Source organism: Phragmites australis, chromosome 23 (genome assembly GCF_958298935.1).
Source record: "Phragmites australis chromosome 23, lpPhrAust1.1, whole genome shotgun sequence".
Taxonomy (NCBI): domain Eukaryota; kingdom Viridiplantae; phylum Streptophyta; class Magnoliopsida; order Poales; family Poaceae; genus Phragmites; species Phragmites australis.
The window spans coordinates 19,146,837-19,287,187 of record NC_084943.1 but is presented as its reverse complement, the minus strand read 5'-3'; the positions used below and the strand labels follow the sequence as shown (position 1 = coordinate 19,287,187).

The window sequence follows — 140,351 nt, the reverse complement described above, 5'->3', positions numbered from 1 at the left end:
AAATTCATTTTTTTTACTGCAGGACATTGATTTTTGGAATTGACTATCAGTGCCGGTTCCAATTAAGAACCTACACTGAGAGCACTTTTAGTGTCAGTTCTAGAACCAGTACTGATAGTCGGTGACTATTAATATCGAGTAATCAGTGCCGGTTCAAGAACCACCACTGATAGCGATTTTAAACTGAAACTGATGAACTGTTATGTGGTAGTGTGTATGATCTTTGAAACTGTGCCATGTAGGCTGATCGGGCAGTATACTGTCCATTTGCAGTCCAGGTTCAAGATATAGTGTCCTCTTGATCCATTAGCTCTACTTGCTCCACCATGTCTCAAAGCATAATGAATTGATGTAGGATTGAAAGTGGCGACTAGAGGGGATGAATAGGTGTCTCAAAAATTTCTTACGAAATAGATGGTCTTCGTAAGATGGAAAGTTTCAAGGTAATATGACTCCACGGATGGAATGTGAACCAATAAGTTCCATTCAAAATCATTCAATGTGTCTTTGTGCCCAAAAGCTCATAACTTTGAAGATGGACGAAACAGAGACAAGATCATCGGGGAAGTAAACTCTCCAAGATGATGGACTAGAGGCAAGGGATTCAAGGCTCTATCACATATGCATGTGTTTGTGAATTCTATGCCTCTAGCATCAAGAAAAATAACTTTCTAAGATGTAAAAAAAAAAATATGCATGTGTACGTGAAAATCAACAATAAAACACCAAGAACTTATAAACTTGCAAGAAAACCAATAGAAAGAAACTAGAAGAAAGAAAAATCAAGCATATGCCAAAACTTAAACTTCATTACTCAAAGTGATCAGCCCTATTTTAGACAAATTACAAAGTTTTATCTCTCAAAATTCTCACCTATTATATAGACTAAGCACTCATCCTACTCTCCTTAAAATCCTAGTACAAAGCTCTCATATGGACAGCTCAATGGGAAGGCTTTTCAACCAGCCAAACCCCTCTATTTATAGCCTAGGAAACTTGATTGTGAGTTTCCTTGACTGTTCCTAAAATACCTATCTCTTATAGTACATTCCTATCTACCATTAGGAGCATTTTGGTCTATTTTCTCCTTCATTCATCAGACGACCGTGACACCTTCACAACTTAGCTTTGCCTCGATACAAGCTTCGCAATGATACCACATACACTCCATCCACCCTCGGTTTTGTGGCTAAACTGAGAAACCGACTTGCACGCTTCTTAAGGCGTGACTCACAGCTGCTTGCTTTGACCTCAAACAAGTCTTCTGATGTTAACGTGTGTCCTCCGTCTTGCGATCTTGACCGCTGGCAAGTCTCTCCCACTCCTTATCCCTTGGCCGCCTTGTCACTTGCACCAGCATCATCTTCGCTTGACTTTGTCAACACGCCATCTTCATCAACCTTCATCTCTTGCCTTGCTTGACCTCCTCGTGTACTGCTAGGACTCCACCCAGCCTCCTTGATTGTCCAGCATCAAGCACCCCGCTTAGCCCCCATCACCCGTCGTCGACCGACAAGTTGCATCCATCACCTGAACATCATGAGACCAGCAAACATGCATCTCTAGAACTATCTAACATCATCACATGTTAGTACAAATCGAAATCAAGTTGAAAAGATCTGACGTAATAAAAATGTGAACACCGAATGGCCCAGCATTCACACTAGTGCAACACCGGACCACCCTGTGAATACAACTCCACTAGAACCTGGTTTGCATTCTTCTCTGAAAAAATTAGTTCGGTGATTGTAAAATCCCAACACCGAACAATCCGTGAACATCTCAACATTTGTCTCAGAATTGAAAGGCTCCGGTGTTCACACGCCCATCATCGAACCATCCGATGAGTACATCATCACTGGAACTTAGTTTTTCAACCTCTCTGAAAATCTTTGTCCGATTAAACCTTCGGTGATCACACATACACATATCGTACCATCGGTGAGCATACCGCACCAGACTTTCACAATTGCACCATTCTAAAAAAATTAGTTCGATGCTCACTCTCATTCACACCGGATCTTCTGGTGAATGAATTTTCTATCTCTACATTGAAAAGCTCCGGTGCTCACATCTACCACACACTGTACTATTCGGTGAGGTTAAGAACCCTCACAGCGGACTATCCGGTGAGCATAAGCATTCTGCACCGAGACAACGATACAAACTTCAATTCTTTTCAACTTGGGTTAGACAAAATCAACATTATAGTATATAACCATGTATATGCCAACCAACAGAAGCCACACAAACATCAATCACTTATAACACAAGATAAATCAAGATATATTTCATCTTGGTTCTCAATTAAGACATTTGATCGGTGTTTGTCGTACGCATCAAACCCCGAGTCCAGTTGTGGCTCTCTGGTTCATCACGCACAACTCTCTTCTTCCTCCATGCTAGCTTGAAAAGGTCGATCCGGTGCCATGTCCATCGATGCTTGCCCTAGACTGCCAGAAGCTCACGGTGCGTCCATCTCCGATGGCAATACATCGTTGTGCACACTTGTGCTCGCCCGGAAAAGCTGTCGATCAACTGCATCACATGGCGGCTCAGTTCTAAAAAAATATACTTGGCCGTCTGTTTCATCGTGTATAGGTCAACGGTTCAAATAAGCCGCCGTGGGCAAAAAAAAAAAAAAAAAATTAAAAAAAAAATAACGGATGCCTTATATCGACTGTGAAATGAATAACGTGATGATCAGAAACCTAAAGCAAGTACTGTTCTGGCCGCAACGTTCTATGTCATTACATCTTTTTTATTTTGATTTTTTTTTTTTTTTTTTTTGCCTAGCACACACATAAAAAAGTAATGCATGGTCAATCATAATTTTTTTGCCTAACAAACACATTAAAAAAAGTAATGGTCAATCGTAATTTTGTTCATGCGTTGCCATGGTGCGTGGAGCGTGGTCAAAGCTGCAGACCTCTCTCATGTACTATACGTAGGTAGAGCACCGCATATACGTTCCCCCAAACAACTTTGCTAAAAGTGTTGCTAGCACCGACATGTATTTCTTGCACTCTCTTGATTCATGGCAAAAACAAATGTCGTCACAATGGATTTTGGTCTGAATGAAGGCATCAACATGCAATCTGTTGTTCGATCTTTTGCGTCTTTTTGCCACCTGTTACTGGAATTTCGACAGCTTGTCAGCTCACTTTTTGCCACATTACAGAAAAGAGTCGACGCATTTTACACTCATCGAATCGGTTCTACTTTATGCTGCTTCGAGCAAGGTCCTGCATTGATTCGCATGCATATTTCTTTGGTCGTGTTTCCATGGTTCATTTTTTTTAAGAAACGAGATTTACTCGGTTTTTATTAAAAGTTAATATAAAGTCATACACAACCACAACCAAAAGTCTAAGAGCAAAAGAAAAGGCAAGATGCTAGGGAAACCAGTAACCAGAGTTCATCATAAACAGCGACTAGACAGAGAAATAAACTGTTCACCCATGAGCACAAGCAATTTCAGAGAAGAGTCGACGAATTTTATACTCATCGAATCGGTTCTACCTTATGCTGCTTCGAGCAAGGTCCTGCATCGATCCACACGCATATTTCTTTGGTCGTGTTTTCCATGGTTCATTTTTTTAGAAACGAGGTTTACTCGATTTTTATTCAAAGTTATTATAAAGTCATACAACCAAAAGTCTAACAGCAAAAGAAAAAGCACGATGCTGGGGAAACCAGCAACAAGAGTTCATCACAAGCAGCGACTAGACAGAAATGAACTGCTCACCCATGAGCACAAGCAATCAAGACGCAACCATAGCTAATTTTCTAGGGGATGCATGTCTATATATTGTTGGAATTTACCGGGATTTTCCCTTTTAAATAGAGTCAAATTTGAATTTATAAAGATATTTCAAAAAAAGGAAAAAAAAAAAGTGGTGCCAGCCACTCGGTATTGGGTGGCCTCAAGGCCTTTTGAGCCGCACAGCCCAGCACCGGGGCGCCATATTTGGAGTAGAGGGGAGGAGCAGGGGAGGCGGTGGCGTCGTCATGGGCTGACTCCGCCCTAGCTGGGCACGTTTGCTTCTGTTAGAAATACAGTTTGAGTCGGATTAGACTGCTATGATATTATGGTTAGGATTCATAGTTTGTTCAACCGTGTAACAATTCAATATCTATACGAGTCCTGTATGTGTACGATTATATATATATATATATATATATATATATATATATATATATATATATCTGGCGCTTGTCCTCAAGTTGAGACACGCCAAGCTTGCAGAGAGCAATCTGTTCTGCATGTTCTTTTATGGTATCAGGGCTCCTAAAGCTCCAACGAGTGTAGCGATCCAGCCTTCCCGTCGAAATGTCAGGATCGAATGATGCGCCTTCGTCCACCGGCACCTGCACTCTGGCCAACGTGCAGCCGGCATCCTCGTTTCTGCATCTCATCAACATCAAGCTGAAGAAGGACAACCATCTGCTTTGGAAAGCACAGGTTATGGCTTGTCTTCGCAGTCATCAACTGCTTGGATATGTTGACGGCACCATCATGCAGCCGGCACAGATGCTTGAGCAGGCGACTGACAAGGGATTGATCTATGAAGTCAACCCAGCGTATCTTACTTGGTTCCAACAGGATCAGACGGTTCTCAGTGCTTTGCTAGCCTCCCTATGTGAGGAGATGCTGGCACGCGTGATGTTTCATGGTACGTCAAGAGGTGTCTGGACTGCCATAGAGCAGATGTTTGCAGCAGGAACTCATGCTAGGGTCATGCAACTCCGTCGTCAACTTATCAACATACGCAAGCGAGAAGATGAAGCCATAAGTGAATACTTCAACAGGTTGAAAAATGTCGTCGATACCCTAGTGTCCATCAGACGTCCGCTCACCGAAGAAGACGTGGTCACACACATCCTCAACGGGTTAGATACAGATTATGGTGCTCTTATCACATCTGTGACTACTCGTTCCAGTCTGATGCCGCTAGATGAGCTCTATGCACATCTTCTCAGTCATGAGATCCAGATCACTGAGAGCAACAATGGTGGCTTCCAACAAGGAGGATCAGCTAATCTAGCTGATAAAGGAGGACGCTCGAACAATGGTGACAAACGTGGGCATGGGCGCGGTCGTGGCCGAGGAAGAAGCCCTCGCTCCAACTACAACAACTCTAGCAACCGTAGTGATAGCTACAACCAGGGAGACAACAACAACCGCAATACCAATCATGGATATGGTCAGCGGTCAGGCAATCGCCCAATCTGTCAAGTCTGTGGAAAACTAGGACATACAGCCCTCAAGTGTTATCACAGGTATGATCACACATACCAAGATGATGGAGGACGCTCTGGTGGTGTTGCCTACTCGATTGACACGAATTGGTACGCCAACACGGGTGCCACGGACCACATAACTAGCGACCTGGACAAATTGACTATGAGGGAAAGGTACAATGGGAAGGACCAGATCCAAACCGCCTTCGGCTCAGGTATGGCTATTCAATTTGTTGGTCAATCATCTGTTCCTACTTGTGCCAATTCCCTCCTTCTTAAAAGAATCCTTCATGTTCCTCAAGCCAACAAGAGTCTTGTTTCAGTTCAGAAACTTGCACTTGATAATGGTGTATTTCTTGAGTTTCACTCTAAATTTTTCCTTGTTAAGGACCAAATCATGAAGAAGGTTCTTCTTACAGGCGAGAGGAGGAATGGTCTCTATCCCTTACCAAGTCAGCACCGTTACCTCCCACTACAAGACAAGTCTGCCTATGCCAATGTCAAAGTCACCGCTGAGAGATGGCACTCACGGTTGGGTCATCCCTCTTCAGCTATAGTTCGTCAGGTCATAGAGTCTAATAAACTTCCTGTTTCAACAGCGTCCAACAATCATATTTGTAATGCTTGTCAACAAGCAAAGAGTCATCAGTTGCCATTTGTGTCCTCAAATAATGTGACAACCACTGCCCTTGAGCTGGTTCACTCTGATGTATGGGGCCTAGCTCGCACCTCTAGTAGTGGTTATAAATACTATGTCAGTTTCATTGATGATTTTAGTAAATTCACTTGGGTTTATCTTCTGAAGTACAAATCCGATGTCTTTAACACCTTTATCCAATTTCAAGCTCATGTTGAGCGTTTGTTGAACAAAAAAAAATCATTAGCGTTCAAACAGACTGGGGGGGAGAGTATCAAAAACTCCATACCTTCTTCCAACGCAAAGGGATATCACATAGAGTCTCCTGCCCACATATTCATCAACAAAACGGAACCGCAGAACGCAAACATAGACACATTGTGGAAACCGAGCTAGCTCTTTTGGCTCATGCTTCGCTTCTGCTACGGTTCTGGGATGAGGCTTTCCTCTCTGCGTGCTTCCTCATAAATCGCATGCCAAGTCGTGTCATCAATCTTCATACTCCAATTGAGCTTCTTCTAGGATCTAAACCTAATTATACTATTCTCCGTACCTTTGGGTGTGCCTGTTGGCCTCATCTCCGACCATATAACAGCCACAAACTTCAGTTTTGATCCAAAAGATGTGTATTTTTGGGCTATAGCAATATTCATCGTGGATACAAATGTCTTGACCCTTCCATTGGACGCGTCTATATTTCTCGTGATGTAGTCTTTGATGAATCAGTGTTTCCCTTTGCTGAACACAGTTCTCCTAGCCTGACTGAAAGCTTCACTCAAGAGTCAGTTTTGTTACCATAACTTACCTCCTCTTCTCTTCCTGACCAACAATTGAATAGTCATTTATTACCTGTGCAGTCTGATGGTTTTGTTTCAGGGACTTCTCAACGTATTGATGATGTTGGCAGTGGTTCTATTGATGTGCCTCTGTCTATGTCCGTGCCCTTGCATGGCACTATTCTGCCGGTGTCACAAACAGGGTTGACACCTGAGCTACCTGAGCCTGAGTCTGACCCATCTTCAGCCTTGCCAACAGCCAGCTCTTTGTCATCTCCTGCTGTCTCGCCTAGACAAGAAATGGTACCTCCAATCCTGGAGCTGGTTGCTCAGCCAACCAAGCCGCTACCGGCTACGTCACGTATTCCACCTGGTCCACACCTGATGAGGACTAGACTACAAAATAATATTTGGAAACCCGTGATTCGAACTGATGGCACAGTCCCTTATGGTTGCGCGCTTGCAGCCGTGGGCAATCAGGCAGACATCATAGATGTTAAGCCAATGGATCACTTTGAGGCCTTGCAGCACACAAAATGGAGAGAAGCAATGGATGCTGAGTATGAGGCGTTAATCAAGAATCAGACTTGGAAATTGGTGCTGCCACCTAGAGGTACAAATGTGATTGATTGCAAGTGGGTATATAAGATCAAGCGAAGGGCTGATGGTATCATTGATCGGCACAAGGCATACTTGTTGCCAAAGGCTTCAAACAACGGTATGGACTTGATTACAGTGATACATTTAGTCCAGTTGTTAAACCTACTACAATTCGGTTAGTGCTCTCTATTGCTGTTTCACGAGGTTGGGTTCTGAAACAATTAGATGTTCAGAATGCTTTCTTACATGGATATCTAGAAGAGGAAGTATATATGAAACAACCTCCGAGTTATGAAGATGTTACACGAACAGATTATGTGTGTCATCTTGAGAAAGCTTTGTATGGGTTAAAACAAGCTCCTCGTGCGTGGTACTCCCGGCTAAGTGCATATCTTCAAGAACTTGGCTTTGTTCCATCAAAGACAGATACATCACTATTTATTTTTCATAGAGGTGGAATCACAATATTTATGCTTATATACGTAGATGATATTATTGTTGCCAGCTCCTCTTCACAAGCAGTCAGTCGATTACTTGCTCAGTTGACAGAAGCATTTGCTGTCAAGGATCTAGGTGACCTCAATTTCTTCCTGGGTATTGAAGTCACAAGAAAGGGAGATGGACTGTTGTTGACACAACAAAAGTATGCACGGAAACTTCTCAAGAGAGCCAATATGGAAGGGTGTAAGGCCATGACGACTCCAATGGCTGCGTCAGAACGGCTAATAAAAGAAGAAGGAGAACCACTGAACAATGAAGAAGCAACAAAGTATCGTAATGTGGTTGGTGCACTACAATATTTGACACTTACCAGACCAGACATAGCATACTCGGTTAATAAGGTGTGTCAGTTTATCGTTTCTCCCACATCAGCTCATTGGAGTGCTGTGAAAAGGATTCTTCGATACTTGCAGTTTACCGCATCAACAGGACTAGAAATTTGCAAATCAATGTCAACAATGCTCAGTGCATTTTCTGACGCTGACTGGGCAGGCTGCCTTGATGACCGGCGATCCACAGGAGGATATGCAATATTCTTTGGCGCAAACTTAATTTCATAGAGCTCAAGGAAGCAAAGTACAGTGTCCAGGTCGAGTACAGAGGCCGAATACAAATCGCTTGCTAATGCAACTACAGAGCTAATTTGGGTGCAGTCACTTCTCCAAGAACTTGGTATAAATCAAGAACGGCCGCCAATACTGTGATGCGACAATTTGGGAGCCACATACTTGTCAGCAAACCCAATATTTCACGCATGGACTAAACACATTGAGATTGATTTTCACTTTGTGTGTGAGCGGGTTGCAAAGAAGCTTTTAGAGATCAAGTTCATAGCGTCAGGAGATCAACTAGCAGACATATTCACTAAACCACTAGCCATCCGACAATTTGCGAACTTACGGTACAATCTGAATCTCACACCTAGGTGAGCTTCAATTGAGGACGGCTATTAGAAATACAGTTTGAGTTGGATTAGACTGGTATGATATTATGGTTAGGATTCGTAGTTTGTTCAACCGTGTAACAATTCAATATCTATATGAGTCCTGTATGTGTATGATAGTACTTGAGCTATATATATATATCCGGCGCTTGTCCTCAGGTTGAGACACGCCAAGCTTGCAGAGAGCAATCTGTTCTGCATGTTCTTTTAGCTTCAGCTTATCCGATCTCTCAGTTGGAGGATATAGGGATGTGTGGTTTTTCTTATTCTTCCCCTGATGGATTCGAACGGAACATTTCTCTTTCTTCCTATCTCTCCACCCGGTCTTTGGCAATCTTCTCCACTTCTCCCTAGTTTGCGCTTGCACAACTCTGGCTCTTCGATGTGGTGGTGCCCACAAATGTCGCGGCTCACCTTCTTGGAGGTGGGCCCTTCTATAAAGTGTGTTGTTCACCCATAGGAACCTGGCAGCGACTCGGACCTGCGGCTTGGTTGGTAGTGCTCGCCGTTGTGTGTGCTACCACCGGTGGTGTGGTGGTGTGGTTGTCCTGTTTGCCCATTCGTGTGCATCTGTTTGCAAGTGGTCGGTACGGGCGGTGACTGTAGTGTTCGTGGTGACATTATCGGCTATGTGCTCTGCTCTTGGCGGTCCTGCTGCCCATGCACTCCGGCTGGTTGCCTTGTGTTGTGTGCGCATCCGGTCTCGTGAGTGGTTGTGTGCCGTGCGCACGTTGTGTGCGGCTTCACATGCCTGTGCGCTTGCTGACTGTGGTGCCTATATGCACGGTTGCGTTCGGGTTCTTGACACTAACTTCCTGGCTTAGAGTTGGCGCCTTTGCTGTCATGGTGCATTGTTGCTCCTCACAATAGGTGCTAGGCTTTGTATCTCTTAGAACATTCACCCCTACCTCGGTATAGAGGTAGTGTCTCTGTTTTCTAAGACAGCGTATTCGCGTGCCTTGCCTTAGACTTCTTCGTTGGAAAGTAACACCATTCATGTTGCCTTTAAGTTTACAATACAATTTTGCTATATCATGTGCCTATTAATGTATATGTTAATATTGGAAAGAATTGAATGCTAGTTCAGTGGGGTTTTATGCTTGATGATGATAGCAGACTTAGGAAGATTGATGTGACAGTACAATGGTGGTTCTATAGTGTAGTTATGTAGAATTTCATATTCTAGTATATTATCTTGTTTATCTGTTGACAATCTTATTATATATGTTCTGCTAGACTGGTTAGAACAATTATTATACGATGATAGTTTAATTATTAAATAATCAAGACATTAAATTTGCTAATTACAGTCTAGAACACTAATTTAAAACTGTAGACGACTTTGTCAAGACAAGAACACTGCAATACCTCATCAGCATGTAAATAAAATACCTGAGTGCCCCTTTGCATCCATTGTGCTTGAAGCTAGTCCTCTAGAAGCGCACATCCATGTCACATCTCACCGGCCGGCAGCGCACATGCGGCTGGTAGACGAAGACTAGTAGCACGCACGACGTTCTCATCGACACGCGTGCATGAACGCAACGAACGCAAAAAGAGGCACGAGCTGGGTCAGATCAGCAGCAGCAGCCGCCAGCCGATGGAGACGATCGGTCGGTCCATCGATCCACCCACCTGGTCAGCAGTCAGCACGTAATCATTAGATTTTCTCGACGGAAGAACAGAGCTCGCTCTGCACTGCCTGTCGATTCATCTCGCTCTTGTTGGCATATCAACGTCATGTTCCTCTGATTATTTTGCCTGCGAGTAATCTATTTCTTTTGATTTTTGCAGTAGCAAAGACACTTAGCATAAGACATATCCTTTCTGGAAAATGAAATAGTTCCGATCTTTTTCATCATGTGATGTATATATATAACCCATGTTCATCTTGATTAATTGGTCAAACGTAAACTAGCGCCGTATAATCAAATCTAAAGCCTGCCTTAATTATGGTCTGGAACATTGAATTGTAAGGACTATGGAGAAAAAGGATTTGGTCAATGATGAAGGAAGGTGACAACGAATTCAGATGTACTACGGTCTGGGCACTGCTCCTACAGCTTTAGACAGTGATCATTGTTTATTAATTACACACTCGAAATAATTAAGCCCCACAAGCATATTCTAGCATTTAGGTTCGGCGGTTTAGCTCATGCACTCGACAGCTACTTTGTACTACCTCAATTTCATGACGTAGAAATTAAAAACCATTTGCATTAAGAAGAAAGTAACTACCTCGATTCAAGCCGGAGAGGACTTAAACTGGGGCGATAGGGTTGAGCGCTTCAACTAAACTACCCTAGTTCCCTTCTTAATTTCACAACATGGCATCCATCTTACAATTAAATACCTAGCTACCACAACGGTGGGTTTACCCATCTGCTAGGCAAGTTCCCTAGTGTTTCCATTCGACCTCATCCCGGGACAGATCTTCATGGAGACATGGAGGCTTAAGCTCCCTTACCCTTTGGTACTCCATGAAGAGAAAGGAGATAGGATGGAGAAGAAGAAAGGGTTAGGAAGAGAGAAGAAGATGAACTCTCTTAACAGTCAATCATGTATCCACCTCCTCCTTCCAGTTCAACTCCACCATAGCAAATTCACATTCACATGCAGTGTAGCTTTCGTTCGAAGTGGCGAGGCGCAAACTAATTAATCCCCCTTCTGATTCGTGAGGAATCTTATAGGGGTTACATATACTATTTCCGTAAAGTTGATATGAAATTCAAGCGTACAACTGCTACGGTAAATAAATTAATACAAATGTCGGACACACGGAGATCCAAACGGTCGTATCACGATTTTCTACGCTGGATCTGCCAAGTGGTATGCATGGATTTTTTTTTCAGCGTCCATTTCGAGTGCTCCGTACACTATATCTATCCAATACATGGTACGGCGTTGGAGATATCCTTTTTCCAAAAGTTCTTTAAACAGTGCACTTTTGGATGCGGCTGGTTAATTTGGTCCTACTCCAGCCTAGGATTTATATGAGTGTCCATCACGATAATAACATATCTTCTACACTTTTTCCAGGTTCTCGTGAGACTATCAATTGGAATCTACACTTTTCTTGCTCGATCCAATTCTCACTAGAAATCTAATAGATACATGCACGTAGCAGAGCCAGCTCGATCCAGAACAAAGCGTACGTGCGTGTAGCATCCATCTATCCTTCCCTCTCTGGTGTCATGCATGCATGGCATTCGCATCGATTCTTCCGTGTTGAGGTGTTAGCACAGCTAGCTGACCCCATGGCTCCCGATCTTCGCAAGGTTCAGACTGGACTGAGTCGTAGCTAGTGGGCTCAAGGCCAGTTGTAGCCGGTGGTGTATAAACCGGATGAGACAAGAGAGGAGAGCTAGGCATGGAAAACATTGTAAGCAACTGACTTCAATTCCTCCTAGAATCCAATGTCTCTTTGCTCTCTGTTCTGAGTCTCAATTCTCTACTGTTCCTTGTCCGACACCCTGCGATCTCCTTTCTCTTCACCGCTGCTGCTAACATGAGGCTTCAATTTGGATAGTTTCTGGACATAGATCAGCAACGTGGGCAAATTAAGGAGAAATGGCCGACATGAGAACGAGAGACATGCATGCTACATCTCGATGGCTTTATCTCATTTTTAGGCTGAATAGTTACCTCGATTACAACGCACTTAAGGCCGTACGTTCAGATTATTGCATGTGCGTCTTATATACTCCCTCCGGTTAAAAATACATAACATTTTTTATTTTTCACGATATTCAATATATAATTTTGACTAATATTTTTTATTAAAATATAGTTATAATATCTAATAAAAATATAATATTATAAAAATATTTTTTAAGAAAAATCTACACGTATGATTTTTATATTTCTAAATTAAATATTTTAAAAAACTATTAACAGTTAAAATTATAAAAATTTAACCGAATTATAGTTAAAACGTCAAATATTTACAACGAGGGAGTATATTTTACGTTGAATATTTAACCTGATTATAAAACATCGACCAGGTACGTAGTACTTACCGTTTGGTCACCGAGGCGGCAAGTATGAATGGGCAAGGGGCAGATGGTCGCCGGCGCCGCTCCATAGGCCGGCCGGCCGGCCGGCAACATGCATGCAGGTACGACGCAAGTGGTCGACCAGAATTCCAGCTCCCGAGCTATCAAAGCGATGGGAAAAAGAAATGTGTCGTGTTGGGAGGACAGGACGTCCCTTTACAGCCCAGACGTGCGGGTCAGCCACTGATTTCATTTCGTACTTCATACCTCAAATTATTGTACAAGCCTTATTTTTTAAAAAAAGTGCCACAAATCCTTTTGGTTCCTGTATCCTCCTCTTCCCTTCTCGGGCCCACAGGGACTTCGCATAAATTTCACATCTAACACAAAAAAAGAGAGTTATAAACCACCGCTAAGCCCGGATCAAGATGACTACGGATGTAAGGACATGCTATCGGCGTACCGTAAGATACCATCAACCTTTCTGCTTCAACATCCGACCCGGGGTGTTGCGGCGGCCAGCCCCGATATACATAACTATTCTAGTACGTTCTTCAGAATTTAGAGTAATAATTAACGTCTATTTATTTTAACTTTAAATTGTAAAAATCTAATCCAACCGGTAGAATATATAGAGTCACTGTATCAAAACATCCGATCAGTGTCGGTTCAAAATCGTCATCAGTGACAGTTTTTGAACCGATATTGATTACTCGGCACTGATAGTTGATAGTCACTAACTATCAGTGTCGGATATGGAATCTGCATTGAAAATCACTATCAGTACCGGTTGGTGGCTCTAACCGGTACTGATAGTCGGTCTCGATTCAATATTTTTCGGACTAAAAAAAGTTTTAAATTTTTTTTCTAACAAGAGGCACCCGACCAGAGGCTGCCCACCGGACCGCGTCCAATATTCTCAAACTCACGTGATATTCGCTCGTATGAGGCAACCAAGACCCGAACTCAAAACCTCACAGACTGTGCAAACATATGACTCCTTTAACTATCTCAGCTATTGTCTGTTCTTAGTATAGTAGCAAAATAAATCTTTTTAACATCTTCTGATCGAATTTTTGAATAGCTATTTAGATATCTAAATGATCTCAAATAAAAAGGTGATCAACTACAAAGTTGTAGATCTCGTCGAGAGCTATAATTTTCATATAAAGTTCTCCCCCATCCAACTTCGTTTGAAAAAGTTATGAATTTTTTAATGTGAGCTGTCATCGACCACTACTACAACTTTATTATAATTATTTGGGTATTTAAATAACCTCAAATTAAAAAGTTTTCAACTATAAAGTTGTAAACCTCATCGAGAGCTATAATTTTTATATAAAGTTTTTCCCCATCCGACTTCGTGTGAAAAAAGTTATGAATTTTTTAAGATGAACTGTGACAGTAGCAACCACCAGTGGCGGTTCGTAATTAGAACCGGCACGGATACTGATTATCGGTGCCGGTTCGTATCTAGAACCGGCACTGATACAGTCTCGTGGCTGGAACCGGCATTGATGTATTAGTACCGGTTACAGCCAAGACCTGACACTTGTAGTGACTATCAGTGCCGGTTCTTATCTGCTCAGTTGTTGTTCGCACGTGGGAGTTTAAGAACCGGTACTGATATGTCTTAAGTATTAATTACTATTGAATAGGTACTGATGGGACGTTACATATGTGGTGTTCTGTAGTAGTGAGTCATGAATTTCGTAGAATAATATAAGTTATGAATTATGAGAATTTTGTGACCATTTATTTTTATTTTTACTTTTAGGATAAAATCTATAATTCGAATAAAAAACAAACCAGACCTTTTAATCAAATCTAGGGAGGATAATTCCATGCAACCAAGCATGCACCTCCAAATGAGGTGTAAAATAATAAGGATCACGAGATATAAGGGTGACTCTTGCAGTACTTAAGGTCATGTTCGTTTTTGTCATGGAGTGTTATAATTTAGATTTTTTTAAAGGTATTTATTCTTATCATATTAAAGATTGTGAAATTTCATAATATAACTTAGTTTGTGAATGGTAAGAATCAGACTTTAGATTATGACCATTTGTTTTTGCTTTTAGGTTAAAATTTATAATCAGATTAAAAACAAACAAGACCTAAATACTCTCAAAATTGGTTAGCGCAAAGAATCATTACCATCACCGGTCGGCTCCATCGAACCAACATCGTGATGCCACGTCAGGCCAGGCATGCATCACTACTGTAGAAACCCTTAACAGTGCCGACTGCAAAACCTCTTCACTGCTGGTTTTAGAGCCAGCAATAGGCAACAGGTAGTGATAGTCCCCGGTTATCACTACCGGCTTAGGGATCAGCATTGAAAGGGTTATCACTGCTGGCTGAAGGCTCTCCGACTATCACTGTCGCCCTGGGGACTAACAGTGAAGACGTTATCACTACTGAAGGCTTCAGCTGACAGTCATTGCCGATCCTCGATTCAACGTGTTTGTGGCTGAAAAAAGTAAAAAAAAAATATTTTTTTTTGACCAGAGGCACCCGACCGACTACTACTCACCCGCCCTCGACCAGAAGCTCGAATACCGATCACTGCTCACTCGCTATTTTTTCACGTGATTTACAGGACTCGAACTCACGACCTCGATCAGAAGCTCCATGTGCATGACCTCTCTAACCATCTCACATCTCATTCGTTGTTAAGTATAATAGCAAAATCAATCCTTTTGACCTCTTATGATGAAACGTTTGAACGGCTATTTGCACATCTAAATGATCCTAAAAGTTATCAACTACGAAGTTATACATCTCATTGAGTTCTATAATGTTAATATAAAGTTTATCTTCATCCGACTCCGTATGAAAAAGTTTATATCCAATACGTACAATGTTCAGTAAAAATTTTCAACTAAAAAGTTGTAGATCTCGTCAAGAGCTACAATTTTTATATAAAGTTTTTCACCATCCAATTTCATAAAAAAAAGTTATGAATATTTTAAGATAAGTTATTATCTATTATTACTGTGTGCTCATCACACGAACCGACAGTGATATCTATTATCAATGTCGGTTCAATAACACGAACCGACAATGATACTTGACGAACTATTACTGTCGAGTTGTAGCTAGAACTGATAATGATAGTTCATATATCACTGTCGGCTGGTGTCCTCAACTAACAATAAAGCATCAAAATCGACTCAAGCCATCAACCGACAATAATACATTTGATTACTGTTAATTCATAAGCTACATTCGTTGATTCTTCTAATACGACTTTTAAACTAGTAGTAATGTCTTATCAATGTCAAGACCCATTAGCAATCTATAATAATGAAGTGACATATAAGCCAGGTAGTACATGTATGCCTACATACCAAGCTGACGTGTCTCCAGCTTTATCTACCTAAAGATCATGTCCGTAATGATTTGGTAGCATGATGCATGCCATGATCGGTACACCAAATTAAGAAAAGAGAACATTGCTGCTGCTGTTGCTGGCCCTAGTACGTACCACGGCGGCACGTCTCGTGTCCCCCTCGTGCGCCTGCGCTCGTTGACCTGGCAGGGCCCGCAAACCGGAGGGGTGGGCCCCACTGTCAGTTGGCGCGGTGAAAGCTGTTTAGAGTGGCAGATGGTACTTCATGCCCAATGATACTACTCTAATCCCGTCATCGGCGGATCTTCTGCGGAGAAGACTGTGTGTGCGGCTCGAGAGAGAGGGCGAGATGAGCGTTAGAACAACAGCGCAGCATCTCGTCTTGCGGTTACCCGTAAAACCATTTGTGTCACCTTATCGCCGAGCATAGATTGGTTGATTCTTTGGTTACGTCGCAACAATAATTATAAACGGTCGTAAGAAATAAGAATGCAGAAGAAATCAGGGAATTGATATTCACCGAGTGAGTGGTCATGGAAAATGTGAAAAGAGCTATAGGAAATATAATTTGTAACTACGTACAGTAATGGATTGCTATTTGAATAGATATGCGTGTACTTAAGAACCTTAAGCGTACAAGGTACCACGATAGTAACGCAAAGAACTCCGCATGATAAGGCAGTTTGGCTAATCATGAACGAATTAGACCGGTCCACGCATATGAGTTTTACGTGCTAAAATGAATAAGACTATCTTTAACGGTTTCTTTTCTGAATAGATCCTCGTTCTCTTTAACGCTCCAACGGTTTCTGTTAAAGAAGTGATTCTCTTTTCTATTACTTTCATCTAGGATTCTCTCTTATTTTCTTTTACGATTCCCTTAAAAAAAGCTGTTAGAGATGAGAAAAAAATAAAAAAAAATAAGAATAAGAAGTGAAATTAGAAAGGAAAAAAATAAAAAAAATTTAGATATGGTCCATAGGGAGCTCAAATCTAGCCTTGCAAGCATGGAATATCCAGGCATAAAATCACAGAGATACCAGAAGAATAAACATCATCCCCCAATAAGTTATTCATCCTCCAAGTTTGAGCTGCAACCATTTCTTTCACACAATCACAGTTTGATCCAAACAGATTTGCTCACTTGATTAACAAATGTTTCTTGCCAAATTAAACTTGGTCGTGATGTGTGACCTGCCTCTCCTCTCCAGGATGTGGGGGCCACGTACATCGGCGAGGGAGCTTCCATGCATATGCTCTCCCATATTCTCCCTCACCAATGGCAGATTCCGGCTTCACAGAGGCACCTGCTGCTTGGACCCTGCCATGCATTTGGATTGGCCGGAATGCCCTTGCCCGGAAAACTAAAATAGAGTTTTCAAATTGTGTCCTTGTTTGGTGGGTAATAGGAAAACTAATGCATGTTGGACCAAGTCCAAAGTCCAAATAGTCCAATTAACAAGACTTTCCTCAAGCTAATATCTGCTTGTAGACATCTTTAGTCGGACAACACATAGGTCATACGATCATATATGGATTTTTTTTTTTAAAGTGAACAAATGACAACATCTAACATACTCCATTCGTCTCAAAATATAGGACGTATTAGTATTTAAAAAAAATCAAACTTTTTAAATTTTAACCAACAATTATCAAATTGTAAGCATGTTTTAATGTACAAAAGTTATATTAATAAATTAATATTTTATAAATCTTTTAATACAATATTGATTTTGTAGTAATGATAATATATTACAAAATAAATTAATTTTTAAAATATACTTTCAAAGATTTTTTTAAAATCCTAATACACCCTATAATTTTTGACGGAGGGAGTACAAATTTATGAGGATTGAGACAACCAATTAATAGATTTAATCAGACTAATATGAAATTAATGAAAATTTGAAACAAACCTAGGAAACCGAGGCGCAAGTTGGCAGAAATCAAACTTTGGAAAAAAAAGTTTAGTTTGGTTACATTTGAAAAACTGATTTTGTGTCTTGACCTAATGATGAGCTTCTTGGAATGGTATGCTCGCATCGATCATTGCAAGCCATTGTTTAATAAGCATCATACATTGGAGTGAACGATCAAGAAAATAAATGGTTGATTATCTTGTGGTAAAATAATTATTAGTAATTTCATTTTTTTTTTGCTAATGAGCAATTTCATAGTTCAGCACAAGCTTATCCTTACTTTCTCTACAAGGCAACAATCCTATGCATATTAAGTAAGCAGTTGTTAAGCATATGATAATTCAACTCATCCAAAAAGGGGTGAGAAATTAACGAAGATAACCACGTCACTACACACGATGCACAAACTTAGACGAAATTAGATGAAATCCATGCAAAGAAATATTGAAAGAACCCAAAAGTAAGGCTGAACAACATCGTCACTACTATAGAACCCCCTTCACTGTCGGCTCCAAAACCCCATTCATTATCGGTTTTGGAGCCAGCAGTGGGTAACAGGTAGTGATAGTCAGCGAATATTACTGCCGGCTGAGGTATTCGGCTGGTAGTAATGCTCTGGGTATCACTATCGGCTAGTGGTTTCAGCCGGCAGTGTTGTGTCTCCTCCCTTCTACTCCGGCCCTATCCTCCCTCTCTATCCTCGATCTCTCCATCTCTCTCTCACTCAATACATACATACAATGGGACATATGTAATGTAAACCAATAATAAAGATATATTCATTAATACATAGTAATTCATATCACATATATATACATAATAGTTCTCACAGGTCACCTCCCGAAAAATCGATCGAGTGTAGCCAGTCCAGTATCCCTATACCTATATCTTACATAGCAAAATAATGATGATTACAATCAGAACTAGGATTATAACATCTTTACACGTGACATCACATTTCTTGTTATATTCGAAGTTAGCTAATTTTAGCTCGGCTTGGATGATTTGACTGTTGTATGCTGCAACAGCTTCATGTTTGGACTTGTATCCTTTGTAATATGCTCCTTTGAATCCATTAACTTGTGTGTGGTATTTCTCCCAACTGAAGAATACTCTAATTTGCCGACCATGATGAATAACATACCATGTCATAGCAGTCCTAAATTTCAGAGAATATACAAAAATGATATACTACAAACCACACTAATACTCTGTGAACTAGTATTGCACTAGATAGCCAAACTAACTAGTATTTCAAAAGCATGGATATTATACCACATATCAAAATACAAGAGAATATTCAAAGTATTGATTACACATGATCTTGAGATAAAAAGACAACAAGCCATAAAGGATAGTATCTCTCATCATGTATACAGAAAGTAATGGACAACAGGAACATAATTTATGTAAAAGTACTCTCAGATATTGAGTAACAATTGGCCTAAGAACTGTTAAAGTTTTACTCCCTAATTGTTCTAGTGAATACATCATAGACAGTGCAACGTTTCTGAGATTTTAGCTAGCAAATAGAATATGATCTAGTTCTTCAAAATTTAAGACATCATCATGGATATGGCTACTATGCTAACAAAGTGCATAAATTCTGAACAGAATAAATAAGAAAATGCCGAGATAGGAGAACTAAATATCAGTTTGCAAAATGACTGCTCAGAGAAGCTAACATAACAATTTACCAAGTATCAAGTATATTAGACAGACTTTGAACTCATAGCAGCACACATCCAGAGATCAATTTAACATGTATTGCACTGGATAGCCAAACCAATATGGATTTCTCAGTGTATAGGTACAAAACCGAACATGCAACAAGTAACATCTAGGTCTATACTAGTGTACTCAGAAATCAAGCCCAGTCTCAGTGCATTCTTTCATCACAAAGCATAAAGCACATGTAACCTATTGTCCAGATTAACAGAGTAGGGAGGGAGGTGATGATAAAAGTTACCTTTGCTCTATCGGTCGGTGAGGCGGGCGGGCACGGACTACGGCGGCACGAGCAAAATGGGATACGGTGGCGTCGAGGACGGAGATGGCGGCCTCCGGGACGAGGACAACGGGGCTCTGGGCACGGCGGCCTCCGTGACTGGGACGACGGGGATCCAGGGACGACAGCGTTGGGGAGGATGCGGCGGGGACGGCGACGTCGGGGAGGAGGCGACGGGAGGCGTTTCAGCAAGGAGGGCACAGGATGGGAAATTTTTTCTAAGTGTCAGAGGACGAGCGTTGAGCAATTATATAGGGGAGGGATTTCATTGCCAGCTCAATATGAGCACCGATAGTGAAAGGGTACCTTCACTGCTGGCTCAATAGGACGACCGGCAGTGAAACTACTTTCACTACTGGCCCAATAAATCCACCGACAGTGAAAGTAGTTTCACTGCGGGTAAAATATGTCCACCGGCAATGAAACCCTTTCACTGTTGGTACCGCGAGGTGCAAAAACTTTGTTTTAGTTTCACGCACGCGCCCTGCAAAAACTTTGTTTTAGTTTCACGCACGCGCCCAGAGAATTGAATCCATAACTTGCACCAAGTAAGAACGAACAAACCGCTGCTATTTAATAGTTTTCGATTTAGTTTGTACTATCTATATTTACTAACATTCTATTGACCTAAAATCCTAATACATATTTATTTAAATTTGAAAGAGTATCTTCACTGCAGACTCAATAGGATGACCGGCAGTGAAAGTAGTTTCACTGCCAGCCTAATATGTCCACCGGTAATGAAATCCCTTTTTACTATTGGTGTGGGGGTGCAAAAAATTTGTTTTAGTTTCGCGCGCGTGCAGAGAAATTGAAGCTTCTATAACAAAAGTAAGGTATAATTAGATCTTGCTACATACCTAATTATCATGGCTAATTTTTTTAATTTATTAAAAATCAAAAATAAATATGTTTATATTAAAATTTCTATATTGTAGACTTCTAATTTATTCCTATGGTTCAAATAACATTTTGAGTTAAAATACTAAATATAGGATTAATTTTAGGGATTTCAACTTACTTGAGCTCAAGAGCCTCCTGCTAGAAGCTTACTTGCTGTTGGTGAAAAATCCAGAGTTCATTTATCCTAAAAAAAAATGAAGAAATGGCAAATGAGCAAATGGAGAGGAAAGAGAAGATTTTGTTTGGATGGCTAAAGAGAGCTCATCTAGACTTTCTTCTTGATCAAAATTGAGCTTCAGTGATGAGGAAATCAATACGGGAGAAGAGATGAAGTGGTTGTTGTCATAGGAGATTTTGTGTGAGAGAGAGAGTATTGAAATAGCTTTGTTAGCTCGAGGTAGAAGAAGGTAGGGAAAAGTAGAATATCACTACCGGCTTATATAATCCACCGACAATAGTGTAGAGATATCACTACCGATCAGTAGATTAAGCCAACAGTGATGATGTGTGAGTGCATCACTGCCGGCTGATAGATTAAGCCGGCAGTGATGATCCTTATCACTGTCAGTTCATAAGCCATGATAGTTGATTATTTTCGCGTAGCTAATGAACCGGCAGTGATTCCCCATCATTATCGATCTATGAGGAATCGATAGTGATGGGCTGATATATAAGTCCAGTTCTATAGTAGTCTGTGCATGCTTGAGCTTGATTTGAAAGAACACAAATTTAATGTGGACGATGCTTTGAATCAGCCCAAGTGAAGGATAGTAAACATAACTCGGGCAAGCTTGAGCTTGATCCGACTAGAGTTTTGGATTTCTTTTACAGCACCATGCCCTTGCTATATATAGTTCCAACATGTACTAGGAGCAAGTCTATTTCCCTGCTGTTCATCGTGGCCTTAGATTTGCAACAAACACTTTATTTTATCACACCTACAATGTCATTGTGACCAATTATTTTAAGTGTATTGGGAAGAAATCCGACCACCTTTCCTGTCTCGAGGATGTTTATTCGTATTTGAATCCTTAAGATTTAGTATAATTTTGAATATTATAAAGATTTAGTATAATTTTGAATATTATAAAGATTTAGTATAATTTTGAATATTATAAAGATTTAGTATATATATAGTCCTTCCTTTCGAAACAAACTCTTAAACATAAAAGAGTTTGAAATGAAATTAGCCTAGAGTGGCTAGATTGAGCTCAAAGCTGGTCACAACTGACTGCAGGTGGGCCCCGAGCTCTCGAAAAGTAGTGAAACCCACAAGGGCAAAGCCGTCTTTTCCACCACGGTCTCCCTCCAATTTAGCCGCCCCCACGTAAACCGCAGCGCCCCTCCTGCCGTCTCCTCTCCCGGCGCGACCACCACGGCACCACCCTCCTCCCCTCTCCGACACCTGCACACATACACGCGCAAGAAACGCGAGCACGCACGCGCACGCGCTCGCGCTCGTGCGCATATGGGCGCGACGGGGATGGCGACGGCGGCGGGGACGGCGGTACTGGTGTACCTGGTCCTGTCGGGCCGGCTCTGCGGGGACGCCGCCGACGGCGGCCGGGAGGACCAGCTGATATCTTCGGCGATGTCGGCGGCGGCCGCGTCGAGGCGGCGGAGGAAGGAGGAGGCTCGGGCGCGGCGGGCGTCGCGCGCGCGGCGGTGGCCGGAGCGCGCCCCCGCCGGGTGGGGCGAGGCGGCGGCGCTGGCCGCCAGGACCGTGCGGTTCACCTGGCGCGAGACGATCGGAAAGTGGCCCCTCGGGGAGCTCGCCTTCGGGATCAAGTACTACATGCGGCAGCAGGTTGGTGCCGTGGTCATCGGGGCTGCGTACGACTAGCACCCTGCACTCTCTCCATTGCGCCATGGAAGATTGACTTATTCTTGGCTTGTTCTTGCGCGATATTTTTTGTTAGATTTTTGTTTTGTCGGGGGAGGGGGGGTGTTTTGGTACCTTGGAGGTGATTGGCTGCTTCCGCGGGATTTTTCTCGACTAAGCTATTATTTCGTTTTTTCTTTTTTCTTTTTTACCTTATTCGTAAGATGCCTCTTTATTTTATTTACGAAAAGAAAAGTATCTCTAGGAAGGATCTTGCGCTTGCGTGCAACGAAGGACGAAGGAGAAATGTGCAATCTGTGCAAATTGATTTTTTCTTTTACCCTGATTTTTTTTGCCATTTATGTTGTGGATTAGGACTTTCTTTCTTTCTTTCTTTCCCCTTGTGTGATTGATTGGCAGTGCATCTGCATTTTTTAAAAAGAAAAATAGCGTGGATTAGGAACTTGATCCCATCTTGGCTTGTTCTGAGTTGCTCTAGGACTAAGTAATTAACTGCTTCTTGATTAGTTCGTTTTAAAAGTGGCAAGTTCGCAAAAAAAAAAAAAGTTAAAAAGTAGCGGGAAAATAATCTGTGTTTCTTTCGTTATTACTGAAAATATTTTCCTTTCATTTTCACGGCAAAACCACAGAGTAGCTTTGTTTGGGGACCAAGTCAAGCTTAATACTTTGTGAGGTTGCAACATGTCCTAGCTTGGAGGTTAAGGGGGTACTCGTCCCTTGTTTGCCAGAGGACTGGGTTGTCATGGCTGTTGCGCTACAATAAGGTTTGCGAAGAATCATGTTGTCGTAGTAATTTTGGAGAATTTTTTAATGATACCTAACTCGAGGAACACTCTAACGAATGATGCCATCAGTTTTGAAGGAATGTTCATATGTAATTACCTTTTCACCTCACGACCAAGATATAACAGTGTTTCATGTATTTGGTGATTTGGTCCGTCATTGAAGTGGAACTACTTTAGCATACCTATTAAATTTTGCTCCTTGTTCTTAAATAAGAGGATTTTGTATGTATAACCAACCTACTTTCCCTCCCAAAAACCGAACTCCACTTTGATTAATTTAGCCTCCAGAAATGCAAAGCTAAGCAATAGTTGGGTTTGAACTTCAGGAATAGATGCTAGTTGCCTTTAGCTGCTCAAAATATTCTACACTCTAGAATGCTAAGTACAGATGAACTTCTTGTTCTTTGGCCTCTATTGTATCAGCCGCGAATACATATATATTTGGCATGGATATGACATATCAGTTCGTTGTTTCAGGGTAATCTGCAGCATGAGTATGCTGGAAGCGATTCTGTACCACTGGATGGACCTGAGGTGAGGCAGGAGCTGATTTCACTAAACAGATATCTGAGGCTATGCATGTATTTCTCGAAGAAGCCATACGATGTGTTTCTGGAGTTTGGTGGATATGCCCAGAATGATGTTCTTATAAAGAAATCTAAGGCTAGGGTGCGTAAGTATCAGTCAACTCTTTGTTGCCAATTACGTGTTGCAACTTTTGCAAACTTGTTTTGAGCCAATAATTTACTGTTCATTTTAGTACTGATAATGAATCAAGACTACTGGGTTGAAGTTCTGTGCTATCGATGCAGCTCCTGAAGCCTGCTTTCACAGTTGTTTGCGACAGAAGTACCAAATGCTTTCTCCTTTTCATTCGGGGGGCTATCAGTGTTAAGGAACGTCTGACAGCAGCAACTGGTGCAGACGTTCCATTTCACCATGTTGTGGTGCAAGAAGGTCGTGTCTCCAACTTAGTGCTGGGGTATGCCCATTGTGGGATGGTTGCAGCAGCTCGCTGGATTGCAAACCAGGCCATTCCCTGCCTAAGTAAAGCAGTCGAGCAATTCCCAGGCTATGGAATTAAGGTAATTCCTTTCAGTTTCTGTGAATATCCAGTTATCCACGGATAATTGTTCAATGTTTAACTCTCTGCATTGTAGACACTAACCATTGTCCCATTATGTTATATACTACGTGAATTGTAGATTTCCACTTTCTCTTCTCCTTGGGACTGGGATATGTTGTCGAACTAGTGAACTACAACTTTCTGCTTCTGTATTGACTTCAGTACTTCGCTTGCAATTCGCTGTAGATGCTTACCTAACCACTGAGTTAATTGCACAAGAATCAACTTAAGTTGTGGGCACTAAAGCAAGTGCTACTGCAAGTTGTAGCAGAGTGAAACCAAATTTCTTGGCTTGAAGCCAGGGTGAAAATCTTTGAAGTGTTCTGGCAGTTAAATATCTTCAATGAATTTCGTACACCTCTAGTGCTGAGCAAGAATGGCAAGAAAAACCCCTCCAAAGTACTTAGGTGTAAAGTAGAAGTTAGTCTACCTTTAGTAGAGAGAAGTGGACAACACTCAAGAAATTAAAAAGTTTAGGCAAACCGCTATGGAAATATTTTGGCCAACTTTTTAACGTGCTATCACATATTTTGTTCATTGAGTTATAGCTGTAAATTTTTTAGTTATTTCAGTGACCTCTTTTATTTGTTTAGCTATGCAGTGCATATCTACTCAAACCAGATTTATGTAGCGCAATCTAAAAGAAGTTATTTGAAAAAAAGTTATGCTGTTAGAATTTTCCAACCTACACACTCGATTATTTTGTTTTGGAAGGATTTTCCATCTAGCTTTACACTCGCTGATATTAAACTGTTATCACAGACAATATATGATGTTCAATATTTGTGTGTTGCATCTGACCCTTCATTTTAGTATTTTACTGAATCAAATCAGTTTTTTGTTTTTATTTAGATCATTGGACATTCAATGGGAGCTGCAATTGCCGCAATACTAACATACATCCTGCGTGAGAATGATAAGCTATCATCATCTACGTGTATTGCATTTGGGCCAGGTAATGCATAGCTCAATGAACTATAGTTTTGCTATTGAACACTAAAGTTAAGAAAAATTATCGCAGTTCCATTTGTGAATGTTATCAATCATTACAAATCCATATTGGCACCTTGCACCAGGATATCTTGCAATGACAGGTCTCTTAGGTTCATCTGTCCATGATTGTCCTCGTGTTTTATAGTTTTAGAAAGAGCTCTGTCATTGATTGTCACAGGCCCTGTGTCCGGGAACGGCAGAGAGCGCAGGGGGTAATGGTGATAGGCGGGAAGCCGTGGCCTTGGACCTTGTCGGCACGGCTTAGAAGCCGTGGTCGGCTGCCGCACCGGCGAAATAGGGCTTGAGAGAGGAAGAGGAGATAATATATTGAATTCTACTTGCTTTATTCATTGATGCCTAGCCCCTTTTATTGATGAAGGTGGCGCTAACAAACTCCTAACAAATAGGAACTAATCTGAACAATCAAATCCAATCTAAACAACCAAATGAGTTTATCTAAACGATTGGCAAGCAATTAACATACTCTTTCTTCATGCCGCAACTGCCACTCCCGCATTGCGCCGGTGCCTGTAGTACTTGCCCACTATGGCATATCGTATTATTGAAAAAAGTAATGACAAAAAAGGTAAATGACGTTCTTTTATAGATGTTTAATTATAATGACAATCAACGTTTTAAGATAGCTGTGTTGAGTTATGTATCATCATGGTGATGTTCAGAAGGCTAAGTCTGTATTAAGGTACGAAAATCTAAGATCTGTATGAATACTTGGTTTGATATTTACATTTCCCACTATTTCTGTTCAGCTGCTTGCATGACGTGGGACTTGGCTGAGTCGGGTAAAGACTTTGTTACCACCATTGTCAATAGAAATGACGTAGTGCCATCTTTGGGCAGAGTTTCTACTTCCAAGCTGCGTACAGAGGTACTTCTCAGCCATCATAAATTTATTTGCTGATGTTTGAGTATGCTGAGCAAAGCGGAACTAGAAATTATATTGGATAGTTGATATGCAGCTTACAGAAGGAAAAAAAATTATTTCCTGCAATCAGTTTTTGTGTGATAAAAAAATATCATATATTTACAGTTGCAGTTAATGATGGCAGGTTATGGCATCATCTTGGGTACGTGAACTTCGCGATCAAATTCAGCAGACTAGATTCTTAGGTTTTGTAAACCGTTCTGTGAGTTTCGTCAGATCCCACGTGCCCTTCGTATCTGATCCAAGATCCAAGGTTGTAGATGTCGATATGCTGCATTCTCACAGTTCGAAGGTATATTAAATTTGTTATTCCAATTCCAAGTACTAGTTCTTCAAACTGAATGATTTGGATGATATCTAGTACTTATGAATCGATTCCTCGTGATTTGACAGGCTAGAAGGAAGCCTTCAACGGATACCAGTGCTGCTGTAAAGAAACGCCCTGCACTAGTTTGCTGGTCATGTGTTGCTGCACAGAAACATACTATCGAATCTTCAAAACAAACTCAGGACATGAAAATTCAAACCGATGCTGATGTCAAAATTGAAAAAATTACTGAAGCAGATGCTGCTGAACTAGTCTCAGTCGCTCTTGGAGATCTAAACCTTCAAGAATCAGATAATGAGGATGTCGACAGAGAGGAAATGGAATCAGCACTGAAAGAAACAGGTGAAGAGGCCATGGAGCTTCTAGAATCCTTGACTGAGGATCAGGATGTGCAGTCTTCGTCAACCTCTTCTCAAGAGCCCCGCCAGTTATACCCCCCAGGGAGAATATTACACATGGTTGGATCGCCATCAGCAGAACCAAACACTACTGAGCAAGGTGGTCCGGATGAGGTTGTCACACTTTATGAGACACCTCGACATTTGTACAGTAAGATTCGCTTGGCGAGATCCATGATAGGAGAACATTACATGCCCAAATACATTAAAACATTGGAGCTGTTGATCGACAAGCTTGCAGAGGAGGACATCCACCACCAACTGGTTGCATTGTAGCATCAAAATTGTGTACAGAATAATTACTGTACAGATCATGAAAAGAAAAGGCATTGACTCAGATTGCTAGTGCTTAGTTCTGGTTGATTTAAGGTTTTTCATAGCAATCAAGAAGCTGTACATCACTACCAATTTGACTTTGGTCTGTTGATTTGCTGTCATTTCACTTTGACACCCATCTTCGGAAGAGCTCAAAGAGCTGAACCTGGTGATGATTTCAGTAATTTCAGTCCTAGTTGTTGCTAGGCTAACCCATGATATTCATCTGCAAGACACGCAAACGCTAATTGTTTGTCAGTAAGGCATTCAGTCCTCAAGCTGCAGCAAGTCTTGTTTGTGTGATCAGTTTACCCACAGATGTGTACAGTTTAAAACAGCTATTTTCTTTAGCCAAATTTCTGATATCAATGTATTCAGTATTTGTAGAATTTGGCACAATTGTTTCTTTAGCTGAATTTATGTGGCTCTGTACAACAAGTACAGTTTATAACACTGAAATAGTACCGGTCATGTTACAGATCAAATTATACTACTACTGATGTGATGTTTTTCTAAAGAAAAATGAGAACTTTATTAACTCTTAACATTAAATCGAGGTGGTATAATGTTTTCTCTCGGTCTTTATATAATTAAGATGTATACAACCAAAGCAAGATAAAACAAAGAGTTAAAATCCAAATGGGTATCCAACAAGTCGGAACGAAAATTCTTAAGCACGGTTATTATGATTGGTTTCAATACGTATCTTAGATTGCCATCTAAATCGGTTAAAGAGCTCACTAGACACTTGCTTCAAACATGTCGTTGTCGTAGTAACCAATTCGTAATGCTCCCACCAGTACAACACAGATCACGAGCGGAGCTAGTGCCTACATATAAAAATAACATGCAATAGAGAAATAAATTTCTTCTTGTGAAAGATAATATCATTTATGTATAGTTATATGGGCCAACGAAATATGGTTGTTGCTGCCAATATATTCGTTTTTAATTTTTTTTACTAAAACCCGAAGCCAATTTTCAAACATATTCGGTACACTTTGTGAGGTTAGAGGTTAGAGGTCACCTGTACTATGAATCATGCAGAACAGACGAAACAACAATTGAAGAAGAGGTTAATTGTCACCTTTTTTGATAAAAGCAACAATTTTGATTCCCTAATCATTATCTTTTAATCAGGTTATCTTTTATTAAAAGAATTCCTTTGTGAAGGTACCAAAGGAATATTTTTATTTTTAGTAGTATCTTAAGCTTCTATATTAGGCTGTTTTTTATTGGTTCGTCACCTTGCACAAGAGTTTTATACATGGAGTTGACAGAAAACTTTCTGGATTGGGTTAAGCTCCATCAGAATTCGTCTTGTTAGTATGCTAAGGTGATATTGGTAAGGCGTGCCAATAATTTCATTCATGCTACTAATTTTGGACCATCTAGATCTTGCGTGAAGGTTATGTTTAGAGGATTAATCTATAGAGTCGAAGACATTGTCTCTTGTTTGATTCGCACTGTAGTGTAAAGTTGGGGGTATTGGTCTCTTAGGGGCAAATTGCCCAGCCAAATGTCCTCCAGAATCTGATTTTGGAATCGTCTTTTACATTGAAGGTATCATAGCTGTGAGGAACCGACCAAATAGTACTCTAATTAATCATCAGGACGATCATTTACTTAATCATAACCATGATGATTAACCGGAATGCCATCACGGTAGTTTCGGCACGTGCTTTATACCCAAGATCGGAACACATGTCTTTCCAACATATAGCATCACAACAAAACTTAAGAAAGAGCGGATAATTAAATTATATTATAAGTTCTTAAGCATTCAATTATTTACAACAATTTACATCAAAAGAAAGCTAGGAGGGTAAAGAATAGATGATCTCCTAACCAAAACTAGAAATTATGCAGCGAAAGATTAACAACTAAGAACCAACAACAGCTAGGTAAAACTAGATGCCTTTAGGCTACACCCAAAAGTCTCGCTATAAAAGTAGTTTGCACTACTCATTTCTACCAACTGCATCGATGGGCGTGAATAAGCCGAACACGAGCTCCTCCTTACCGGTAGAACCTAAAAGAGCAGCGTGAGTACGAAGGATTATGCATTTAAGTCATTAGCAAAGAGTAGACCACAAGGTTAAGCAAACTCCTATGCGTAAACAACTTTACCACCTATTTATGAGCATCTATACTTAACAAAAATATATTTCTACCCTGTAACCAACTATTTGCACATAAATTTAAATGGAACTATCTCATGTGAACCAAAACCATCACAACCATGCCCAAGAAATCCTACCAAACACCCCCAATTCTAGAAACTCTACGATCGATGTGGATGGACAGAAGCATGCTCATAACCGAGAGCGCGGCAATTTGAATTATTTTTACACCCTGCAGAGGGTACAACTTTACCCACATGATCTGGATCCATCCTCTTGGACCCCCGAGACAACCTTTCTCATATCCGACACTACCCACTTGCACATGCCCCTATGACACCGAGGTTATCGCGAGCGTGTCCCAGACACCTCCACCCCCTGCCACCTTTCTTCTCCTTTATTTTTCCTACGCATCATAGCGCCGCAAGACAAACGTCAGCATGGCGTATGATACTCAGATCATTCGTCCATTATCCGAAAATGTAGTTGTACGAAAAGTGCTAAAGTCAATGGTACTAACGGATAGTGCTTAAATGATGCAAGTGGTCTATGACATCCGAGCTCCTCTTCCGATATACCCCTAGCATCGCCCACATCTCGCTCATCCTCACATCTCATACCACCCACATCATTGCCATTGTATTTTGTAAACAATAAGTAAGCCCTAAGCTCACGAACAACGGTTAAACCATTGCTCATCTTCTACCAAGAACCTAAGTATTTCTAAGCATTTCGAATAACTCATAAGTTAGACATCAACAATGTTATCAAGGCTACAAGGATACGGATAATCAACAACTCAAGGTAGAGGTAATGCAAATCAATATAGGTTCTACCCATATAAACCCAACATCGTCATTGCTAAACATGCAACATACATAAGCGATAATTTATCAATTTAGGCTTCATTCCCTTCAAACTAAAGGGTGCAATATACTTAGATATTTGCCTTGTTGCTTTGGCGGTTGCCTGATAATTCCAGCGCCACACTCACAGAACTCTGGTAGATTGACGTTGCCTTCATTCGCTTGGATTGCCAGCGTAACACTCTCTAAACGAATCAAGAATGCATTACATAAATAATCAAACAATAGAAAAGTATGCATATGATACATGCTTGAACATTGATAGAGTGTCGTGTTTTGAAAATATTTGCTAAAGACTGCCAAATGATTAGGGTATCGAAGTTTGAAACCCCGGATAAGAAAACCTAAGTGCATATAGCTTTAAGTGGCTGGCGATCAGACCGGTGTTGAAGTGGGAATCAGATCGCCGACGTGCAGAAGGTCTTGGCCTCTAGCTGTCAGATCAACCCTAGTGATTCTAAGGTGATTTAGACAATATTCACCCAGCTAAACTCAAAATATCCCATGGATAAGCCCTAGGCTAGGGTTAAGCTTGGGTCTAAATGGAACATGGATCGATTAGAGCTCGTGAATGATGGAGAAATGGTAGGGGATGTCTCACCTTAGTGTGGGGAAAGCTTTCTAGTGGATCAATCCACTCTGGAGAAGCTCCGATTTGAAGATAAGGCTCCGGGGTGACGTATGAGCTTGCAGTTGGATGAACTTTCCTCTGGTGAGGGAGAAGAGGGGAGGAGCTCAGGGAAACCTCTGAGAAGCTCGAGGGAGTCCCCTCCGTCGATCTTCAGTCGTCGAAGCTATCGAGGTGATCTCTTCTTCTCTCTCTAGGGCTTGAGTGAGGAGGAGAGTGAGAGAGCAAAATAAAAAGATAGAGTGAGAGAGTGTGTGATCGATCTTCTTAATGGGAGCTCTGTGTACTAGCGGTCAGGCCGCTGGGAGCCCCGGTCAGACCGCGGGAGCGGTTTAGTGCTGAAAGTCTCATTTTTCCCTTTTTCTTATTATTTTTCTTTTCTAATATCTATGAGGTTTCTCCTAATTAGTTTCTAAGCCATTTTCACTATCAAATACGTGTATGTGGGGGAAATATGTGAAGGTTCAAAACACATAACTTTTGGAACGCGTTTAAACTCGAATTGATAATCGATCTCACAAAACATAATGCAACCATGATTAGGCATGCATAATTACATAATTAACATTTTGGGACATGACAATAGCAGAACATGATGTGTTTTACTTTTATCAATCCAGCCCAGAAGTGAGAGTCATCTAGTTTGCCTTCGATCTGTGAAAGTGATTTGAACCCCATATACTTGTTATGGAACAAATTTTGCCAGAGCCCATCTTCGGCTAGTAGTTTATATTACCATTTGGAAAGGAATTAGATGTTTTGGATATCAAGATTCTCGATCCCTAGTCCACCATGGTCTCTGGGTTTGCATAAGACTTTCCATTTTGCCAGTAGAATCTGGAGCATAAGTATTCGAGCCGTTTGAGTACCCCACGAGGGATAATGAAGAAGTATATCATGTATGCGGGTAGGCTGTTGAGGATTGAGTTAAGAAGAATGAGCCTGCCATCCGCGGTAAGGTACTTGGTCTTCCAACTGCTGAACGTCTTTTCAATACGTTCTTCTACTCCTTTCCAATATGAATTCATGAGTTTGCACATCCAAATATTTCTGCATATGGATCGTTTTTGTCTTGTGCCATACCGAAACGGAACAATTCACTGTTATAGAAGTTGATTTTTAGACCTAAGAGTTGCTCAAATGCATAGAGCAACAACTTCATATTCTTCGCCTTTTCCAAATCATCTTCCATGAAGAGGATCGTGTCATCGGCGTATTGTAGGATTGATAGCTTATTGTCTACTAGATGGGGTACAATTTCTTCAACTTGCCATTCTTCTTTAGTTTTCGCGATTAGGATTGCTAACATATCTATGATGACATTAAGTAGAATCGGAGAGAGTGGATCTCCTTGACGAAGACCCTTTTTGTTTGAAAGAATTGGCCGGTTTCATCATTTACTTTAATTGCTACGCTTCCCTCAGAATTTTTTCTAACCCATGAGCACTATTTAGGGGAAAAACCTTTCATCAGAAGGACTATAAGATATATGGGCATTTGATTTTATCATAGACCTTCTCAAAGTACATTTTGAGTATTACCTCACTCATTTTTTGGTGAAGTTTAAACATTGTCTCATATAAAATGACCACCCCTTTAAAAATGTTTGGACACTGTATGAAGACTGTTTGTGTGTGACAAATTATTCGGTCAGTGACACTGTTTATTATGTCGGTGGTCACTATAATGAAAATCTTGAAGATAATATTTCACATGCAAATCGGCTTGTATTACTGAATGCGGCAATCTTCTTTGGTTTTTGGTAAGAGCATAATCACTTTGAGGTTGAGACTGTGAATTGATAGGTTCCCATTATACAATTCTTGATAATGTCCTAGAACGTCCGATAGAACTCCATCGGAAATACTTGGGTGAGAAAGAGTTTTGCACACCTAAGCCATGGGTTGAAATCAAAGTCATTCCAACTTCAACAAACTCGAGTTAGAAAAATTTGGATTTCTTTTTTTTTTTGGCAAACTTTAGTTACATCCACACGAGCAGACTAACGGATTACTCAAGCGCATGCATTGCGCAGTGGGCCCACCTCGTCAGTCTCCCTAGCCCGTAAGTCTGCAACCATTTCCGCACCCGACCCGCTTAGCGCCTTCGTCTCTCTCAACTCTCCACCAGAATTCCCCTCTGCTCCTCCCACCCCTCCGCATCTCGCGAACCCCGCGCCTCGCCCTCGTCTCCGGCGATCTCCCCAGCAGCGGAGCAGCTGCATGGAGCAGTAGCACCGTCGCGGCATCCATCTCCTCCTGCCGCCGCCGCCGCCGGTCGCCATGGCGAACTACCTCGCGCAGTTCCAGACCATTAAGTCCTCCTGCGACCGCATCGTCATCGCCGGTACGGCACAACTCTGCCGCCTCCCGTCTGAACCATAGAACTAACCCCTGGGATCTGAACTGCATTGTCGGCGCGACCTCACGAGTCGCGGCGGGGGTGCGATCTGGGCTAGCTCGGTCCGCGTGATCTCGGGGCCGCGCGATCTGAGAGGGCATGATCGAGCGGCAATTCGAGCAAAAATGGAGGTTTTATGTCTTCTATGGCTGTCTGGTTTAGTAAGAATCGTGGTTGTGTTTAGCTTCCTGCTGTTTGCATCTGACTGTCTAGTGAGATCTAGACTTCTTAAGCTTACGAACAATATGGAGAGATCTCCATTTTTCTCCCACTATCTTAATTTACATTGATTTCGCATAGTGGGTCGGAATATTGCCATCAACCAACTCATGCCAATTCATCCAAGCAACAATGCTGTTTCTGCTCCTACTCATGTAAATTCATTCAGGGACATAGTTCGTATGGTAGGTAGGAGCACGCACAAGCCATCCTCGATACACTGCAATCCACACACACCTGAGTTGCAATGCGTGTGCAAATATCCCGTAGGTGTAGTGTAACCGTTTGGAGGATCACAATTAAAGTAGACTTGAGCAGTCACTTCAATTCTTTTCTATGCATCTGATGAAAACCGATATCAACTTTGTACATCCGTAGAAATTCCTTCTCACACGAAAGACTACCTTTTGCAACAGTTGAGGATGTGAGCGACTTGTGGCTCAATGTCAAGGAAAGTTTTGAGCGACGACTACCAGTGAAGAAGGCCTGTCTCAACAACAAGGCGAGGAACCCTGTTTTTGTTGAAAACCTACCTGCTGAGTTTATACAAACTACAGATTCAAGGCTGCGGAGTCGCTTTCCACAAGAACAGTACTTGTTCTGGTTCCGGGAGCCATATGCAACTGTTGTTCTTGTTACTTGTGAGGTACTTCCATCCCACATTTTTCCCCATCCTAATGCATGTTGCTCGTTTTGATTCTTTTTCTTTTTTGAGCAATAGTACTTGATGGACCATGTGGGTGACTTTTGCCATTCCTTTATTTGTAAAAAATGTGCAGGATCTTGACGAATTCAAGACCATTCTTAAGCCTCGCCTCAAATTAATTGTGCAAAATGATGAGCGGGAATGGTTCATTGTGTTTGTATCGAAAGCCCATCCGAGCAATGATCAAGCAACTAAGATGGCAAAGAAAGTATATGCTAGGCTCGAGGCCGATTTCAACACCAAAAAGAGAGAAAGGTATTTGTTACCACCTCTCCATGATAGTGTTGATAGCATTGGTACTATGGCTAAAAAAATGCATGTGTTTGCTTTTTCCAGTTGTTCCAACTCAACTTTTGTTTGCTGTTAATCTGTTATCTTGCAGTTATGTTATTTTTTATGAGCATATTTCCACTTTTGAATTCTCTAGGGACTCTTGGGTAAAACTTTTCGAGTTATTGCATACTACAAACAATTTCGAGTTATTGACAGTCTAAAAATGCTCATTTATGATATAGATGCTGCAAATTTGATCTACATGGACTCGACGCAGAATTCTGGGATGATTTTGACTCTAAAATGGTGGACTGCATCAGAAACACATTAGATAGGCGGGTTCAGTTTTATGAAGAGGAGATCAGGAGGTTAAGTGAGCAACGGTTCACTCCAATATGGAACTTCTGCAACTTCTTCATTCTGAAGGTACGACAATGCAACCATACTGAATCTTCAGTGGCACTGGGTTTTATTCACCTTTGTGCTGTTGTTCAATGTGACTTCGTTTACACTTGAACCGCTCGTATGTTCAGGAAAGCTTGGCATTCATGTTTGAGATGAGTAATCTTCATGAAGATTCACTCCGTGAATATGATGAACTTGAACTATGCTACTCAGAATCAGGTTTGTCTCTAACTTTATCTTACAACTACCTTGCATTCAGTTTTGAGCTTTACAGCTAGTTAGATTTGCATAACAAAAGACTTCGTCAGTTCTAATCTACCAGGGTTTGAGTATAAGGTTATTTTAAGTGTGATGAAGTTTTCTTCATGAACTTACAGTAAATGTCACATTGTTAGTTAGCATGATCATGCATTCTTATGCGAAGCACAGCTTCCTCATTTGTAATCCCCATAAGTTCTATTGAGATGTAGACAAATTTGACCTGGATGAGGTTTATGCTAACAATAGAGATATAGAATAGAACTTCCGATCACTGATCAGTTAGATGACATTGACACCCAATATGCTAAAAAAATGTTCTTACAACTCATAAACATATGGATCTATACGTGAAAGTTTTCTTGTTCATTCTGGAGACAGGTCACTGTTTGTTTATTAATAGTTTGTTACTTCTCTTGCTTTAAAACTATTATGGCATCATCAATGACTACGTCCCTTTCTTATCTTATGAATTAAGAATTTCTTTTTTATTCTGACATAGAGCTTATTATGTTGCTGCCAAAATTGGTATATGGACTGAATGATACTTTAGAAATTCTGGTACATTATCAAATTACATTTATTTGCAACTTTTTTTTTGCTTATTTACTATAAATATAACCTTGTTCCCATGAATGCAGTGAACTCTCCTGGGAAACATCGAGAATTCGGAGGATTAGATACTGGTGATGACCAGGCTGCTCTGCTAAATCCAGGATTCAAAGCACTGACCCAAATTGTTCAGGATGATTTATTCAGAGAATTTGAGTTCAGACAATACATATTTGCTTGTCAGGCTAAGGTTTGTACATGGTGGATTCTTCAGCTGCTGTGCCTTGCAAGCTAGATATAGGTGGCAAAAAATTGCAAAATAAAATTCTATTTTGTCAGTATGTTTTATATCTGTTTTTTTTTTCTTGTTGCCAAGCATGAGCATTCTTCCTGTTTTTTTTGCTACTTTGAAATGGTTTCTGCGTTTTTACATTACTACTTACTATTTGATGCAAGACTGGAAGCATCTCAACCTATTGTGTTTCATTTTTTTTTCTTTTTGTTACAAGCGCACAATCTTTACAGTTAGGGGATGAGTGTAAAAGAACAGATTTTTTTTTTGCTTAACCGAATGATCCATTACAAGCATGTCAATTTTTCATGTTAAAACAATCCCCGTCGAAGAGTGTCATTATTTTCAAATGTACCATGCTATATAGAAGTACCAACATTATGTTACAGTTATTTTGCTTTATTTTTTATTAACGATTATTAGGTCAACTGAGAATCATGCATCGCCTTTACATTTATTTTCATTTCACCTTTTTTGCAGTTGTTGTTTAAATTGTCTCGCCCAATTGAGGTTACTGCCAGAGGATATGCTTTTGTTGTTGGCTTTTCCAAGACACTAGCCTTGCATGAAGTATGTAACTATAATTTTACTATTTTCTTCCTCTATAAATTGTTTATGTGCTGAGAAGACTATTGTAATTAGAAGTGCTTGATTATGCTTTCCTTTTCCCCCTCAGAATGCTCTACCATTTTGTTTCCGTGAAGTATGGGTGATAACTGCATGTTTGGGCTTAATAAAGTCTACAGCTTCACATTATGAGGGTGGAGTTGTTGCTATTGACTCAGAGAAAGAGTTCTATCGTCTTCAGGGTGATCTTTATTCGCTCTGCCGTGTTAAGGCAAGTTGTCATACTTCTGTTATTCCAATATTGATTTGTCAGGCATATTGTTATCTTGTCCGAGTTCTGAGTTTATTGTTTTTATGTCTGCAATTGAGGAACTATGAAATTTTAAGTATTGCTTGGTAACTTGTCTTTGGTCTTCAAGAAATGTTGTCAAGACTCCTGTACTTAATACGGCTTATGCTTTTGCATCAGGATTGGTAGATGAAGTGTAATAGTAAATCAAATGTAAATTCTCCTGGACCAATGACCAAGTGGTCTACTTCAATATGAATATTTAATATTCAAATAAAATAAATATTAAATCGAACAAGATGAAAATTGGTTTTATCCAGGATTTTTTTTGCAAATCCTGAAATATTGCATTTCACACTTGGTACACACTACACACCTTTCTGTGGTTTGTTTTAAAATTTAAACTGCTAGTCATTTTAGTATTTGCCTAGTACCAGTGTCCTTATCTTCACACCAGCAGGTACAACTTGGATCATTTATGTACAATCACAATGAATCATTTACTTTTCTTTTTCTTGGTAATCATGCTGTTAAATTCAAGTGAAACTGGAGATTGCCTTTCCATTGTATTTTTACAGTTTATTAGCTTCTTGGTATGACAGAATTCAAGTGTGCCATCAAGTCCTTTTTGCTTACCTTTTGGATTATGTCCCCCTAATTTGGTTGCAACATACAAAGTGTGTATTTATATGTTACTCTTCATGGATATCGCAGTTTATGAGGCTTGCCTATTTGATCGGTTATGGGATTGAGATAGAAAAGAGTCCAGTCAACAGGTATAAGATCAATACCGTTATGTTATGTACTGACTTCACCATTCTATTGGCTAGTTAAATTAATAGATTGCATCTTCTCTTTTCGAACTCTTAATGAAGCTTGCAGATGCGGTATTTCAGTTATTCTGTACAGTCTTGCATTCAAACTAACTTTTATAATTTGTTTGCAGTGCATCTTTGAGCATGCTACCATGGCCCAAGCCAGCTACATGGCCTTCAATTCCTCCCGATTCATCGGCAGAAATAATGGCAAAGGAGAAGGTAATCATTTTTCAGCTTTTCGTCATGGCTTCTAATTTATTTCTTGTTGATGGTTCTTTAATATCAAAAGTCACCTAATTGGTCCATGTCCTTCCCAACTGATGAGATCAACCTGTTGAAAATAGGTCACTAAACCTTGTTTTCTCTCTCTGTAAATTGGTATGCTCAAAAGTCAAAACATTTGTGTATAAAGTGGCACTCAATGGTGCATGAAATATGGCAACTGACTATGCTATTCCATGTTAGTCATCAGTACATTATAATTCACAAATGACAGCTTATAAATTATAGATTTCTTAGTTGTGTAGAATATAAGAGGAAAATAGTAAAAGGATTTGATAACATATCTGGACCAGTAAATTAGTTATGATCTTTCAACAGTAAACCATAAAGCTGTTGCAGACATTTTCATTTAATAAATTATAGGGTGAAGTGGATTGTATAATTTATACAGAATCCAAATTCTGGAGTTTGATAACGTGAAATTTTATACTGACCCTTATTTGCTAGTCAATTTCATTTTTCTAAAACACCCTTGTATTTGCTATCCCCTGTGTAATTACATATAGGACACTTATTGCACTGTAGCCTAAAGTTCTGGATCCTTTTCCATATGCAGATGATTCTTCAAGCAAAACCAAGAGAAAAGCTCTTCAACATTCACAGGAAACCTCTGCCACTAGAACCTTCTGTACTTCTACGTGAGGCAAATAGGCGCAGAGCTTTTCTTTCTGTTGGAAATATATCTGAGTTATATGATTCAGCAGCTGATGGGTAAGGGCTATTATTTCTCCGCTTTTGTGGTGTATTTATATTTACAGTAAGAATTTCAGCAAAGACTTTGAATTGTCATTTTTATTTACTTATATATTGTGTATATTTTTGTCTGGGCAGTTCAGGTTTAGATGCAAATTCAAAACCTCCTCCCAACAGATCTGCTTCTAATTTCATGACAAGAACAATGTCAGGTCCAGCAACGTCTGAGACTTCTCTTGATCGCCCCATGAGGTTATCGGAAATTCATGTTGCAGCTGAGCATGCACTGAAACAGACGATATCAGATCCTGATTTTATGACATCACTTTCATCACTAGAAGAATTTGAGGTAGTGTTTTCATGCTCATCATGACAGATTCTGACATTATGTTGTATGGTCCTGTTTTAAATTGTAAAGGTTCCTTGTAATGCTTCTCTGTTTTCTCGTTCTTGAACTAACTGATTTAGAGACAATGATTATCGAATATTATTGTAATATTGGAATTCCTGCAAGCAATAGATATAAAATGAGCTGCAACAATAATTGTTTTTGTGTTACAGAAAAGGTATATGGAGCTTACTAAAGGTGCAGCTGACAATTATCACCGCTCTTGGTGGAAAAGACATGGAGTTGTGCTTGATGGAGAGATTGCGGCTCTATTCTTTAAGCATGGAAACTATGACTTGTCTGTGAAATCCTATGAGAAAGTCTGTGCTATGTATTCTGCAGAAGGCTGGGAAGTGCTGTTAGCAGATGTTCTTCCTGATCTTGCAGAATGCCAGAAGATTCTCAATGATGAAGCTGGTTATTTGGCTTCCTGTGTAAAGTTACTTTCGCTAGACAGTGGTTTGTTTTCATCGAAAGAGCGGCAAGCTTTCCAGTCAGAAGTTGTTCGGCTTGCTCACAGTGAAATGAAGCATCTTGTGCCCCTTGATGTCTCATCACTAATTACATTTGCTGGAAATGCCGGTCCACCACTAGAATTATGTGACGGGGATCCTGGTACACTATCTGTAGCAGTTTGGAGTGGCTTCCCAGATGACATCACGCTGGAATCTCTTAGCTTAAGATTATCAGCTTCTTCTAGTGCAGATGAAGGTATCAAGGTACAGTTACCATATTACTGATTGCCACCTTTTCTCCCCCGTGATATAGGATTTCTTCTTGGTTCAGATGTACTACTATGTTTCCAAGTAAAATTCAGTTTTATCCCTGCAGAACGGCTTTCAGAAATCAAAACTAATACTATATATACATACTGTAGAAAAATGACCCTCCATAATCCATACCCTATTCTTCAGTCACCTAACAAGTTAATGTTGCTATACCATGCAGGCAATAAAGAGTTCAGATTCTCATGTTCTTGTACCAGGTAGAAATGCCATCTCTTTTTACATTCCTCCTCAGAAGCCTGGTTCCTATGTGTTGGGTGCACTTACGGGACAGATTGGCAAGCTGTCATTCAGATCGCATGGATTTTCTCAAGATGGTCCAGTGGATACTGATGAGTTCATGAGCTTCGAGAAGCCAACTAGACCTGTTTTGAAGGTAATTGCATAAAAACGAGCTGAGGTATTTTATAAAATCTTAGTTCCTGTGAACCATGTTATCAAAATACCAATAAGAGATACTAGCTAAATTTTCAAAACAAAAGAGGATCACCGAATGACATAACCAAATTTCCTTGTAATTAGTGAAGCATGGTATGTTAAATTGGTTGTAAGACAGCTTCATTCTCATTACTTCCACTCTCCATTGTAGGTGAGGAAACCAAGGGCTTTAGTTGATATTACCCCTGCTGTGTCCTCTGCGTTGCTTATGAATGAGCTCCAGTGGATCGGATTAATCGTCAAGCCAATAGACTATTCTTTAAAAGGTGGCATATTGCATATAGATGCCGGTGCTGAACTGAAAATTGAGGAGTCTCAGATGATTGAGATAGAAAGTTACAGAAGTGAGATGGAGAATGCTGGTTCTGCTGATAGCTCCATCGATGGTGGAAGGGTTGAAAAGATCCCTATTGAAAATGGGAAGATAAAACTTCCAGATTGGGCTAGTGATGTGACTACTCTTGTTTGGTTTCCTGCTCGTGCTATTGATGATACGATTGCCAGGGGAGAATCCTCAGGTTTGTACCTAAAAAGTAATAAATTCATTATGGTGGTTATGCTAAAGCCAGTAGGTTGACCTTTCTTTCTGTCTCCTTTTTTCAGCGTCTCCTCAGAAACAGAGCATAGTAGACGGGATGAGAATGATTGCTCTCAAACTTGAATTTGGAGTTTTCCATAATCAAGTATTTGAAAGGTAGATCGTCTTTTCTCATACATTGCTTTTTTGATACGGCAAGTCATAAGTAATACCATTGTGATTTCAGGACCATTGCAGTACATTTCACTAACCCATTCCATGTAAGCACACACGTTGTAGACAAGTGCAATGATGGAACACTACTTCTACAGGTACAGTTTTCTCCTGTTTGGCACATGTGCATGTGAGTCATTGGATACATGTACATGTACGATTGTGCATACTTGCATGGGCTTGGCGTGGTTGTGGTTCTGTATATGGCATGAGCTTGCACGAAACATTTAGTTATTTCCTAGGCTTTCTGCTGCCCATAGGTCTCCGCTGCTGGTCTGGCACTGTGGCAACTATGATCGATGACTTGCATGTACAGGAAGCATGAGCTAATATGTGCCTGTACACTTGTACTTTAGTTTCAAGCATGTAAATAGTAGTTTTCGTTGGCCCTTCAAAAGTGTATGTTAACCTCATCTTAGCATGCACTTGCATAGACATCAGGGCGACCTGAAACCATTCTTCAAAGTTTTTCTTCACATTAATGAGAGCAATAACCACAAAATTTCACTGAAATCATTCTTGTGCCCTTTCTTTTTTGCTTCCTTCACTCTACGACTTGACCAATGCTCACCTTTCTTCAGGTGCGAAAAAGAGATATTTGTACCAAGATATTATGCATTTTTGAAAATTTGCTGAATCATGATATTAGAATAATGCCTTACTGTGGTAGCCTCATAAGTTGGTTTCTTGGACATGCGAATTCTATTTTCTGTTGCTGACCTTGTCGCAAAAGGCACCTATAATATGTTCTCATATTTTGTTAGGCAGCAGCAGCAAAAAACCTGGCAATGATAAATATTGTATATTTCTGCAAGTTCAAGTGTTAATTGCCAATATTTTTTCTGAGCTTATTGAATCTGAATGAGTATTTTTCTGCCTATTTCAGCTGATATTGCGTTCTGAAGTGAAGGCCGCTCTGCATGTAAAGGATGTATGGTTAGATCTTCAATCTGGATTTGAGCACTTGGGCAAGGGAGATGGACGACCAGCTTCAAGTTTGTTCCCTCTGGTTATCGCTCCTTCTTCCAGAGCTGGAATTTTATTCATAATACGGTTAAGTGGCACAAAAGGTTAGTCTCTTATAAACTTCACTTTTTGTTGTTGGCTGTCCCTTGCAGTGGACGATTGCTCGCTTCTGCTCTTTACTACAAGTACCTTTGGAGAAAAATAATTCTGTCTACTGACTTTTGTATTTCATGGTTTTCAGATCTGGATGAGGTAGAAAATGCAGACAGCATGCTGAATATTAAGTACGGAATATCTGGTGACAGAACAACAGGAGCTCATTCTCCAGTTCCTGTCAAATCCAGTGATTCTGAAGAGCTTCTGATCAAGATTGCGCTCAAACTGAAGCGGCCTGTCCTGGATCCATGTCTAGCAGTTGGATTCCTTCCATTTTCTACTGATTGCTTGAGGGTTGGGCAATTAGTTAATATGAAGTGGAGGGTTGAAAGGCTGAAAAACCCAGAGGATGCATCAATATCCGGCGTAAGTCTGCAGAACATTGTTGCTCCACTTTGCATCTCTTTTATATACTACCAGTGCTCCTGTAGAGTTCATTGTCCTGCCAGTGTGGCGTGGTGTTTAACTGTTTACCCAGTGGACGTGAAAAGTTTTATTTACAACTAAACTTGAATTTGGTGTGGCAGGACGAAATACTATATCAGGTTGACGCTAATCCGCAGAACTGGATGGTTGCCGGGAGGAAATGCGGCCACATATCGTTGTCAAATGCGCAAGGTGAGAATCCTGATACCTGGTGTTCAATCCCTGTCCACCGTTCTGTGGCGCAAAGCCAATTTTCATGTCGCACACTGCGCTTGCCTACAGGTTCCAGGATGGAGATCACCGTGACATGCGTCCCGCTGGTGTCCGGATACGTCCGCCCGCCGCAGCTGGGCCTGCCCGAGGTAGGCGAGGCGAACATCAGCTGCAATCCGGCAGGGCCTCACCTGGTGTGCGTCCTTCCTCCGGCCCTTAGCACTTCCTACTGTATACCGGCTTGATTCATCCTGCGCCTGTCGTTCGCGGTTACCTGGGCTAGCATTTTCGCCGAGATGAGTTTAGAGTGTCCATTTTGGGCGAGGGGGTTCTTTTGTGCAGACGTTCTTCTTGTAATTTTGTTGTACCATGATCACAGCGTACAATTGTACATTGACTTAAAAGTGAAACTGGGTTCTATAGGATTCTGCGTAATTTTCAAGCCTGATTTATCCTGTAATCTGTGCTATTGTTAGTTTGAAGTTTTGAACCTATCATCGTCGCCTCTGAATTTTGGCGAAGTAACACTCATGAGACTCGAGGTTGCATTTCCTCTTATCGATCATCTTTCTAATTGCTAGGAGGGGAATTGATCCAGACTCGAATGGTAGGGCAGTGACTTCGGCGAAGTGATATGAATGAGGCACTGCCGACTGTTTGGAATGATGACTGTTCTCAGATGATTCTTTCTCTCCAATCATAAGTTTTCTTCCCACATTTTCTTTATTTTTTCTCATTTTTAACAGTTTCATTTAAAAAAAATCACGAAGAAAAAAAAGAGAGAATTCCATCTAAAAAATAACCTTAAAAATTCTTTCAACGAGAATCATAAAAAAAACCTGTTAGAACGTTTAAAAAAAACAAAAATCTCTTCACGGAAATCTGGACTGAAGGAATTCCCTTAGGCATAGTCTTAGGTCACTTACGTTTATTTAGAAGGCTCAGATGATCGATAGCATTTTAGCAAGGTTGGAAGGTTAACAATAAAACCATGGGCATCTAGCTCTTGTTATAAATTACAATCCCTGGCCACAGTTGTCGATTACAATCTCATGCCATTTGAGAGCATTGTTTGCTCCGTTAGATTTGCATTGTTATTATGCATCGTTCAGAACGTCATTTCCACGTAATCCAGTCCAAACAACATTGTTAATTCTGGTTGCCTTTTTATCCATGCTTCTCTCGACAGGATGATCAAACGTGTAAATTTTACCTCGAATCGAACAACATTACAACCTCAATAAAATTAAAATCTGATCGAAGGAAGTAAAGGATAAAAAACAATGCAGTTTTTGTAGTACTAAATTGCCATTGAAATGTGCCAGGAGACAGGTAACACGGATGCAGTGAAATAAGCATCATGCTGTTTAATTCTGGCTGCTTGTTCAATCTATGCTTCCCTCTACAGAATGACCAATATTTGAAAAATCAGGCCATTCTTCCAGTCGTGAAGCAACACCAACAATGAAGGAAAACAAAACATTTCTCCCTGAACAGGATAATTTACGATCCGAGAACTGGTTTATGTCTCTTCAGTTCAGGTCTCCAGATTGCTTCCGCACCGTGCCATGAGAAAGCACATCAGAAGAACGAAAGTTATCATTTTGATCATCACCAGAGACTCGAATCAATCATCAAAACAAAACAAATCTTTCAGATTTCAGTGCAAAAAGCAAGAAACCAGAGGAAAAACCGACGAGCACCCTCAGAACATGGATATGAAATGTATCAACAGACTGGTAATCTTTCAGACAAGGCTGAAACTTGAATCATGTACATTCATTGGGAGCAACGAGGCTAAAAGAAGATTTGGTTTGCTAAAAAAAGTAATTTTGGACGATTTGCAAGGCGATTCAGATCCCTCTGCGTGATAATAATACGGCTCATCAACGATGTAAATCAGGCCACTACTTTAACATCACAGGTCTTCACCGGGACTTTCCAAGAACCCAAATTCTTCCGGATCAATCCAGTGCAAAAAAAAAAAAAATCAAAACAAGGCAAAATTAATAATCAGAAGGAACAAAAATAAAGAACAGATCGACGGGGCACATCTCCTCAGTTCAGGTCTCCAAATTGTTCTTCCACACCGCGAATTTCAGAAGAACGAAAGTATTAATTTTACATCATCATCGGAGATCGATCGATCAGGAGGCAAAAAAACAGAAAAGAGAAAAGGAAACCGGAGCAGAATAGAGCGAGGGAATCGAATCGAATCCAATCCAATCGAAAGAACTTAGCTAGTCGAGCGCGAACACATGATCACGAAGGACGAAGAGCTTCCGGCGGCGGCGGCTAGGTCAATCCTGTGGTTAGGAAGAGAGGGCTGCTACACTATTTATGGAGTCACGAGCTAGGGTAGCCGTGGTGATCGGCGTCATACGATCTCAAACTGGGCCCAGAAGGCCCATGGCTTGGCCCAAATATGGCCCAAAAGGGCCCGTGATTTGCTGAGCTTTTTTATTTTTATATTTCGAAATTAAAAATTGCAAAAAGAGCATCCTTCTGAAAAAATTACAGAACTATCCTACCATCGCCGTCCTTCCAACGGACGACATGTTTAAAATGAGTGATATGTTCAAAATGGACATCTACTTTTGTAATTTTTTGATTTTCGAAATATGAAAATAAAAAACTCATTATTTGCTACACTATCTTAAGCTTGCAAATCCATCCTCTCAATTCAGAGGACAATCAGAAGGTACCACGTTTACAGTTTGTATCCGTATCAGTGTCCGGCGATCTGCGTAGAAACCAAATGAATAGAACCAAGTGTTCGGTATCAAAAAAAGGAAAAAAAGGTGGATACGATCGGCAAGAGAGGCAGATGTGAAGATAAATGTTGATGCTGCTATTGCTAGGCACTCGAGGAAGGCAGCAGTTGGGGGGCAGTGTGCAGAAACTATGAATGCAGGCGAGTTCGTTCATTGCAGCATCAGTGCTCGTATTCCAGAACATGACTGATCCTGCTACCTTGGGCTTGGAGGCAGTGGTAGATTCGGAGCCACCAAGTACATGGCTCTCTTTTTTTCTTCTTCTATTCTTCTTCTTTTTCTTCCTTTTTTATGTAAAAAAATTGAAGGGGCTCCAAAGTACGCTCGGGGTAGGGGGCTTGAGCTCGCTCCGACACCCCACCCCTATGATCTGCCCCTGCTTGGAGGCCATGGCCATGGCGTGCAATGAAGCGATGAATGTAGCGCAAGATGCCTTACCTGAGAGGTATTTGTAGCTGCACCAAGACTGAGCCCATATGTTGATGGCTATTGTGCGGGAGATCAAAGTCAAGGCAGTGGTTTTCAAAATTGCTCCTTCCGCCATGAAAGCAGGGACTCGAATTATGAAGCACATAATCTTGCTCAAGAGTACATGTTAATGTTCACTAAATTGACTAAGGCTACTCTTATCGAGTTAAAACTGTTTCATTGCCCTCCCCCCCCCCCCCCCCCAAAAAAAAGGTTTCATTCAACAATCTTTCTTGCGACTTCATAATCAGGCGTAGAAGACTAGTTCAGCTGTTACTCATGACTCATCATCAATAGATATTGCTAAATGATCACTCAAATTAGGGAAAAGGACATGTAACATGTTTTTAACAAGGACACATATTAATTATATAACTTGTAATCATACACATATGGATACAGCATGGTACAAATAACCATATCACGCACACAAGTACAGAGAGAAAACATTTTTTATTCGAGACAGGCTACCTCCATATATAGTGCTTAGGGTATACTTTTTTAGATGGAGGGGGAGACGGCCCACCACTTTTTTATAAGAAGAAAGGTGCAACTCCTGGGTTCGAGCCCGGGCGGGTGAGGTCAAAGCGGGCACTCCAACCACCGAGCTACAGCTCGGTTTGCATGCTTAGAGTATACTCTCTAGCTTCCTTCTCCTTATGATTACATCAATGTCTTTAGTTCAGTTATGTTTGCTGGTGGCGCTTGTGCTGGAGACGATGTCGTTGAGTAGATACGGTTCATGACTGAATCCCTCGAGATTCTACATGTCGCTAGTGACCGAAAGAAGATCAGTTGAGGTAGCATCAGGCAAAGGCACGGGGTCTTCTTTCATCATGACGTCCTCCAAAAACTCTGACAGCCAAGCGTTATCATCTATCTCAAACTCATCCCAATTGATATCGAAGTTATCCTCACCCGTGCTAGTACCAGCAGAAACTACTGCTTTTAAGGTTCCCTGCACATCAGCTAGATGATGGTCCGCACCAGTTTGTTCATCTTGTTGTTGTTGTTGACCGTCATCTACGCTTATAGTAGCATTAGGATCATTGCCGTCACTGGCATTGGCCATACTGCAAGCATGTGTGGCACCTCCGGTCTTTGCAATCTCCGATAGGATATGATTCAACTCAATTGCCACACCTCTATCCTAAGTAGCAATATTACTAGTACTAGCACCACCAACACCATAGACAGTAGCAGCATAAGCATTGGCCATGTTCATGTAGGAGCAAGTATTAGGGATATTGGATATAGCTCGTGCACATACATGCAGAGGAGGAGCCATCACACCTAAAGCAACAATGTTGTTACACACAATAAAATCCCTGGGACATTGTAGTTCGTGGTGGTGTGGATGTCATTTCCAAAGAACCCCAAACCCCTTGCCATGTAGTTGATAGGCGGTATCATTTCACTCACTATGGGTGTGGTTGTGATTGTGGTTGACATCAAGGGAGGCACTTGTTGCGGTAGAAATGGCAAGGGTAAAGGTATGCGATAAACATTTGTTGGTTGTAAAGGAGGAACACAAACAGATGGAGAATAACTAGCAAATGGAGGACTAAATTGTGGAACTTGGTACTGATAGGAAGGAGGATGGCTAGATGTGGATGGCTAATTTGTCGACCTCTGACGCTTCTTTGTAGGCATGGGATGAGGAAACGAGCTGTGCTCCTCCTGATAAGCATGTAGAATATCTTTCAAGAAATCATAGGACTCGATGGAGGTAATGGCCTCAGCGATGTCAGAGTCTAATATGATGCAACGATTGTGGGAATCAGCACACCTCCAAGCACGGAATGCAAGTTCTTGCACAAATATCTCACATGCCTTTGTCAGGAAAGACGACGTGCCGAATGTCATCATCATTTTGCCCTTCTCGGCACAAATGACCTTCTTGAGACGAGTCATGGGGATTGCATGCTCACCAAAATCCTCAATTGCCTCAATCTCTTTTTGTCTCTTCCTCCAGAACTCCTCTATCATCTGCTGCTCAAACATTGGCACGAGTGTCCTTGGTGATGTACAAATATCAATCGGACAATCCATTTCTTTCTTCTCGAGTCACGATAGATGTACCTAGATATAAGATACATATAGTAATTGCTTTTGATATTGTACTTCAAGATTATAGTTGATCGAACTCTTCATATCATATAATTAGAGACAACTATACAAGCCAAAATACTTTCTCAAACAAAATATAACATGCCATGTAAATAAACCCCTACAAACCCCTTGTAACAATAGTAAGAAAAATGTTGTACCTTAAATTAAAATTCTGAAAGCACTACTGTCTACTGGTGATGGATGAAGATGAACACCATGTACTACGGTTTATATAGAAAACCAAGGGGGTCAGAATTCTAACGGCACTAACTTTAATGCTCAAAAAGTAAATAGGAAAAGTGAAGAAAATAAAATGGTTGGTGCTAGTTGATCAATTTCTTGCTGTTCTTTTTAGCCATACCTGCATCTTTTCCACTGTTTTATTGAAACGTATTGGGGCCTCACATTGTTGAACCATCCATCCATATATTTCTCATGCTAAAAATAATCAAAGTAACCCGATGTCGTAATGCATTCACACTTGAGTGCACACTTGATGCTATCCATGCACCTTGCTTGATATCCTTTAGCTACTGCCAGTTTGTCATTTATCTTGTTTTATGCTTATATGCTAATGGTTGCTTGATAAGATGGAGCATCCAACAATTTTTGGTTCTAATGGATGGTCATCAAAAGTAATCCAAGGGGATTACTTGTGTGCTTCTGTATGACAACTATAAAGAGATAATCAAGTGGGTGAGAGTACATTATTACTTAGATATATGTGGTATATACAAGGAAGGTGCATGCTGCATGCATGGTTCTAGTAGCTGAAGCCAACTTTCGTGCAAGATATAAACACTTTACAAAAATTACCTTTTCTTGATTTGGCATTGCTATAGTGGATGTCCACTTGTGGTGTAAAGTTGTATCTTCCGGTCATTGCTCTATCTCTTCCTAGAACATGCATACATTGCTCAAGCACCTTCTACTTTGTACCCTTTATAGTTGTTGTGACATTCCTTGACTTCATAAGTAATGATGGGTGGATACGTATGGATATTTGTTAGTTTACATGGTTTGCTAACCATGGTTTCCATATAGAGGGCTGATCATGTGGCTTCTTAACTTCTTCTTTAAGTTATGTATGTTGTGTTGACTACGCCATAGAAGACCTGCACTAAAAGCATCAACAACTTTTATAGCCACTTTGTGTATTACAGATAATTTTCACCTTGTACAGTCCCAAAAAGTGGTGCTAAAAGTATGGCTTTTTTAAAGCTATGATCATGGATACGCAACGAAAAAGATTTAGGGAAAAGTTAAACGCACGCATCCCTACAAAATTTAACCATTAAAGATAATTATGCATCATGGATGCAAGTTTCTCAAATTATAATTACTTTCATGAAATCTAAAAAATGGTTACAAAAAAATGGATGAAGTACTTGTGATGCACGACATGATAAATCCACAAGTAATAGACACATAGTTCCCATTTGGGACATATGTGATTTGTATAGAAGACAACTTATGAGAGAAGTAGATGGCAGGCTACTTGTGCTCATTCATTCAATCTCAGCTTCTACTTATTCATAAGTTGATGCAGAATCTTTCCATTTGGAAGTGCTTTGGCCCTTTTCTGTGGATAATTTGAAATAGAAGTTGTACAAAAAAAGGCCAATTTTTTTCGATTACAAGGATCACACACACACACACACACACACACACACACACCCCACAACCACACATGTATATTGTACCCACACACCCACAAGTGTGTCCCTCATCACATGCCTACAAATAAACCACTAAAAGTACATGCATGTGTGTAAATCGCGAGCACCATGATTTGAACCCTGGTAGGTGGAGTCGTACCTAACACCTCCACCACCCCACCAAGACGAGTGTTTCCCCACTGTGATCTAATGAAACACTAAACTATAGTTAGTGACACAAACTAGAAACTCTAAATGAACAAAATAGTGTAAAAAAGAGCGATGTGAACTTAATTTCTCTTATCAGTGATTCAATTACCATCAACTTCAAATAGTTGATTGTACGGCTAATTGAAACTAATCAAACCATGTTGGACGATGATGGGAATGATTTGACAAAGTACAGGAGGAAGGCAAGGCAAGCCCTCTAAGTCCTAACAAAGTAAAGGAGGAGTATGGAGGGTGTTGGGTTTGGAAAATAAACTCAATCATTCCACACCCCCAATGCCGCCTGCTGGGTCACCTTTTATAGAGTTATTCCACACGGTCGTCCTAGTATTTTTAGATAGTCTACCACGACACTTCAATAATTATTGGTTACTATAGCTTTGGTAATATAATATGTGATATATGCGCTTTAACTTTTAACATTATGCTACACGAGACTTAACAAACAAGGCATAACCCAGAATGAACCCATCCCAATTTAGACCATGGAAATAGGCCGCATAGATGTTTCATCGGAACCTAGGAAGGCCAACCTCGAACAAACCGATCCCGACCCCAAACTTATCCTTATTATTTTTTTTGAGAGACAAACTTACCCTTATTAGTTTTCCTATATTCTATTATCGAACGATCTAGCCTAAACCTTTCATTGGGCCTAATAGTTTTATGGGCTGAGCTTGGGCAGCATGAATCTTTTGGCCCAAGGAATTAATCCCCCTCCCTCATGGAGTACCATTGGGAGCAATAGAAACACTATGTTGGAACTATCTGTGGGATTGGTGAAACTGCACCCTACTATTCTTTGTATTCTTGAAACTCGGATTGCAAAGAAACGGGTGGAAAATTTGAGATGGTCTATGGGCTATGATAATGGTTTTGTTGTAGCGAGCAGTGGGAGAAGTGGTGGCTTATGTTTATTCTGGAAAAATAATGTGGATTTGAAAATAAATAAAATTTCATAATATCTCATTGATAGGGAGGCGTGGGAGCTGGACAAGCCTCCTTGGAGTCTCACAATTGTGCATGGAGAGGCATACATCTCATTAAGGTACAAAACTTGGGATTTGACAAGGATATATAATTATTATTCTATATATTCCTTTTATATCTCTAAAGGGTTATATGAGCATTGTCTGTATTTTAGTCAATACGGGGCTGATTGTAGCCGCCACGAAGTAAGGTATAGAGATAAAATACAAGGAAGCTTATTGTTGTGAACCAGGAAACTATATATTATTCGGAAAGGAATCCTAGATATCTGAGAGTCCAACAATTCGAGTAGATTATGCCTAGAGTAGTCTGGGAAGGTTACGTCCGAGTGCCTCTAACTATATAAGGCAGAGAGAGAGACACATCCAAAAGAACATATTAGAAATCAATAGAACTCAAGAGAATCTAGGTCGATCCAAACAATTCGCGCCTTCAGATCTCCAAAGTCACGAAACCCCCCAAGACTAGTCAAGTAGAAGACCAACACCTATTGAAGATCCACAACAGAAGAAATACTCTAGTCGATTAGATATTAAGCCTTAGACATAGCCAAATTCACCTACTTCTCAGGGTTAGACACCCCATATTTTATTATTGTATTATGTGATCTAAGAATAATCAAGGCAAGATAAGACATAGAGCTATCACCCAATTTGAGGGCTTGAACCTGTATAAACTCTATGTCTCTGTTTGCGAGATACTTCTATGGCTACGCAAGTATCCCTATTTTCCTTATCATAAAACAATAGACAGTTATGTACAAATCCTTGACAAATAGCGCCAACCATGGGGATTACGAGTAAAGTAGTCGATATCAAAAGATATCATACAACCCGGCATGATGAACTTGGATTTCAGATACCTCTACGATTTTGGCCCCAACATCTACACTGGGTCCGAAGAGTTACCGAAGATTAGCCAATCTTCAAAGGCAACCTACGGCTAGCCGATTTTTGAGTCGGCTAGTCAAGACAATCTCCCAATAGACTGAGTCAAGAGATCAGGCCACCCCCTTAACCAGGAGGGACGATCTCCCACTATGGTGGGTCCCGTGAGGTCAGCCACCTATTTGGAGGATTGACCAGTTATGAATCTAAGCAACATGTCAAGAGCGCAGAGTGGGAAATCCTTTTCACCTCCCCTAGGCGACCTAAGGCCCTTAAGTGGGCAGACATTCCGATCTCCTTCAAAGTGTCCGACTGCACTAGGGTCATCAACAACCCAGGCTGCTATCCAATAGTAGTTGAGCCCACCATCAACAAGTGTAAGGTAAACAATGTTTTAATTGATGGAGGGAGTTCCCGTAATATCTTGTTTCTTGGAGCTCTAGATAATATGCAGATACTGAGATCCAAGATTGGACCAGTAAAGCATACCTTTCATTGCATAATCCTGGGGGCTTCATCCAAACCCCTCGAGCAGGTCATGCTGCCAGTAACGTTTGGGGATGCAAAAAACTTTCGGACAGAGAGAGTCTAATTTGACATGGTCGATTTTGACACGGCGTACAACATCATCCCTAGCCGACCAGCATAGCCAAGTTCATGATAGTGGTCTATTACTTGTACCAGTTCGTAAAGATATCAGGTCCCAATGAGGTCATTCAAATCCAGGGTGACAAACGCATAGCACTAAGACTATCCCCAACCATATTCCCTTCATTTCATTCCCTTCTCGATTCCCTTCCCTATTCTCATTCCCTTTATTTCCTCTCATCTCCAACAGCTTCCCTTCGAAGGGAATCGCGAAGGGAAAGGAGAGAGAATCCCGTCCTGAAGGGAATGACCCTGGGAATCCCGTTGTGAAGGGAACCGTGAAGGAAAACCGTTGGGAGCGCTGAAGGGAACGGGAATCCCTTCACGAAGGGAATCTAGCAGTGAAGGGAATCCGTTGGGGGTAGTCTAAAGTGTGAAAGTAAGAGCCTTAGGCTGCATGATCCACCCCCTCATGTGACGTCAACACCGCAGAAGAAGATCTTAAGATCCTGAAGCCTAAGATCGCACCTAAATTAGGTGATGAGGTCAAAACTATCCCCTTGGACCCTGTAGAGCCATCTAAGTGCATTCGGATTGGCACTACGTTAAATCCCCAACGAGAACTCGCACTCGTCATGTTCCTGTGGGCTAACTTGGACATGTTTGCCTGGCAACCACCAGATATACCCAGAATCCCCAGGGAGGTGATTGAACATAAACTGGCAGTACGACCCGACGCTCGACCAGTTTGGCAGAAGCTTTGACTATTTGATAATGATCACAAGGAGGCTGTTTGAAAAGAAATAGAAAACTCCCGAAGGTGGGATTCATAAGGGAAGTCATGTATCTTGAGCGGTTGGCAAATCTTGTCATGGTGATAAAATCCAATGACAAATGGAGAATGTCTATCGACTTCACTGACCTCAACAAAGCCTGCTCAAAAGATCCCTTCTTGCTTACGAGGATCGATCAGCTGGTCGAATCAACCTTTGGCTACGAGATGCTCAGTTTCCTGGACGCTTACTTGGAATACCATCAAATTAGTATGTGCAAAGAGAATGAGGAGAAAACTTCGTTCATAACTCCTTTTGGAGTTTACTGTTATGTCAAGATACCTTTCGGCCTGAAAAGTGTTGGGGCCACCTTCTAACAGACTGTCCAGCTCACCCTCCATAGCTACATTGGGAGGAACGTGGAAGCATATGTTGATGATGTGGTAGTCAAGAGTTGGCTCAAGGAAAATCTCCTCACTGACCTTCGAGAAACCTTTGATAACCTCAGGAAGCACCACATGACGATGAATCCTGAGAAGTGTGTCTTTGGTGTGGAGTCCAGAAAGTTGCTCAGGTTCCTGGTATCCAGTTGGGGCATCGAGGTGAACCCAGAGAAAATTAAGGAGATGTGTTACCCAAGGAATAAAAAGAGGTCCAGCGGCTGACAGGATGTATGGCTGCACATAGCCGATTCATCTCCCGGCTCGGAGAACAGGGATTACCGAGACCTTTGAATGGACTAACGAGACTGAGATGACGTTCCAAAATCTCAAAAGCTACCTCTCCAACGGTCCTGTCCTAACATCACCAGAACCGGACGAGAAATTATTCATGTGCATTACAGCTTCCCCTCAAACTATCAGCGCTGCGATAGTCGTGGAATGACCTGTTATAGATAAAAGGGAGCCCATCCAGTGACCCATGTATTATGCAGCGAGGTGATGCACAGATCAAAGGTACGCTACCCCAAGTATACAAACTCTTGTATGCATTATTAATTTTTTCTAGCACACACCAACATTGTTTCCAAGCACATAGAGTTACAGTTGTATCAGCTTTCCTCTGGGAGGCCTCATCTGCAATAGGGAAGCAGTTAGAAGAATTGTTAAGTGGGCCATGGAACTCAGAGAGTTCGATTCCACTTCGTCCCACGTATAGCCATAAAGTCCAAAGTCCTAGCCAATTTCCTGGTCGAATGGACTAACCCCGAGCCGAACATCGCACCAGAATGCGAAACCCATGAGATATGGACAATGAATTTTGATGGATGGCTAATGCTCCAAGGCTCGGGGGCTGGGGTGATAATCAGTACACCGATAGGAGAAACCCTGAGGTATGTGATTTTCCCGCCACCAATAATGTGGCTAAGTATGAAGGACTACTGACTGGTCTCTGAGTAGCTATTTTGCTTAGGGTTCATCGACTACTCGTGAAAGGTGATTCACAGCTAGTCGTGAACCAGATCAATAAGGAATATCAATGTTCTGGCCCAACCATGGCCGCATACCTTTCAGGGACCCCATAAACTAACACAATTTTGACCAATTTCCATTTGAAATGTTCTTTACAAAATTTTCTCAGAGGCTCTTGCAAATAAGCTCCAGCAGATTCTTGATGAGGTGACATCATAAGAAGAATCAATTTTGTACCGGGAAGACTAAAATCTGATATGTGATTACGGAATACAAGTGTATACATTACATGGAGAAGAAGGGTAAGAAATGAGTGTGTACTGTCAAACTCGATACGACAAAAGCATATGATCACGCTTAATGGGTGTATCTTGAAATATTTATGAGGAAGTTGGGTTTCTCGGAGAGATGGATTGATTTTTATTATGAAAATGTGTTACCTCAGTCTCTTTTGCAATTGGGGTGAATGAACGTTTTTCATCTTTTTTTTTTTTACTCCATGCATCTAGACGAATTCGGCCAGGAGACCCGATTTCTCCATTTTTGTTTCTTTTATGCGTGGAAGGTTTCTCTTGCATGCTTAAGAGGTATTGGTCTGCAATATACATCTAGAAGAATATGTGTTAGTGTTCATGCTACATGGGTTTCTCATCTTCCTTTTTGTGGATGGTTGCTTGATTTTCTGAGAAGCATCGACAAGAGATGCTGAGAGAATGAAAGAAGTGCCGGATAGATATGACATGGGGTTTGGTCAGCTTGTTAACAAAAATAATCAGCACTTCTTATCAGCAATAATATTGATGATGAAGCAAAGCAAGAGATGCATGTACACTAGAAAGAAATAGCTGCTATGTTATCTTAAGCTTGCACATCCATCCTCTCAAGAAAAGAAAGAAAGAGTTTGCAAATCCAGGCAAAAAAAAAAGGTAAATCTAGTGTGCACTAAATTGACCAAGGCTACTCTTATCGAATCAAAATTGTTTCATTCAACAATCTCTCTTAACAACAGATGTTGCAAAATAATTGCTCAGATTAGAGAAAGTGAATGTCCACATGTTTCAAACAAGAACACATATATTACACAGCTTGTTCATAAACATATGGATACAAGCACGCTAGAACGCAGGTCACACACATACACAACGATTTTGTTTTACTCAATCTACCTCCATATGTAGCGAGTTAGAGTTTACTAGGCATATATGGATTAACCAGCCATGCATGTATACTCTTGATTCCTTCACCTTATGATTGCATCATTGCCTTCAGTTCATCTAGATGTGTCGGGTGCTGGTGCTTCTATTGGAGACGATGTCATCAAGAACATGCGATTCATGACTGAATTCCTCAAGATCCTGCATATTTCTAGCAAGCGAAAGAAGATCATCGGCAGACTTAGCGTCAGGCAAAGGTGCCAGATCTTCATCCATCATGATGTCCTCCCAAAACTGGGACAACCAAGAGTCATCGGCCATCTCAAATGCACCCTAATTAATATTATTGTTATCCTCACCTGCGCTAGGAGTAGCAACAACTTCTGCATCTAAGCCTCCATGCACTACATTCAGATGATGATTAGCAATAGTTTTTTTTATCTTGTTGATGCTGTTGACCATCATCGACACCGATAGTAGTGTCAGGATCAATGATGTCAATGCCATTGGCCGTACCGCTAGCATGTATGGCACTTCTGGTATATGCAACCTTCGGTGGGATATTATTCATTTCAATTGTCATACCTCCATCCTGAGTAGCTATGTTACTAGTACTGGCACCACCAACACCATAGGTAGCAGTAGAAGTATTGGTCATGTTCATGTAGTAGCAAGTATTAGGGATATTGGGCATAGCTCTTGCACATACTTGCATAGCAGGAGGAGTCACACCTGAAGCAGTAACGTTGTTATAGACAACAAACTTGCTTGGGACATTATTGTTCGTGGTGGTGTTGATGTTGTTTCCAAAGAACTCCAAACCCCTTGCCATGTAGTTTAGAGGTGGTATTGTTCCATTCACAATGGGTGTGGGGGTGACTGTAGTTGCCACCAAAGCAACTGCTTCTTGTGGTAGAAATGGAAAGCGTAATGGCATGTGATGAACATATGTTGGTGGTAGAGGAGGCATACAAACATATGGAGGATATCCAGCAAACTGAAGACTAAATTGTGGCACCTGGTACTGATATGAAGGAGGATGGCGGGATGTGGATGGCTGATGTGTCAACCTATGACGCTTCTTAGTAGGCTTGGGGAGAGGAGCAGAGTTATGCTCCTCTTGTTAAGGATGTAGAACATCATTCAAGAAATCATAGGACTTGGTGGAGGCAATGGCCTCAGCAATGTCAGAATCTAGTATGATGCAGTGGTGGTGAGACTCAACACACCTCCAAGCATGGCACGCAAGTTCCTGCACAAAGATCTCACACACCTTTGTCACAAAGGACGACATGTCGAATGTCATCTTCATGCTGCCTTTCTTAGCAAAAATGACCTTCTTGAGACGGGTCATGGGGATTGCATGCTCACTAAAGTCCTCAAATGCCTTAATCTCATCTTGTCTCTTCCTCCAAAACTCCTTTATCATCTAATGTTCGGACATTGGCACGAGTGTCCTTGGCAATGTACGGATGTCAAGAGGATGACCCATTTCTTTCTTCTCTAGATGTGAGAGATGTACCTAGATATATGATACACTAATATAGTTATTGCTTAATCTTAACATTGTAGTTAAAAAATTATCAATTAATTGAACCAACAACCTATTAATTATATCTCCCTGTTATAGATAGGAGACAACCTTACAAGCTAACATACTTTCTAAATGTACAAAATATAAGATACCATGGAAAAAAACTCCTACACAAACTACTTGTGAAAATAATAAGATAATGTTGTATCTTAAATTAGAACTTCGAAAGCACTACTGGCGACCGATGAGGATGGAGACCAAGTACCATGGTTTATATAGAAAACCAAGTGGTCAAAATTTCTAAGGGGCACAAACTTTAATGTTCAAAAGAAAATAAGGAAAACGGGAGAAACCCAAAATGTTGGTGCTTGTAGATCAATTTCTTGCGGGTTTCTTGCTGTTCTTTTTGGCAATACATGCATCTTTTCCACCGTTTTATGGAAATGGATTTGGGCCTCACATTGTTGAACCATCCATTCCTTATATTTCTAATGCTAAAAGCAATCAAAGTAACCCAGTGCCATAACACCTTCACGCCTGAGTGCATACTTGATGCTATCCATGCACCTTGTTTGATATCCTTTGGCTACTGTTGGTTTGTCATTTACCATATTATGCATATCTCCCAACAACTTTCTGGTTTTTATGGATAGTCATCAAAAGTCATGCAAGGGGATAACTTGTGTGCTTATGTATGACAACTAAGGTGATCAAGTGGGTGAGAGTACGTTACTAGTTGGATTCGTGTGGTATGTATGAGGGAGGTGCATGCATGAATGGTTCTAGGTGAAGCCAACTTTCATGCAAGCTATGAACAACAGTGCTATAGTGGATGTCCATTTGTGTTGTAAAGGTATTATCTTCCGGTCATTTCTTTACCTCTTCCTAGAGCATGCATGCATTGCTCATGCACCGTCTACTTTGTGTTCATGATTGTCTTTGTGGCAATCATTGGCTTCACAAGAAATTATGACCGGATATGTGGATCTTACTGGTTTATGTGGTTTGCTAACCATGGTTTCCATATAGAAGGCTGATCATGTGATTTCTTAACTTCTTATTTTGGTCATGTATGTTGTGGAGACTAAGTCATGCAAGACCTGCACAAAAACATCAATAACTTTTGTGACCACCTATGCCTTTTGTATTAGAGACAATTTTTCGTCTTGTACATTCCAAAAAAGTGACATCGAAAGTAAGGTTTTTGTTTTAAGATACACAAATTGATATGCAACCAAAAAGATTTAGGGAAAAAATTAAGGACGTTCATCCCTACAAAATTTAACTGTTAAAGCTAATCATGTGTGCAAGTTTCTCAAACTATAATTACTTTCATGAAATAGGAAAAATGGTGATCGAGCTGGTGCAAAAGTGGATGAAGTACCTGTGATGCATGGCAGGATAAATCCATAAGTAAAAGATAATAGTTCCCATTTGGGACATATGTGACTTGTAGAGAAGCCAACTTATCAGAGAAGCACGGGAGGCGGTCTATGCTTCTTGGTTAAATCATAGCTTTCTGCTCGATCCTGTCATTTGGAAGTACTTTGGATCTTTTATGTGAAGAAATTTAAATATGAGTTGTACCAAATATGCCCATTTTTTCATGATTACAAGGATGACACACATGCACACCACACTCACGCACATGTGATTGCATCCCCTAGCACGTCTACGAATAAAACCACTTAAAGCACTTGCATATGTGTAAATTGTGAGCACTAGGATTTGAATCTTGGTGGGTATCACGTCTCCACCACCCCACTAAGACATTCATCCCCCATTGTGATCTCATGAAACACTAAATTATAGTCAATGGCACAAAATAGAAATGTTAAATTAACAAAATAGTGCAGAAAAGAAAGACAGAAACTTACTTCCGCTTACTAGCGATAAAATTATCATCAACTTCAAATAGCCGATTGTATGGCTAATTGTAACAAATCACACCATGTTGGTTGATGATGGAGGGGAGACAAGGATTTGGTGAAAGTAAAGGAAGAAGGCAAGGATGACCCCCTAAGTCCTAACCAGGTGAGGATAGAGGGTGTAGGGTTGGGAAAATAAGCTCGATCATTCCACAACCCCAATGAAGCATGTTGGGTCACCTTTTATAGAGTTCTAGCATGTGACTACCCTCACCATTTTAGATAGTCTTCCATAGCACGCCAATAATTATAGGTACTATAGTGTTGGTAATATAATGTGTGACGTTTGTGCTTTAACTTTTAACAATAATGCCATACAAGACTTAACAAACAAGGCATAACCCAAAAATGAGCCTGTCCCAATTTTAGCTGTGGCGATCGGCTGTGTAGTTGTTTCAGCAGAACATATGGAGTAGATCGCTAGCCCCAAACAGGCCAAGCCGCCCCCAAATTATTCTTAGTACTTTTCCAATAAAATATCATTGAATTATCTGGTCTAAACCTGTCATTGGGTCAATCGTCTTATGGGCTGGGCTTGGGCATCTTAATCATTCGATCCAAGGCATTAATCCCACGTCTGATCAAATATACGCTTATTATTAGGTCTATGTTATATAATATTGTTCAGAAAAAATGAAGTACCTAAGAAAAATGAATGGTACATGATTCTTTAGTTAACAATAGATCACTTTTCGGGATGAACAACAAATGGGCAATAACATAGAGAGTACTGGCAGTAGGCATATATCAACATGTATGCACATCACATGATTGTTTGGTCATATGTTGTTTTTATTTTTTATTTTTTTATTTTTTTGAACCGGGCCCCTTTACCTGGGGCCTTCATTGGAGGTGCTACAGGGAAATGCAGGAGGGGCGAATCAACCCCCCTAGCTCACCTCGCCCATGAGGGTGTTGCCAATTGGGCTACTGCCCGTCCGCGGTCATATGTTGTTTGATTTTAAAGTTCATCTTAGCTAGCCTAGCAAGGGTCTAACTTAGGAGTTCATGAGCGATTGAATTTCAGTTTGTAATATATGAGATCCCGGATTTCAGCGTGGAAGATTCAGAATGGAGTAGACCATGCGAATTTATGGTAGCATAGAACTAGAAGTCTTGCTAAATTGCTATCAAACAATAAATCACATGGAAAGTATAGAGCCACTGATGTTGTGCTAAATATAGTTGGTTGATGTTCAAAACCGTCTGTGAAAATAGAATTATCACATACGGTTCTAAATATGAACCGTATGTGATAAGTATTTTCAAATCAATTACCATTGACACATAATCACTAACGCCTTGAAAATTGTATGTAATAGCTGTTCCAAACCATCATGTTAAACACATGCCCAGTAAGGAGCAGATCTTATGGAACAGATAACTATTACAATCTAGTGGATACATTGGAGTCCCATACCATATACTCTTGGTCAATTTGATTGGTGATGACTAAAGGCCTTATAATTTGTGAGTGTTGAATTGACTTCACACAAATAGACATATATATGAGGTTGATGAAAATTGTGCTCCATGCTCAGATGGCCAATCTCGTGAATCTAATTATTCCTTCACTTCAATTTCATCCTAATGAAATTACACATATTTTTTCAATAAGGTAATACGAAGCATAATGTTCTGCGATCATGGTCATAAGCTTAATTCATATTTCTGAACTTCATTATTACAAACATATATTGTAATAAAATGCTGTTGATAACCTATTTGGATCTGATAGGTCTGGTCCAGGTCTATTAAAAGACATGGAGTAGAGCTAGAATCAGAGGCGCTCTGTTAGTTTTTCTCTTTTTTAACGGCCCGTTAGAGGGTAAGAGTTTCTTCAGAAACTTCAAGTTGTAGTTGTTTTCCGCTGTATGGTCTTTTGGAAGTAGATATGATTTTCTGTGGAGCTAGCCGGCCGCTTTGAGTTATCAATGATATGCAGAATGTATTAAATGTCCCTCCTGATATTAACACTTGTTTTTCAGTCAATATATATTCCTTTCTTTCTGCACATATTCAATTGATAATGAAATAGATGCAAGTAAATTGATAGACATGTTTCTAATTGAGATTTTAATGATTTTTTCACAACACCAACATGGTGTAGGTGGGCGCAATTTCATCCCAACTTTAGTGGCACACATTAATCCCCCGACAAAAACCTGAAGAAAGCACCACTAGCCCGCTAAATTCCTCTTACAACATGTACTAGATGACAGAAAAAACACATATTTCCTATAGGACAACGTCAATCTATACAATCTCTTGAGTCTCTTCTTCAGATATGACCACAATAATTTCTAGAAACAGAACTTTAGCTCAACCACAATTTCTCTCTTCTGGAAGCAGGCAGCTGCCTACAATTGAGCAGCCAGGATTTCATTCCGTGTGTTAGGTTTAATAATCAAATTTTCACTTAATAACCAAAAAAATTGCAAGTAAATTGCTACCACATGTTTCTAATCGAGAATTTAATGACTTTTTCACAACGCCGACATGAGATGGAGCAAATGAATTAGGCTTGGGAGGACTACAATGTCTTTCGAACTTATAGAGGTAAGCAGTTTCACCCCAAGTTTAGTGGCACCCGCAACGTATAGAGGTGGGCCGTTTCATGGAAGAACAAGAAGGTAGACTACAAGAAAAAGGTGAGGTCAGATGAATGCTAGCAGACCTAACCTGCCTAATAGGGTGCATGTTTTTTCAAAAGGAGCATTCGGTAAGTTCAGTACGAAATAAAGATCAAAGCAGTAGTGTGAAGGGTTGGACAGTCATAAACATGTCCCCAACCTTTTAGTTGTTCATAAGACAAAGTGCTCAGCTTGTGATTGGCTGGGCATGTGTTTGATTGATGCTGCTCTCATGAACAAGTGATCAAATCAAGAAGAGATAATTCACTAGTTTGTAACCATCATTGTTTGGCCGATCAAACTTAACAAACGAACCAATTAAATCGAAGTATGACACCGACCTGTGCAGTGATGCCGGCTGCAAGGGGGACGAGGAGGCTCCGGCTGTTGACCAAGCCCAAGGATTGAGAGGATGGTTTGATCTTCACTCTGTAGTGACTCCATTTAGGCACGACAACAACAAATAAAGAAGAGAGTACGTGCACAGCAAAGCACGACTATGATAAAGATAAGCGTGGGCAGGGTGAAATGTAGGTGCCATCGCGTAGAATCACAACAGATGCTGGATGTAGGAGGTACGGCCTAGGACCTGTTTGGACCACAAGAATTCACAGAAAACAGGTCAATTCTTGTGAGAACGTAAAGAATTTCCGCACCAGAATATAGCTTTGCCAGTTTTCTATACATAGTGTCCCATAACAAGTAGGTCATTCATGCGGTCTCAATCAATTTTTGTTGTACTGTTCAATTGAACCAATGCAAGTTTGTGAATGTGCAGTGTCCTTTCGGCAACAACACTCAAGTGCGGATACAGCGGGCAAACAAGTTCGCAAATTCACAAGTTTCATTCTTCAGCAACATAAAAGTAAAATGCTACAAGGGTGGCGTGAAACAGTTTGACAAAAGGAACCACAAAGAAGTTACGGAAAGTACAAAACTGGTAATGCTCAAGTTTAGACCTTGTCCAGTCACTATTTCAGTACCACAAAGAAACATTGATGTTCATGTGATAAACTTGGAACAAACCCAATAAAAGGCTTATGAGGACCATCAAAAGCACCCATGACTAAGCTGTAGTAAGACAATCCAGAGTTAATAATACTGAGTCACCACTTCCAGCAAACTGTCAATCATAGCTGGCATTTAGAAACTTCAATAACTTGTTACGCTTGCTCTCTGCCTCCTTATCTTCCTTTGATTTCTCAAGCTTCATCATTATCTACACATTAAGTAAGTCAAATGAACAACTCATTTGCTTTTCATTGCATTTGTAACAGAAACAACACATTTTGTTTTCTCTGAATAACAGATTGAATGGATTAGTCTGGGATCATCAAACTACTATTTACAGTACTAATTAGATCTGAAAGAATTTTGATTTTAGTAGATACTACTTCACTTTGTACAACGCAACACCACAAAAAAGTTAAACATTTTCCCTCACCTTTTTACCAGAGATTGCACTCCTCTGAACACCTTCCTCCTTTTCCTTGTCGCGTCCAAGGAACTAATTGACAAAAATAATAAGTGTTTCAAAATGATAAACACAACAAGTAATTAAGATGCAAAGCAAAATATCTTATACCTTGGAGAGCTGGACAGGACCATCAGCACGCTCACTCTCTTTCTTCTGTATAGAGCTCTCGTATTGATGAGAATAGAACCAACCAACAATACAACCAGCAAGCCAATCCACCATGTTGTCACCCGTTCACGAACCCCAGCTCCAATGTCAAAGAGCCAACCCAGAAACAGGCGCAAAGAAATGTAAGGACCTCTTGTGTCGAAAAATAAACAACAATACATACTTCTATCACCAACACTTGTTGATTTCCAGATCAAAATTATTGGATGTGATAATGTTCTGATAATGTTCCAATTTACCAAAATGTTAAGCCATGGCAAAGGGAAAGTAGTTTCTGAATAAATATGAATTTTACCTCTTTATGTTTACTCTTGTCTCGTTTATGATGTCTATCCTTGCTTCGGTCCCTCTCCCTAGACTGTCACATAAGGAAATACAATGGGAGCCCAAATACATATAAGGTGACTGCCGGCAAAAACTAAAGCAATACATCAGACAAGCACAAGTTGTTGCTGGCAGAACCTTTCTTGATCTGCTGCTCTTCTTATGCTTTCGTGATCTGCCAGATGCCTCACGGCCACTGTCGTAAGAGCTTGTGCTACTACAAAGAGAATCAGATACTTCAATATGACAACACTAGGGAGAACCTCACAAGATTATAAGTTTTGCATACAGAAGATAATCTTCTTCAGTGTAGTCGAAAACACCAAGATAGCTATAGCAATAGTTCATATAGGAAGCTCAGGAAAAAACAGAATATTGATTGGTCACAAATTAAGAGATTTGTTCACACAACCAACGCAGTCGTTCGTAGCCGCAATCTCCCAATCCAGATCTCCTCCAACTAATCGTCTAATCATCAGGTCATCGATACCGACACAACTACGCCAATTATTTTATCTGATTTATTTCAAATTCACTCTTGCAGATGCTAAAGAATTACAGAGAAGAGAACATGGAATTTCAGGTTCAGTGTATACACTAAACTCCCAGGCTCTGGCCCAACCTAATACCACACAATATCCAACAATACCATAGAAAAGATTCTGTCTAAGGAAGAGCTCCAAATCTCCGTCCCCTTAATCCAAGCATATGCATCAAGACGATCCAATACATGTACGATGCGCACAATTCAAACACCAACGCTAATCCACGCACAAATCATTGGTTTTTTCAACCCAAAAAATCTATCCCACCCCTTTCCCGATCGCTACATCACGAACCCTATCTCCTAAATCACGATGTCGTTCAGAGCCTAACCCCCTAGATTCAGAAACCCGGAGGCGGTGGGGGGGGGGGGGGTGAGGGGGCTGAGATCACCTGTAGCCGTCGTCGTCGGACGGGGACCGCCGCCGGCGCCGCTTGTGGCGGGACCTCCGGTCCTTGCGCACCTTCAGCGCGGACGAGCACGAGGAGGCCTCCTTGCGGTGGCGGCGCCGCCGCCGCCGCCGGTCGCTCCCGCCCAAGGAGGAGCCGGAGGAGGAGACCGTGATGTCGGTGCCGGAGGAGGAGGCGGCGGACCGCGCCATGGCTCCCGGCGGCGGCGGTCTTGGGGTTGACGCGACGCGGTAGCAAGGGAGCGGGTCGATCTGCGTCGGTTGGCTCCTCCACGGAATAAATCAACGATACTGTGACGTGACGGGGGCAACAATTTTTTTAAAAAATTTATTGAAAACAAAAATATAAGGATGCATTCTAAAGCTTCTCAACTTATCTCTAAATAAGAAAAATAAATTGATACAGAAAGAAAGAGAAAGAAATGACTAACCTCCAATGCACACCACGGCTAAGCGGGCTCAGAGTTGGATGAGACAATACGAGTCATAAGAGGTGATTGATTGTTTTTTAGGAGGGGATCAACGAATTTAAGCTATGTGATTAAGACTTGTTAACGGTAGATATCTATCACACCTTGATTTCTAGATTTTTTAAATTTTTTTAAATTTTTCAAGATTAAATTATAAATTAAATAATTAGAATAGGAAAAATCCTATTTTAAAATTCAAATTCAAATATGAATAAGATTATAATTATTTTTTGAATGCAATTATGCTCAAAGTAGGTATTCAGGTTTTATTTTGAGTTGTGAGTTTTCTCTTGTTTTTATTGGATTTTATTTGAACTCATTTGGATTTTAATTGAATTTATTTGAGTTAAGTTTAATTTTCAAAATGCTAAAATGTTTTCATAAACTCAAAATATTTTTATTTTGGCTTCTAAATGTTTTCAAAAGTTTTTTGAATTTTCTAGAATTTTTAAACTTCATTTGAAGTTTTATTTAGATTTCAATTGCTAGCTTCCTTTTGTAGAAATTCCAAAATAAAATAAAAAACCTAAAGCCCAGCTAGCCTAACTCAAATTCGAATCCAATCTCTCTCTAGGCTAGCAGCCTTTCTCTCCTCTCTTTCACCCCTTTTCCCCAAAATCAAGCCCAGCCAGTCGGCCCATCACCCTCCTTTCTTTTCCCATTCGACCTGTTCTCCCTCCCGCCTGGGCTGCTCTCCTACTCTCTGGGTTGCGCTCTCGCGTTTGCCTTGGCCCAGACACTGCATCAGCCGCTCTCGATGGCACCTCGCGTTTGTTCGCCTTCATCGTGCGTCACTGCCTCGTGGGTCCGTCGCGCCATCGTCTCCCTCCAGGACTTCGGTCGAGTCCGAGTCGAGTATGTCGTGCTGCCACCGATTCCCAGCCTCACACGGCTCCCTAGGGGCTATAAGTAGTGCCCGATGCGCCCCGATCCAATCCCGTCACAAGTCACCGCCTCTCGTGCTTGATTTCACCAAATCGCCTAAATGGAACCAAGGTTCTTTGTTGGCGTGTTGCGTAACAAGGGCAAGAGGGGGTGGAAGCGTTGGACGACTTTGATAGGCAACGCATTGCAACTCCATCGCCGTCACCGTTGCTACCTCTCGGTCGAACTCGCCGACTAGCCGCATCTGTGTCGCATAGCCACCGCCAAGCCATCCTCAAGCTCTGTCGCCGCCTCCCGAGCAAGCCTCCATCCTCATCGTTTTTCCTCGACCGCCGGAGACCCCGTCTCGACATGACCCAACCACCGCTACATCACCTCACCGTCGCTAACCCCCTTCCAGTGCTGTGCCACTTGAGGTAAGCCGCCAAACGAGTTCCCCTCGCACTCCCGAAGTTCCTCCGACGCTCGTCGTTGAAAACCGACGCCAGCGACGAGGATTTCGCCGAACTCCGGCGAGCCTCCGTTGTGGATCTGTTCCCGCCGGCCACCACAATCCTCCCTCACCCTCTTGAACCGTCGGATCCATCATCAACCATATAGATTAGATTAGAATATACCCATTCATCCACCAATCCCATGATGCCACGTGTCAACATGAATCTAGTCAGTACTGCTTGCCATCTCATCCATCCACGTCAGCACCAATTCAGTCCAAAAAGCCAACCCAGTGCCATGACAGCCATGCCACCTCATTAGCTATGTGTATGCACACATCATCCTGCTACCTCAGCCTTCCACATTAGTAACCCTACTGATGTGTCATCCTTGTTGGTCTGCCACATCATCAAAAGTCACTCAGTCAACTGTCCAGTCAACAATTTAATCTTTCAGTACACAAATAATTCCAGAAATAGCTCTTTTGCATAAAAGCCCCTGAAACTTCAATCTCTCATAACTTCTTCATTTTAGTTCTAATTTGAGTGATTCTTGCGCTTATTTTTTAAAAAATAAGATGTATCCAACCATGCTAGATTTAAATATCAATTATCACATCCCTATAGTAGTTTTACCTCATTAACATATAGATCCCTATAACATGAAGATATTATTTTGATTAGTAAATTTATGGATGTCATAATGACATATAGGTCATGAACTACATGCCATTGTATATGTCGGTGTAAAGAATAATACGGTCCCCTGGCAAGGGGAACCACGACGGTCAAATATCAACCTTTTCTACACGTCATGATTGGGCAGGAGCATGGTCTCTCAACGCGTCCAGCCAGCGATCACATGACCAGTTTCTCCGACCAGTCTCCAGGTCTTAGAGGGAAACCCCATGACTAGTTTTCTCTAGTCGCGGGATAGGTATGTGCCTAATCAGTCTAATTTTATTACATACTTTTTCACTCAAGTGTTATCTCTAACCCAGGTCGTCCTTCGAGCGGACTTAGGCGTGATCGGCACAGGCTTGTCGTGTCCCGTCCCGTAGCATTAAACACTACAGGACAGCCTGACAAAGCGTGGCAGTAGGTTTTGCAGGAGCACAGACAACGCATAGGGACGGGACCTGGCAGACCAAATGATAAGGATGGCACGAGCGTGGGACCGATGGCACAGACCCTGCAGACTGACATGCAAGTGGAATGCGGTCACTTGCCGTAATGATGGGCATATGTTAGAAGGATTAGTTAGGTCTGAGTCTAGCTTGGGTCCCTATGTAAGTCCTCTCTCCTTCGGATATATAAAGGGAGGGAGACATGGAGAAGAGGTAGAGGGTATCCAGTTCATTCATACCCATATAAAAAAATACATAGGATGTAGGGCTATTGTCCCAAGGGAGGCCCAAACCTGGATAACTCCTGGTGTTATTGAGTTCATCACACTCACACAACTAGGACATACGGCCCTAGGTCACGGATCACGTGCCCGTTGTCAGGTATGCCCTGGTATCATTGTCAGGGACTAACCCTCAACATTTGGCGCGCCAGGTAGGGGCGTGTTTTTCGCATCTTGGTAAATTTATGTGGTGTGTTTGGGCTACCCATGACCGGATCCACCGCAACCGACAAGCCTGGCTCCAAGGACTCGAGTTGTCGTGGGGTGTTCACCATGAAGTAAGATCTAGATGAGCCCGGGGACTGCAGAGACCTTCACGCTGCTGGGTCCTGATGATAGACTCCAGGCCGTGTGCCTTGGGGGAAAACTGCCCCAGCAACTACAGGGCTGTCCGGAAAGCCCCCCTCCATGCTGGGATGGTTCGCCAACCATCCTATGTGTTCCCCTCTTTTTACGGAATGACTTAGAGCCGCCGGCAAGGTAAGATCCTTAATCAGGTAAAAGGGTACCCTGAAGCTAACTAGATATGAGCCCTCATTGAGCAGGTTCATCCGGAGGACGAAAAAAGGGTCTTCCGCTCTTCTTTTTTTTTTTTGAAAGAAAGAATAGTCGCTTTTTTACAGATAGCCGGAAAAGAAATAGCTTGCTCAGAACATCAGAAGACCACATGTTGCGAACACGGTATGGGTCGTCTGGCAAGAAGGGCATCCGAAACCGAGGTTGGAACGAGCGCGACCCCACGAACTACCGACCTCCTCAGGTACATAGTTTAGTTATGTTTCTTCCAATTATTAGACGATATTGCAGAGTATAAGGGCTTGTTAATTAGAATACGAGAAACACGTGTATAAGGGTTAATCCACTAACTAGCGATGAGGGACTCGCTACTGGTCATAACCCAAGTACATATAGTGTGACAATGCTCAGGCTAGCCAACGGCGATGCTCCAAAATAAGAAAGCTAGAGTGACGCTTCATCAGCTTTGAAGTCTAGCATTGTCCCTCGCAAGGATAACTTCTTAGGTCGGTGAGCTGGCCCGTCTGGCCTCTTCTTATGCACCTATCCTGGTCGGAGTCTTTGAAAAAAAAGATTCACATGACCACCCACTACGATCTCGGACAGACGTGGAAGAGATGCTTTGGTTAGAAATAGAGCACTAGAGGCAACCCCTTTGGAGGCAATGCCTCCTTCGATGCCGTTGACCTCGGGTGGCCATCATGTGGTCACCCTGCTTGATTCGGGTGTAGCCTGGATGGATCAGATCTCGGACCACCTTCAGAATCAAGCAACCCCTGATGATGATATATCAGCAGAAAAGGTCATGCGGCAAGCTCACAAAAAATACTCCTTGGTAGAGGGACGCCTTTACCACTGAAGGAGCAATGACTTTTTACTAAAATACGTCACTCAGGAAGGGGAGCACAACGTTTCCCAACATCCTCTGAGGCATCAGTGGTGGTCACGCTTCATACCACTCTCTGGTCGAAAAAGTGTTCCAGTAAGGATTCTCTCGGCCCATGGTCCTCCAGGATGCTCGTGAGCTGATGAAATGATGCGTGCTATGACTGTACTATGGCCGATACATCAACCAACTAGCCCAAGCACCGAATAACTATGAACCACGAGACTCGATTCAACAGTAAGAGATAGCCTGTCAACCACCTTCGATGGCCAACTACTCGGGTAGTGACCAGGTGGAGCGGCGACAGTGTGATATAGACTCGAGCGAAGAGTTTCATGAACGTGCTCTAACTTTGAGTAGCCCAATGCCAACAAAACCCCAGGCTTTTTCACAACCACAAGGTTCAGAACGGACACTAGTCACGGGCAACCCCGATGCGATCTATAGTTCCCGACCTGGCATGGTCAAGTCCACCACGGAGGTCGGCCACAAACCACACAGCTCACAGAGCATCAGTTCTATATGTAAGGCTACTCGGAAAAGAGACTATTTTCCTATTTTACAGGGCCTTCCGGACGAGCATGGAAACATGACTTGTAAGTCTTTTAAAGTTTTAGAAACTAGGCTCTCTATTTTGCAGGATTTCACAAACAGAAACAATTTCCCACAAATTGTAAGTTTTTACATTTCAAAGGCTTGACCGCCTGGTCAGAGTTCTTCTTCTTCTGACCAGATGATTGGAGGCTAGAACTATTAGAATCTGTGTCTGTTTCCCTAGCAGCCAAGTTTTTTTCCACCCGATCACTCACCTTGGTGGGGTTAGAACCAGATGTAGCCACTCGCGCAAAGTTAAAGGTATAGATGCTCGTGGGATCACGACCACAAGGCCACGCATACCAATTCGGGTCTAGCGCTGGTCACCACCGAGGGGCTTGTCGTGCTGAGGGCCACCCTAACGACCACGAGACGACATGTCCCAACCCGGGTTGAGCACTGATCTCCACCGAGGGACTTGTCGGACCAAAAGCAAGCCACTCACGCAAAGTGAAAGGTATAGACGCTCATAGGATCGCGACCACAAGGCCACGCGTACCAATTCGGGTCTAGCGCTGGTCACCACCGAAGGGCTTGTCGTGCTGAGGGCCACCCTAACGACCACGAGACGACATGTCCCAACCCGGGTTGAGCACTGATCGCCACCGAGGGACTTGTCAGAACAAAAGTCATCATGAGCGCAGGAACCTAACTCACGAGCGACTACACCATGGAACAAAAGCAAGCCACTCGCGCAAAGTGAAAGGTATAGACGCTCGTAGGATCACGACCACAAGGCCACGGGTCCCAATTTGGGTCAAGCACTGGTCGCCACCGAGGGGCTTGTCGTGCTGAGGGCCACCCTAACGACCATGAGCCCACAGGTCCCAACCCGGGTCGAGCACTAATCACCACCGAGGGACTTGTCACGCTAATCCATTGCTAGCGCTTGGAACCTAACTCATGAGCAGTGCAATGTGATCCCCTCATGCATAGCAAGCACTCCTAATCTACTCACTACCTGAGCACAGAAAAAAACTTTGCGTAAATAACAAGTCCTCTCATTACAAAGCAAACCCCAGGCCGCACCCGGGACCCAAAAACATGTAGTAGGGGATCAAACCAAATAGTCCAAAAAAGAGAACCAACGACAAACAGATATAGGTCAGCCTGACCTCAAAGCTCCTCTGTGGTCCTCGTAGCATCGGCAAAGCCTTCAGAAATTGCCAGGATAAGGTCAATGTCTAGAAAATGCTCCTGGACGTATGCCAAGGCAAGGCAGGCGCTGGTGGCTCCACCATCCAGCAAGTGGTCACCCACCATCATGTGAAGCCTATCCTCGAGATCACGAGCCTCCTTGGAGGCCGCCAAAAACCAGTCAATATGACCGTTCATAGTGTTCTCGGGTGTTGGGCGAACCTAAATGCTGGCGGACCAGAGCAATGAGTCGAAGGGGATAAAAGCCCGGCTAAGGCAATCATAGAAATTTTCGCACCGATCGTCGTTCTCCCTGACCATCTGCTCCCGGTCCCTCTGCGTCGCGAGGAGTTCATCCCGAAAGAGACTAAGGCAATCGTAGAACTGTTCTCGATGCTGGTCGTTCTCCCTAGTCATTTATGCCAGGTCCCACCGTACCGTATGTAGCTCCTCCCGACAAGCTGGTCGACAAATAGGACAAGAGCCATGCAGGAGTCAGCTTGTCAAAATTTTATGTAGCTAGCCTAAGACTGCACGTAGCTTAGATGGTCAGACCAACGTACCTTGGAGATCGCCCTGCAAACTCGCTCTCTTGACCGCAAAACCCTGCTCACACTCTGTCACCCCCTTCTGAGTACGCTGGTCACCAAGTCGTCGGTATGCGTGGTCGAGGGCACACTGCGAGCAGAGGGGCCAGTCGGCTCTAGCCGCTCTCTGTTTATGGGCGTGGTCGGGGGCTTGGAGTGAGCACCAGGTTCGGACATGTCGTGGATTCTATGACCAAAACAACAACACAAGCATATCAGAAAACAAAAGGCATCATCTAGATATATTTCAAAACCAGAGTTACTGCTTGGTTCTTACTCCTTGGCGGTCTCCACCCTAAAAACAGACTCCACGAAATCTACAGCCCCTTGCCACTCCTGCCGCAGCTTCTCCTCGGCTTCAGGTCCGATGGCCGCGACACCCTCCCGAATGACATCTAGATTGAATTTGGGGTCCGGACGTACCCCACAGTCTCCCTCACTGCCTCCGTCACGTCCTCCGCAGCTCTCACCACCAGGATACCTGAGAGCTTAGGAAACCTCTCCGAGAGAACCTTGGTGGCATCGGCCCAGGACAGGGCTGTGGGTCATGACTTCAGCTCAATGATGTCCAGCCTAAGTTTCCCCAAGGTATCCGCCAACACCTTAAAGGCATCCAGGAGAAGTTCATGGGTGGTATGCTCATCTGCCTGGAGCTAGAGGTTCTTGGCGGCGAGCACAGCTCGCTAGTGCTGGAGCTCATTGTACTTCTACTGAAGCACGAGCCTCGCCTCCTTCTCTTGAGCCAGCTGCGTCTCCAGCTCGACGCACCTACTCGCTGCCGCCTCCTTGTCAGCAACCAGCTTGCGAACCGAGCTCGGGAAACGGGCGACCACAGAGAGCAGGTCGGATTCTGGAACGGGCTCCATGACCAGCTCCGTCAGCACAGGAGTCATGATTAGTGCTCCCAGGGCCAAAGAGGACGCTGGAGGAGGGACTAGAATGCCCTACTGTGGCGCCAGAGGGGGAGTCACGACCAGGGCCGTATGAGCGGTCGAGGGCCTGCAACAACAACAGAACCACATAATCAAAAGGAGAATACAAATTCGGTGTATCCTACACCAACCAGAGAACTCACCGCGGACGTGGTGATGTGAGCACGAGCTTGGTCCTCACGAAGCCACTGGACCAGCTGTTCGAGGAAGACAGGTCTACAGACGACCCACGGATGTGCTTGGACGCATCTAGGACAGACGAGTCCCCCGCTAGTCTTTCCCCCCTAAGCGCAAATGCTCGGCCGATAGCAGCCTGACCGCTCTCGGTCTAGGCAGAAGGGGTGTGGTTGAGCGATGTCTGGTAGGTGGGCACATTGTCGGGGTCAGGCTGGTCGGAGCAACGTGCGTCAGCTCCTTGCTGGCCAGCGCCACTCTTGAGACCACCACCGTTAGCCTCCGTCTAGCTCTAGGCAGTCTGGCAACCTCCACGACCAGCTGTGCTGACTTCTACGGCCATGGCCTCAGCAGTCACCAGACGCAATACGTCGACTAGTGGAAGATCCTGTTGTAGTACAAACTATGAAACCTCAACCTATGGGAAGATCGAGGATAAAAAAATATAAGAAAAAGCCAGGCATACCATGCAGTGGGCCCTCTCTGAAGGCGACAGATCGCACAGCGGAAAAGCGTCTCACGGAGGTCCATTCTTCCTCGCAGTGGCCGCCATCAGGAGTTTGACCCACTAGTCAATGACATCGTCGACCAACTCTGAGATAAGGGAATATGTAAGATACCATATGATCAACAAGCATACGCCATGAAAAGGGATGCGACATTACCTGTGGAGCTTTCTCGAGTGACTTATCCCTCCCGGTGTACAAATAGGACGTGTGCTCTCTCCTTCGCAGGGGCACAATCGGCGCTTGACGAAGTCACGGACGATGCCCGCTCCCGTTAGCCCGGTGCTCACGAGATTCTTGACCCGAGCCATGAGGACCAACAACTCCGTGGTGGGCGTGGGGGTGGTTCCCTAGTCCTCATGGTACTGAGCCAGTTCGCTCGGCAGACGGATATTATCCATGGTGTCCTCGGTCTTGAGGTAGAACCGGTCCTCCCTCTAGCCCGACCATGAGGACTTAAGGCCCATCGTGAGGTATGAGCCGATGAGGCCATTGTGGAGACGAAACCCACAGCTCTCGGTGGCTGGCTCGGCCACCGACCTGGCCATGTAGAAGTACCTAAAGAGATCGAGGTACGGCTCGACCCCAATAAAGTTCTCGCACATGTGAGCAAAAATACTTAGCATGATAATGGAGTTGGGGTTGAGATAGAGGTGATGGACGTCATAGAAGGAAACGGCGATAGTGAAGAACTCGGAGAAGGATGGCACGAGACCGACTAGGAAGAAGGGGAAAAATCACGATCTCCCCTTCGTGGGGAGCAAGCGTGTCCTCCCTAGCACGGTACCCAGAAGAAAGGCGGCGAGGGTGCAGACGACTCTTGTACATCACCTTCTGCCTCGTCTTGGTGCACTTCGACTTAGGAAAGTTGGGCTCATTGCCAGTGCGCAGTGCCATGGGATGTCTGGGGGGGCTGTAAGGAAAGCTCTGATGAAGAAGAAGGCGATATGCGTTAGGCTCTAGGGCTTGGTGACTAGGGAGATGGCGAAAAGTTTCATGGGGAGCCTTTGGCTGTCCAACTTTTAAGGCCAGTGCGATATCCCAACCACCGCAAGCCCAGCCATTTCGGAATTTGAGAGGCCGCATGGGGAACCAAAATTCCCTCAGGTCTAGCGTCAATTAAAGTTTCTCTCTCCCACGATCCTCTCCCATGCACACGCCTTCCTTTTTTCTCGCTCCCAGGATTCTCTCTCTTCGGACGTTTAACCTCCCCTAGGGATGTGGTTTTCTGAGCTAGCCACGAAAGTGGACCATGTCGCCAACCACTCCCTGAGTGAACTCATGTTCACCCGGGGCCCAAATGGTATGACTGGGTCCAACCACGACCACATGATAAACCGCTCAGTCTACCATATCCGCGAGGGAGCTTGGGGGTTACTATCAGTGTAAAGAATAATAGGGTCCCTTGGCAGGGGGATCCACGGCGGTCAAATATCAACCTTTTCTACACGTCATGATTGGGCAGGAGCATGGTCTCTCGACGTGTCCAGCCAGCGACCACATGACCAGTTTCTCCGACCAGTCTTCAGGTCTCAGAGGGAAACCCCATGACCAGTTTTCTCTAGTTGCGGGGCAGGTATGTGCCTAATCAGTGTAATTTCATTACATACTTTTCCACTCAAGTGTTATCTCTTACCCAGGTCTTCCTTCTGGGCGGACTTAGGTGCGACCGGCATAGGCTTGTCGTGTCCCGTCCCGTAGCATTAAACACTATGGGATGGCTTGACAAAGAGTGATAGTAGGTTTTGCAGGAGCACAGACGGCATGTGGGGATGAGACCTGGCAGATCAGGCGATAAGGATGGCGCAGGCGTGGGACTAATGGCATAGACCCTGCAGATCGACATGGCAAGTGGAATGCAGCCACTCGCTATAATTGTGGGCATAGGTTAGAAGGATTAGCTAGACCTGGGTCTAGCTTGGGTTCCTATGTAAGTCCTCTCTCCCTCAGATATATAAAGGGAGGGAGACATGAAGAAGAGGTAGAGGGTAACCAGTTCATTCAGAACCATATCAAAAAAAATACACAAGATGTAGGGCTATTATCCTAAGGGAGGCCCGAACCTAAATAACTTCTAGTGTTTTTGAGTTCATCACATGCACACAGCTAGGACATATGGCCCCAGGTCGTGGATCACGCGCCCGTCGTCAGGTATACCCCAGTATCATTGTCAGGGACTAACCCTCGATAGTATCACAAATATGGATTTATGATATTAAAATAATTTGTTAATTTGTAGGTCACACATGTTAATGCTTCAGCCAATCTTTTCTATTATCTCAAGTGAAGCCCTTGTTCCTATATCTTTATCCTTCTTCGAAAGAAGTCCAATCGATCTGTTCTCCTTGTTCAGCCCAATCCAAGATCCTAGTCTATCATTCTATTCCTATTATTTGTGCAATTTGGAGTTTGTTTGGTGTTTATTTGGTGTTGCTTTTGTTTGTTGATAGAATTCACGATTAGTTGACAATGCTTCAGATTTGTTTGAGGGATTTCGACACCGAGGTTTCGACAACACTGAGCAGCATTAGGTAAAAGGCAAGTGTACTTCTTGATCATCTTAAACCTATGTTTTAAACAGTTTTGTTTTACAAAATTACATGCAATGTCAACTTCATGTGCAGTCACCTATGTTATGATTTAACTAGATATTCCCTTATCATTTTTTGAAGCCTAAGTGGTTTATGGTTAGGTATCTTTTATGGATAGAAATGCTTAGCCATGCTATCAGGATGTTGGGAAGTGTCATATACTTGACTAATGAACATAAGCAACGATGATGGTTAATTTGTTAATGGTTTAGCAACATGAAATTTTAGGTCTTGAGCATAGTGATGTTAGTGATAGTGGTCGTGGTTATGTTGTTGGTTTAATAATTGCTCAAGTAACCTAAGTAAGGACTAGTTCATGGAGCGACAACCCAAGAAGTAATGTACCAACCACGAGCCCTTATGACGGGGTCTAGCTTATTAATTAGTGGATTCCAGTTTGTGTGTGCCAAACGGTAGGAGTGGATATATGGAGACAGCTCTAGATCCAGAACCATTTGGTTAGTGGTAATGGACGTTTGGGAAAGGGATCTTTGATCCTCTGAACTATCCGGCGCAAGAGGGAGCTTCTGGGTTGGAAGGGAATTCCATAAACCCTAGCGGTGAAACCTCAATGAGCATACACATACTAGGAGAACTTTGTAACAACCTTGTAGTGATCTCCTGGCCACACACCTTGAAAGTGCATCTAGCCCTTATGTATGGTTTTGATAATTAATGACAATACCTATGAATTAACTATGTTGTTGAGAATTATTAGTAGGATGTTCTATAGGTGATGCATGGAGGAGATATATGCATCAAGATCAATGAGTTCTAGGTGATACTCGGGTAAGTGATGACAATACCTATGGACTAACAATGATGTTAAGAATTGTTATTAGGTTATTTCATAGTAGATGCATAAGAAATGAAGTATGGATTCATTGAGAAATGTCATGAGTTCAAAGAATTGCATCGAAGTTATTGAGATCTTAGTGATATTCATAAGAAGAAGAAGAGGTTTGAAAAATGAAGGCTAAGTTACTTGTAGAGATCAAGTAACTAAATGTATACCATTGTCAATAGAGTTTTATGTACTAACCCATGTGCTTTGTGCTTGAGAGTGAGTTGAGGTTAGGATCCATAAGAAGGCATAAGTTGAATTGAAATCATACATGCCAAGAGTGAAGAACAAGATTGGACTCCATATATGGTAAAGTGAATTTATTAAAGATATCGGATACAAAATAATTTTCTATGGTAAGACGGTGAAGGGCAAGCAAGACTCGACTACAATGGACTATCCGGTGGTGAATGGTAAACAAATGGCTTGGCGCCGAAGGACAACTTCATTTGGTTTGAGCTAGAACTCTTGAGGCGTACTTTAACTTCAGTTTTGAGTTCATTCTTTGCTGAACTCGGAGGTTACAGATTCAACCCAAAAACTTTGGATATTGTACTATCAGATCTGAACCCGGAGTATCCAGGTCAACTCGGAGTATCTAGTGAACAGTATTTTTAGGATTTTCAACTAGAGTTTTCTTGCATATCTTTTACTATTTTTGAATAATCTTTGTCACTCTAGGATTGTAACTTTTACACTTATTTAGGGTGATTATACACTAGTTAAGTCTAGCGTATTTAGGATTTTCACTTATGAAAAATCTATTAGTTTATTTTTCACTGCAAGTTTAAGCCAATGGTAAATGGGGGTGAATTTTTGTAAAAACGCCAATTCACCGTCCCTCTAGACGACATCATTATCCTTTCAATTTGTATCAAAGCCAAGTCTATCTAGAAAAATCATGTTCTAAATGCAACATTTTATTTAAGGACAAATTTACTATTTCTCCTATCGATAATGCTTGTGCCACTAACTCTAATTTTTGTGTAGCATCTTTGGAGAAAGAAAATATTGAGCTAAAGGTTCAACTTCAAAAGGTTACTGGCAAGTATGTGAGCCTAAAAAAAGTCATGACAAGCTTTTGTGCACTCATGAGGATCTTGTAGATCCTCATGCCGTGCTAGAAATAACTCACGAGGTAATGGTTATCAAGGTAAAATCCTATGAACCTCATGTGGACAATAGCACACATTCTTTATATAATATAGATTTAACATGTGTTAGTCATAGAAATTCATTTAATGTTAATTTTGTATCCAATGATGAATTGCCTACTAACCCTTGTTGCTTTAAAGCTAATATTTTCCCTAGTGTTACTTGTGATATTGATAGTAAAGGGAAAAGCAAGAAGTTCAAGGATCAAGTGCATTCAAGAAATAAAAGTGAACTTGGAGTCAATTCCAATAAGAATAACAAGTCCAACAATATCAAGATCAATGGGCAAAATCAAAAGAATATCAATGCTCTCATCACTTGCTTCAAGGGTAAGAAGGAGGGTCATCGTGTGAGAGATTGCTCCTTAAAGAAGAAAGAGAAGGACATGAGTAGGAGCCAACATAAGAAGATGACTCATGTCAAGTGCTCAAGCATGGAACACTATGCCTCTATGTGTTCCAACAAGGTTGATGATAAGACCACATTTCCAAAGAAGAAAACAAGAAAAAAACAAGAGAAAATGTTATGGATGCAATGAGAAGGGACATAAAGTTGTATCATGCTCCTACATGAAAAATGAAGGCCTTATATCATCAAGGAAGAGGCTCACTAGAAAGGAAGCAAGCAAGAAGAAAGATGAGAAGGTATCTTGCAAGGACATGCATCGCATTTGCTACACTTGCTGGGCTTATATTTCTAAAAATTGTCCCAAGGGTAACTTTTCTAAGCCTAACTCTTTCAATAATAGTCAATACTTGCTTAGGAAGGCTAAGAATGGTGTTTGTGTTGCTAAGGTGATTAGTTCACCTCATGTCAATGTAAAGACCATTTTGGTGTCTAAGTTTCTAGTGACTAAACTTAAAGTACTTAACATAATTTGGGTATCACAAAGTGCTTAGATTGCTAAATAGGTACATGGAGATGCATTGAAGACTTGGCTAATTTGAGATGAATTATATTGCACATATCTTGTCAAGTTTCCTTTCAAGTGGTATTTCTCATCATTTGTGGAAAGGGTACCAAGTATGAAGATTATTGTTCTAATATCAAGAACCAATAATATCTCGTTGGCTAGGCAACGAATATTTGGTGAGAGTCATCAAGAAAAATATCAAGAAAGATCAAGAGCTTATTAAGTTTCCAAGAGACCATTTCATCAATGATGTTCAAAGAGACATTTGAAAAAGAGATGATAATTGCTAAAATATCTAGTTACAATATCTTGTAAATTTTACCTTTTGTGTCTTTGTAAGATATAAGGTAAAAGAAGTACTAGAGGATTTGGACTTGGCAATGGCTATGGAATATGCACTTCATTTACATGATCTCATGGTTTCTCTGGATGAAATGGAGGACATTGAAGACTTGGCTAAATTATTTGAAGATTTATCTAATTGAATAAAAAAGCCAAGTTGTGTTGAATTATATTTATTATTATCTAATGTCACTCTATAAAGATAACTCTCTGTCATAATACCTTAAATTCATATTCTTGTCCATTATGTTAGATTTATTATTCTACATATTTTCTGGAATGTTCTAGAACTCGGTTGTTCCGGGTTAGTCTGGAATATCTGAGTGTTCTAGAACCTGGAAGTTCCGAGTTGTATCCGAAAACTCCAGATTCTGGAAGTTTCTAGCTTTTTGCATGTGTAGGTTATGTATCAATACTTGTTTAGAGCTTGTGTCTATTATAACATGTGTAGACTTTATTGCAATCTTGTCATGTCTATATTTCATATCGAATTATCCATACATGTCTTGATTGCTTGTTAAATATGCTATTAATTTGTTTCTAGTGCATCTAGCTTTTCTTGCTAACTAGTATGTGTAAGTCATACAACTAGTATGTGTAGGATGCATTACACATTCATATCTTGATTATGGTTTTGGAGCCTTCTTTGATCTTATCCGTCTTATTGAATTCTATTTTGGTTCTTTTACAGAAATTAATAGATTATCATATTATGGAGGAGTATTATATTTTGTGTATCTTAAAAATCCATAAAATGTGAATATTTGAGCAATACCATTTGAAATTGATATAATTGTTTATCTAGTATCTATATGGTATATCAATCTCGTATAAATTTTATCTTTGTAAGAATCCATTAATTGATCCATTTTTTGTTTAAATTGAAACTTAAGATTTGTGGTACTTATATAGCGAGCTATTTAATCTCAAGATTTTTAATTTGAATTATTTCTCATTCGAATCAAGTCAACTATGGTTTTTATGTGTTTACTTGCAATAGTTTATTTTGTGAAGAATACTTTGAAGCATGATGTTTAATTTCTAAATTCTTTTTTCTCATGCTTCTTGAAAGAAAGTGGATATATATCTGGTTGCAATTACCGACTTATGATATCTTCATATACCATTGTTTTTTTTACAACTAGTAGTAATACAAGTGGTAATACTTGTCGGTCATCTTTCTTTAAAATTTTGCTTCTAAGTGATTTCTCTCTTTGTGAAATATTTCATTTACCTCCTATGATAGGAATACTGGTTTCTTCAAGGAAACTTTACTCTTGGAGTTTTTAGAAGCTTATTATCCCAATGCTTGTATCATGTTCACTATACTCTCTTGAGATAAGTTTTTAAGCGTGTTTAGAACTTATTCATTTCTCTATAAACTCAAATCCATTAACTTAGCTATTTAGTTGAACTTTGTGAGTGATCATTTGTTGATCTTTTGTCTTAGATATAATTTTGTACAACTTTTTTATATTTATCTTTTATTTGGTATTTTTCTCTAAATTTATCTTTATCGGATCTTGAAAGTGACAAGCATGCTTGTTTAACTTAAATGTTTAAATCTATAGCATGTTTATTTTTTTTATCCTACATTTAGAGTAAGCCTCTCTCAAGTGTTTTTATTGTCTAAAAGGTGCATATAGCTTTCATTTGATTCCAATTGGTATATACCTTCATTCGGTATATATTTTTAATTGGTATCGATCTATTGGTATAAAATTCATTTGTTATCATTTCCATATCATATCAATATGCACCGGTTATTGGAGAGTTTGTTCTATGTGGTAGGTTTCACTAACCTTTTTGGACCCAATTAGTTTGGAGACCAAATTGTACTTAAATAAGTTTTATGTGTAATTGAGATACATTGCAAGCTTGGATAAATTATAATAAAGGCCATTTCAAATAGAAAATTATTTCAATTAATTTTTTCATGAACAAGGTCTTTATCTTTCAATTGGATTATCTTTCAAATGGTATCTACAAAGAAGACTATCTCCTTCAACTTCAATTGGAATAAAAAAAGACTATATCAAAGAAAAGCCAAGCAAGGATGTACAATAATTTACTACATCAATCCAATGCTATCTCGGTAATTTGTTTTAATTTTATGCAATCTACACAAGTTTCTAGATAGCATCATAGCATGAAAATAACTTATGAAAATTTATTTTTCATACAAGTGCTTAAAAACCTCTTTATTGCAAATATGAGTAATTTGAAGTAGCATATTTTTGTGAGAACTTTATAGTCATGTTTATGATTCATCCAATCCCAAATATGCAAAAGATTTCACATCAAATGCTTAATTGATTTTATATGCAATATTGATGAAAATTGCAAAATCTTTTGCTTAAGATTTTTAGTCCGGTTTGTTTGGCCTTATTGAACATGTATGCTTATGAGATGTTGACACTTTGTGCGAAACGAGATATTCATTATAATATTAACTATTTTTCTATGTTCAATTTTGTGTCTAATCTCAGACTTATGCTTATTTTGCCTTCGTTTATTTCAGTTGATACTCTTTTTCAATTGGTATATTTTTTAATGGGTATGCAATTGATATCTTTTGAAATTTTAATTGATATCTTTGCTGTTGCATTTGATATATTTTTCAATTTATATCCTTTAAAATCTCATTCGGTATCTTTTGATCCCCTTTGATCTATTAAATAGTTTGTTCTCCTCACATAATTCATAATTGGATAAGTGTATTTGGTTTAACTTAAATTATGAGAAATACACATATTATGAGGAGTTTACACTATATATGGTCTTGCGCTAGCTCTCGATGATTTTTTTTGTGGGATAGAGCTAATGTACTTACCAATTTCTCTTTATGCAAGTTCTCTATAATTCTTACCAATTTGACATCAATTGTGGGAGAATTTGTTTCAATGATTTTATTTTGACATTGATGTCAATTGAAGGAGAATTTGGACTATATGTTATATTTTGTAAGAGGACTTTTCTTATGGAGGAGAATTAATGCTCATAGGGGGAAAATTTGTAATAGATATTTTATTCGTAAAGAGAATGTCAATTGGGGGAGTTTTAAAAACAAAAGCATGCAACTCAGTTTTAAAAGCAAAATCATGCAATTCTTTTGCTTTTGAAAAGTTTTTTTTCTTTGCATGAGCATATTAATTTTCATATATACTTTGTCATGCTTGCTTCATATGTATAAAATAAACTCCGTCCAAATTTGAGATAGACAATGCATGCAATTATATTCAAGATTCATTCACACATGCATAGATTATAGTAGAGTTTGCTTTATACATGTTTAGTTCTACTAACATCAAAATATTTGTGGTATTTGATACTAGTAAAACTCATTTTGGTAACCTCAAATATCTTTGTGATGTTTGATATTTCCAAAACTTGTTCTTTGTATATATTCATCTTCGGATTAAATTTATACTTAGAACTTTAAAATTTTGTCAAATATAATCCTATAGTGAGATTGTCATCCATTACCAAAATATTGGAGATTGAAAGTGCATCTAGCCCTTATATGTGGTTTTGCTAATTAATGACAATACCTATGGACTAACATTGATGCTGAGAATTGTTATTAGGTTACTTCATAGGAGATGCATAAGAAATGAAGTATGGATTCATTGAGAAATACCATGAGTTCAAAAAATTGCATCAAAATCATTGAGATCTTAGTGATGTTCATAAGAAAAATAAGAAGTTTGAAGAATGAAGGCTAAGTTACTTGTGGAAATCAAGTAACTAAAGGTATGCCATTATCAATAGAGTTTTATGGACCAACCCATGTGCTTTATACTTGAGAGTGAGTTGGGGTTAGGTTCAATAATAATACATAAGTTGAATTAAAATCATATATACCAAGAATGAAGAACAAGATTGGACTCCATATATTATAAAGTGAATTTATTGAAGATGTCAGATACAAAATGGTTTTCTATGGCAAGACGGTAAAGGGCAAGCAAGACTCGACTGCGATAGACCATCCGGTGGTGAAGGGCAAGCAAATGGCTTGGCACCGAAGGACCAAGCCGACAGTGAAGGGAGAGTGAGGCTTTGCCCCAATGCACCATGTGAGGCTATGGGAATCTATGGGTGACTTGCATCAATCATATGAAGAATTAAGAAGAGATGAAGTGAAGATTATATGGAAGTTGGCAACCCTCAAGGTTTGAAAGAAAGAAGCAATACTTAAAAGTATTCAAATGCTCAAATTAGTTCAAACGAGTTTTACATTTCAATTTGAGTATAGGTATGCCGCACTATTAAGAGGAATGCAACGTAGAGCTAATTGTCATGTCTCAGTGTTCAAGAGTTTTCTAACTAACCCAAAGTGAGAGTTAGCTTAAAGAGCCCGGTGCGAAAAGTATGAAAATGTCTAAATTGGGTTTCGGAGTGTTCCTAGTTTAACCCATTGTGTTTGAGTTCATGAATTCATTTGAGATGTGTATCCCTTTGAATAAGCTTTCCATAGAGTCCAAAATCATCGAAATTGGTCTTCGGGTCAAAAATTATCACCGTTTTCAGTCAGTTGTGCTGAACTCGGACATTCCGAGCTAACCCAGATACTCCAGGTTGGCCGGAGTCTCTGGGTTTAGCTCCGAGCTGGGTGGTCTGTTAGCGCCTAAGTATTTCACCTCGATACTCTGGATTGACCTAGATACTTCGAGTTCTGATGTTCTGTTCGGTGTCTCCAGGATGAGCTCCGGCCAGGGTTCTAGGTTAAGCGTTCTAGTGCCAACCTGGAGTCTTCGGGTTGACCCGGATACTCCGGGTTAGTACAAAAAGTTGTGTAACAGCTAGTTTTTGGGGGTTTGGTATATATACTCTCTCACCCTCATTATTTGTTGCGCGTTGCAAGAACACAAAAGAAAAATATTCTAGAGCCAAAAGAACTCCTTCTCACTCCATTTTAGTGTGTGATTTGAGAAAAAAATGAGTTGGATTGAGAGATTGAAAGATTGAGTGCAAGTGAACTAAACTCTATTCTTGAGCATTTAAGTTCATCAGCGAGAAGTTTGTGAAGTGTTTGTTACTCTTGGAGCTTTGAGCTCCTAGGCGGCTAGGTGTCGCCAACGAGCACCCAAGGTTGTGGCATGCCACGGGAAGTTTGTGAAGGCTTCGATTTTATCTCAAGAAGGGAATAAATCAAGAGTGAAACCCCAAGCTCAAGTATGACCGAGCTTGAAGAGAAAAATGGTTGAGAGAGACTGGGCTTAAGTGTGACCGAGCCCCTCAATAGAGACGTAGGAACCTCTAGAGGAGGTGTCCAAACTTCAGAAAACAAATCATATGTCTCCTCTCTTGTTTCCTTATTCTTATGTTCTTGCTTAATATTTATACATATTGCTCGATCTAATTGTTCGTGTGTAGGACTCTGTGGATCTACTTGGAATCATCACTTGGAACACACGACTTCATTTGGTTTGAGATAAAACTCTTTAGGCGTACTTTAATTTCAGTTTTGAGTTCATTCTCTGCTGAACCCGGAGGTTCTGGATTCAACCCGGAAACTCTGGATACTGTACAATCAGATCTGAACCCGGAGTATCCGGTGAACAGTGTTTTAGGATTTTCAACTAGAGTTTTCTTGCATATCTTTTGCTATTTTTGAATAATCTTTGTCACCCTATGATTGTATTGTTATACTTATTTAGGGTGATTGTGCACTAGTTGAGCCTAGTATATTTAGGATTTTCACTTGTGAAAAATCTGTTAGTTTATTTTTCGCTGCAAATTTAGACTAACGGTAAAAGGGGACGATTTTTTTGTAAAAAAGCGTATTCACCCCCCCCCCCTCTAGGCGACATCATTATCCTTTCACACCTTCGGCAGTGTGAGATATGCCTAATCAGCACTGGTCGAATGGAGAATTTAGTCATTTGCTTGCAGGTGATGAAATCATGACTCGTGAGGAAAGCGGGACAAACTCTGCAGAGTGTAAAAACTGATATAACAGTCATGACCGTGGTTATGGTAGACTTGGATCCTCACATGATTAGTTGATTGTGGGTATGTAATGGTTATGGTTATGGTATCGTAGTACTAGAGATACAAGATGGTTATGGTTTGCAAGGTGGCTAACCTTAGGCGGTGTTTAATGGCTGAATTAATTGGGTTGCATTCATTTAATAATTGCTCAATGTTTTTAAGTTCAATCGTTTTCTTTACTCATATTTACGCAAATATATCATGTGTTAGCTTGTCTTTGTTATAAGCCTACATATCATTATTCTCATGTATACTTGTTGAACGCGTCATTTGCTCATACTTACTATTTTTCTTATGTCATGCGACATGTGTGGTGCTACTCAGTGAGTGAAGATATTGAAGACTATCAAGGCGAGGTTGTGACGTTTTAGGAGCGTGTCTCCCGGTCGGTTGCTTGTGGTGTTGTTGGGTACCAGTGCTTTTGTTCCGCTGTAGGTATCTACATAGAAGCAATATATATATAGCTGTAAGAGTTAAACATTTATTTCTTTAAAGTATTTATTTTGTTACTTCACCTGTGAGTCCTTATATGTGTTAAACATCCTGGGCACACATAAACCACATCTGATTTTATCTATTAAAACCAGATGTGGCAATATCAAAAGCTCATGCATAACTCTTGCATTCTATACCTAATTATTATAGAAGATATAGATTGAATATAGTTATTAGATATAGATGTAAATAAATAATTGTGTATTAATATTTTTAACGTTGATATTGCCTATTAATTGCAGGTTTCTAAATTGATTGGAGGTTTACAAACAATTATTTCCATAAGCGAACATGATCGATTATTTCCATATGCGAATAGGCAGGAAGACATGGCGCGGATCAGGCAGAACAAGCGGGGAGATGTTGGAGGTATTGGATTCGATCCGGAGGCATTGGATCAGGTGCTCAAGACCAAACATATCCGTAGCTTTATAGTTTTGATAGATAGAAAAGATTGTGGACCTATGGGGTTTTGGCCTTTGGCCGGAATCCCAGGATACGGGCTCTCGAAGAATTTTTCATAAATATATATATTTTTTCTTAATTTAACAAAACTAGGCGTACATTTAAAAAAATGACAAAACTAGACGCTTGTCGCTCATTCATCGAGCGACATGTAAAAATCACACATTGAAATGGTGAGAAGGTAGGGTCCACCATTTGAAGCAGTTTAGGTGACCTGTCACCAGGCGAATCGGTGATTGTTAGACCTGTCGCCCATTCTACGAGTGACAGGGTTACCTCACCGCGCAGCACAACCTTTGAAAACTCATATTTTTTTTATATGACCTTTGATGGAGATGATTTTTATATAAAAGTTGTAGACCTCGATAACATGTATAACTTTGTAATTGATCATTTTTTATTTGAAGCTATTTAAATACCAAAAATGTTAATAGAATGTTCAGATCTGACCATGTCGTATAAAAATCATCTCCATTCAAGTTTATATGGAAAAGTTATAATTTTTTTAAGATGTGTTATGCAGTGAGGTAACCCTGTCACCCCATGAATGTCAGGTGACATGTCACCCAAATCGCTGCTAATGGGAACCCTACCTTCTCAACCTTCCATTGGGCAATTTTTATAAAAAATCACCAAGTGAACGGGTGATTTTTCCTTGTCACCGGTGAACGGGCTACATACATCTAGTAAAATATATTTTAAATAAAAATTCAGCTCTTGATTAGGCACTACCAGTAAATTTTCTATATACTGCTTGAATTGTCATATAATATTCTAGGATTATAAATGTCCTCGCAAATTTGTGTTGCTACCTGTAATTCAGGATCATCCAAGAAATACTGCCAACTACGGGAAAAAATATTCCAAGATGACATGTTTGCACATATCTTTGTAGGACCAAGCCCAATGAAAAGACATGAATAAAGAAAATTAGAAGAAAAAAAAGGATGAGGGAGCGTGGTCATTTTGCGCCATTGGCATAGAAAATGTGACAGATGTCATCCTCCAACATTTTAGTTTGTGCATTTGTAGGCCCCGTGCTTCGCTATGGCACTCTACATGTGACCATTTTTTAGATAACGACAACATGTCATTTTCAAACACATTTCGAGTTTGTGGTTGCATTTGTAGGCCCAAACTCTCTGCGATGGTATTTAAAATTAACATGCGACGATCAGACGGCATGGAGAAGAACTAGATTTTTGTATGCCAGTGCTTCAAGCCCTAGCATGAGCAGCTTCAGGATATATAGAGGGTAATTCAAAGATCTCAAATAAACGGTAGAATGACAAGATAAGAGTTTCAAATGTAACATTAAGATCTTAATTTAGGGTATGTTTGATAGAATTCTAACTACGTGATTCATATTGGATCTAGAGTTTGTAAGCTAAATAAAGTGATTTATACCATTTTTATATAAAATATGAATAAAATGACTCACTCAAATATCCTCAGTTTATCTCCAGCTTCAACTCTAAGAACTTTAAGAGTTGGGAATACCCAACTACAAATTCTTACAGACCCTTAGCCCAACTTCAACATAGTTTGGTAACCCTATCAATTTGCTCTCAGCATTAACATACCCTACAGAAGAAAAACCAACACTCCTGAAGAAATCCGATTATCTTCTGCCTTGATTGTGCTTCTCGATAGTTGGTACTCGCAAATTACTACTTTTGTATAAATCATATAATGGCTACAAAATCTCATTCGTGACTCATAGTAGAATTCTTCGCATCTTGTACCTTTTAACTCTGCCTATGTCGTTCATCCGTGCGCATTAGGCCCTGAAATTAGCCCCAATGGATCCTTGCGAACCTCAGCACTTGCACTGACAACAGAAAGAACTTCATTGCACCCTTGCAAACTTACTGCGAATCCATCTGAAGTTTTGTTGCTCGCGGAGGGGCATATAAGTGCATGATTATTGTTATTCCGATAGTCACTGCAAATATAAGAGCAACAATGGCCATCGAAACGCTCCTGCGATCCATGGTCACGATGGCTCCTCCCGGCGTTGCTCCTGCTTTGCTCAGGTCATGCTCCTTTAGCACACCATTGGTGCAGTCTTGCTCGATCTTCATACCTGTCTCGTTCCGTCCCTGAAGCGCTGGCTCTTTCTTCTCTCTTGGCTTAACAAGAGAAGATAGTGCCGGTGAGCCGACAAGCCCAATCAGCTCTGCAATTGCCTTCTGTTCCTCCTGTTTATACACATCTTTGTCTATGATTGTTCCTTCCCCCAGTTTTGCTTCTTCTGTTTCTGTCACAGAATCTGTTCCTTCTCCCAGTTTTGCTTCTTCTGTTTCTGTCACAGTATCTGTCATCATGTCGTTTAAGGGTTGTTCTTGATGTATCATCAGTTGCGCTGTTGGTGTGTTCTCCATTGATTCGGCCTCTTGAGCATCATCACTGTTGTTGCTATGTTTATGGAGAGCAATCCCCGGACCAGTGATGCTAAGGTTGCTCTGATCAGAGGTCACCACATCTTCATTTTCCTAAAAATCACAATTCAGAAGAAACAGGTAGAGGAAATAAGGCTGCATAGATGATAAGACACTGCAGATTTCCAAACTTTTGATCAAAGAAAGAAGAAGTCAGTACATTCCGAGTTATCTTGTTCTTGATGTCCTTCTTGCTTGAGTTTTCATCAACCTTCTCCACACTTTTACTCTCCTGAAGCCAAAAAATTTAGATGAATATGCAAAAATAAGAAGGCTACAATGAGCCTCCTACAAAATGCACATACAGGCACTACAGCATAAAGAATTCAGCTTTCACAATTGCGCATACAAAGGAAACACCGACCTCATGCATGGTGATCTCGACAGGATTACTTCTTGAATTCTGATCAAATTTCTCTGCAGGTTTGATGTCCTGAAACACAAATTCAAGGGGAAAAAATGCACAAAATTAAGGCAACAATCAATGCATATATGGCAGAAAAGTTTCATTTGTGCAATTGTGCATAGCAAAGAAACACTGACCATATCGTGAGTTTTGATCTCGACAGGTTTCCTGCTTGAACTCTGATCAAATTTTTCGGCAGGCTTGGTGTCCTGAAACCCAAATTTAGAAAAAGGTGCACCAAAAAAGGTAAGCCACGTTGGAACAATTAGTGCACGATGTGCATTGATCTGATCCAAGTTACTCCAAAATTTTGCATAGAGAAACAGACCAATTCTTCCGCAACTATCTCATCCTTGTGAATGTGACGAATTTCCGCTGTCGCCTCGCCATCCTGAATCCATAATTCAGAGGAATTTACACACTGACAAGGGAACCATACATAGACGCATGCATACCCCCATCATAATTCAAAAAAATATAATAATTCATGGAGATCGGAGATACCAACCAATCCATAGGATCCAATCTTGGTGTTCTCCCCACTCAAATTCTCATCAGGCCGATCAAGCTTCCATGCCGCCGCACCTCCCTGAATCCAAAAAATTTCATCCGAATTGCATGTACAATTTCACCTGAAAAGGAAAGATACCAACAACACCGATTCCCATTAATGAACGCGCATCACTCACCTTCTCATCCTCGACAACTCCGCCATCCAAAACCTCTTCTTTCCTACAAAATTCACCCAGAAAACCCAATCTTTTCAACTCCGGCGCTCAAGAACCAACACAGATAATCTGCTTAATCTTGTAATCGGCCAAAGATCACGAATTTCAAGGCGATCCTTAGCAAACGAAACGTACACTGGCTGCCGGTCGCGCTGGTTCTTGGCGCCGCCCTTGCCGCGGCGCGCGTGCCGCCACGCGACGACGGCGGCCCCGACGAGGGCCGCGCCGCCGATCAGCAGCAGGGCTTCGACGCCGTGCGGCGCCCGCGCGGACACGCGGAACTTCATGGCTGCGCCGGCGCCGGCGCCCCTCCTCTCGGCGGCTCCGGCCTTCTCCTCCTCCTTCTCCGTCCTTGGTTCTGCCGAGCCGCCACCTTCCATGATGACGGCGCGCAGCGGTAAATTAAAGATCGCACGACCTCAGTGACCTCGATGATAATGGTATCCTCTCCCTGTAATTAAGTTGGGGGTTGGTGCAAGACTGTAAGTCGCCTCTCGTGTTCTTGCGCGCGTTCTAGAAAGAGAGAGGAAGGAGAGAGAGGAGATGTCGAGGTTTTAGGGTCGTTGGAAGAGGGGCCGGTCGGGTCGCATGGACACTCGTCGATTGCAGAATCACCGTGCGAGTCTTGCGACCCAAAAGTCTCGGATCATAAAACTGAAAGGCGTCTTCTCCTGATATGCGGAATTTTTTTGAAATAATATTATTTTATTAAAAAATTAAAAAATAATACGTAAAATTCCATATTAGTATAAATAGATACCGTCGGAATTTCTAGTCACTATTTTGATACTAAACAGATTAAAATAGAAAAGTATTCAATTACGAAATTATAGATATCATCGATACGTATAATTTTCATATAAAAATCATCTCTATCTAAGATTATATGAAAAAATTATGAATTTTTCTTTGATTATCATCTGCGAGACCAAGAATTTGTTGGCGCACGGAGTGCCAGCAGACCTAAAACCTCAAGACAAAGGATTTGTTGACATGCGGAATACCGACAGACCTTAGAACCCACTGACATGTAGCATGTCAGCACGCGGAGACATGCACACGGAGTACCAAGACATAAATCTATTAATGAAAATATTAGATTTTGAAAATTATTTTTATATTTTTTTAATAAAATAATATTGTTTAGAAAAAAGCTACGCATATATAGTCCGCATGCAATGTGTAGTTTATTTCTGTGAATCATGCTAGAGAAACTATACAAGCGCACGCATCACATGTGTTGCACACAGTTGCAATGGGCACACTTGGGCCCCCTTTGGAAGGTAGGATTAGTATTTTTTAAGATATATGAGAAAATAAATTGTTTGATGCAAAACTCCTTTGAAATACTTGCATGGAAAATAGTTAGGTCTCAACCAAATTATAACGTAGATAGCACGCAACAACCTCATATCATCGTGTATGCGCACGCGCGCGCACACAACTGTTCTCCGCCACACGCTGAGTATTCCAAAGAATATATATGGATAGCCACAATTGACCAAAAGGATGTTTGTCAATTGGAAAATCTTGGTAGGACACTAACTTTTCTTGAAATTTGATGTAGTATACTGCTAAAAAAATTCTTTGTTGTAGGATACTCGTTTCTTTGCTGCAGCAAAGACTTATACTACTGCAGCAAAGAATTTTTTTGACAGTGTCCTACATGAAGGGCAATTTTTATCAGTGTCCTATAGCAAAATCTCCATAATTAATAAAAAGTACACCCGCAACATTTGAAAATCCAATTTTTTTTGTTTATCATGCTACGCGGGCGCTATGTTCGTACTATAATTATGACAAAGTATGTCGAAATTCCTGGAACCTAGAAAAAATGTCCCCATATATGCAATGAGACCACTCTAAAACCTATATACTCGGATGAAACATCTCTTAATTTTGAAACTCTTCATAACAATAGGATCATGTTTGCTAGGAGAGTTCTAAAATTAGTTTTGTTTTGTATAGCTGCAGCTTAATTTGTATAATAAAATAAAGTAGTTTAAACTTTTATTTTTTATTTAAAATAAAAATTAAATGACTTAACTAAATATTCTCAATCTTATAACTCTAATTCAAGGTTTCTTAAAGCTAGTTTGAACAGCTTAAAATAAATTTGAAACTGAAGCTATATCAAACACGGCCATTATATCGGTACTTCCTACCATGAAATCTAATTCTACACGTCATTCAATTCTCAAACTACCATACCATGACATCAAAGCTCGATTCTACAGTCCTCAACCCTTGTTTCCAAGATATAATTTGTTCGACCCCAGTGACAGCCTCTTCACTGGAGTAGTCGAGTGCACCTCCACACTACTACTCCACTCGTTAAGCTGAACTGGGAACAGGATACCGGTGTTGAAATATGATACTAATTCCTAATTGAGTCTCATTAGAGACGTATATTTGGTCTATGTTTTAAATCTATTTGTATTAGACTTAAGTTTTTCTTGTTGTATATATAGATTTTGTATGTTGCGCGGAAAGAATAGACGGATCATTGTAGTTCCTCTATATATTTATACACATTTTCTCTACGTTCGATCTGTTGTGCAATATTTATAACAACCGGTCGAAATCTGCTTTCTCTGCCTCGAACCTGGCACCACACGTACGTGCCCACCGCGAGCTGGCCTGGCGGCTGGCAGCTGCCGTCGAGCTCCGGCCGCCGGCGTACGCAGCAGGTGAAGACAGAACGGCGACGAGATTATGTGAACTGTCCAGCTCCAACACAAGGACAAAACCTTGTCCTCGGATATCGACTGGCCGCACAAGAGTAGGTGTAGCCCGATGCATGAATCTGCCACGGGTTTAATTAGGTTAGTTGCGTCCATTTCAAACCTTGGTTGTATTCACCAAAAAAATGTGAAGCACGAAGTCACGGCCACTGCATACCTGTGCTCACCGCTCACGGCGTAATTTATACTCCCTTGGTCCAAAAATACAAAGTATGTTTCATTTTGAAAAAATATCAACCTTTATATACTTTGACCAATAGTTAGTTAAATTATAGGTATATCTAGTGCATAAAAGTTATAAAACTAAATTTATATTTTAAAATGTTTTCGTGCTATTTTGCAGCTATAAATGATATATTTTATAAAAAATTATGATCAAAATCTAATTTTGAAGACTAGATCACAAAATGCCCTTTGTATTCTTGGCCAGCTGGTTAGGTACTTTGAGATGCAAATCACAAACTCAGTTAGGACAGAGCACTTCCACTGTGACTTGGACGATCATTCTCGGTTCCGTAACTTTCGTGGGAAACCTCTTCAGATTACATTTGGAATGCAAGAATTTCATAATAATTTTGCAAGAATTTCACAGGGCCTATAACGTGGCCTTAGTTCTTAGATTGTGTGACAATTGTAAGCCATCTTAGCACTCTCACATCTACGCGTCACCGGTTTGAGTCCCGAAAAATCATTGTAAAAATATTTTCGGTCGAAATACCTATTGGAGGAATTCAATGAAATAGTCATCAGCTGGGATCTCTTGTGCTCTTGCGCAGTTGCGCGTAAGGTGCCTTCAATAAAAGGCAAAAACGTCGTGATCATTGATACTGTCACCGATCAAAACTTTTCAAAACTTTGACCACTAATTTTTCTATGATGATATTTATAATATTATGATACTATCTTTTGAAGGAAAAAGTATAGTCATATCATTCCGAATGTTCAATCTTAACACATATATAGAAAAAGATCATTGATAACAAAAAGTTATAGAGTTTTACTGCACAGCCAAATCGTTACTACTAATTTTTCCTTTGAAAAGAGGAGTAACTCATATGACCCTGCCAAGTCTTAATGACCAAGTACGCAACTCTTTTACCACCTCTGCCTTGGCTAGAAGCACAGGATATCAGCGGATCTAAAAGGTAGTCCGAGTAGATCTAGGACCACCTAGATTTTAGCCCAAAAAATTATTAACCTATTACAAATGAGAAAAGAAAGTCTATGGTACCCTGTATGATATACAATACTCTAACCGAGTATCCGACTAATTTTATGCTATTCTCAAGGGTTTTCTTTCGCGGACGAGATTCCCGTCGTGAAGGAATTCTCGTTCCCTTCAACGCTCCAACGGTTTCACTTCACAGTTCCTTTCACGACGGAATTCCTAGGGTCATTCCCTTCAGGACGAGATTCTCTCTCATTTTCCTTCGCGAGTCCCCTCGAAGAAAAGCTGTTGAAGATGAGAGAAAATAAAGGGAATAGGAACGGAAAAATGAATCAGGAAGGAAACGAAATGAAGAGAATATGGTTAGGGATAGTCTTAAGTGACTAACCCTAAGCGACAATCGGTAGGTGAGCGCGTGGTAGGGAGGCGGGCAGGCGACGAGGCATCTGCTTTGGTCAGACGCAGCAAACCATGGAGGAGTTGCAGCTGCGAAGAATCTACGGTGGGTTGAAGTGCTGCTTGGATCCACCGGCAGAGAGGCTCGGAGTCGAGTTGCCAGCCATTCACCAAGCATTTGCAGTAAGTGAATTTAGCTCTTGGACCTCAGAACTGAAGTTACCATGACTTCAGTTTCATCTCAGTCGTGCATGTGATCCAACGGAGGAAATGGGCTCTTCCCCCTCTCATCTCCTTCGTGACCGTGAGGTTTCGCAACTCGGAGATTCCAAGAGGGAAATAGCCGATCAGCCCATTGTTACTGAGCGCCAAGAAGGTGAGCGAGGCCAGGTTGGTGATGATGTTCGGGATGCCACCGGTGAGGTTGTTCAAGCCCAGGTCTAGCTGCCGCAGCTCGCTGATCCAGCTCGGGATGCGGCCGGACATCGAGTTGTAGCTTAGGTCGAGACCGACCACGTTCTTCAGCTCACCAATCTAGCTCGGCACTGGCCCGGTGAGCGAATTGTAGCTAAGGTCGAGGCACACCAGCAACGTGACTACGGCATGCGAGATCTCACCACGGACCAGGCCATTCTGGGCGGAGATGGTGAGTACCTGGAGAGACCGGAGGCTGGGCAGATCTGATGGCATCGTCTCGGATAGCGACGGGTTTGCCTTGATGCTGAGCTGCTGCAGGCCGGAAGTCGAGAGTTTGGCGGGCGTCGGCAAGGTGAGTCATGGTGGCGGCCGGCTTCGTGAAGCAGTCGATGAAGAAGAGGAACTGGAGGTGGGGCAGGGAGAACACCTTGGTAGGGAAGGCGACCGCATCCTTGCATGTCGGGTTGGGCTCCACGCCGAAATCCAGCTGCTCGACGTGCATGCGCACCGCATCGGCCGCGTTGCTGGCGCCCGAGTCTGCGCCTGTCAGGAATAAACCACGCCATGGGAGTAGTGGTGTGCGTGGCGCCGATTCGCATGGTGGAAGCCGCGTCGTCCGGATGAGCAAGTGGCTCACGGTGTTGCTGCGCGAATCCTGCGGATCATGGCGCGAAGGCCGGCATGGAGGCGAGCTTCGTGGCATGTCCTTGTCTATAAGTAGCCCTGTACTCCTTCATGTTTTCTTTGCCAAGTCCAGTGAATAAAGTAGCCAAGATACAGGCGAGTTCATCGCCGCGGCGTTCGTCACTGGAAAACAGTGTGTCTACTGTGCTTCTTCTACCTCTCGCCAAGAGTGTTGGTGTGTGTGTGGTTGAGTGGTTCCTGGGCGAAGCCAACAGCGCCCGCGCCAGGGGTGGTTGACTTGCACTCGAGGCCCGGCCACGGTGCGCCACAAGGGTCGGGACTCTCAGTGCGCCAGTCCCGGTCCGAGGACACAACCTCCATGACACGGAACAGCGTCTCCCTCTCGGCTGGGTCCATGGTCGCCGTCGCCATCGTGGCCATGGGGAGCATGAGCAGGGCAATGTAGGCTGGCACCATGGTGTTCGCGTGTGCGTGAGGAGTGCCTGTGAGGTATTTGGGGAGTCTCCTAGTCTGCGGTGGAGGTGGCGACGGGCTTACAGGCCTCCCCCGCGCTGCGCCTGGCGACGTACTTGGAAGGCTTGATTGATAGGGTGGGAGGGCGCTGTTGGAGCTACCTCCGGCGACACACGCTAGCTGGGCGCAACACACGCGGACAGAAGCTCTCACGCAGCACTGGAACTCAAGCGAACCGAGGAAGAAGATGAACAGTGGAAGAGAGAGCACTCAGCCAAAACAACGGATTTTGGTGCTACTCGGAAGACTCACGCCGAGAACACAAACACACAGACACAAGGAGCTGCGGCGACGGACGCCCCGGCGACGAACGCCTGGTTTTCTGTATTTCCAACTCTCTTACCAAAACAAAACAAGTACACGGTGGCTTATATGCACACAGGAGCAACAATCTGCCCAGGTCACCCGCGCACGTAGCGCACAAGCCACTAACTCCATGCACTACGAGTCTCACGCGCACGATCTGCATGAAGCGGTCCTCCGAGCTGACCACCACAAGCCACGCCTCTACGCCGTTGTTTTCCTGCACACATGCACGTATACACCACCTGCTTGCCACACATGTATACACATGCAACACACGCATGTACTAACTAAATAACACAATCAACTCCCTAATCATGCGGCGGCAACGCTAATCACATGGCTCCATGCAACTAACTCATAGCTTGCATGCGCGCACCACACCATGATGCCGAGCTGCAACACACACCGACGTGAACATATCACGATCCTATATGCAACAAACAACTACTCTACGATGCACTTGACAAACATAACTGCTAACCTGTGCACTCACACACGCACATTCGTGAACTAACACAACAACTAGCTAATAGAATCGCATGACATACATGCTAACTACACAAGTCAAGATTAATAATAACAAATTTCCCCCTAATCTTGACTTGGATTATTTTACCATCCTAGACAAAACTTCAAAGTAACGTCGGTTCCTCATCCGCCGTCGCAAGGAGTGCTTTTTCCTTCTTTGGCTTGGGACATTCCCTGACAAAATGTCCACGAACACCGCAATTATAGCATTTACCTTTCTTTCCTGTGGACTTGTCCTTTTGCCGAGACTGCCACTCGGCCGCCGTGAGCAGGAGCTGGCCATCACTGGTCTGGCTGGCTTGAGTGCGCCGCCGAGAACGCTCGTCGAAGGCCTTCAGCCTCCCAAGCGCCTCCTCAAACGGCATCTTCTCCACGTCACAAAACTGCTCGATCCCCGCAACGACAAGGTAGAGTCGATCTGGGACGGTGTCGAGGAGCTTCTTGACCATGGCAGAGTCGTCGAGTGTTGCGCCGAGGTTGGCGTACCTCGCCGCCATGCCATTGATTTTGCCGGCGTAGTCGTCCAACGGCTCCCCCTCCTTCATGTGCAGCAAGTCGAACTTGCCTTTCAAGGTTGAAAGACGAGCGGCCTTGACGCGGTCGGCTCCGACGAACCTCATCTTGAGGCTGTCCCAAAGCTCTTTCGCTGTCTTCTTTTGTGAGACCTGCATGAGGATGTCCTCCGGTAGCGCTTGGAGAAGTTGTGCCCTCACCGTCTTGTCCTTCCGTGCGTCCGCCACCTTGCCTTCCGCCGGATACACAGCCTCCCAAAGGCCCTGAGCATCAAGAATGGCCTCCACCTTGATCGCCCACGCGGTGTAGTTCATCGAGGAGAGCAGCGGGTACGCGAGCGAGACACCGCTCCTTCCCTCGGTACTGTGCGGAACCATCGCCATGGAGTCGAGGTAGTAGCGTAGGATCTTGGTCATACACGGCTCTGATGCCAATTGTTGGAGCTACCTCCGGCGACACACGCTAGCTGGGCGCAACACACGCGGACAGAAGCTCTCACGCAGCACTGGAACTCAAGCGAACCGAGGAAGAAGATGAACAGTGGAAGAGAGAGCACTCAGCCAAAGCAGCGGATTTTGGTGCTACTCGGAAGACTCACGCCGAGAACACAAACACACAGACACAAGGAGCTGCGGCGACGGACGCCCCGGCGACGAACGCCTGGTTTTCTATATTTCCAACTCTCTTACCAAAACAAAACAAGTACACGGTGGCTTATATGCACACAGGAGCAACAACCTACCCAGGTCACCTGCGCACGCAGCGCACAAGCCACTAACTCCATGCACTACGAGTCTCACGCGCACGATCCACATAAAGCGGTCCTCCAAGCTGACCACCACAAGCCACGTCTCTACGCCGTTGTTTTCCTGCACACATGCATGTATACACCACCTGCTTGCCACACATATATACACATGCAACACACGCATATACTAACTAAATGACACAATCAACTCCCTAATCATGCGGCGGCAGCGCTAATCACATGGCTCCATGTAACTAACTCATAGCTTGCATGCGCGCACCACACCATGATGCCGAGCTGCAACACACACGGATATGAACATATCACGATCCTATATGCAACAAACAACTACTCTACGATGCACTTGACAAATATAACTGCTAACCTGTGCACTCACATACGCACATTGATAAACTAACACAACAACTAGCTAATAGACCCGCATGACATACATACTAACTACACAAGTCAAGATTAATATTAACAGGCGCGCGGAGGTTGCCGGCGTTGGACAGGGTGGGCAGCTCACCAAGTGCCAGCGCTTCCACTTGGCGGCACCGCCAGCCGCCACCCCGGCTCGCAGTGAAGCCTTGTACCAATAAAACCGGGGGGGGGGGGGGGGCGTTGTGACTGGTAAGGCGATTGACGGGACGAGAGAGAGAGAGCCGAACGCAGAACAAGGCCGAGCCTATTTCCTCCATTGGATCGCACGTACGAGTAGTATGAAACTGAAGTCACCGTGACCTCAGTTTGGCTGATCTGCCTCACCACTGGTACCAATGCTGCAACCAGTTGTACTATCTTCTAGTATATCAGAGAAGTGAAAGACGTGGTGAGATGTGAATTTTTACTTGTACACGTGAGCGAATCTACTACTGCTACTCGTTCTCGATCGCCTTTTGGTCTCAAAAGGTCAAGATAATCTGAAGAGCTAGCGCAACACAGTTGAAGCTACTAATTCCCTATGGCCCTAACAGCAGTACCAAATATTTATATTATACTTTTAGCAAATTAATACTCATATATATTGAATTCGAAAATTTAGTGTTCGAAGAGAATACCCAACGATGAAATTCTAGTTCCACCACTGGCACAGGAAGATAATAACAATCAAGATAAAGAACCGATGATACAAAACACATCATATCTCATGATTCTTTCATAAACCAACTATTCACAGAAAGCAGAACATTCCGCTGGAAGCCATGCAGACACTGAACCGAAGATAACGAGTTTGCTTCTCACAACTCGCCAACTGCGCCGAGATGGCACCGAAATGCAAACCCGATTGTAACCACAACTTGGGAATCGCAACTTACGTCCCAAGCAATTATTGCAGATAATCTAACGGGCCTCACAACACACAAGCAGGCCCAAACCTGGAAGAGTGGACAGTCTGGGTATCTTAACACTGCACAAACGATGAAACGAACGCGAGTTCAGTCCTTGTAGACGAGAGGCTTGTTGACCCATCGGATTCGGCAGCCGCACACCTGCAGCATCTGCAGCAGCTCGGGGGACAACAGGGTCTTCAGTACGCTGAGCATCTTCAGCTTCTTCAGTCTCCCGCAGGCAGCTCTCAGCGCCATCTCAAATCCTTCTATAGAGACCCATGAGAGGTGCACCATTTTAATATCCTGAAGGCACCTCAGGGAGCTCAGCAGGTGGCACAGGCCCAAGCCAGTGACTTGGCAGTACGATATAGTAAGCTGCATAATGAGAGAAGCTTATCAAGTTCCTGCTGTCTCAGAACTTGTGATAGAAGCTGCTAAATTCTGCAGAACATTTACCTGTCTCAGGTTCAGAGCATAACGAGCAAGGGCCCACAGGCCAGCGTCATCAACCGAATAGCAACGTTTCAAGTCTAGTTCTATCAAGTTTTTGCATCCAATTGCAATTGAGGAGATTCCAATGCCTGTGATGCGGCCCAAGCACCTTAGTTCAAGGTTTGTGAGCTCCTCAAGGGAGCCTAAGTGGCTCAAACCACTATCAGTAATCTTGTTGCAGTAGCACAAGTTAAGCAACTTAATCTTCTTGCAGCCATTGGCTAAAGCTGCCAACCCATCATCAGTAATAGAGTTGCACCTGAAGCAAGGAATATTGCAGACATGTTATTTTCATTCATGATGACTAAAAAGTCATGATAAAAGAACAAAAAAGAAGATTGGAATTACCGGTACAGGTCAAGCTCCATGAGCTTTCCACAGTTTGAACTAATAAAAGCAAGGCCCTTGTCAGAAATACTAGAGCATAGGCCTAATTTCAATATAAGCAGTTCAGAGCACTTAGCCAAGTGCTGCAATGCTGCAAAACAAGATTTACATGATGATGCTCAACTACAAGAAAAGTTTGGATGAAAAAAATCAGCAAATATACAATAATAAGCGATAGCACGAACCTGCATCATTCACTCCGCAGTCAGTGAGGTCTATCTCCTTAAGATTGGGGCAACATGTTGTGATTCGCTCTATTCCCTTCTCATTTATCAAAGAGCAGGATTCCAACCGGAGGCATTCGACCATCTTACAGTTGTCAGCTATTGAATCAAGGGCATTGTTGGTGATGAGATTGCAGCATGTGAGATCAATTGTCCTTAAGTGGCTACATCGGGCTACCAGAGATGAGATTCCCTCATCTGTAACACCGCTGCATTTGCTAAGTCCAATCTCAACCAAGTTGTCGCAACCTTCACCAATGGCTTGAAGGAGGGAGGCCGAGACTTCAAGGCCATCAAGTTTCAACACAGTCAAGGTTTCCTTCAGCATTGCCAGCTTGGACAGAAAACACTGTCCTATCTCCTACAAGTTTCAAGCATAACATCAACAAACCACAGCCAGTCAGATATTTGCCCCTTTTGATTACTTCTTCACTCTTCATGTGGATTGAGTCCCTCTGAATATGTTAGTTGAATAACCATTTTGTTTCTAACATGAAAAAACTAGGGCATATCCATTTGTAAGAAAAATATATATATATAATGTGTGCAACAAGCAAGTAATGTTGGGAAGGCTAACTCACATGCAAACAATCTGCAGCGTATAATTTCTGGAGAAAATTGTGACCATCTAAGAGTGAAGCTAATCCCTGGGAAGTCACATGATCACATCTTGACACATCAACACTCTGAAATAAAAGAAGATCTTAGAACAGATCAATGCTTCAAAAAAATTAGAAGTTAGCACTTAAAAAACATTCAGTTGCCAATGATGTTGCACAATGCACTCTATAGGTATCCAAATTTAGAGTTCCAGATGAGTGTAAGCAAAGTCCAATTGCCAGGAGGCTAACAACTAGAAATATTCACGATCAAATTGACACAATGCTGTGCATCAACAGCCTATTAAAATCAGTATCCCAAAACGTGATTACCTGCAGTGAGTTGCTTCCCTTGCTTAGCAATTCCAAGCCGTCATCATCTATACATGAGCAACCGACCATTGCCAACTCCTCTAGCTTCTCAAGTGAGGATATTGATTTAAGGGATTCATTGCCCACCTGCAACACAAAAGAAAAATAAACAATGAAAACCAACAGTACAACACAATAATGTCATTATCGCCAATGTGAAAATTAAATAATGTAAAACCCCAGGCACCAAAATTTGTTCACCACCCAGCCACCACATGGGACGGGCTACACAGTCACACACATAGCACCTTGCTTACACTTCCATAAGTGAGTCTTTGTATGCTAGTACAGATCAACTTTAAACTTCCAATCTGGGACTATCCCAGCGCCACAACACACCACTTGGGCGACATGGACCACACCTCCAAACAGGCTGGGTGTTACATATAATTACTGTACACACAAACTGTCACTACTTCCTACACACAGAGAGAAGAAAGATGCAAAGATTTCCTATTCCAGCAGCATTTGTTCAAAACAGTCTCCAACAATTTGACCAATGTTGTTTTACATAGCATCTTTTCACTCAAATGCATTAGCTTCTAACTAGAAGAACCGTCCAATAAGTCAAACTTCACAAGAATTTTGACTTTTTTCCAGGTTAAAATCAACATTCATCATGGTAACACTCTGCCTCTGTATTTGTCGCCATGTTGCATCGGAAATTCGGTTCATGGGCTCTTGTTGGGTTTCATCTCTAGCCTACCCCAACTTGCTTGGGACTAAAGGCTTTGTTGTTGTTGCTGCATAGGAAATTTTCGCCTTTTCTCTAAACAGCATTTCCTTCATAGCCCCAAAGAAAATTTAGCCACAAGTAGCCATCTTTCTATATTACCCAAGAAATAAACAGTTCAATAGCTGATAGGAGTAACCTGTAGGTAGGAGATGTCAAGGCTGCGGAGCTCGCGGCACTTCTTGGCAAGCAGATCGATGCCGATGTCGGAGATCTCAAGGCACCACTTGACACTCAGCTTCTCCAGCTTGGGGCACCCAACAGCTACCTTGGCGAGCCCCATGTCCGTGACGCCGAGGCACTTATCCAACCTCAGCTCCCTCAGCCCCGCAGCGGCCGCCAGCGCCGCGGCCTCGCGGTCACCGGCGCCCACGCAGTGCGACAGGTCAACCGCCTCCAGCCTGGGGCATGCGGCCACTAGCGCCTCCAGCCCGCGCCACCCCACGCCGCTGGCGCGCGCCAGGCACACGCGCCGGATGCCGAGGTCCGCGCCGACGCCGGCCACGGCCGCGGCGAGGGAGGCGTCGTCGAGCGAGGCGCACGCGGAGAGGTCGAGCCGCTCGAGCGCCGGGAACGTGCGGAGCAGGCGCGGGAGCGGCTCCCTCCGGAGCGCCCGCAGCGCGCGGCGATGAGCGGCCTCGGCGCCCTCGAAGGCGCGGCTGACGAGGCGGCACGCCTTGCGGTCCCGCGGCTCCCGCAGGCGGTCGAGCACCTGGCCCAGCAGGTCCATCGACAGCACCCCAATTCCGACACCGCCGCCGCCGCCGCCGCCACAATCAAGCTTTTGCCCCTCACGGCTCATCCCGTTGGTCGAACAGGTGGCGATCCGTCCACCCCCAGCAACCAAGAAACCCAAGGACCCCGCGGCAAACACTTAATTTAGGTGGGGATGAAGAGGAAGGAGAACACGGCAAGGAGGGGGTGGTCGTCGGGGAACGGGAGGCGCCGTGCGGCGGGCCGGCGCGATCGGGCGAGAGCGCAGCGCCGCAGCATGGTAGGATCAGGATCTCGCGTTGGCGGAGGCGGCTGCGCAGCACGATCCCGTTCGATCCGGCCCGGCGGCGGAGCTGCTGGTGGTGGTGGATAAGCCGCGGTGGGAGAGGGGGAGGCGGGCGGGTGGGGACTGGGGGGAGGTGGGTACGGCCGGTGGGAGCTCGACAGGTGATGAGAGAGAGAGAGAGAGACGCGGATAGGTGATGCCGGTCGGAATACCACCTGCCTCAGGTGCGAAGGTGGCACCCGATCAGACCGATGGAGAAGATGACGGAAATGCCCCCGGGCCCGTAGCTATTCTTTTTTTTCCCTTTCCTTTCGCATATACCAATTTTCAAATTGATTCGCAAGAGGCTAGGTGGATTTGTGCTACTGCAACCAAACAAACAAGAAATCTTAAAATTTAAAACGACGCCAGAAATTTTATTATATAATGAAACGATAACTGTCCTATAATTTCATATGTTCCGTGGGTACAGGGCAGGAGTAATTTAGAGGAGACCTCATGCTATGGTGGGTCAATTTTGACATTTTTCTGGGATTAGTTGACCGGCTGGTAGTAACCGAATGGCTCGTGCAGGCTCCCCTCCGAGCACGTAGGCACGTGTATTTTATTCTAGAAGAATGGTTATGGTTAGGGAAAAATTCAAATAACCCTAAAAATGTCACTTGGATTTTGATTTTTTTTTAAGTTATTTTGTTGAAAAAAAATCCCTAAAAGTTTGATTTTGTTGAAAAACATCCTCAAAAATTCAAAAATAAAAAATAAAAAATCTAAAAAAAACTAGAGACAATTATAAGACCTTTTGTGATTTTTTTTTTCAGAAATAATATCCTTTGCATCATATTTCATAGAGAGTAAAGCAGCTCCTTTATTAACTCATGTTATTTTAACTTTGTCATGTCTACCATTATTTTTTCTACATAAATAATTGTTTAAGTAAACTAATAAAAGTGGTTTCACTAATTTTGGGGGTGTTATGGATTAGTTATGAATTAATATATCTGCAACACATTTACTCAATCCTGCACGTTACAATAACCTATGCATTTAACTCGAATTAATAAATGAGTTACACGTTTTTCTTACATGATCCTCTGATACTTGAAGGGTATCAGAGGCAAAGGTTATCATCTTCCTAAAGTCCTAGTGAAATTCATAGTTCATCATTGGCCAGCTTTAAACAAGGACTTTAGGAAGTAACGAAGGCGAAGTCATCCAGAGCCCATGATGATGCAATTCTAAGACCATGTCATATATAAATATTTTTGACCGGATGGAGTACATTGATAGGAAATAATTTTGGAATACTTGCTTTGCTGAGATATGGCATTGCCTACTTTGCATTGCATAGTAAATAGGTTGTTGATACTCCTGATGATAAGGAAGGGATCATGTTCCGGTTGCCAATAAAAGTCGTTTTAATATTTTCACCTTTTACCTAAGGTACAGTTAAATTTTACAAAATGGCGCTATAATTGAGAATACTATTGTAAAACTATATTTTTTGTTGATAGCATCACAAAACTATATTGTTTTTAAGAATCAATTTCACAAACCTACTTTTATTTGAGCTGGGAAGTTTAGTTTCATGATAGAAATGTTAATAAATGTGTAGTTTTGCGATATGGACTTGCGACTGACAACATCATGTTTATATATTTGGTTGACCTAAGCCATAAATATAATGTTTGAGATAACCGGTATGTCCCATATCTATGACATTTTTTCATAAATACAATATTTAAGATAACCGGTATGTCCCATGTCTATGACATTTTTTTAACTACAAACACACACGCACACTCTAACACCTAAATTGTGTGTACCCCGAGATTCCCAAAACTCAATCCCGGAGGAGTGGAGAGCTGCCACTATACGCCCTACTAACGGCTCAAACCCGGGTTACCTCCGTAAAACTCGAGCGAACTACCACCCGGGTCGATAACCGTTGGCATGTCTACAACATTAGTAAGTTCTTCTAAGAGAAGAATCATCGTCATTCGCATGTGCTGACATCTTGCTTAAATAATCCAAGTAGAAAGTACATATCCAAGTAGAAAATATATATTAGAAACTAGGAACAACGAAACAGGACAGAATGGGCCGTTTTAAGTAAGAAATCAACAGCAAGCGACGACCGTGCGACCCAAATGACGTTTACGATCAGAAATGATCTAAGGCGACGAGCGAGACGGATAAATCATGGGTGCAAGGCTGGTAATGTAGAGGAGACCTCGTGATATGGTGGGTCAATTTTGACATTTTGCTGGGATTAGTTGACTGGCTGGTAGTAACCGAATAGCCTGTGCAGGTTCCGACCTCCGAGCAGGTAGTCACATGTTTTTTATTTTAGAAAAGGTTATGATTATTCCTTGTGATCATAAAAACTTAACGTTTTAGACAAAGTTTAGTTCAATTTTTGGAACTTTGATATCAATAGCATCTAAAATGTTTACTTTGGAAATATAAGTGTAGTTTATTTTGAAATATACTTTCACGATTCATGAATTTATTGGATATTATAAATATATTCTAATATAAAATAGTGCGATAGAGAAGATGACCAAAATGCCCCTGGGCCTGTAGCTATTCTTCTTTTTTCCTTTTTTTTTCCTTTCGCATATATCAATATATCAAATTGTTTCTCAAGAGTGGAAGTGTATTTGTGCTACTGCAACCAAACAAACAAGCAATCTGAAAAATTAGAACGAAATTTTATTATAAAATGAAACGATAATATTTGTATAATCCATATGTTTCATGCAAGGCTGGTAATTTAGAGGAGACCTCGTGTCGGACCCTTTCTTTGGGGTCACCTCGTATAGCTTGTTCCTGGATCAGTAGCTGGTACGTACGAATTTCAACAGAAGTAGATATCACAGACATACATCGATTAAATACGATAATAGATTACAACACATAGTTCATTACAACAAGGCCCGAAGGCATAAATTAACAACCCTCACAACACAACGGAAACACGCAAAAATGACACATGCCCTACAGACAGCTTGAGTGCAGACGAAACCAGCTTCTCTAATCTTCATCTTCTCTTTCGACGAAGTCGGCCTCTGGATCATCTGGGTCTGGGTCCACAATTAGCAAGTATGAATACATAAGGTACTCAGCAAGTCCTACCTCAAAGGGGAATATTAGATGCTTATGGGTAGATCAATGATAAGGCTGTAGAGTCTTTTAGGTTTTGCGAAAAGCTAGTTTTGTTGATGCAAGGTTCATTTTGCAAAGACTACCTTTAGTAAAAACACTTTCGAAGAGAACATGTAAGTTGAGCTTATGGGGGTTGACGGCCCTGGGGGAGATACATCTGTCCCGCCAGTTCCCACAAATCTTATGTCGGCGGACACACAGTCCATGAGGCTTAGGGCGCAAAGCCAAAATCCTTCTTTTCGAAAACACGGGCACACAGCCACTCACACACCAAGGAGATACTCACGCCGAAAAGCTAATCATTGTGACTAAACCATAGCATATCCTTGACCGAGGATACGGCTATCCGGATAGGTTTAACACTCTGCAGAGGTTGTACACTTTACCCACAAGATATGCACAGGCTCCCACCTTAGCAACTGGTGAAGCTGTCATAACAAGACGCAACGACCTCACAACGAAGTCACAATATCCACCCATAGGGCACTAAGATACCAGGAGCCTTAGAAGATTCACGGGAAGGACCACTTAGCAATCCCAAGGCTTTGACATAGCCTCAACAATATCACCAGCCAGACCTTAGGCTACGCACCACCCAAGTCTTCTCCTGATCCCCATTGCCACTACCGGCCTTTGGGTGGGTACCGCACTAAGTCAAAGGGGTTAGGTCAAGTCCTGCCCATTAAGACCATGTGGTTGTACGAGTGGATACTAGGTGAGATGTCATAGCGAACCGGTCCTTATACGATCGAGGCAAGAGTCTCCCAGCAAGAACACCACAAAGGCGAACCTTGCTCCAAGGTAGTTCCCACCTTTGTGGGGTACCTTACTCACCCTCGTCAACACTACTCTAGAGTTTTCCCAATAACACAAGTTTTACATGTACACGCACCAAGCACACATCACTTCACATTTTTGAAAAGCATGATTGGCATATGTTCTAGTTCTTTCTTTTGAGCAAAGCAATCCTAAGCATACTAGTAAATAAGCATTCATCCAAATAATCATTATAGTTGATGTTGGGAACCTTCTAGGGTTTCAACGAAATAAAGGTAACAATAACAAGGCATAGGATAAACAAGCTAGGTCATAACTATTCTAGCATTTCTTTAAAATCACAACTCTTAATTTACTCATGCATATTTCTATTGTTTGAAACAACGGCTCTACGGGTTGTATTTAAAAATATATAGGATCAATATGATCAACGGTTGTAGGACTTGCCTTCGTTGAAGTCCTCGTCTGCTCCTTCTTCAAACTCCGGGTCCTCGGGGTCTTCCTCGAATGCTCCTTCCTCTAATAATCGTAACAACGATAAAAACGCACACAATCAATCAAATGATTAAAACAAAGACCAAACAATTTACAAAAATTATGAAATTGACATGATTGGGTAGATCTCGAATTTAGATGAATATCGGTGGAAGAATCGTTGAAAACAGAGTTAAGATGGAGGAGAAACGGGCTTCGAAAGTTTTACCGGGAGAGAAATTCAGAAAAAGAAAAGGAAAGAATATTCCCGGAATATTCTGTTTGGGTCGGCTCGACTCAGGCTCACGAATCAGGCTTGGCTCAGTGTATGCGGCTCGGCTCGGTTTTGGTGGGGCGGCTCGGCTCGGTTTGCTGGCTCGGCTCTGGGGCCCACCTGTCAGCTGCGGAGAGAGGGGGTTATAAAAGTGAGAGAGGAGAGAAGGGCTAGCCGGCTCGGCTGCGGAGAGGATGAGGGGGTGAGAGAGAAGGGGGGGCACGGGCGGCTGTGGCGCGGCGGCGGCGCGCCAGCTGAGGGCGGCGGCAGGCCTCGTCGGCCGGATCTGGCTGGCTGGCGGCCGGGGCGGCGGGAAAGCGACAGCCGACCGCGGGGAGGCGACGGCCCAGCGTCGAGAGGGCGGCAACCGGTGACCAGAGTCCCAGGTACGCCCACAGGGGAGGGAAAAGAGAGAGAGAAGGGGGCCGGGGGAGCTCACCGGCGGCGATGGCGCTCGGAGGGAGGCGACGGGGTGCTCAGAGGGAGAGAGAGGGAGAGGATGTGAGGAAGGGAATGGGGGTCTGCACTGTTCATCCTCTTATATAGGCGGGCGATCGGGTGGGAGCACGGGGTGCGAGGCAGCGGCTTGGGGCGCGAGGTCTGCCAGCGCGGCGATGCGACGGCGGGTGCAGCGCGGCCAGCTCTGGCAGGCGGGTCACGGGGAGGGGACGGGAGAGATGGAAGAGAGAGAAAAAAGAGAGAGGAAGAGGGAGAAAGGGGAAAAGAAATTAGGGATTTGACACCTCGTGCTTTGGTGGATCAATTTTGACATTATGTTTGGATTAGTTGATCAGTTGGTAGTAACCGAATGGCAGTGTAGGCTCCGACCTCCGAGTAGGCAATCACATGTTTCTTATTTTAGAATAATGTTATGGTCACTCCCTCTGATCACAAAAACTTAAGTGGCGTTTGTACAGTGGGATATGAAGACTAAAAATGGGATACGAGGGGAGGGATAGAGGTAAACTCATGTTTGAATTTGTGGATTGAAAAATGAGATTGGACGGAGAATGGGTTTTGGGCAGCCCATTTCCCGCTGTTCAAAACCTAAGAGTGGGGGTGGGTTTCGGCAGGAGGGAGCTGTAAATACACGCAAAATTATGAATTTTCCCTAAAAAAGATGGCCTATTGGCATGGACATAAAGCTTCCCCATTGTAGCGCAAGAATCAAGTCGTTGCTCCTGCTACCGCTCTTGCTCCCTCGCCCAAATCGCTTGCGGCCTCTCTCAGACCTCCCTGGCCCCGATAGCAAGTCGACCAGGCTGCGTCCGTGTCCCATCACTACTACAGAAACTCTCATCAGTGTCGGTTTAAAATCGTCACCAGTAACAGATTTTGAACTGATACTGATTATTTGGCACTGATAGTTAATCTAGGTATATAACTGGCACTGAAAATCACTATCAGTGCCGATTGTTGGTTCCAACCGACATTGATAGTCGGTCTCGATTCAATGTTTTTCGGACAAAAAAACTTCAATTTTTTTTCCGCTACCACACCCAACTTTCGTAAGGTCACGTGATATTTGCTCACATGCAGTAACCATGACTCGAACTCACGATCTCATAGCAGGTTGTGCAACCCTCAAACCATCTCAACCAGCGTCCGTTCGTGAGTATACTAGCAAAATAAATCATTTTGACATCTTCTGACCTAACGTTTAAATGACTATTTGGACATCTAAATAATATTAAATAAAAATATTATCAACTACAAAGTTGTACATCTTATCAAGCTCTATAATGTTCATATAAAGTTTATCTCTATCCGACCACTGCTGCAAGTTTGTTATAATTATTTAGGGATCTATATGACCTCAAATTAAAAGTTTTCAACTACAAAATTGTAGATCTCATTGAGAGCTATAATTTTCATATAGAATTTTTCTTCATCCGACTACATGTGAAAAATTTATAAATTTTTTAAAATAAGCTATGACAGTATCAATTATTAGTGGTCATTGGTACCTAGAACCGACACTGATACTTACTATTAGTAGCGGTTCATGGCTAGAATCAATATTGATATTAATTATCAGTGTCGGTTCGTGATTAAAACCGACACTGATACAATCACTATCAGTATCGATTCTTAGCTCTCAGTTATTATTCGTGTGTGAGTTTAAGAAATATTACTAATACATCTTCAATAACAATTACTGTTAAATCAATACTAATAAAATACTGATAGTGCATATAAAATCTACCAGCTCCGTCCATGGCCTAGCGGCAAATTGACCAGGCTCCATCATCGCGGCTGCCGGGCAGCCTAAACAGGTCTCAATTTTTCTTTTATCTCCTTCCAGGTCATTTGAGTGCTTAGCTCAACACACAAGTGATTGATGCATGCTTCTGTCTTGATTTGCACAAATCTGAAGCTTTTGGTGCAAATCTGAAGCTTTTGTGTACAAGAAATTTTGGGGGAAAATACGACATTTTCTAATAGCTAGCATTCCTTGGTTTCTGCGATTTAGTCACTTGTGAAATCAACTCTTTAACCAGCTTTATGTACATATAGGCAGGACATTACTTTGATCTGGGAGTTTGTCTCAATGGATACAACTATTCTGTATTACTAACATTCACTCATGTTCAAATAGATATTATGGCTCCAGGTCTGTTAATATCTTGATGCACCATGGGGTGCTTTTTCAAAGCAAGTGCACTAACTTATGATGGAGGCGATGTCTTCCTTTTCTGAAATATTGAGAAGTATGTAATATTCTATTTTCATGTATTACAACTCACTAAAAGTGTAGGATTTAAAAATGTCGATACTCTGCTCTAAACAAGGTGCATCAACATTTAAAATGTTTTTGCACCGCCACCATAGAGGATTTCGACGTCACCAACGAGCTCGACACTACCCTCTCCTACTAGGATAGCCTACCAGTATCTCCCTCACCCACAACATGTTGCATCGCGCAGCTGTTCCCAGCCAAGGTGCTACTGTAGCACACAGCTTGTTCCCCGGTGACGACAGCTCTCCCTTGCCCTTCCCTTCTCCTTCGGCCAAAGCAAATCACGGCGCGGTGTGGTACCTAGGAGCGGCAACGGCCTTGTTCCGAAGTGCGACGCCATCCTCATTCCCCAACGACGGCACGAGCTCATTCGCAGGCGGCCCGATGACCTACTTCTCCGACGACAGCGTGACAACGATCCCTGGCGCTCCTTCACGGCATAACGTCGCCGCGCAACGGCATACAGGGTCCCTCAGCCCTCTCTGGTGGCGGAGGTTGGCGCTGCTCCCCTCTCAGGCGTGACAGCCGGCGCAGCTACCCTCCCGACACGGTAAGCTCAACGAGACTGCAACTGAAAGCAGCAGAAGATAGCCAAACCAACCTTTCTCCCTTAGTGCCGTACTTAGTGCGGTCAGAGTCTTTTTTGTGTCGATCCCGCGAGACAAGTTAGCTGAGCTGTTCTGTATAATATTACGACATATATTCTGAACTTTTTATATTCAGAGCCAGGGGATTTGTAAACTAGTAAAGTCTAGGTACAAGAACCACATCAGCCATCGATTAAATAATCCGTCCATTCATTAACTAGTATTTTCTTTCCCAATTGTTGTCCTTGATCATGCTACCAACACAAGCAAAAGTGAGGAATCTCCGAGCAAGCACCAATTTCGCAGAGGGTACCGATTTGTCAGAACATTGCCATGTGCCAAGGTTTATTTTCAAAATTTTATTGGCTAAGGGCTTATTTGTAGAATATTAATAAAAAAAATCAAAAAATAAAGAAATTCAAATTCTCAAGCTGATTTATGTTACATCCACGTGTTGTTTCGGTGTCAATTAGAAATGAAATGACCTAAGACGACGAGGGAGACGTGCCTGACAAACGTGGCCAAAGCACCCTAGTGGCTTGTGTCAGCATAGCAAATTAGCAACGTACACTTAATCTAAGCCAAATCTTCACTGGAATCATGGAACAATCCCTGCTCCAGATTAAAGAACTCCCACCGAAAGGAGGGTTTGTTTATTTTTTTAGGGGGTGGGACATTTCAGGAAGGATTTGTGCGGTTGCACCCGGGACAGGCGAGCGAGACTGCAAGATCGTCTGAATGAGCGAGCAGGAGGCAGGCTGCATCTGGGAAGCGGCGGAATGGAATGGAATGGAAGGCAACCGAACCAACCTCCCCCGCTGCCGTTCTCTGTGCAGGTGCAAGGCTGTGCCTGACGAGTCAGTCATTCACCCGTTCCACTTACCTGCACACTGCTATCGCAATATTAGATCATCTTTAATTATATTTTTTTCATTTCGTTTCTTTTCTCATTCACTTACTCGTTCCCATTTTCTTTATTTTCTCTCATCTCCAACAACTTTCTTTCGAGGGAAATCGCGATGGAAAAGGAGTGAGAATCATGTCCCGGAGGGAATAACTTTGAGAATCCTTTCGTGACGAAAACTGTGAAGGAAAATCGTTGAAGCGCTGAAGAAAACGAAAATCTCTTCACGACGAAAATTTCGTTCCTAAAGAGAAACCGTTGGTTTTAGTCTTAGGAAACATCTAGTTTCCTTGCCCGCATGGCTAGCCTTGGCTCGCCCTAGCTTCCCGATGCAGGAGAGTCGAATCGGCTTGCCCGAGCAAGCGAAGAAAAAGCTTGCTTTCACAGGTAACGAGGCAACCGGCAAGAAATCCAAACGCACATATTTTTGCTCAGCTAAGCTAGGCGAGCGTCAGTAAGAGATCCAAATGCACACTTACTCTTTTGGATCTCTCCACATCCCACGTATAAATCATGTTGCCATCCTTGCATGAAATTTCATATGCGGAAGTTGAAGCATTTTCTGTGTAATTACTGTCGTCGAATGTGAAAGCTAGATACATAGTAGAAGTCATACATCGTATTATTGAGACGAAGAAAATAACCTGAATTCGGATCAACCTTGATCTCATGTCAAGGCGGTGGATCGCATTCAATTCCTATCTTATTGCCATGCTTGTCAAACACTGTTGATGATGTTCAGGCCTTAGTGCCTTACCACTCAAAAGGTATCTCATTCCGCGTTTTCTCTTCGCTTAGTCCTCTACTTAGTTCTCTAGGTTCAACTCTCTGCAAAGAAAAATCCGCTATGGAAATATTATGTTTCAGCCTTGATATAATTTAACAGGTCTAAAATTTATTTACCGTGAATGTGTAGCCTAAAATCGTAACTGCTACGATATTTTTTCTTTGTTTTTCTTTTATCAAACCAACATGAAGAGTTGGATAATCAATATAATATTAAGACACATATTATGAACCTTTTGTGTTGACAACAGGGATTTATAAACCTTTGCCATTGATGAATTAATTTGCCGGTTCATTATTTAACATTTTCTTTTCTTATTGTTCCCACTTATCACCTTACCAACACAAACAAAGTATGGGGAATCTCCACGCAAGCACCCATTAAGCACAATGCACTTATAATAATTTTCTCTACATGCTTCTAGACTCCAATAATCAAAAGAATATAACCTATTAACATCAGATCATAAACCCTTTAATTTGCTTTCTTGGGTGCTGTGGTGGCTATCCAAGATCTGAAAGGCCACACAGCATATATTATAAGGTGAGTGAGGCAGACAAGTTCCCATCATATTACGGGACACCACATTACACAGCATATCATCACCGGCCTCTCAGCTCAGCTCAACACATGTGAATGATATAAGAAGTGGCAGTTCACATCCATGAAACTGCACAAATGCACATGCACAGTGACATGTGATGTCTGCAACCACACAAACTGAAATTGAGCTTTGTGGAGGGGGAAAAGTTGTTATTCCAAAGCAATTTGGTTGTGTGATTCGGCTGAGGCGGAATATGAAATGATTATGGATTGGTCTTTTATAAGAAAAGAAAGATATCATGGATTACAGAATTAGATGCCTGATTAATTATAGAGTACTACAAACAACCACTACGTGAAAACTACCATAGGTGACGGGTCGTACCTGCCATGACCTGTTACTCCGAACACGTCACCGATGACGAGTCATCGGTGACGGGTAAGAACCTGTCACCAATGATATTATCGGTGACGGGTCATAACCTCGACTTGTCACCTTTAAGTGTCTTCCATGTGCTTTGGTGGCGGACATAAGTGATGAGTAACCTCTTCACCCATCACTTAGGATACTTGTCACTTATGTCTATCACCTATGTGCTGGAAGAAATACATAAGTGACGGATAACCTGGGTTACCCATCACTGATGTGTATATTGCCTGGTAGGAATGTACTGCTTACAGGTTGCATTCTGGAGCGTAGCCAGGATTTGACAAACATAATTATATAAAAACTCGCTTCATCACAGAATCGCAAAGGTTATAAAGTTCCAATCAATTCAGTACAGAATCACAAATGTTACAGAGTTCCGATTAACTTATATTATAAAAGACCTAACAACTTAGGGGTTCTATAGTGAAACTCGTCGTGTGAGTTGATGACTTCAGACATCAAGAACTCGACGATCCATCGTCGAATCTCCAGGAGTGCACCATCGTTAAAAAAAAAGAGCGTTAAATTCATGCATAATTTGACGCGTAAACAATATCATGTTATCATAGAATTAAACTACTTACTAAAATGGAGGAATATTCTTTAAAGGAAAAATGGAGGAATATGTTTAAAGGAATTGGATCCTATGGTTTTTTTTTTTCTAATGGAGCCCATTGGAACTAAGGAAAATGCCTCTTAAAATCCTAAAATGGCTTGTTCCATTGGAGTCTTTGAGAAATTCTGACGTTAGGTTCAAACTACTAGAAAAATTCCTTTGTATCCCTCTCTTCAAATTTCTGTATTTTTCCTGCGCTTATCCAAACTGTCATTCCTGCAATTTCCTTGTTGTTAGCAATATTTCTGTTTTGCACTAGCAATCCTACTATATTTCTATGTTTTTTTTGGTTCTTACATTCCAAGGCAGCAAAGAGGCCATACGTGCCTTTTGTGAATAATCCCTGCTTGGTTATTTTCCCTATATCATTCGCAAAGAGAGTGTGGTTGTCTGCATCTTGATTATATAGTACGGTTGTATTAACTTGATATAATGATTAGAGTTAATAAAACACCTATTTTTTTAAAAAAACATGTTACACGTGATGTAGAGACACTTGTGCTCGCAGGGGTCCTTTTTGAAGGACTGGACTACTCAATGTTTGCCTAATCATGTTTTTAGTAACCATCAGTGGTGCATGCACTTGTTGGTTATGAACTGTATACAACAATCAAATCCAACATTTATCATGTTACACATGGTGTCACGTGCTGCTAGGTTATGTACGCATTCGAAGAACCATCTCTTCTATTTTTAAAACAAACCGGCAGAAGAACTGCCTATTATATTAAAAAGAAGAGAGTAAGTCCAGACGAGCGAACCACCAATTACAACACCACCCCAAAGACACACTTAGGAGCAACACGGCACAACAATAACTAGATTACCTAAGAGACATTATACATGGAACTACAACAACTACAACCACAAGACAACGCGGGGCGGATGAAGTCCTAAACAACCGGTAATGGAATTCCATCCACATCATCTCAAAAGGCACGACTATCCAGACGCACAAGGGACTCAAGGAAATTATACAGTAATAGCTCCTTAAGGCTATCCACTTAGGCCTCCAAAGCATCTTTATCCAGCTCTTCATCCTTTCGAATGATGCCCAATCTCCTCAGCACCTTTAGATTGGACTGTCTCACCCTAGATTTGGTTGAGAATTTGTTCTACAAGAGGTCTTCTAGGGAAGAGGCTTGACTCATGGGGACTTTGACGTGGAAGAGCAGCCACCCACCTCAAAGGCACCATCAATGTTGATCTTGTCCAAAGGACATCCATCAATAACAAGAGGAATCACAAGTGAAGGAACCTGGGAAGCATCCTCTCGGAGCCCCTGGAAACCAACACAAGGATTCTCTAGGCAGGCATTGGTTTGCAACATTGTGTTTGTTCAGAAGGATATTCCTTGTGATGAAGGGACTGATCCTCATGGGAGACATCAATCCACTTATCTGGACCTTAAGAAGAGCCACTATCCACCTCACGACCATTCACCTGAGTGTTGGCTTTGTCTAATGCCTCTACAAAAGCAAACAAGGAGACCACGGATGGGGATGAATGGGGAGCATCTTCCTGGAGCTTCAAGTTGTCTTGAAATATATCCTTGAGGGACTTGACTTGCGACTGAGGTTGCGAGCATGGAATGACCGAAGAAGAATTAGCTATCTCAATGGAGGAAAAGGACCCTGTGTAGCAAGATTGATGACACTTCCATTCATCAGGCTTAAAAAGACCTCCATCTTGAGTGCGCCAATTGGGATATAAAGCTTGTCACAAATTGCATAAGCAACCCCTGCCTATAGGATTGTCAGCTAAGTCCATCAAAGGACAGAAGCACTGACTAGACAGGAGAGATCCCTTCTTCCCCGAGAGGGCACCGATCCATGATGTCAATGCTAGAACAAGCCTTGCTTCAAAGGAGGAAACAAGGTTTCACTTGGGCAAGGTGGCTATGGTGCACATGGAGAATGTGAAATAGCACTCAACTCAAAAGTACTATGTTGTGAGCATGGAGACACGTGCAAAAGGCTGCTCTGAGGACACCAGCGTGCATAGTGTCCAAAGCCCCAACAACAAAGACAGGCAAGTAGATTTTGGCAAGTGGACACTGTCGGTGTATCAGGAACTGGGGATCCCTGAGTCCCGAGGCCAGGCCAGCCATCCGCCACGTGTCACCATCCTGCGAGGTCCCTCCTGTGGGATGAGGAAAATCTAAGTTCCGGGAGAAGGTGCTCGGGGCCACAGCCTCTGGTCCCCGAGCACCCCAGTTCCCTGATGACCCGCAGAGTCCAAGTACCGGGAAGAAAGTGCTCGGGGAGGTGCCCGGTCGCCCTCGAGCACCCTAGTCCCCCGATGATCAGAAGAGCTAAGTTTCGGGAGAGAATGCCCGGGGTTGCACGTGGCAGCCCCCGAGCACTTGGTTCCCCGAAGGGTCAATGCAAAAGTGCTCGGGAGAGGGTGCTCGGGGTTGCACGTGGCAGCCCCCGAGCACTCGGTTCCCCGAAGGTTCGTGCGAGAGTGCCCGGGAGAGAGTGCTCGAGGAGGTGAACAGTACCCCCGAGCACTCGGTGCCCCGACGACCCAGAAGGGCCCCCGAGGGGCCCGCCGACGAGGTGTCAACCAGTCAGAGGTCCGAGGCCGCATTTAATGGGCGTGCGCGGCCTGACATCCTGACATCCCCAACTGCTCCCGCCGCAGTGTCAGTCCCTGCCATGCTTTGGCAGAGAGGCGTGGGGCTATTAATTGCACGGGTCCCGTCCCGTATCGTCCGGTGTATCTCGGGATAATGTTGCCAGGATCAAGGCGTTCTGCCTGCCACCCTGCCGTGGCAGAGGAACAAGACAGGGTGGGTGCGTCGGGTGCCTCTGTGGCTGCTCGGTGGGCCCTCTCAACGGCGCCCCGCGCCAGGGCATCCACAGTGACGAGTGACCGGACGCACGTCGCGTTTTTCCACCGCCCCTGTCACTTCGCCCAGAGGAAATGATGACGCCTTTCTCAGTCGTGGTATCTTGGAACTTGTGCCCCTTCTTTCCCGTTCGGGGTATGTCATGGCCGGCGAGTGCATAAAAGGATGGGCATACAGAAAGAGGAGGACATCAAAAAATCAGACAACATCGGAAAAAGATTGACTCGAAGCATCGGAGGAGAGAACAAGCCCAAGCAATCGGCCGTGCCACACTTAGACGAAGAACACTGCAAGCAAGCCTGAGTAGAGCTAGAACAAGGAGCCTCAAGCTCTTAGTTAGACAATATATTCTTGTAACCAGACATATTCCTTGAGGGATCCCCCTCAGGGAAAGTTATTGCATCCATACAGGAATAGGGTATTACGCCCCCGTGCGGCCTAAACCTGTCTAAACTCCGGTGCATTTACTTCCCTTTGCACTAGGTCGATCACCCCCCACCACCGGCCGTTGCATTTATTTCCACTTCCATTTATTTCTCCGACGAACTTATTCAGGATCATCCCCCCAGCCGAATCTCTAAAAAGGGGTCTCTCAGGATCCCTACGATAGGAGTTCACCCTCCGACAGACACCCTATGCGCAATGGAGAGGCAATTGAAGCACCTCCTCAACAACGGCTGAGGAGAAGACATCAGAGGAGTCAGAGAAGTACTTTGACCCCCCTTCTTGCAAATGCGAATCCAACCACCGTGTTCATCCACGGGCGCGCTTCTACCTTGTTGCACATGTTACCTTGGGCTAGGTGGCACGATAGTGGACCCACGGCGGCACAGACAAGCAGTAGAACAACCACAGAAGGCGACGGCTAATAGAGCAACAATAAAGCCTAGTGGTGACTGCAGTTGAGAAGGGCGACGACCAAAGACGATGAAGATCTAGTGAGGCCGAAGGTGGAGATATGCAGATCCAGTGGAGACAAGGCAATGGCGGTGGACCCAAACTGGTCAGATCCGTGCGGGAGTCAGATCGGACGACGATGATGTGAAGACCCAACCACACTAGATCTCACTGGATCCGACTAAACCCCTGCCATGAAGGGAGTGAAGGGTGTCACTCCTGGCGCCGGTGTGGCTCATGTGGTGGTAGCCATGAGGCTCCCATGGGAAGGGATTTTGGGGCTCCTCTCTGGCGTGATGTGGCAATAGACAACTTTCGACGGGAGGTGGCTTCAAGATGAGCAGGGATGTCGTCTAGTGGGTATATATTGACTCCTGGAGGTGGCGTTGGCATCTGGTGTAGGAGGTATGCATCGCTACTATAGAAACCCCCTTCATTGCCAGCTGGTAAACCACCTTCACTGTTGGTTTTCCAGCCAGTAGTGGGTATCAGGCAATGATAGTCCCCTGCTATCACTACCAGCTCTTAGGCCGACAGTGAAGATGGTTATCACTGCTGGCTGAAGTCTTGAGTCGGCAGTGATAATCGGTCCCTAAATCGATATTTTTTTAGCCCAAAAAGCGATTTTTTTGACACCTGACCCCTCTCCCTCGTACTCCCTCGCACGCACCGTCGTAAGTCACAAGTCACGTGACTTTTCGCACGAAATACATGCACATGCAGTTCATGGTAATCAAACTTAGGATCTCTTAGCTCGTGCGATGCGTCCTTACTATCCCACCATAGATGTACTAGTGATGACAATAAGATATGATTTTCTTTTGATCCTTGTTTCCTCACATTTTGTTATAATTATTTGGACATTTAAATTACCTCAAATTAAAAAAAATTCAACTACAAAGTTGTAGATCTCATCGAGGGCTACAATTTTCATATAAAGTTTGTCTCCATCTAATTTTGTATGAAAAAATTATAATTTTTTAAGATAAGCTGTCATCTATTATCACTGTTGGTTCGTGTTACGAACTGATAGTGATACTTGATGAACTATCACTACTGGTTCGTGTCTAGAGACGATAGTAATAGTCAAGTTTCACAGATAGTTTACAAAAAAGACCGATAATAATAGTATCACTGTCGGTTCGTAGCTAGAATCAGTAGTGATAGTCAATTATCATTGTTGGTTCTTTTCGAATGAACTTTTAGTGCCGTCCTTGATACGAACCGACAGAGATACTCCATTATTGCTGGTTTGTAAGGAACCGTCGGTGATGAAGCGGTATATATAGGGGTTTTTGTAGTAGCGCATGGTGTTGACGGTGCAAGGGGAGGGAGGCAAAGGCACGGGTGGAGAGGATGACAGTGGCATGGGGGCGCATGCGCCAGGGAGGCGGCAGTGGGGAGCCCTAGCTCACGGTTCGCTCTCCGCGAGTGCTCCTTATCTTATAGCTCAGGTCCTCACTTACTATGGTTTGCTTAACCATCTCTCATGTTACTCGTACGTATTCTCCAACGCGGAACTTCAGAATTCTAGTAGAACGTTGTGAACAACCTACTGAATGCAGATACCTTCCAAGCTCAAGACAGACAATGTTATGAATGACCTACTGAGCCTATTTCGTGAATGCCTAGAAGATTGTGGGCTGATGGATTTAGGATTTATTGGGCCCAAGTATACGTGGAACAATAGACAAGAAAATAATGACAATGTGCGAGTTCGTCTTGATACAGCAGTTGCAAATGGACTCTTCACTAATATGTTTGATGAATCGTAGGTACAAAATATCATAACCTCTTCTTCAGACCACTATGCAATTAAAATATCAATTGGTAAACATGAAGAGGTAAGTAGGACAAGGTCATTTATTGAGCACTTCAAATATGAAGCAGCATGGTACATGGCTGCAGATTTTCAGGATATGGTCGAACACACATGGAAAGAGGGATATAATGGCCCCATAAACCTACAATCCACCTGGGAAAATTTGGGTATGGCTAGATCGTTGAAACAATGGAGCAGAAAGTCTTTTGGGTCTGTCCATAAGGAGATCAAGAAGTTTCAGAGTAGTCTATTGATGCTAAGTTCCTCAAGGACCACAACAGATTCTTCACTTCAAGAAAAATACATCCAATGAAGGCTTTGTGAGCTGTTCGAAAGGGAGGAGATTATGGCTCGACAATGCTCAAGAGTGGATTGGCTCCGGGAGGGAGGCCGAAACACGACTTTCTTTCATGCAAGAGCATCAGCCCGTAGAAGGATTAACAAGATTAGATATTTACTGAAAGAAGATGGTACATGATGTGATGATCAAGAGGCTATCAAAGGTATGGCTATGGATTTTTATATGAATTTGTTCTCCTCAGAACCAAATATAAATGTTGAGTCCATCCTTAACGCAATTAATTCCTTCCAAAGTGAATCAAAATATCAATCAATGATGATATGTGCAAACCTTACACTGCTGAGGAGATTAAAGAGGCTCTCTTTCAAATGGGTCCAACAAGAGCCCCATGCCCAGATGGTTTCCCAGCTCTATTTTACCAACATCGTGGGACCTTTTGACGTGCTGAAATCTACCAAGCAGTAAAGAGTTTTATTTATTGGGAGATGAGATACCGAAAGGATTCTGTGACACAACTATCGTTCTCATCCCCAAGGTGTCAAAACCAGAGCATTTAGCCAACTTCCGACCAATTAGTCTATGTAATGTTCTTTACAAGATAGCCTCAAAGGTTTTGGTGAATCGTCTCAAGATTTTTCTTCTAGGAATTATTTCTGAGGAGCAAAGCGCCTTTGTACCAGGAAGGTTAATTACGGACAATTCTTTAATTGCATATGAATGTTTACATACAATAAGGAGGCAACAATCAATGACTCCTTTCTTTGCCTTAAAGATTGATATGATGAAAGCTTATGACATGGTAGAACGGATATATCTACAAGGAGTTCTACAGAAGCTGAGTTTCGAAGAATCATGGATTTCGAGTGTAATGCGATGTGTTTCATCGGTGCGCTACACACTTCGAATTAATGGTGAGCTATCCAAACCTTTCCATCCAATGAGAGGACTTCGTCAAGGAGATCCAATCAGCCCCTTTCTTTTCCTTTTGTGCGCAGAAGGATTGACATGCTTATTGAAAAGAAAAGAGCAGGAAGGCTCTTTGAAAGGAGTCAAGAATGGATTAATAGGGCCACCAATATCTCATCTCTTATTTGCATATGACAGTATTTTCTTTATAAGAGGAGAGAAGTGTTTCAACATTGAGAGAGGTGTTGCAACTTTATAGTGAGGGATCTAGTCAAAGAATCAATTTACAGAAATCTTCTATTTTCTTTGGGAACAGAACCCCTGATTCTATCAAGGAGAGAGTTATGAACACTTTGAACGTCTATAATGTAGCTCTACAATCCACATACTTAGGCATGCCAACTTGTATTAAAAAATCAACTATAAGCACATTAAGTTTTCTATCGGACAAAATTTGGAAAAGAGCCCAAGGGTGGAGTGATAGGCCATTATCTAGAGCTGGCAAGGAAGTAATGCTTAAGCCTGTTGTCCAAGTTATCCCTACATATGTCATGAGTTGTTTCCAGTTGCCAGTTGGTATATGCGATAAAATACGATCGGTTGTCTCGAATCACTGGTGGGGCTTTGACAATGGGAGGAAGAAAATGCATTGGCACTCTTGGGAGTGCCTTACTACTCCAAAAGCACTTGGGGGCATGGGTTTCAGAGACATGCAATTATTTAATCAAGCCTTACTAGCGAAGCAATGCTGGCGCTTACTAATTGTGCCCGATTCATTATGTGCAAAGGTGCTTAAAGGCAGGTATTTTCCTAATTCCTCATTAGTCTCCCAGGAGATCTTAAGGTGAGTTTTCTAATTGATGAAGATCGTAGAATATGGAATGAGGAGTTGGTGTGAGCTTGCTACCCTGACGAAATTGCCAATTTGATTCTGAAAATTCCACTACGTCAGAGCATATGCGAAGATTTTGTATCATGGTCCCACACCAAGACAGGTATATTCACTGTAAAGTCAGCCTATATGCTTGCAATATCTGAACGCTTTCATTTGTTTTCTAGTGCTGATGGCAAGGGAGAATCGTCTAACCTTCAACAGCTCACTAGAGACTGGAAACGACTCTGGAGGATCAATGCCCCTGAAAAGATGAAGACAATTTTGTGGAGGTTGTCCCAAGACTGCTTACCTATAGGACAGCAACTCTTGCATCGACATATTTCAGCTTCTGATGCTTGCTTCTATTGTGGACAGGTAGAAATAGTGGCTCATGCTTTCCTAAAATGTCGATATGTGGCACACATATGGCGTGATATGAAGAACTAGTGCGGTACTAAACGTAAGCTTTCTTTGTTTGTTTACGAAGGGATTTTTGTTCCTTTCAACGTTCCAACGGTTTCTTTTTATAGTTCCTGTCATGAAAGGATTCTCAAAGTTATTCTCTTAGAATGAGATTTTCTCTCCTCTTTTACGAATCTCTTCGAAAGAAAGCTATTAGAGATGAGAGAAAATAAAAGAAATGATAATAAGAAAAAAAAACTCGGGAAGGAAATGAAATAAAGAGATTATGGTTGGGATGAAGACAATGTCAGCCAACTCTGGGAACTTCTCTTTTGTTCACGTTAGTCGATGTTGTAACAAGGCAGCTCATGTCCTTACTAGGTCAGCCAACCAGACAGCTATTTTGGTTTGGTTTAATGTAGCCCCGGAGTCGATCTGGGTTTCACTCTGTATCGAACTTTGAGTTTAATGACATGCTGTCTATTTTAAGAAAAGCACGAGGCTGGATCCAATAGCAAATGCTAAAGTTCATTGAATCTAGGTTGATACACCGATGGGGGTGTCCGTTGCCAACCGTCTTGCAGTGTCTATGGAGTCCAAGTGTCGCCGTTGCAGACCTTTGTGGGCGTGGCAGCAGTGCGTCGCCATCGATCAGAGTACGTCACAACCATAATATAGATTTCACTCATAAATGAAATAAACTAAGAGGTATAATTTCGAATGTAAAAATTTTATTCTAAGATTTGTTACATTTTTTTGCATGGAATATGGATTCTATTAAACCGAAGGTGCTGCTAAATCGTTGAAACCAAGTCTTGAATATATATTTTTTTCAAGAACGTGCATTAGCAGTTATTTCATTATAAGAGGAAAAGAGTTTACAAGCGATCATGCCCGAACCAATAACAATAACAGCAACAACAACAGGCTTAACATGGCTATAGAAACTCCAGCAATCGCTTGTTGTCGGTTTGCACCCAACAACACCCTTCACCCTGGATACTCCTGTTCAAATCACCTGGCAAGGTTGCAGCATGATTGAAGACCCTTTGGTTCCTCTTCTTCCAGATAAACCAACTGCCCATAATGAGTAGGGAGTCGAATCCGCGTTTAAGGTCCTTTGGAAGCCGCTTATGGATCGGTATCCACTAGTCCACCAGCTTCATGGTAGTTCGCGGAGTGAATTGATGGAGTCCAACTGGTCTCAAAAGATGGAATCAAACTTCACGACTATAGACATTGTCGGTGTATTTAGAACCAGGGGTCCCTAAGTCCCGAGGCCAGACCGGCCGTTCACCACATATCACCACCCTGCAAGATAGGTAGGACTCGGTGCCCCGAAGGTCCCGCTGAAGTGCTCGGGAGAGAGTGCTCGGGGCTGCACGTGGCAGCCCCCGAGGACTCGGTGCCCCGAAGGTCCCGCTGAAGTGCTCGGGAGAGAGTGCTCGGGGCTGCACGTGGCAGCCCCCGAGGACTCGGTGCCCCGAAGGTCCCGCTGAAGTGCTCGGGAGAGAGTGCTCGGGGCTGCACGTGGCAGCCCCCGAGGACTCGGTGCCCCGAAGGTCCCGCTGAAGTGCTCGGGAGAGAGTGCTCGGGGCTGCACGTGGCAGCCCCCGAGGACTCGGTGCCCCGAAGGTCCCGCTGAAGTGCTCGGGAGAGAGTGCTCGGGGCTGCACGTGGCAGCCCCCGAGGACTCGGTGCCCCGAAGGTCCCGCTGAAGTGCTCGGGAGAGAGTGCTCGGGGCTGCACGTGGCAGCCCCCGAGGACTCGGTGCCCCGAAGGTCCCGCTGAAGTGCTCGGGAGAGAGTGCTCGGGGCTGCACGTGGCAGCCCCCGAGGACTCGGTCCCCCGAAGGTTCGCGCAAGCTCGTTCAAAGACTCGAAGGGCCCCGTCGTCAGGGTGTCATCCAGTCAAGGGCCCGATGCCGCATTTAATAGGCGCGCGTGGCCTGACATTCTGACATCCTGACATTCTCGGCTGCCCACGCCCCAGTGTCAGACCCTGCCATGCAATGGCAGGGGGGCGTGGGTCCATTAAATGCACGGGTCCCGTCCCGTTTTCGCCTGCGCGCCTCGGGATAACGTCGCCAGAATCGAAGCGCTCGGCCTGCCACCCTGCCCTGGCAGGAGAACAAGACAGGGTGGGCGCACCGGGCACCTCTGAGGCTGTCCGGTGGGCCCTTTTCAGAGCACCCCGAAGCTTCCGCAGCGGCTGGTGGTCGAATGCACGCCGCCTTCCTCCACCGCCCCTGTCACTTCGCCAAAATGAAATGATTACGCCTTTCTCCGTGGCACCTGGGCATTCGCGTCCCCTCTTTCCCATTCAGGATATGTCGAGGTCGGCGCATCTATAAAAGGAAAGGATGGAGGACACCGAAAAGAAGAGGAGAAAAAAGAAGAAGAGAGTCAGTCGAAGAACAAGAAAACAACAGCCCCCGATCGCAAGACGATCAAGAGACCAGCTAGCTAGAACATAAGAGCCTCCAGCTCTTTGTAAACAGCTCTCCTTGGAGAACCAGATATATCCTTGAAGGATCCCCTTCAAGGATAGATATAACACTCATACAGGAGTAGGGTGTTACGCCCCCGCGCGGCCCGAACCTGTTCAAAAACCCGGTGTACCCGCAAGCCAGCGCATTTACTTCCGTTCCCGCTTTTTTCCCGTACAAGCTTTTCTAGGATCATCCCCCCGGCCGAATCTCTAAAGAGGGGTCTCTCGGGATCCCTGCGACAGGAGTTCACTCTCCGACAGCTGGCGCGCCAGGTAGGGGGGAATATCCCTAGATTGTTTGTTTCCCTTTTTTCTCCACAGGAAAAGACCTCGATTCCGGGCGGCTCAGTACCAGCAGAGTCTGCGGCGTTATCATCTGCGCCACATCCGAGCCCGGTCTCTCGAGGTTCTTTCAGGTTGGCTACGGAGGAGGGGCAGCCACTCCCGAATCCGTGGAACATCGAGCATCTTCGACGCTTCTACCCGTAGACGGTCAAGCTCGCGGTTCAGGTTGATAAGGCCGGGGGCTTCTCCCCGCCCGAGCAGTCTGGAGGCTTCGCCCCGTGTGGTAAATTGCTGTCACGCAACCTTGTAAATATCATACATTCAGTATTTTAATAAGCAATCACTATGTCAAATTATATCTCTGGATTCCCTATGTTTAATCTGTCTGGTGAGGTGCTCGGTTGTGCGAGAAAAAGTTCGCTCTCTCATTTTTTCCCGTTGACAAAAGAATCCCAATCGGTATACATGCGAGCAGTCGCCGCTGACTTACGTCCGACATGGTAGGCTGTGGTGTTCGGTGTCGTGACGGGCTCCCGGGCACTAACCGAGTTTCGGGGCGCTCTGAGTAATCCCATCACTCGAGCTGCTCGAGTAGGCCGGAGCTCAGGCCCTCGGAGCGGGCTGTCGGTGCTCGGTCTGGCCTGTCATACCCGGGCGCCACCGAACCATAGGACCTCTAGGTTATGCCTCTGTCCGCCTTTGTCTGCCGGTTCGGGTATTCGAGAGGTCTCGGGTCGAAAAAACGAGAGCAGTCTATGGCAAGTACCGCACTAACAGAGCGCACCAGACAAAGAAATTCTATATTCTCTCTCTTAAGTCACAGGTCGGCAATCACAAGCAGTTCGGCCGCGAGGGCTTCAATGCCCCGGTCTCTGGTCGGCCCCAAGGGTCTTCGGGTGGTCCTACCGCCTAGGCTTGGGTGGTCGAGATCACCCGACCCTAGGAGCCTCGTATGACTCTGGGCGCTCGGGCGCTCCGTTGAAAGGATCAAGTCCCCGGGCCCCCGAGCTCGGAATCAACCCCTTCTGGGTCGGCTGGCCGGAAGGCCGACGGCTGTCCGGTGAGTGGTTATGTTCAGACAAGTCTGCTTTCAGTAAATTTATGTTCCCGAGTCATTCTCGGGGGCTCTTGCGCTTTAATCTGCTCGGTGAGGTGGTCTCTTGGCACGCAAAAACCCTGCCGCGTGTCGGCTTTTTTCCAGAACGACAGAGCGGGTCGTAGAAAGGAGTACCGTGCGTGCGGTAACGTCTGACCGAAGCCCTTCGTGGTGGTCGTGGTGTTCGGTCCGCTCTTAAGGACCCCGAGCACTACCGGGTCCTCAGGTGCCCTGGGTAATCCTATCACTCGAGCTGCTCGAGTAGTCCGGAGCTCAGGCCTTGGGGGCAGGCTGTCAGTGCTCGGTCCGGCCCTTTTTGAGCCCGGGCACCACCGGACCGCGAGGACTCTTGGTCACATTCTCGCTCACACGCGTCTCCCTTCTACCGGCTGAGTGGTCGCAAAGTGAAAAGGTGTCCGCTGGGCACGGCGTGTTCCGGGCAGGGCCGTTCCATCTCCCGAGCAAGGGAGTCTGTGTCTTTGTTTCTTAAACTAGGCAGTACGGACTCGCGAGAGCTTGAAGGCTGGCTGCGCCAACGCCAGCAACCAGAACAACTTCATTTCTCGGGGATGGGAAGGTCGGGAGCGGCCCGACTGAGTACTCCTCGGGACTTCCAGGCGGAGCGCCAGAGGAAACATCAAGCATACAGAGAAATTGGAGTTGCGAGCCCAAGGAAAAGCTGCCATTATATTCACAAGACATAGACAAAGCATTTTTCTAAGGGTTCACTCCTAATATTCACTCCTGCATCTACAACAAAAGAAAAAAGGGCGCCGAAGGCCTAGTCAGCGGCAGAGGCGTCGGCTGAGTCCTCTGAGTCGTCCCCGGGGGCTGGCGGTGGCGGCACCTCTCGCCTGAAGCCGGCCGCCACCGCAGAGGCGGTACTCCTAACCGCTGCTCGGGCGACCTCCTCCTCAGCCTCGACCACTCCCTCCCGCGCCGGCTCCAATGGGAAGTCCGGGTCCCTGCTTCGGTAGCAGGCCAGGACATGCTCGGCCACGGCTTGGGCCAAGCCACGTCCCTCCCGGGCGGCAAGTTCCTGAACTGCCCAGGGCAGGGTCTCGAGGCGCTCGCAGACCTGCTGCAGCTCCAACACTTGTCGTGCGGGGCCGTCGCCCTTCGTGTCGCCGACAAGCCGCCCAAGACCACCTTTCTCCATGGCCCGTCGCATCCGCCGGAGTATATCCTCCAGCATCTGCACGAGGTTGACCCGCGAAACAAAGGCTGCCTCGAGCTTCTCCCTGGCGGCCCGCAGCTGTGCCTCGAGTCCCTGGTCCTCGGCCGGACCGGAAGAACCGCCAGCTGCGGCGGGGACGGCATCCAGCTTCGCCTTAGCCACCACCTCGGACAGGGCTTGTTCACGGGCGGTCAGTTCCGCCTCGTGTTTCGCATTTTCTTCCGCCCTGGTAGCCGCGGTGGCCGCCGCGGCAGCGGCTTCGCCTTCCCGGCGACTCAGTTCGCCCTCTCGGCGATTCAGTTCGCCTTCCCGGTGACTCAGCTCATTCTCCCGTCGGGCCAGCACCTCCTCCTGCTGGACCACCGAATCCTCCCGGGCTCCGAGATCAGACGCTAATAGCTCGTTATCCACTTCCCGGATGGAGACGTCCTCTTCCCAGCGCTTGACTTCTCCTCTGATCTTCTGGAGGTCGTCTTCCCAGCGCTGGAGGTCGGCGCGCGTCGTCTCGACCGCGCCCTCTCGGCGGGCCAGCTCGGCCTGCCGCTCCTCTGCAAGCCGTTCCCGGGCCGTGACTGCCGCCTCCCTCACCTGCGCCTGCCCCATCCTGGCAAGGGCCTCGGCAGCCTGCTGCCTCGACGCCTCAGCCAGGCGGGCGGCGTCTTCTCGTTCCCGCGCGGCCTCTGCCCGCGCGGTCCTCAGGCCTTCTCGTTCCCGCGCGGCTTCCGCACGGATGTCCTCCAGGAGCTTCTGCTCCCGCGCGGCTGCCGCACGGGCCTCCTCTCGGGCGCCCGCCAGCTGCGCCTTCTCCAGTACCAGGCGGGCGTGCTCGGCCTCGAGCTCCCCCTCCTTGGCCTCCACCGCCGCGCCCAACTGCCCGACTGCGGCTCGGACGCCTTCAATGGCGGCCAAGAGGGGATCGGCAGGCCGGCCAGGCACTGCGAGCGCCGGTGGGTCCCAGGCTTCTCCGCCGGATGCCTCCAGGGGGGCCGAGCTCTCCACAGGGCCCTGTGCCGCCATCCGCCCCGGGCTCTGCCTGCCCGGGGTAGGCTCCTCCGGAGCCAAGGCCTCGGACGGCAGCTGCGTTCCCGCATCAGCCGCCTTGCCCACCGGCCCCGGCGAGGCATCCGCCTCCACCGTTCTCCGCCCCGGGCTCTCCGCGCCCGGGGTAGGCTCCGCCGGCGCCCTTCCGGTAGTCGCCGCCACCGCCTCTCTCCCTATGGCCGCCACGTCGATTGGCGCCTCCACGTCGATTGGCGCCTCCGCCGTTCCTACACTGACCTCCGCTGGCGCAGCGGGCAGGTTCGGCTCTGGCCTTGGCGCCTGCTCCCTCTCCGTCGCCGCAACGCCTGCGGCCGGCCTACGGGAGACAAGTAAAAGTTGTCAAAACTTAGTTCGGGCCGAAAGGACCCATGGAAAAGCAAGAAAAATGACTCACCGATACCGCCATTTGGCCGCTGGGAGCCTAATGTCCGGGTCCGGTGCCGTCGGTCCGGACCCCTCCCGCCGCCTCTTCCGCTGAGGGCTCGGCTGGGCCACTGCGCGGGCCTCGGGTGCCGCCGCACGAGTCTCGGTCTCCGCCGCGCAGGTCGCAGGCGTCGGCGCGGGCCCCATCCGCACCAGGCGCGGCTCCAGCACCGGAAACACCGCCGCTGCCGTCGGCGACGGCGGAGACTCCGGCAGCAGGATCAAGGCCCGGGGTCGTTTTCCCCGGTCTCCCGACGTCAACTCTTCAGCAGCTTCAGGGGCGCCCTCTTCTCTGGCGCGGCGGCTACTGCTTGTGGCGGCCCCGTCGCCAGCCTGCGCCGAGCTGCCAACAACCTCCTCACCCAGGAGTTCTTCCAGCCCGGGGAGTTCAGAGGCCTCGGGACTCCGGCTTCTTGGCCGGTCCACGGGCCCTTGGGCGTCAAACTCCGGCAGCCGCCTCATGATAGCCACCCGGTCGGGATGGGCGCAGAGCGCCATCTCCGGCCACGGGAGCTCCGCCCGGCTCATGTCCTCCGACCCGGTGATCACTCGGGTCATCCCTCGCAGCTCCGCCTGCCCCAGATCCCAACTCGCGCCGATCTGGGTCCTAGTGATGTCCTCCGGCCCGGTATAGAACCAGCTTGGTCGGGCCCGCTCCCGCAAGGGCGCCAGTCGTCGACGCAGGAAGTCCACGACCACCATAACAGAGGTCAGCCCGGACTCGCGCAGCTCCAAGATGCGCTCCAGCACCGGCTTTAGCCTCGCATCTTCTGGCGGCGGCGCCTCCCACGTCGATCGCCGAGGTTCCGCCGCCTTCTCTGGCAACTCGAGCCGCTCGTGGGGGTCGATGTCGACGAAGAACCAGTCCCGTCGCCATTCCTCCCACTTGCTGCGCACCACCTGGGGAATATAATGGTCCCCCAGGCCTTCCCGGAGCCGAAGGTTGCAGCACCCCGCGACGTCCGCCGTGGAGTGCCCCCTCTTCTTCCCCACCGGCCGAAGGACGAAGAAGTGGCGAAGCAGCGTCGCCGACGGCATCACCCCCACGAACATTTCGCAGAGATGTGCGAAGACCGCCAACGCCACGACGGAATTGGGGCTTAGGTGCGCCATTTGGATGCCGTACGTCTCCAGCACTTGCAGGAAGAAGGCGGAGAACGGCGGCACTAGCCCCGCCGCCACGAAGGAGGTGAAGAGGACGGTTCGTCCAGGAACGGTCGTCGTCGGCGTCAGAGTCGCCGGCCTCACCACCACAGCACCCTCCTGACCTTCCGGCACCAGCAGCTTCTTGATTTTATCCGCCGCCTCCTCATTCCTCAGGCGTGATTCTGGCAAGATGCTGTCCGGAGTCCTATCCCGGCGTCCTCCTCCAACCCTCGTCATCTCAGCGGAGTGGAAGGCGTTTTTTGGTGGTGAAGAGAGAGAGAAGGAAGAACGCTCCGGTCGCCTGGGAATTTCCTAGGGGCTTCGAAGCGCAAAGGAAGCAGGAGCACGGGTGCGAGAGAGCGTGAAAAAGGGGAACGGACCGATCCATTCCCCCTTTTATATCTCAAAATTCAAAAACTGCCGCCCCGGACGGTTCGCTCGGCGAAGCGTCGCCTCGGTCGACGCAACTGTCAGGCGAATCTCCCGCCGATCGCGCGATGTCAGCGGTTGCCAGGCGTATTTTCCTCGATCTGCGCGGCGACCGCGCGGGCCGCCCGTATGATTATCGTGCCCCTCGGAAGTTGTATGGACACGCAACCACTCATTTTCCCGTTGGGGCATACTTGAGGTCTAAAATCCGCAGGGGCCACCTCTCGAAAGCTTGCCACATGGCATCCGGCCAGCCTTGGCCTCGGTCGCGACGAAGGGCCCATTCGCAGTCTCCGTCCCATCGACTGCCAGCGGGCCCGGGGGCTACTGTCGGTGTATTTAGAACCAGGGGTCCCTAAGTCCCGAGGCCAGACCGGCCGTCCACCACATATCACCACCCTGCAAGATAGGTAGAAACAGGAGAGAGTGCTCGGGGCTGCACGTGGCAGCCCCCGAGGACTCGGTCCCCCGAAGGTTCGCGCAAGCTCGTTCAAAGACTCGAAGGGCCCCGTCGTCAGGGTGTCATCCAGTCAAGGGCCCGATGCCGCATTTAATAGGCGCGCGTGGCCTGACATTCTGACATCCTGACATTCTCGGCTGCCCACGCCCCAGTGTCAGACCCTGCCATGCAATGGCAGGGGGGCGTGGGTCCATTAAATGCACGGGTCCCGTCCCGTTTTCGCCTGCGCGCCTCGGGATAACGTCGCCAGAATCGAAGCGCTCGGCCTGCCACCCTGCCCTGGCAGGAGAACAAGACAGGGTGGGCGCACCGGGCACCTCTGAGGCTGTCCGGTGGGCCCTTTTCAGAGCACCCCGAAGCTTCCGCAGCGGCTGGTGGTCGAATGCACGCCGCCTTCCTCCACCGCCCCTGTCACTTCGCCAAAATGAAATGATTACGCCTTTCTCCGTGGCACCTGGGCATTCGCGTCCCCTCTTTCCCATTCAGGATATGTCGAGGTCGGCGCATCTATAAAAGGAAAGGATGGAGGACACCGAAAAGAAGAGGAGAAAAAAGAAGAAGAGAGTCAGTCGAAGAACAAGAAAACAACAGCCCCCGATCGCAAGACGATCAAGAGACCAGCTAGCTAGAACATAAGAGCCTCCAGCTCTTTGTAAACAGCTCTCCTTGGAGAACCAGATATATCCTTGAAGGATCCCCTTCAAGGATAGATATAACACTCATACAGGAGTAGGGTGTTACGCCCCCGCGCGGCCCGAACCTGTTCAAAAACCCGGTGTACCCGCAAGCCAGCGCATTTACTTCCGTTCCCGCTTTTTTCCCGTACAAGCTTTTCTAGGATCATCCCCCCGGCCGAATCTCTAAAGAGGGGTCTCTCGGGATCCCTGCGACAGGAGTTCACTCTCCGACAGACATAGTTGAGGAGTAAGTGTTGGATAGTTTCAATCGCCTGAGAGCATATGGAACAAGGTCTACCATTTCTCAAGTTGTGCCTTTGTAGGCTGTTACTCGTCCAGCAGCGACCATAGGGTGTCAACCAAAAGAAGGACTTGCATTTCACCGGTGCCTTCATCTTCTAGAGTTGTTTCACCCTAGGGAGCTGTATGGATCGGTGACGTCCTAAGAGGGAGGTGAATTAGGACACTTAAAACTAATCGGCTCCAAAACTTCACAAGACAAACATATATCTATTTATATCTAAATGTGCTCTATGTTCATCTAGCGTGTCTAGTCTACCATTCAAAAAGGTTTACAAATTATAGCCAATCCTAACAAACTACTCTAGAAAGGTAAACAAGCAAATGCAGATTGCAAGTATGTAAATGCGAAAATATAAATAATATATAGAGAGCAAATTCAACACAAAAAAATTTTATCCCGTGGTATTGATGACATAAACATCACCACTAATTCACGTTAGAGCAACCACCTAGTCTATTGCTCCTCGATGGCACCCGGTCACGACTCTTATGCTACCTAAGCCTCAAGTAGGTTGAGCCACCAAGCCACCAAGGCAAAGTCTTACCACAAGCTTCTCTTCCGATCACTTGCCACCATTTTCACTTCGGAGTTTGAGCCACCAAGGCAAGGATTCTCTGCATTCCTGTACAAGCGTCTTGCCGTCACTCCACACCACGTCGGAGGGTCAACAAGTACAAGCCACCAAGACTCATGGTGACAGCAAGTCACCAAGACTCTAAGGTGTTGGCGTATCACTTGGTACATGGTAGGATCACTCCTTGATCCCCTCTCTAGGCAACAACACCTAGCAACAACTCTCTCTAGGCCTAATAGCACTAATCACTTCCTTAATCTTGTGCTAATTGCCTTGGATGATCACTTTTAGCATTTTGGTGGCTTGAATGTCTTCTTAAGTGTATATGATATTTTTTGGACTCTAGCACACTCAAATGACTGAGTGAAGGGGGTATTTATAGCCTTAAACTCGTGACTAGTCGTTGCTCACATTTTTCCTGAATGCTAGATGATCCAGCATGCACCATCTCCGAACACCGGACCTTTCAGTGTGTGACATCACTCAAAGCTAGTTGTTACCAGCTGTCACTAGCCGTTGGAACCGCACTCAAACTCATTGTGAACACTAGATGTTTCGGTGTTATTAACTCTATCACCAGACTATCCAATCGAGCCATTTCTCATTGAGCATTATTTGGTGTGTAAATCTTCTGATCACCGTACCATCCGGCGTGTAGAATTCCTTTCTCCACTGAGCCAAAAACTTCTGAAAAATGCTCCACTGAAGCCAGCAGTGTACATGTCTTTTCATCACCAGACCATCCAGTGTTCAAACTCCTTTTACCATAGAGAAACACTACTCCTGGAAAATGCTACGTCATGTTCATCACCTCAATGCCGGAACATCTGGTGTGTTCTACTGAAATACTTCTTCTGATTCAAAACACTTCGGCGTGTACAATTTTCTGAGCGTCGGACCATCCGACATTAACAATCTTTTTGAAACTCGTCCAATTCAATCTTTCTTGAGTTCCGCTTCGATGACTTCTTCATGTATTGCATCCATAAGACCTACTAAAACATATACTAGATAAATATGTTAGTCCCATTAACTATATTGTTATTAATAACTAAAATCACATACATGTCTAAAAGGATCATGTTGGCTACAAGAGCTCATTTTATCCATGGAAGAATGCCTTGTAGACTGATGATGATGAGTATTGTTGGTTAACAGACCATCGCCAAATGAATTTATTTGGGGTGTCCACCGGATCCACCTGTTCCATGCATCCCAAACATGGAGGTACTTGATCAAAATGACCACTGTTAGTGACCCCGTAATGTAGCGCACCCACTGTCGGTTGTTCAAAGCATGTGCCACTGTTCTCGAACGCGAAATATGTTTGCTCACCGCCTGAGGCGCCATACGTTGGATGGAGTCGCCGCCCTATGTTGGATGGAGTCACCGCCCAACCATTTGTCTATCCAGAACAATGCCTGGGAGCTGTTACCAATGTCGACCATGAAGGAAGCATCGAACATCGTTCGGATTTCGGATGATGTGTTCAGTTTTTGTTGGCAGGCCTACCCATGTTCGCGACTGCTCCACTCAGCGTAGCCAGGGGCGGACCCAGCTCTATAGGAGCGGGGGCACGGGCCCCCACTCATTTTTGTTGGTTTAGTGGACTGTAGACGGTTTTACTGTAGCTTCATCTTTACTGTAGCTAGTAGGCCCCCGCTCGATTTCTGGGTTGGGTTTGCCCGGTAGCCATTCCCAGCGAAGGCGCATCGCGAAACCTAAGTAGGAGAGGTTGATAACCCCTAACTCGCTAAGTTAGAGTGGCCGGTAGATGCGCGGCTAGGCAACCAGACAATGTCCACTGGTCACCTTGTCTATGCTGCTCCAGAGGAACGCACGATGGAGCTTGTCAATAGCACTAGCGCCCAAGGCAGCAGAGAAGTAGCGATGGCCATGTATATGGGGATCGCCATTAGAGTCACTTTAGTGAGCAGGACGTGACCGGTGGAGGTGAGCAGGCCCGATTTCCACCTTGGCAGCCTATCTACCACGACGTCCACGAGCGGTTGAACGTCGCGCTTTCACAGCTTCCACAACGGCAAGGGGATTCCAAGGTACTTGATCGGAAAAGCGGCTACCTAACAGGGGAAGAACCGTTGCACGGTCCCTGTGTCCCCTTCTCCGCATTGAATCGGCGAAAACTAGCACTTGTTTAGATTTGTGTAAAGACCCGACGCCACGGTAAACGCATCGAGGATGGCCTTGATCAGCACCAAGTCCTGTTCGCCTTGTGAGATGAAAATCACCAGATCATCGGCATAAAGCGACCCCCTATTCTTGATACCGGCTACACCAAGATCCGTGAACAGCATCTGCCTGTCTGCACACAAAATCAATGCGTTGAGGGCCTCCATGACGAGCATGAACATCATTGACGACAGTGGATCACCCTTGCAGGAGTCCACAGCCATGGCAAATCCGTCGACTAGCCCGACATTGAGCAGGACCTTTTGTGCTCGCGGTGGACAACAGGATAGCTATCCAATTAATTAATCCATCGGTAGAGAAACCAAGTCCTGAATATAATTCGGGAGAGTAACCAAACAGTGGTCAGCATCCGTAGGACACACACCCGAGCGCTGGTAACTCATGCGCAAGCTTATAACATCGATAGAATTCATATGCACCAGATTCTTGAGCTCCCAGATGAGGCCACTGGCTGGAGTATAGCATCGCTTGTTTAACCAATAAAGCAACCATCTCTACTATCGTATTCCCGATCCCCAGATTAATAGCCGAACGTACACCGTTCCTTATCAATATAATCTCAGCTCGGAAGAATCAAGAAGATGGTCCAGGCAGCCTCTATCTCGGATAACGAAACCCCACCCTCTTGACAAATGTTTTCGAGTTGAAAGACCCATCGCAATTGATCTTTAAGAACAAGGCTCCGGCTTATATTTACAATTTTTTGATTTGAAAAATATAAAAATAAAAAATTTGGGGTGTAGTCACAATGTTACACGATGAGAAAATTCTTTATTTGCCATAAAAATAAGGTGATTCTCTATATGTCACCATGCAAAATAAACTTTCTCATTTACCACTTTCTCTAATTTCATTCATTTCTCATCACTGTCATCCATTTGACCTGTAAGAAAAGACATATTTACCTTTAAAAAGAAAATATCCACTGCAGTCTAATCACCTTGTTATATTCATATCTATTTGTCTATAATAGGAAACACAAAAATTAGCACACTAAAATTTTCTACAACTTTAGTATTCACCACAAAAATTATTTATGGCTTTTGTTATATCTAATTATAGTTACAAATGTAATCATGTAACTCCCCTAATGGTCAACAAACAACACAAATTCAGAAATTCATATATCCTGATTTATTTATTCAAATTCAGCATTCAAAAATCCTATAGAAGCATACAATTTTTCTACAACTCTCTAGTACATCATATTCTATGATTCGGTATCTAAAAAGCAATAAACTTAGATTAGTTGTTGGTGGCTGCGCCTAAGGCTGTCGTCGTCCTTCCGAATGGCAAATGTGTTTTTTTATGAATAAAATGGAAGACAACGGCAACGAAGAAATGAAAATTAGAAACAATGATAAATAAAAAAGTTTATTTTGTGAAATAGCAAACATAAAATTATCTTATTTTTAATGGAAAATAAGAAATTTTCTATTACATCATTTGCATGGTCCGCCAGACTACTGAAAAGTGTCTTTCGACCACCATGCCTAGCTACTGAGTTCTCCAGTACTTCACCTCAAAACCTCTCAAAATACAATCTATCTCTCCGTCAACAACCATGCGGAAATTACAAAATATATCTAGAGCTTCAAAGGTCCAACTTGTAAAGTTTGAGTGGCATATCTGGAGGTGCTAAAATTTGTTGGAGAACCATGCAAGAATGCTTTCAGATCTAGTTTTGGACTGCAGGAAGTTTGGAAAGAACAGAAAAGATAGATGACATGTTTGGATTCTTTGCTCAACCTTGCCCACTAGGCTCGCTTGGCAGGGTTGGGCAAGGCAAAACTTCCTAGTACAATAATAAGAGCCAATTTGGATCAAGCCGAGACCTAGAACGCAGCATAGCTACAATCTGCAAAGGCTAGGCCTTACCAAGAAGCCATCATAATCCTCACTTGTGAAATGATGAAGGCAACAGCTAGAAAACAATATCATGCAAACAATTAAAACCTGTTTTACACCAAGTGCGAATCCAATTGGTGAGCAGATCAGATAAAGAAAAAAAGGAAATCTAGTCGAATCCAATACCTCTGTGAGGGCAACTCAAACAAAATTGGAAATGGGACAATTGAAGAGAAGTTAATCTAAAGATTCAACTTGACCACATCAATTCCCTTGTCGATCTCCAGGTGAAGCATGAACTAACAAGACAGAAGGTGCATAGAAAGCACTGTCCATTAGATATAGTCATACCTTCATACGGGATGGGCTAAGAGGGCAACTTACATTCATAAATATGTGGAAACAAGGGCACAATGAAGATGAAGAATTTTATTCATCTGCCAAATTCCATCACAAAATCCTAGTACTAATTAGCGCAGCCGCCAGGGCCCCCATATGTAAACATAACGGTCATGAAGTCACCAATTTTGTAGCAATCCGTATGGGATTCATAAGCATAAATGACAGGTGGTATACAGAGTCTTTGGCCTCCATACAACTAGGGAGGGCAACAGCTGGGGACTAAAAATTCACCAAATTTTCAAAAATTTCGTAAGAAAATGAAATATCTAATTTTAATTTATTTTCATTAACATGTGGAACATACGTAACTGAGGACGAAAAATGATCGAAAACTTAACAAAAATTTGCGAATTTTGATCTTTTCGCCAGTGAAAAAAAAACTAGGGTGGTGGTGGTCGTAGGACCCTTCAGTACGGTTGCAGAGAAACAAATTATATAGTATCTGATCCTACAAAAGATCCTTTTTACTGTGATGACATATGTTCACTCTCTCTTCTCTATAACTCAGCTATTAAATTATAGGATAGATGATATAAATAAAATCACATAAAAATATTTTTGAACATAGTACTATAAATTTGCTGCCGAGTCGTGGTCCCCATCAACTAGCGGTGTCCGGCTGCGGAGGCGATCCGCACCAACGGGGCGTGAAAGGGGAGGAGAGAGGTGGCACGACGGCCCAAGTGGCTTGGCGCCGCCGCGGCTTTTTCTGCTCCAGCGGTTTGGGCTGGGCGCCGGGTCAGCCAACCCACCCTCTCCCAACCACACGAGGCCCAGAGCCCCAGAACGGCACCGCTAATCATCGATCGAGCAGTCACTCTCGTGATGAGATGATTAGCTAGCAAACTGGAAACGTGTCAACTCTCTCAGCCGCCGCCGCCGCCGGCGGCCGGATCTAGCTAGGCTCCACGCAGAGGCGGGCAAGCAGTGACCCGTGCATCAGTGACTGTGCAGTGAACCCGACAGCTCCATCGTGCCTGTCGTCGTCTTGTCCAAGCATCCACATCCATCCCATCCATCGCGCATTATTGGATCCAGTGTGTCCAGCAACGAAGGCAAACCTTTGACGATCCCCCATCCATCGCGAGGAGGAGGCATGGCGGAGGAAGCGTCTGCGCCCGCGCCTGCGCCGGGGGAGGGGAAGATGACGATGGTGGTGGGGGCCGACGAGAGCGACCACAGCTACTACGCGCTGCAGTGGGCGCTCCAGCACTTCTTCCCGCCGGGCCAGCCGCAGCAGTACCGCCTCGCCGTCGTCACCGCCAAGCTCCCCGCCGTGTCCGCCGTCGGCCTCGCCGGGCCAGGTACGCCCACCCCTCCCGCGCCCGCCCGTCGTCCTTCCTCCTCCACCGCTCTCGATTCCGGGGGTGGGGATCGGAGTCGGGCTCTGATTCTGATTGCTCCTATCGATTGGCTGCTTTAGGCGCGGCGGACGTGCTGCCGTTCGTGGAGGCGGACCTCAAGCGCAGCTCCCTGCGCGTCATCGACAAGGCTAAGGAGCTCTGCGCGCAGGTAAACCATCCCCAAATTTTTAGCACCGACTCCTATGATTTCTATATGTTCTTGATCGAAACCAAATTCCTATCAGGCTATCAGCTACAGTAAGGGTTTATCCCTGCAAGGCTGGACCAACACGCATGATCTTTGACCCTGCTCCATTCATGTCCCCAGTCAAATTCTTAACACGAACCGATGTAAAAAAATGGTTTTTTCCCGTTGATGATTCAGTTAGCAAATAATGCAATAATAGATCGAACACAAGACAACAAGTTTACATGAAAAATCCTTACGAGAAAAAATCACGGATGTCAATAAAAAATCTTCACTGTATGATGAGTTGATAGTACAAACGCACGAGAATAACAATGAGCTGTCTCACCCTTCCTGTGCGACTTACAAGATGCATTTATAGGAGGTAACCATTGCAACTAGAGATAAACACGGAAACAAATCCGCTAATAATAAAGGATCCTACCATACCATGTTGGACGTCCCAACGAGACTAAATATGGAATCGGACTATATTTCAACAGATTCAAACCAGTTGTGTATACTTTGTCATTTCCTAATTGTGTGTGTGCTATTAAGTGCTGACGAATAGGACGCCTTTGACAGTGTCTAGCGTTTTTACGATGATTTGAGATCGTGATGTGTGGTGATGAGTCTACTGCAGGTGAGCGATGCTGTGTTTGAGGTGGTGGAAGGCGACGCAAGGAACGTCCTCTGCGAGGCGGTCGAGAGGCACCACGCCGAGATGCTGGTCGTCGGCAGCCATGGCTACGGAGCAATAAAAAGGTCTTGACATTTCACTGCCTCTGTTCTGTTCTGTGTGTTCTCCCCTGCTATCTATCGAGACAATGGTAGCCTCACGTTGTGATGGATAAGGAGCACCCACACATACGCACTTTCCATGCCTCCACTCTGTGAAAACAAACCCATGAATTTGTATCTTCCTCTCCATGGATTTACTTTGATCGTCTAACATTTGCTAATGTGATGTGTGCCATGCACAACAAAACATAGAGAGAGGTGTAATACATGCAACAGAGGGATCTTTTGCCATAGAAAACAAGGTTCAGATTCTAAATTGACATTTTTTCGTAGACAGTGTGATGATTGTGGGCCCATTCGGAGTAGCTTCATTGTCAACTCTGATAGTGTCCCAGCAGTTTTCTTCGGAAACTCATGCCACTTGACTTTCGGTTATCCATCTTGGTGAAGTTCCGGTTCTCCTTGCCTTTCATGATGTGCAGCTTTGCACCTATTTGGCAAAATAGAGCACTAAAAGTTGCACCAACACTTATTGGCAAGACAAAACACTAAAATTTCAGATTAACAAAACTTTTTAAAGGTGATGATCAATGAACTAGGCTAGACTAGAATTAATTGGTGCGTATGATTGTTTAAAACTACAAATGACCAGACCTGCTGCTTGGAATGTAATTTAATCTAGAAACTTGTGGCTGGCAAAGACCTCCTTCTAGAATTGAGAAACATATTTTAATTATTTTGAAGGAATTATTAGCTCGTTTGAACCTGTCTTCTATGGAATTCTTTTTTCACTCTTGATCTGCATACAAGGACACAATTTACTGTACTAGTGGCCATTACCATACACTTCAAGTAACTACTACATTTTTTCTTCTCTACTTTTATGTTTCTTCTTGCTCTCACTTCACTTCTGTATATTTTTGACTTGTCTGAACCTCCCTCAGGGCTGTTCTTGGAAGCGTGAGTGATTACTGC

The 140,351-nt window shown here is 43.5% G+C and overlaps 6 protein-coding genes, 4 non-coding genes and 1 pseudogene across 10 annotated transcripts in view; 4 read left to right on the top strand and 7 right to left on the bottom strand.

The window, feature by feature from the left end:
- The first annotated feature begins 4,852 nt into the window (after window positions 1-4,852).
- Window positions 4,853-4,991, top strand: LOC133906840 (small nucleolar RNA Z247). Its single transcript, XR_009907851.1, has one exon. It is a non-coding gene; the product is annotated as a small nucleolar RNA Z247 (small nucleolar RNA).
- A 17,231-nt stretch (window positions 4,992-22,222) lies between these two features.
- LOC133906264 (uncharacterized) lies at window positions 22,223-28,135 on the top strand. The gene is made up of 7 exons (XM_062348119.1): window positions 22,223-22,688; window positions 23,987-24,178; window positions 24,322-24,594; window positions 25,488-25,590; window positions 26,396-26,514; window positions 26,696-26,863; window positions 26,965-28,135. Exons 1-7 carry the CDS (start codon window positions 22,350-22,352, stop codon window positions 27,571-27,573), a joined length of 1,803 nt encoding a protein of 600 aa, XP_062204103.1. The 5' UTR covers window positions 22,223-22,349; the 3' UTR covers window positions 27,574-28,135.
- A 5,190-nt stretch (window positions 28,136-33,325) lies between these two features.
- On the top strand, window positions 33,326-43,600 carry LOC133905926 (trafficking protein particle complex II-specific subunit 130 homolog). The gene is made up of 21 exons (XM_062347737.1): window positions 33,326-33,575; window positions 34,265-34,494; window positions 34,628-34,809; window positions 35,070-35,253; window positions 35,361-35,451; window positions 36,132-36,292; window positions 36,815-36,904; window positions 37,011-37,172; window positions 37,905-37,966; window positions 38,137-38,227; window positions 38,847-39,001; window positions 39,122-39,332; window positions 39,545-40,090; window positions 40,320-40,532; window positions 40,746-41,112; window positions 41,198-41,288; window positions 41,359-41,443; window positions 42,232-42,415; window positions 42,553-42,833; window positions 42,995-43,085; window positions 43,176-43,600. The coding sequence occupies exons 1-21, from the start codon at window positions 33,512-33,514 to the stop codon at window positions 43,349-43,351; spliced, it is 3,717 nt and encodes a 1,238-aa protein (XP_062203721.1). The 5' UTR covers window positions 33,326-33,511; the 3' UTR covers window positions 43,352-43,600.
- An 820-nt stretch (window positions 43,601-44,420) lies between these two features.
- LOC133906853 (small nucleolar RNA snoR137) lies at window positions 44,421-44,563 on the bottom strand. The gene has a single exon (XR_009907861.1). It is a non-coding gene; the product is annotated as a small nucleolar RNA snoR137 (small nucleolar RNA).
- Window positions 44,564-44,632: 69 nt separating this feature from the next.
- On the bottom strand, window positions 44,633-44,728 carry LOC133906834 (small nucleolar RNA Z159/U59). Its single transcript, XR_009907845.1, has one exon. It is a non-coding gene; the product is annotated as a small nucleolar RNA Z159/U59 (small nucleolar RNA).
- A 430-nt stretch (window positions 44,729-45,158) lies between these two features.
- On the bottom strand, window positions 45,159-45,246 carry LOC133906856 (small nucleolar RNA Z159/U59). The gene has a single exon (XR_009907864.1). It is a non-coding gene; the product is annotated as a small nucleolar RNA Z159/U59 (small nucleolar RNA).
- Window positions 45,247-63,165: 17,919 nt separating this feature from the next.
- On the bottom strand, window positions 63,166-65,456 carry LOC133906555 (uncharacterized). Its single transcript, XM_062348497.1, has 6 exons — window positions 65,151-65,456; window positions 64,353-64,431; window positions 64,186-64,248; window positions 63,831-63,875; window positions 63,690-63,752; window positions 63,166-63,464 (listed from the first exon to the last, which is right to left on the bottom strand). Exons 1-6 carry the CDS (start codon window positions 65,357-65,359, stop codon window positions 63,372-63,374), a joined length of 552 nt encoding a protein of 183 aa, XP_062204481.1. The 5' UTR covers window positions 65,360-65,456; the 3' UTR covers window positions 63,166-63,371.
- Window positions 65,457-87,892: 22,436 nt separating this feature from the next.
- Window positions 87,893-90,638, bottom strand: LOC133906616 (uncharacterized). Its single transcript, XM_062348570.1, has 8 exons — window positions 90,206-90,638; window positions 90,032-90,074; window positions 89,851-89,931; window positions 89,671-89,733; window positions 89,480-89,551; window positions 89,301-89,369; window positions 89,097-89,168; window positions 87,893-88,990 (listed from the first exon to the last, which is right to left on the bottom strand). Exons 1-8 carry the CDS (start codon window positions 90,448-90,450, stop codon window positions 88,364-88,366), a joined length of 1,272 nt encoding a protein of 423 aa, XP_062204554.1. The 5' UTR covers window positions 90,451-90,638; the 3' UTR covers window positions 87,893-88,363.
- A 3,957-nt stretch (window positions 90,639-94,595) lies between these two features.
- Window positions 94,596-95,896, bottom strand: LOC133906039 (receptor like protein 29-like; annotated as a pseudogene).
- Window positions 95,897-99,175: 3,279 nt separating this feature from the next.
- LOC133905906 (F-box/LRR-repeat protein 3-like) lies at window positions 99,176-103,326 on the bottom strand. Its single transcript, XM_062347708.1, has 7 exons — window positions 102,329-103,326; window positions 101,418-101,543; window positions 101,067-101,171; window positions 100,447-100,846; window positions 100,223-100,352; window positions 99,839-100,133; window positions 99,176-99,757 (listed from the first exon to the last, which is right to left on the bottom strand). Exons 1-7 carry the CDS (start codon window positions 102,989-102,991, stop codon window positions 99,488-99,490), a joined length of 1,989 nt encoding a protein of 662 aa, XP_062203692.1. The 5' UTR covers window positions 102,992-103,326; the 3' UTR covers window positions 99,176-99,487.
- A 34,536-nt stretch (window positions 103,327-137,862) lies between these two features.
- Window positions 137,863-140,351, top strand: part of LOC133906255 (universal stress protein PHOS34-like) — a 2,815-nt gene continuing 326 nt past the window's right edge. The window contains exons 1-4 of the mRNA XM_062348106.1: window positions 137,863-138,409; window positions 138,529-138,617; window positions 139,279-139,400; window positions 140,321-140,351. The exon at window positions 140,321-140,351 is cut by the window's right edge and continues 326 nt beyond it. Of these exons, the coding sequence (XP_062204090.1) occupies window positions 138,202-138,409; window positions 138,529-138,617; window positions 139,279-139,400; window positions 140,321-140,351 (450 nt within the window). The 5' untranslated portion in view covers window positions 137,863-138,201. The remainder of the gene's footprint in view (window positions 138,410-138,528; window positions 138,618-139,278; window positions 139,401-140,320) is intronic.

Coding starts and splice junctions, on each gene's coding strand:
- LOC133905926 (XM_062347737.1), top strand. CDS start 33,512: ATGGCGAACTACCTCGCGCAGTTCCAGACCATTAAGTCCTCCTGCGAC. Junction 34,810..35,069: donor AACACCAAAAAGAGAGAAAG/GTATTTGTTACC, acceptor TTTATGATATAG/ATGCTGCAAATTTGATCTAC. Junction 42,416..42,552: donor ACGGTTAAGTGGCACAAAAG/GTTAGTCTCTTA, acceptor CATGGTTTTCAG/ATCTGGATGAGGTAGAAAAT.
- LOC133906555 (XM_062348497.1), bottom strand. CDS start 65,359: ATGGCGCGGTCCGCCGCCTCCTCCTCCGGCACCGACATCACGGTCTCC. Junction 63,876..64,185: donor ACAAGAGTAAACATAAAGAG/GTAAAATTCATA, acceptor AGCTCTATACAG/AAGAAAGAGAGTGAGCGTGC. Junction 63,465..63,689: donor GTGCAATCTCTGGTAAAAAG/GTGAGGGAAAAT, acceptor CTTAATGTGTAG/ATAATGATGAAGCTTGAGAA.
- LOC133906264 (XM_062348119.1), top strand. CDS start 22,350: ATGGGCGCGACGGGGATGGCGACGGCGGCGGGGACGGCGGTACTGGTG. Junction 22,689..23,986: donor AGTACTACATGCGGCAGCAG/GTTGGTGCCGTG, acceptor TCGTTGTTTCAG/GGTAATCTGCAGCATGAGTA. Junction 24,595..25,487: donor TCCCAGGCTATGGAATTAAG/GTAATTCCTTTC, acceptor GTTTTTATTTAG/ATCATTGGACATTCAATGGG.
- LOC133906616 (XM_062348570.1), bottom strand. CDS start 90,450: ATGGAAGGTGGCGGCTCGGCAGAACCAAGGACGGAGAAGGAGGAGGAG. Junction 89,932..90,031: donor GAGTTGTCGAGGATGAGAAG/GTGAGTGATGCG, acceptor TTTTGGATTCAG/GGAGGTGCGGCGGCATGGAA. Junction 89,169..89,300: donor TCGAGATCACCATGCATGAG/GTCGGTGTTTCC, acceptor TTTTGGCTTCAG/GAGAGTAAAAGTGTGGAGAA.
- LOC133905906 (XM_062347708.1), bottom strand. CDS start 102,991: ATGAGCCGTGAGGGGCAAAAGCTTGATTGTGGCGGCGGCGGCGGCGGC. Junction 100,353..100,446: donor CTGCGGAGTGAATGATGCAG/GTTCGTGCTATC, acceptor CTTGTTTTGCAG/CATTGCAGCACTTGGCTAAG. Junction 99,758..99,838: donor ATGCTCTGAACCTGAGACAG/GTAAATGTTCTG, acceptor CTCATTATGCAG/CTTACTATATCGTACTGCCA.